Raw genomic sequence first — 144,179 nt, forward strand, 5'->3', positions numbered from 1 at the left:
GACCTCCTCCACGTCTCCTGATGTACTGGCCTGTCTCCTGGTAGCACCTCCATGCTCTGGACACTACGCTGACAGACGCAGCAAGCCTTCTTGGCACAGCTCGCATTGATGTGCCATCCTGGATGAGCTGCACTACCTGAGCCATTTGTGTGGGTTGTAGACTCCGTCTCATGCTACCACTAGAGTGAAAGCACTGCCAGCACTCAAAAGTGACCAAAACATCAGCCAGAAAGCATAGGAACTGAGAAGTGGTCTGTGGTCACAAACTGCAGAACCACTTCTTTATTGGGGATGTCTTGCTAATTGCCTATAATTTCCACCTGTTGTCTATTCCATTTGTACAACAGCATGTGAAATTGATTGTCAATCAGTGTTGCTACCTAGGTGGACAGTTTGATTTCACAGAAGTGTGTTGTATTGTTTAAGTGTTCCCTTTATTTTTTTGAGCAGTGTATATCATAGTTATAGACAAATAAACGCACTTGCAGGCTAGATTTGGGCACCCAGACTACTACTTGTACCGTTTTTTTTAGAAACAACAACCCATTCACAAAATACACACCGAAAGAAAAGAACTAGACAAGGAGGGGGTTATCACTACACGAAGCAAGCCCCCATGCAAACCAACCAAGAACCAGTTATATTCAATCTATCTTCACACTTGCTGAAGGAGAACGCTCACTTTTAAGTAAAGGCTTAACTTTTATTCCTTCACATAGACCTGGTCCGTTTGAAATGACTAAGGGTATACTTCAGTTCACACACTCCCTAAACCTCAGGAATCACTTTAAAGACACACCACCTGGTGTGAATACCCCATTTAGGGCCAAGAGCCAATTCATACCACCAAATACACCCCAATCCATTTTAAATCTAAGCTAGTAAGCATTAACTTCAAATAGCAGGGACTACCATGGGATCTAATGTTTCTCCACCCTTTGCTAACTTATATATGGCGGCCTACGAGGATAAGTATATCACACCACTGGTGGGGGTCCCATTTTGTTTTACAAGAGGTACATAGATGATCTGTTTCTAGTATGGCAGGATACAAGGGAATCATTGCATGACTTTGTTACTAAACACAGCAACAGACCCCGGACCCCAGACCCCAGGACAATAACGCAAAGGGCCAACTCCAATGACTTTTTGCAGCACTACTCTACTGCTTTTGGACACTTAAAAAACTGTGTAAATAAGAAGTGGGAAATTGTAAGAATGGACACTACACTGCCATTCACACATTTGGAAAAACCAAATGCACTAGAATTTGGGGGATCTAATAGTGACTTAATACTTGTTACCATCTAACACAACTAGAGATCATACTTTGCTTAATTACCCCCCCCCCCAAAAAAATGTTGTTACAAGTGTTTTGGTTGCCTGACATGCAGTAATATGGCACAGGGTAGAACTTTTTGTCACCCCCACTCAAGAAGCCAATAGAGAGAAATAGACTATCCTGTACTAGCAATTATGTGGTTTATATGGCACGGAGTCTATGCATCCTGATATACAGTGGCTTGCAAAAGTATTCGGCCCCCTTGAACTTTTCCACATTTTGTCACATTGCAGCCACAAACATGAATCAATTTTATTGGCATTCCACGTGAAAGACCAATACAAAGTGGTATACACGTGAGAAGTGGAATGAAAATCATACATGATTCCAAACATTTTTTACAAATAAATAACTGCAAAGTGGGGTGTGCGTAATTATTCAGCCCCCTTTGGTCTGAGTGCAGTCAGTTGCCCATAGACATTGCCTGATGAGTGCTAATGACTAAATAGAGTGCACCTGTGTGTAATCTAATGTCAGTACAAATACAGCTGCTCTGTGACGGCCTCAGAGGTTGTCTAAGAGAATATTGGGAGCAAGGACACCATGAAGTCCAAAAAACACACCAGTACAGGGATAAAGTTATTGAGAAATTTAAAGCAGGCTTAGGCTACAAAAAGATTTCCAAAGCCTTGAACATCCCACGGAGCACTGTTCAAGCGATCATTCAGAAATGGAAGGAGTATGGCACAACTGTAAACCTACCAAGACAAGGCCGTCCACCTAAACTCACAGGCCGAACAAGGAGAGCGCTGATCAGAAATGCAGCCAAGAGGCCCATGGTGACTCTGGACGAGCTGCAGAGATCTAAAGCTCAGGTGGGGGAATCTGTCCATAGGACAACTATTAGTCGTGCACTGCACAAAGTTGGCCTTTATGGAAGAGTGGCCATTGTCAACAGAAAACCATAAGAAGTCCCGTTTGCACTTTGCCACAAGCCATGTGGGGGACACAGCAAACATGTGGAAGAAGGTGCTCTGGTCAGATGAGACCAAAATGGAACTTTTTGGCCAAAATGCAAAACGCAAATATGGTGGTGGCAGCATCATGCTCTGGGGGGGCTTCTCTTCAGCAGGGACAGGGAAGCTGGTCAGAGTTGATGGGAAGATGGATGGAGCCAAATACAGGGCAATCTTGGAAGAAAACCTCTTGGAGTCTGCAAAAGACTTGAGACTGGGGCGGAGGTTCCCCTTCCAGCAGGACAACGACCCTAAACATAAAGCCAGGGCAACAATGGAATGGTTTTAAACAAAACATATCAATGTGTTAGAATGGCCCAGTCAAAGTCCAGATCTAAATCCAATCGAGAATCTGTGGCAAGATCTGAAAACTGCTGTTCACAAACGCTGTCCATCTAATCTGACTGAGCTGGAGCTGTTTTGCAAAGAAGAATGGGCAAGGATTTCAGTCTGTAGATGTGCAAAGCTGGTAGAGACATACCCTAAAAGACTGGCAGCTGTAATTGCAGCAAAAGGTGGTTCTACAAAGTATTGACTCAGGGGGCTGAATAATTACGCACACCCCACTTTGCAGTTATTTATTTGTAAAAAATGTTTGGAATCATGTATGATTTTCGTTCCACATTTTTTGAAAGGTGGACACAAAGTTGCACAGTTCAGACAGGCTAATTGACTACATGCCTTCACTGAGACGAGAGGGTGATAAAGACTCTGCCCTATTGAGATGTGAGAGCAAGTAAATCTTCACATTGGACACTTTAGCTCCAAGGGGACTAAATTAGACCATACCGCTTTATGTTTATTTAATATTCTTTGTGGGTCTCTATATAGCAAAGTCAGTTAATGAGACATTATCATCATATATTTGTATTTTTAATAGCCTGCTGAACTCACCTTCTTATCCACACACTTCTGTAATATTTTGACTTACCACTTACATAAGGTAATTTGGACTCTAGCAACCAGATAACTGCTGAAACTTTAAACTGCAGAGCTGCTGAACAAAAAGTAAAATATCTAAAAAAAAACTACCAATAATAAAAATTGAAGACCAATTGCAAATTGTATCTACTTCATACTAAAAGTTATCTCAAAGGTGAACAACCCCTTTAAGAATAGATTGGAGTTGTTAAAGCTGATGTGTTGGAATGCCAGCAAGGAGTAAGTTACAGTAGTCAAGGGGGAAATGACAAGAGTCTTCGATTGTTTGATGAGTCGATGAGTGCTTTAATTGTGTCTAAACTAATGTAAGGGTTACATAGTTACATAGGGTTGAAAAAAGACCAGAGTCCATCAAGTTCAACCCATCCAAGTAAACCCAGCACACACAACCCACACCTACCAATCTATACACTCACATACATAAACTATATATACAACCACTAATACTAACTGTAGATATTAGTATCACAATAGCCTTGGATATTCTGATTGTTCAAGAACTCATCCAGGCCCCTCTTAAAGGCATTAACAGAATCTGCCATTACCACATCTCTAGGAAGGGCATTCCCCAACCTCACTGCCCTCACCGTGAAAAACCACCTAAGGGTGTATTCGGGCAGTGTTGCAAAGGCGAATGTGACAAGCTTTGGCAAGTTATTGGATGTGTGGTGTAAAAGACAGGTGGGAGTCTAAGATAATTCCCAGGCAGAATGCCTATTTGGTTGATTGAAAGGTGTTGTTATTGACTGTGAGTGAAACCTGAGGGACAGGGGAAGATGTTGGAGGAAATATAATGAATTCTGTTCTAGAACGATCCCTGCTGTTACATCCAGGAGGATATGGTGGATAGGCAGTCTCTAACTTAGGAAAGGACAAAAGGAGAAAGGTTTCCCTGTTGTACTGATTGAGAACAGCAACGGGCCTAAGGAACCCCAACAGAGATCGGGAGTGAGATGAAGGTGGCAACTTTAAAGGAAAGGTCAGAAAGATAAGATTTAAACAAAAAAAGAGCAGTGTCAACAATGCCAACTGAGTACAGAATGTCTAGGAGGAGTGAGTGGTCAACTCTATCAAAGGCTGTGGAGAGTTCTTGAAGGCTTAGAATGGAATAGTCACCTTTACATTTTGCCAGGAGAGACCAGTTTCTGTTGAGTGTGTTGGTTGGAAGCCAGATTTCAGGGGTTTAAGAATGGAGTTCTAAGTGAGATGCTGGGTAAACTGGAACAAGGTAAACTGGATGATAGATGGTGGGGGAGCTGGGATCAAATGAAGGTTTTTCGAGGATGGGAGTGATTAGTGCCTGTGTATATGATAAAGGAAAAGTACTAGTAGAAAGTGAGAGGTTAAATAGTCCCTATCCCTAAGGTTCCTATCACATTCACAAACAGTATGGTCAGTTTAGTCAGTTTAGTCAGTTGAAGGGTTGTAGGAGTACCTGAACAAAATTCTGGAGGTGAAGTCTTTTAAAATGGTTTATAATGCAATTTTAAAGGAGAAGAAAAGGCTTAGTCACTTGGGGCTGCAAAATGTTAGGAACCCTTAAGTGACTGTAAGAGCTTACCTTGTACCCCGGGCTGGTGCCCCTGTTAGGATAGAACCGCACCAGCCCAGGGTAGCTGCAAGCATTTCCTTCTTCCTTGTTGGCGCTCTTGCGCATGCGCAATAGAGTGAAAAGTTGAACATTAACAGCAAAGTCGGCTTTTCACTCTACTGCGCATGCACCAGCCCAGGGATTTTGCCAGCAGAAGAAATACAGAAGAAGGAATCGCTCGCTGCAGGTACCCCGAGCTGGTGCGGTTTTCTCCTAACAGGGGCACCAGCCCGGGGTACAAGGTAAGCGATTAAAGTCACTTGAGAGTGCCTAACATTTTGGCACCCCCAAGTGACTTAGCCCCAAGTGACTTAGCCTTTCCTTCTCCTTTAAGCTATAGCTTCAAGCACCAGTTATTGCCTTGATTCAGACAAAAGGAGTCCAGACTTTTGTTTATCTAGACTAAATTTTAATCAAAGCCAGTCCAACACTAGAAGGTCTGTGTCAGCAAGGCTTAAGTAAAACAAATTTTCTAAAACAGTGGAACCAAGATTACACCAATGGAAAACAAATTATTCAGCTGCCTCCTCCAACTGTAGACAGTCTTTCTTGGTGGATGAATACCAGCAGCTTAGAAGCACCTCTCTTTGCACTCTCAAGTAGAAGAGAAATGACCACAGATGCCAGCAAGATAGGGAGCTTGGTCACTGAACGAAAGCAGGAGGTCTTCCATGTACTGTAGAAAGATTTACAGCCTGGAATTGGTGGGATTCCAACACTTTCTTAAAGGGGACCAGTCATTCTAAGAAATAATTCAAATTATAATGATATCACTATTGCGTTGGTTAACACTTCACTATATAAATTATATTTATCTTGCTTCCTTCAGTCTTGGAATTATACAATCACAGCAATCAAGAGGGTGCAGTATTGTGGGCACTTTTATTAAGGCAAGCTTAATGTATCACCACAAAATCTTGTGTATGTACCAGAATGGGGGACCTGATGCACATACCCATGCCCTGGCTACACAACTATATGGTGAGGAGGGAGGGGAAAGTAAGTGCTGAATGGAAAGTAATTATCTGCCCCGCCTCTATGCCTAAGGCTTAGAGGCCCTATGCTTAACCAATGTTCTACTTTCTGCAGGCATGGACACACTTGGGCACTTCCTAAGCAGAGATGGCAAACAGTTGTGTGCAACCACAGAAAGACAAAGTTTGCTTACACAAGCACTGTCATTCTCTACTTGTCTCTGCTCTGTTTTGGCACTCTGCGTCTTTATTTTAGCCATATGTGCCAATTCCCTTATTGCCTTTAAAAGTATACTTGGATATAAAGTTCTGCCTTGTGAGTAATTTCCTGCTGTTAACAGGTCTGTCCTTGTTTCTGCTTGTTTGCTGCCCACCCTGACCTGGATCAGCATTGCTTTCTCATCCTTACAGGCTGCGCTGAATCAGGATCGGTTTGATTATGCTTTTGCTTTATCCTCTGGTATTAAGCATAATTTTGCTCTCTGGCTTTGGTCTGCTGCTTGCCTTCCTGTTCTCTTCCTTATCCCAGCTAGTGAGGAGCTTGTGCAGAAAAGTACAGATTCATTTTCGTTGTGGAAAGGCAAGGAACATCTTGCAGTTTATGCAATCAACTGACAAATGCTCCCATCTGTGCAAAGTCAAAATTACTCTATTCATATGATATACATTTAGGTTATATATATATATGTATATATATATATAGAGCAAAAATGGAAGAATGCCGCACTCACAGGGCTTAGTGTAGAAAAATAGAGTAGTTTATTCAAACAAAAACCTCAAACCTCAAAAATACTCCATTTTTCTACACTAAGCCCTGTGAGTGCGGCATTCTTCCATTTTTGCTCTCTATACTACAGCTCTAAATACTGCACCTAGGCGATCTGTGACTCTATTAGACGTGAGTGCCTGTTGCTTGGACTTCTATATATATATATATATATATATATACAGTGGATATAAAAAGTCTACACACCCCTGGTAAAATGTCAGGTTCCTGTGCTGTGCAAAAATGAGACAAAGATAAATCATTTCAGAACTTTTTCCACCTTTAATGTGACCTATAAACTGTACCACTCAATTGAAAAACAAACTGAAATCTTTTAGGTGGAGGGAAGAAAACCAAAAAAAACTAAAATAATGTGGTTGCATAAGTGTGCACACCCTCTTCTAACTGGGGATGTAGCTGTGTTCAGAATTAAGCTATCACATTCAAAATAATGTTAAATAGGAGTCAGCATACACCTGCCATCATTTAAAGTGCCTCTGATTAACCCCAAATAAAGTTCAGCTGCTCTAGTTGGTGTTTCCTGACATATATATATAAGGGAAAATAGAAAAGGGAAATAGAAATGAGGAGGGGTATGTCTGTATGTTAGGCAGGATTATTTAAAAAATGGTATTGGAAAATGAGAGGGCTAAAGTCTTTTAACAGATTGTAAGGCAGATTAATTGTAGGTGTATTCTACAGACCCCCTCAAAGAGATAAAAATAAAGGCTCAGCTCCAGCTGCAAACAGAAAGTGCTACTGTTTTGGGGCAATCAGCTTTGAACTGGCTCACTGGGATTCCTGGAGAAATAAAAATATTTGCTAAAGGTTACAGAACAGCTGGTCAAATTGTGATTGGTTACATTGGTCCAGTAGGTCCTTCTAGCAGACGCATCACACAGGCAGGACTATCTGATGAAAGTTCTGCTTTGTTTGAGCTAAACACAGGAGAGAAGGTTAGGAGAAAAAAATTGAAGCAGACAGCTAGAGCTGAGTTTCTATTGGAACTAGCAACGCCATTTCTTTACTGTTTGCTAGACTGGAGGGTGTGTTTAGAGCTTAGAACAACTGAGCAAGCCCACAAGCCAAAAGTCAAAGCAAATTCCTGAGGGAGGGGGCCGAGTGGGTTACAGGAGGAGAAGGAAATCTAAGCAATTAAGGAGATGTTGCAGCCTTACTATTAACCTCTGGACAACCAGAATTGCAGGTACTGAACGATTTCAAAGAGGCTGTTCACTGATTAAATTTTTGTGCGGGGGGTTTACATGTCCTTTAAGCAAAGAGTCAGACATCTCCCCTAGGAGTAGGCCAAACACGAAGGTCTTGTCTTAGAAATTGGAAAAAAGAAAAAGCATTAGATAAGCCAAGGTCATGACTTAAAAAAGGCATCAAGGTTTAAAAAATAGGCTGGGAGTCGGGCAGGCAGCAAACTGGAGAATCTGAGCAACATACAACTTGACATGACAATATAAGGACATTTACCGCAAACTTGTTATCATGCCAAATGTCAACAACAAGCTGAGAAGCTTGCCTCCGGCAAAACTTTACCATTGATGGCAGGAAATCAGGAATTTCATCTCTCGCAGTGTTTTAATTTGAATCCAATTTTCCCTGATCACTTTTCTAAAACAATTTATAATGGCCGATAATTAAGGCACAGTAGGACATTTGTTACCTAGTTAATTGGCTGTTAACTTAAGAGTTAATAGCGACCTCTCTCTTTATTTTTTATTCTGTACAGGTATAGGACCTGTTATCCAGAATGCTTAGGACATGGGGTTTTCTGGATAAGGGATCTTTTTGTAATTAAAATCTCCATACCTTAAGTCTGCTAAAGAAAATTAAATCTTAAATAAATCCAATAGGATTGATTTGCCACCTATAAGGATTAATTATATCTTATTAAGAACAAGTACAAGATACTTTTTTCAACTCCTGAGGAAGCATGACGGCAATCACGCAAAACATTTTGGGATTATATCTAATATACCTGTATTATGCTACAATATTGTAAGTAGCCTGTATTGTGCAGGGCTTTTATTTTATTAAACAGTATTATGCTATCTTCTGCTCTTTCTTGTTATATTACATCTTGGGGACTCGCCACGTCCATCAACAACTATATATTCCGTTTGGCATAATGCTTGGTTGCATCCAGTTAGTGTCTTTAACTCACAAAACTGTGGTGAAGGACACGCAACCCCTCATGGCCCCTAAATTTGTACCGCCCTAGGTCCGGGCCTTTGTGGCCTCGCCACAAATCCAGGCCTGATCAAAACTACTCACTTTATTTGTAAGAGCACTTTTTTTTGGTTTCTATTTTTGTTTTAAAACAAACTAAAACTTGCTAGTTCTACTACTGCTAGGTAGGAATGTACTGTACAACTGATCAAACACCTTGTCTAGGACTCTAATTAAAAACATTAGTACAAACAGATGAATGTGCTTGCAGGACAAACATTAATTTCAAGCCATTGTAACCACAGTAACATCAGGCAGTTGACCCCTAAAAATTCACACAGACTATGTTGTCTCTGGCAATCACTCAAGACCCCTTTTATAGATATCCTTTTACTACAGAACATGAAGGGTCGAACTGAACCATATTGTTCTTAGATTATTTATTGCCTCAAGCATCCTTGGTTGCAAAGAAAAATCTACAGAAAGCGCCAGACCTTAATTGCACTGCAGAGTGGTGTTCTTACTAATGACATATTGGCTTTAAAGCAGTTGATTTAAAATTCACAAAGAAATTAAAGAGGGATAAATAGATATTTTTTTTATACAACTATTCGATTTATGGGCTCTTTATGTATTCAGATGCAACACATTTTTTGTGTATCTCCAATGATGCTACACACTTAGTGGGCCTCATTTATTAACACAGTGCAAATTTGCCCATGGGCAGTAACCCATAGCAACCAGTGATTGATTGTTTCCAGCCACCTGCAGATAGAACAAGGAATGCAACAATTTCATTTGTTGCCATGGATTACTGCGTATGGTCAAATTTGCCCACTGTTAATAAATGACCCCCACTGTATTTTCAAACTTACTCAAAGTAACCTTTTTTGCTGCTGCAAACAACCTAGTCATGTTGGAATATTTTTTACGAGGCAAATAAGTAATTACTTTACATCCATGACAGGTGGTGGTTCACTTGTAAGTAAACTTTTAGTATGTTATAGAATGCCCTATTACTAGCAACTTTGCAATTGGTGCTCTATATTTACTGTATGTTATCGTTTTTGAATTGTTTGCCTTCCTCTTCTGCCTCTTTCCATGTTTCAAATGATTGCTCTGTGAGGCTACAATTAAATTGTTATTGTTACTTTTTATTTCTTATATTTCTATTCAGGCCCTCTCCTATTGAAATTCCTGTCGTTCCTTTAAAACCACTGCCTGGTTGCTAGGGTAAATATGACCTAGCAAGCAGACAGCTTTTGAAATACCAAACTGGAGAGCTGCTGAACAAAAATAATAAAATAAAAATAAAGACCAACTGCAAATTGTCTGAGAATATCAATGTTTATATCATACTAAAATTTAATTTAAATGTGAACTACCTCTTTAAGCAAAGAGTCAGACCTCTCCCCTAGCAGTAAGCCAGTTCTCTGGAATTGGAAGGGAGAAAAAACATTACATAAGCCAGGGTCTCATTTATAAAAGGCAACAAGGTACAAATGATAACAATGCTATCAGTGCTTTTCATAGCCTTGAGGTGAGCTGAGATTAATGGCAAAAAGCTGCCCCTTGTATTTATATAAGCTAAATTTTAGTTTTTATACACAAATTTCAGCTTTTTTAGTGCAGTGAGCACAAATACTTCTATACTACGTTACTCTATATATGCCTCATTTACTCAAAAAAGGTACATTGACAGGTGCAAACAGGGCTGCTTTAAGGTACCAGAGGGCCCTGGGAACAATGTCACTGGTGAGCTCCCACTGACTCATGAAATTTGTGATAGAATAACCTTCAAGCATATGAAGTTATAGGGCAGGCGGTGAAGAAATGGTCTGCACTGTGCTTACTGAAGTACGTTGGATGCCTAGGTATGTCACCCTGAAGCAACAGCCCCTGGAGCAGAAAAATGATGATGCCATAAAAAGATAAATAATTTGACATAGTTGATTAAAATGAGGGGTCTGCCATCTCTGTAGGATGCTTATGCCAAAAGTTATCACAGATGAAAGGTATGCTAGTGGGCCCCCGGCAAATGCCCCTTTTGCCCATTTATTTAAATAGCCCTGGGTACAAAGAAACTGGAAAAAATTTGTGCTCACATAAATGCCCTTCAGCACATAGTGCTTGTATGCCACTGCACTTGATTTGACTAAGGTACATTTCTTTAAATGCAAAATGTACTCATGTACTCCAGTGGCTGTGGAGCAACATGTTGCTCCCCAAGCCCTTGGATGTTGTACAGTTGTACTGCCAAACAGAGCCTCTTGTAGGCTGCCAGTCCACATAGGGGCTACCAAATAGAAAATCACAGCCCTTATTTGGCACACACAGGAACTTTTTTTCATGCTTGTGTTGCTCCCCAACTCTTTTTACATTTAATTGTGGCTCATGGGACGGGTCTGGTCTAAGGGTTTTCTTTTGCATAGTTTTTCCCACCAAAAAGATTCATGTGAGAGAATTGCCACAACATGCCATCGCAATGCCTATTTTTCGAAAACAGAATTTGTGCATGATTTTCAGAGGTAAAATATTTTTGCTTACAATAATGCATCACTTGCAACAGGAGGCTTGTGTAAAAGTTTGCTGCATGCACAATCATGCAGGAATCTGCATCAAGTACAACCTTAATGCCCATATATAACCTGCCTAACTGCTAGTTGATCCAGCGGAAGGCAATAAAACCCCCCCTTTTGAAGCATCTACAATTTGCCGCAGAGGGGCAAAATACATTCTATCCCTTTTACTTTCAAAATGCTTCTTTTTTTATTCATGCAACCTAAACTGAATTTACATATCTGGAAATCCATGCGCGTCCTTGTAAAAATCCATGCTTGTCTTTTTTAGATATGATGCATATTTCAGTAAATAACATGGCATGTACTTCTAAATGTATTTAGTTCTAGCATTTTTGTTAACTGTAGCCATGTTGCAGAGAGAGTATTATGTTTCCATTATGAAAGATACAGCCTCTCTGGCTTTCTAATTACTACCTGTTCTAACGAAAACAGAAACCTTGTATTAGGTCATTAGGCCCGGTTATAGAAATGACCCAGTTAATTAGAGCAATCAATATGAGTCTGAGTGAGTATTCAAACACATTCTGTAAAAATATTTTCCATAAACTACAGTCTATAGGTAAACTCACAAATAGATATATATTTAGCCAACTTTAGGCATTTGATGAAAATTGACAGATGAGCTCAAGAAGGGCATTGAGATGATTAAAATGGATGCTGAGTATGCCTGTTTGTAGATGGCACAAATAAAATGTACCTAAAGCTCTGAATAGATACCAAGTAAACAGAAGTAACAATCATATATGGTTGCCAAATGTAAGTAGTCATAATAGAGCTGTAACGGCTTATATAACTGGAGGAAGAAAAATAGACTCTATTGGGGCATTTACCAATGTTTGTATTTTATTTTTCACGATTTGTGTTTTTTTTGAAAATGTTGATAAATGGGTGAAGGAAAAGATGTGCAATAGGAAAGAAGGTCCTTTGGGAACAAATGTATTTGCTGACGTATATTGTTAAAAGGGAAAACAAAAAGGGCCTGCAACTCAACAACTCATTAAAAAACACAAGCTTGTTCATATTACCAAAAAAATATACACACCCTACAGATCTTTAGCCTTACATGTTCCATACTAACGTGGTACATATTTATAGACAGTAAAGATCCCGATTGACCTAAATGGTTTATAAGGACAATATACCCCTACCATCAGTAAATTAAAATCAATCACTTATATTAAATATACATCTGACAGGGCTGATAAATGCACCTCTGTATCTGCTATACAATTCATAATACCATTGCAATTTCCACCATAATATGTATTATGAATCTTCAAATGCATTAATGTAACTGTTTTGGCTTTGCTATCTGTATTTTATTCTGGCATTTTATATTCCTCATATCATGCATAACAGAACTTTATTCAGTGGATCACTATGTTTGGTTCCAGAGGATGCTCTTGTTACAAACCCTCTTCTGCAACATTATACAAATATATTACAGCCTGACCTGGCTCTGTTTATTATTGAGAAGTCTTCAATGCTCTGTTGGTTACCAAAGTAACCCAAACCCAAGCTCAGCTACACAACAGCTGTTACAAGCAGACAAACAAATGTTTTTGTTTTAAGGTATTAAATAGTGTCATGTTATTCTATCTTGCTCAATTTTTGTATTTGTCTTTCTTTTTCCGCTATTTACTTGAAATTTAAAAGGTTTTCTGGTTGTTGGGATCAACAATGCATATCAGCTATATTCACACTAAGGATGAGCGCAGAAACATTTAAACCTTTATTATATTATCCAGTGAAAGTAATACTGGCATTCCCCTTGAGAAAGGCTCTTTGCCCAAAGGTTGGGGTAATTCTCATCTTTGGCAAGTGTATCCGCTAACTTGTGTGTCTCCTTTTGCTTATGCACATTTTGTGGTATGTATTATCTTATTAATCTATGTACTTTTTGTAACTTTGCAATTAAAATTGACTGCTGTTAAAAAAAAATTTTTGTATACTATATAAAAGTAATACTGGCAGCTCAGGATTACATGCTATAACTAATATGCATATTATATTATTTTGCTGATGCTCCTTTGCAGTATCAACTGCTCAGTTGTAAACTACATTATGTTTTTTTTAACACACTAATGTTACACTAACCTTACCTTAAACTGGTGTATGGTTAGTCTGCACAATCGCCCAATTCACTGCCCTCTGTTCTCTATGCAATGACAGGCACAGCATTCTCCTGTCAGCAGCAAAATGCATATTTTCTTTTTTTTTTAAAAAAAAAAGGGGGGGGGGGGACTGCAGACTTTTCCTGTGTGTGACTAGCCTAACTGACAGCAATTTCTCTTCAGCAGAACAATTAATATACTGTAATGCTGCAGTTGCCAAGTGGCAGCAGTAGCCCGCTGCCTTTTGCAGGCTTACTGGAACTAACAGGGGTAATCAATTGTTCTGTAGAAGGCTAAGCTGATTTAAAAAGCTTTTGATACAGACACTTCAAAAACTCACAAAATGCTTTTAATACCTATGCAGGAAGTCTGCCATATTGTAAAAATACCTGTTACCAAAACATCCGCATACATTAACTACACAGAGATGCTAAACCACAATTTTAATATTGAAATGTACTTAGTATAGATTACATTACATTTAATTATATATAAGATTAGTTCCCCTTAAAAACTACTACCTTACTCAGGAAAGCTACCTGTGATAATTTGATGTATATCAGAGACAAAGGGAAGACAGCAGATGTGATAATTAAAAAAGGTTCCAGCCAGTTGAATTTAAAGATGCAGAACTGGAAAGAGAAATATATACAGATATTGGATTTATTAGCTAAAAACCCAGTACCCAGAAACATTAGAAATAAAGGAAGCCAGAGTCCTGTTAGGGCAAGCCATTTTTATTTGTTGACTGATTTCCTTTTTTCTCTGTAAAACAGATCATTTTGTTAGATGAAGCTAATATGTATAAATCCATGTTGATACCAAAAAAAAAATTGCGTTGTTTGTTTGAATGTATTTTTATTTTATTAGTAGCCTATTAACCCAAATAAGATTTATCAACATTTGAGTTTTTTTCATGATTCAAGTTTTTTTGCACTTAAAAAACCTCAAATTCAAATAATGGTTCAACAACTGCCTGGTATTTAAGTGCAAAAAACCCAGAAAACTCTAATGTAGGGATGCACCAAATCCAGTTTTTCGGGTTCGCCAAACCCCCGAATCCACCATAAGGGATTCAGCCAAATACTGAACCGAATCCTAATTAGTATGTATTAACATGACAAAAAGTTGTGATTATTTTGGATCTGGTTCAGCCAGGACCATGGATTCGGCCAAATCCGAATCCTGACAAAAAAGGCAGAATCCTGGCCAAACACCAAACCGAATCCTGGATTCGGTGCATCCCTACTCTAATGTAAAAATTTGCCATCTAAAAGTTAATGGGAGTTGCCCTAGGCAAAGTCAAGCCATATTTTCAATTTGAGATAATCAAGTTTTCAAGTTTATAAACACGAAAATTCGAGGTAGGTTTTTATTTATTTAAATGAGTTTTCCTTATTAATAACTAAGCATTTGATTTGCAAGTTTATTCAATTTAGGAAAACATACTTGAATTCACAAAGTCGAAAACTGCCCTAGATCACTCCAAATGCATAATGTCTGAAATTTCTAAGGGTAATATATCCCAATTATATAATATAATGCTAAACTATAAGCTGGAGAATGTCCCCATTAAAAGAAAAACATCATGGGCCAACTTACTAACCACCACCAGTGGCCCAAAGCTCTACAAGCTTCCAAAAGGGTCTCTGTTTCCCCAGGCACAGACAATAACAGGTATATATACGTGTGTATATATACGTATATATATAGTATGTTGCAAGAAGACAGGCACTCACGTATAAGTAGGTCCAAGGGAGCCTGGGTGCAGTCCCAAAATAATAGATGGAGTAGCTGTAGAGAGAGTCCGCACTCACAGGTCTTAAGAAAATATAGAGGTTTTATTCACATTGTTTCACATTGTCTTTGAGAAAGGCTGTGGATGCAGCCGAAACGTTAGATGTTGATTTGAATAAAACCTCTATATTTTCTTAAGACCTGTGAGTGCGGACTCTCTCTACAGCTACATATATATATATATATATATATATATATATATATATATATATATAATACAAAAAGGTACCCCGCACTCACAGGACTTATAAGAAAATAAACAATTTTTATTGGTCAAAAAACTAACGTTTCGGCTGGCACAGCAGCCTTTCTCAAAGCCTTTTCTTTGAGAAAGGCTGCTGTGCCAGCCGAAACGTTAGTTTTTTGACCAATAAAAATTGTTTATTTTCTTATAAGTCCTGTGAGTGCGGGGTACCTTTTTGTATTATCTTTTTTATAATTCTGCACCCAGGCATCCTTACCTCTGATACGTGAGTGCCTGATTTCCTTGGACTTTATATATATATATATATATATATATATATATATATACACACAGTTCCAGTAAAGGTAGCACACCACCTAACAAGGGGGCAATTCCTGGGTGCTACTGCAATCAAAATAGCAAGATACAAATGTAACCATACCCCCCAACTGTCCTGCTTTTCGCGGGACAGTCCCGGTTTTTACAGCGCGTCCCGCTGTCCCGGATTGTTCAATGAATGTCCCGCATTACAGAAATGCAGAACATTCATTAAACTATCCAGGCCAGCGGGACGCGCTGGCTACAGTGGAATGCTCCGGCTCCTTCTTCTTGGGCTCCCGCTCCTTATTCGGCTCCTCGTACGGCGGCGACAGGTTCTTTTATAAGGTTGCGCCCGTGCGTACGTGTGACGTCACACGTACGCACGGGCGCAACCTTATAAAAGGACCTGTCGCCGCCTTACAAGCAGTCGAGTAAGGAGCAGGAGCCCAAGAAGTCTATGGGGGCCGCTATGTATGAGGTACTCACTATGGGGGCAATTGGGGGGGTACTGTGTATGGGGGGCTCTGTGTATGGGGGGGCTCTGTGTAAGGAGGGCTACTGTGTATGGGGGGCTCTGTGTAAGGAGGGCTACTGTGTATGGGGGGCACTGTGTATGGGGGGCTCTGTATATGGGGGGCACTGTGTAAGGAGGGCTACTGTGTATGGGGGGCACTGTGTATGGGGGGGGCACTGTGTAAGGAGGGCTACTGTGTATCCCCCATACACAGTAGCCCTCCTTACACAGAGCCCCCCCAATTGCTCCCATAGTGAGTACCTCACTATGTGTATGGGGGGCACTGTGTATGAAGGCTACTGTGTATGGGGGGGCACTGTGTAAGGAGGGCTACTGTGTATGGGGGGCACTGTGTATGGGGGCACTGTATGGGGGGACACTGTGTAAGGAGGGCTACTGTGTATTGGGGGCACTGTGTAAGGAGGGCTACTGTGTATGGGGGCACTTTCTATGGGGGCATTGTGTATGGAGGGTACTTTCTATGGGGTGCTGTCTATTGGGCCATCGTGGGCACTATACCTGTACTTTATTGTGAGTGCCTTTCCTTCTACAGCGTTCTCTCTCTCTCTCTCTCTCTCTCTCTCTCTCTCTCTCTCTCTCTCTCTCTCTCTCTCTATATATATATATATATTCAAACAGGCTGATTAGATACAATTCAGTATAGTAGGGTTGGCTAAACCCAAGGGTCAAGCCACTCAGAGTTGGGATTTCTGTTTGCTAACTTAAAGGAAATGTTAATCTCTGTTGCTGTAGTGATTGGGCGAATGCTCTTAATACTCTACTTTGAACAAAAACTCAAAGCAATTTTGAGAAAAAGGCTATTCTTTTTTCATTTCTAGATATTTTAGAGATTTACAAATGGGTTTTTGCTAATATTCGATTTTTCAGACATTGTTTCAGAAATTTTCCCCGAAAATTAGTATTTTTGGAAAATAACATAATTTGAGATTTATTAAAACTTCTATGAAAATTTTTTTTGGCAGGCTTGATTTGTTAAGTACCACCGAGTCTTATGGAAGGCTTCAAATACTAGAAAGGTTCGCGTTTAACTCGAAAATGGTTAAAAATGAGAATATTTGTCAGCTTGTCCTTTTGCTACACACTTTTAAGGGAAAGTTAAAAACATGATTTTTTTTTTTTGACATGCTACACTTTCAAGTTTCAAGGGGAAGTTAATCCCAGCATTGTTTTCTATTTCACACAGTTTCAATGGGAAATGAATCCTATCATTGTTTCTTCTTCGTCCCTTCCATGTCAGTACGCACGGGCAGTATTGCCCCCACAGCTAGGAGGTAGGACCTATATACCAAAGCCAATCAAAATTAGCCTTTACCTATAAGACCATGTGACTTCCTCCTCACCACCGTTATTTTTTGTCCTACTGAACAGGAGGTAGGATCTCCCTCCTCACCATTTTGTGATTTCACAGTTTGATTTTTCTTTTGTTTTTGTCATTTTATTTATTTATTTTATTTTTTACCTCTGTGTATACATAGAGGGATGATTCCCAGGTAATGGAGAAGATTTTACCTGATGCCCCAATAAGTAAAGTAATCAAACTTTCACCTATTGGGAAGAAATGCAGGTGTGGGCATACCCATGGTCCTAGCCTTGTGCTAAAATAGCCCCCTGCTCTATTCCCATGTTTGCACAGTATGTGAACAGCTGCTTAGTGGGAAAGTATACAGGCGTGGGTATTTCCACTTTCCTGCCTGTGATCAATTGAGTCTCCTTTTTCCTATGATGTTTTGAGCCTTTGAAGACATTTCGGACTAAAGGGCCATGGGTATGGATATGGGCTAGTGATAACTAAGCCTGAATCTGGTGAGTATGAATCTTCAGTCTCCACTGTGTGTTTGAAATGCTCAGTGCACTGAGAAGCCTGCATACTAACGAGCTAATTATGTCCCTCAGCTGAAGGCTGTCTGGGTTCTTGTGGGGGTTGCCATGCTGCTGACTACTCACTGCTATCTGGTAAGGTGTGCTCCTTCAGGGCACTTTGCTATTGATATCTTTAGTGTTTTTACTGTAAGCCTGAGTCCTCTGTGCAGACACAGCAGGTATGGGTGCAGGTATTGGTGCTCATTTGCACCAGGTGCTTCCAAGACTGTTCTAGGAGTTGCACTGCTGTAGCAGTATGGTATCTCCTTTTCTTACGGGGAGTCTGCACCTTATAACCAGCCTTTCTCCACGGTTCTGACTGGAGTTTGCATTTTGCCTACAAGCCAATTTTATCCTGTAAGGTGTTTGTGTGCTTCTAGGCCTCCTTGCTATTGCTGTTTCATATTGTTAGCCTTTCTTGGTGAGTCGAGTCTGCCATGTAAACTCTGCAGGTATTGGGGCTCATTATTACACTGGGTACATACAGACTGGCTGGGAGTTGCACTGCTGTAGCAGTATGGTATCTCCTTTTCTCGCAGGGAGTCTGAACCTTATAACCAACCTTTCTCCACAGTTCTGACTGGAGTTTGCATTTTGCCTACAAGCCAATTTTATCCTGTAAGGTGTTTGTATGCTTCTAGGCCTCCTTGCTATTGCTGTTTCATATTGTTAGCTTTTCTTTGTGAGTCTACCATGCAGACTCTGCAGGTATAGGAGCTCATTATTACACCAGGTGTGCCCAGACTGGCTGGGAGTTGCACTGCTGTAGCAGTATGGTATCTCCTTTTCTCACAGGGAGTCTGCACCTTTTAACCAGTCTTCCTCCAGGGTTCTGACTGGAGTTTGCCTTTACCTACAAGCCAGTGTTATCTTGTTAGGTGCTTGTATGCTTCTTGGGCTCCTTGTTATTGCTATTTCATATATGTAGAATTCCTTGTGAGTCAAATCTACTGTGCAGACACAGCAGGTATAGCAGCTCTTATTTCATCAGGGGCTTCCTGGTTTAACTGGGGTTTCTGCTGTGGCAGTGTTGTACCTTTTCCTGCTTATTTTATTTCTGCAGGCCCTGGCTGGGTCTTTGGCTTAAAAGGCAGTTTTTTCCTACCAGGTATGAACAGAGTTGTAGTTCAACAACTCCTTTTTCTTTCTGGTGTGTTTACAGGTATATTTCTGTCTGCTAGCATGATAGGAGCCAACATTAGTAAATGTTTGATTGCTCTGTGACTGTCATTTTGCATGACTGCCGGCTTGTGCTATGACCTTTGCTTACGTGCCTGTTGGTCGTTGTCCTGGTTATGGCCTTTGGTCAGCGTGACCGCTGTTCTTGGTCCCTGTTAGCCAGTTTTTTGCTATGTCTCTGGCTTGCATGACTGATGTTCCTTGTTTTGGGCTTTGCCTTGTGTGCCTGACCCTGGCCGTGATTATTGTTTTTGGTTTGCTTGGCCGTTGTTTATGTCTATGGCCTTTGCCTCACTTGGCTGCAGTTCCTGCTTATGGCTTCCGGCTCATCTGTCTACTGCCTCTGACCCCTGGCATCAGACTTTCTGCTATAGCCCTGACTTGCTTGGCTGCTGGTCCTTTTCATGGACTTTGCCTTGTGTGTCTGTTGGCCCTGATTATGGTCTTTGGCTTGCTTGGCTGTTGGTTCTGTCTATGGCCTTTGCCTAACTTGGCTGCAGTTTCTGCTTATGGCCTCGAGCTCATCTGTCTACTGCCTCTGACCCCTGGCATAAGACTTTCTGCTATAGCCTTGGCTTGCTTGGCTGCCGGTCCTTGTCATGGACTTTGCCTTGTGTGCCTGTTGGCCCAGATTACGGTCTTTGGCTTGCTTGGCTGTTGGGTCTGTTTATGGCTTTTGTTGCCCTTGGCTGTGGTTCCGGGTTATGGCCTTTGGCTTGCTTTGCTACTGCCTCTCACCCCTGGCAGCAGAATTTTTGCTATAGGCTTGCCTGCTGGTCCTTGTTTTGGACTCTGGCTTGCTTGCCTGCTGGTCCTTGTTGGCTTGAGTGGCCACTGGTCCTTGGTTTGGCAGTTTTCTTTGCTTGGTCGCTGGCCCTGGTTCTGGCCTTGACTCACTTGGCTGCTTCTTCCATTCTGGCTTTTAGCTCACTTGGCCGCTGGTTCTGTCTTCTGGTTTGCTTGGCCGTTTTTCCCAGTTCTGTCCTTTGGCTTGCTCGGCAGTGGGATCTGATTTTGGCCTTTGGCTTGCTTGCCCATTGGTTCCAGTTTTGACCTTTGGATCGCTTGGACATTAGTTTAGTCTTTGACTTGCTTGGTCCATTGGTTCAGACCTTTGGCTCTGGTTTCAGCCTTTTGGCTCTGTTTTGGGCCTTAGTTTACTTGGCCATTGACTCTGGTTTTGGCCATTTGGCTCCAGTTTTGACCTTTTGGCTCACTTACACATTGGTTTTGGCCTTTGGCTGGTGTGACCGTTGGCCCGGTTCTGGTCTTTGGCTTGCTTGGCCATTGGCTCTGATTCCGGCCTTTGGCTTGCTTGGCTCTGGTTCTGGCCTTTGGCTTGCTTGGCCGCTTGGCTCTGGTTCTGGCCTTTGGCTTGCTTGGCCGCTTGGCTCTGGTTCTGGCCTTTGGCTTGCTTGGCCGCTTGGCTCTGGTTCTGGCCTTTGGCTTGCTTGGCCACTTGGCTCTGGTTCTGGCCTTTGGCTTGCTTGGCCGCTTGGCTCTGGCCTTTGGCTTGCTTGGCCTTTGGCTCTGGTTCTGGCCTTTTGGCTCAGGTTTTGACCTTTGGCTTGATTGGCCTTTTGGCTCTAGTTCTGGCCTTTGGCTTGCTTGGCGTTTTACCAATTTTGGCCTTTGGTCCTGGTTTGTGGCTCATTTGACCCCGGTTTTAGCCTTGGTTTGCTTGCCAACTTGCCCTGTTTTCTGTCCTTTGGCTCCCAGGGAGACTGGCCCTGGTTAGGAGCTTAGGCTCATAGGATGCTGGCAATTGTTTAGGAGGCTGCCAGTTTTGGTGTGCTCCTTGGCGCAGGTGGCTGCTGGCCTTGGCTTAGTCCTTGGCGTATATGGTTGCCAGTCATGCTGTGGTCCTTGGTGCAGGCATGTGGTTGGCTGCCTTTGATATGGTCTTTGGTTCATGTCATGGTGTGCCTTGGCGCTTGTGGCTGTCTACCTTAGCTGCTTTCTTGGCATGTGTGGGTGCTTGTTTTTCACCTTGTATTCCACTCCTTACTAGCAGTGGCTAGTTTGGGGAGCGGTTTCTTTGCAGTTACAGTATCTGAACAGTCCATCAGTGGTTGCAGAGTCATGTATTGGAAGCACAGCGCTAGTTTTTTTTGCTATTGCTTGTGTGTTAGCTGTCTTTCACTCTGGGCTCTTGCATGCAGGGATGGCAGCTGGCGTGTTCTCCAGTGCTTTTCTTGACATGTCCACCTCTGCTTTCTGGCAGGGTGTTGGTTTGTCCGCTGGTTGTTTAGCATGCATAGTATATGGCGCTTCTGACTTTCATGCAGGGTGGCTAGATGGTACATTGAGTATGGGCTGGCTGTGCACCAGTCGTTCCATGCATGTTTTCCAGTTGATTCCAGTCATGTTTTACTGGTTAGCTGATCTTCCATCTGCAGGTCGTGTACAGTTCCTAAACCTGGCCCTAACATTGCTGGTTAGGAAGCCTCTCAAGGTTGGTAGCTACAGTGAGTGGTAGGAAGTTGGGTTTCAGCCTGTCATGCTCTGTTACAGGCTGGAGTCCCTAGCTTGTTTGTGCCATAGGGGGGCTTGATGGCTAGTGTGCCCTTTCACTGTTCGTTGCTTCAGATCTGTGCTTGGATTATCTTTGGCTGATCTCTGGGGGTGTTGAGTTTGACGGCTGTCAACACCAATTTAAGCTGATACCGGTGTGCTTTGGAGCTAGAGGCTTGTGTGTCACAATTATTTTTCTAGGGCCCCAGGTTAGTGCTAAGGATTGGGGGCATAGAGACAGCTCTAGTGGATAATGCATCAGAGTTGTGGTTAACTGGTCGGTTGCTGCGGGGCTGGTAACACCAGTGAACTGCCCAGTGTCAGAGTTATGATTGTGACCATTTTCTTCTTGTTGGCAGAGGATCCTCCCGAGCCGGGCTTGGATGTTTTTGGCAACCGTAGTGTGGAAATCCCTCTGGTCCCTGAGAGGATTCTTGTAGCCGGGAATGGTCCGTTTTTTCTTGTGATGCTTGATTTGTTTTTAGCATCTGTTGATATTATTATTCCCACCCCTTATATTTTAGGGGCATGGCTTGGTAGATCCCATGCGTACTGACATGGAAGGGACGAAGAAGAAAATGAGAATTTCACTTACCTCTTATCGTAAATTCCATTTCTTCTAGTCCCGACATGTCAGTACGGGGTTTCCCATCCCAATTATTTGCTTCTTGTATTGCTTGGCAAATGTATAACAGTGGTGAGGAGGAAGTCACATGGTCTTATAGGTAAAGGCTAATTTTGATTGGCTTTGGTATATAGGTCCTACCTCCTAGCTGTGGGGGCAATACTGCCCGTGCGTACTGACATGTCGGGACTAGAAGAAATGGAATTTACGATAAGAGGTAAGTGAAATTCTCATTTTCTCTTTCACCCACTTTCAAGGAGAAAGTAATCCCATCATTGTTTTCTATTTTGCCCAGTTTAAAGTGAAACATGCTTGTTTTCCAAGAATGAGGCTTTGATGTTACAGGTGCATGATAAGGTCTTCTATGGTTAAGAGAGGAATGTGGCCTTAGTGAGACTGAGTGATGTATACTGAATGTTAAGTGAAAGTATGTTATGTAGAAGAAATGTAAACCTGTGAAAAGAGTAGGCGTGCTGGCAGCTACAATTAAATATTTGTAATGTTCCAGGTAATAACTTATTTGTGGATATTCATAGATTTATTTACATTTTGCTTTTTTAAATAACATGTAAATACAAAGTATACAATATTTATAGCATATAATAGAAAATAAAAAAATCACGCATTAAAACATTGCCTTATAAAGATGGTGCAGATTTCCTTTGAAACTAGAGTGGAGGGGTTATATTGTTCTACATAAAAGAACACCATATGTAAATAGAATTAATTTCCTGCAATTATACTGTCAAAAATTGGATAATGGATAACTCATAAGTCATCTTCAACTACTTCAGTGTCAAATATTTCATAGCAAATCTGTTTCCTCTCTCCATTTGTGGTATTGTAGGACTTGATACAGCATTCTAACCACGGATATTCACCTGCAGATTGAAAAACATATGCAGCATTAGAGCTATTCATAAATAAAGATTGTTCAATCTTTGTACACATTTAAATATAGTGTGTATTTGCTTCAGAATCACTACTTGTGTTTATATAAATACACTGCTGTGTAGTCAAGAGGGCAGCCATTCCACAGGAAGATAAAATTGGATTGAACGTCATCCACAGCTCTCTACAGAACAACAGATGAAAACGTCTCATAATATATGATGCTTGTTAAAGGGTTGTTCACCTTAAAGGAGAACAGAAGACTAATTAAAGAAGTAGGGCAGAAATGTTGTACATTATGATTTGGCTCTGTACCAGCCCAGGGCAACCTCAGCCCTTTAGCAGGGAAGATTGGTCCAAAGATTCCGCTAGAAACTTCTTATCTGCTGATTTGTGCTTCTGTCAGTTACTGAGCTTAGGGACCAACACACAATATACAGTACTATAAATACAGAATAGAAATATCACAATACAAGGATAAGGATAAGTAAATAAAACATTATTACTCTATGGCAGCTCAGAAAACAGTAAAATTACCATCAGAATTTAATCACCAGCCCTGTAGCCTAACCCTCTGTGACATGCAAACTTCATTCTCTGCTTGATCATTTACAACAACCCCTAAACTTAGCTTCCCCACAGCTGCCCAGAGCACACTGAGCATGTGAGTGTCACAGACACACTAACAGAATTCAAGTTGGAGAGGTCATGTAACAACTGTGAAGACCTGGATCATTGCTACTATAGAGATTCTTAAAGTTTAGGGTGATACAGTAAGTTCAGTATATAAAATATGGAATGTTTAGTCATATTTTGTTTCATGGGTTTAGTTCTAAATTAACTTTTAGGCTAATGGCACACAGGGAGATTTGTTGCCCACAGTTAAATCTGATCTACTGCAGGTGACAGATCTCCTCAAAATATTTTTCCACCAGCAGTAAAGTCAGTCACTTATGGGAAGACATACACAAGGAAACTTCAAGCGATTTTGGAAAACAATGAACCGTGTATGGCAAATAATTAAAAAAACTAAAAGAAATAAAAAAAAAGATCAATTGAAAAGTTACTAAAAATCAGTCATTCGATAAGGTACTGAAAGTTAGTGAATACAACTGTTTACAAAAAAAACTGTGAACGCTGTGAAATGTAAATAAAAACAGAACAGGATGATTTGCAAATCATGTAAACCCCTATATTTAATTGCAAATAGTACAAAGACAACAATGTTATTGTTTCTGAGAAATATATGCTTACTTTAAATTTGATGAGGGCATTTTGTTTCAAAAAAGTTGGGAGAGAGGTACCGTATATACTCGAGTATAAGCCGATCCGAATATAAGCCGAGGTACCTAATTTTACCTAAGAAGACTGGAAAAACTTATTGACTCGAGTATAAGCCTAGGGTGGGAAATGCAGCCACTACTGCTAAGTTTTAATAATCAAAATAACTACCAATAAAATTACATTAATTGAGGCATCAGTGGGGTATATGTTTTTCAATATTTATTTCAAAGAAAAACAGTAAACTAGCTCTGTAAGTGAAGAAGAGGGTCAACAAAAACAATATGAGTACTACCCCACGCTTATTGCACATTGGCAAACTGGCAGCAGACCCAGTCCCGGAGGAGATGTAAGGGGAAATAAGTATTGCTAGTGGGAGCCTAGGCCAGGGCACTGGAGGGTCTGGTTGCAGGTGCACACAAAAGACAGAGGGTGCTAGTCTAGAGGGACCCATGGCACCCGACTCGAGTATAAGCCGAGGGTGACTTTTTCAGCACATTTTGGGTGCTGAAAAACTAGGCTTATACTCGAGTATATACAGTATGTTTCCCACTGTGTTGCATTACCTCTTCTTTTACAAAAAATCATTAACCGTTTGGAAACAGAGACCAATTGCTGTAGTGCTGAAAGTGAAATGTTGTCCCATTCTTGCCTGTTATAGGATTTCGGCTGCTCAACAGTCAGGGTCTCCCTTTGTTGTATTTTTCATTTCTTAATGGGCAAATGGTTTTACTGGACACAGGTCTGGACTGCAGGCAGGCAAGAAGTCAATATGTTTATTTATTTTTTTTATCAATTATTTAGCCTGCTGCTGAACGGATTTTAAAAGAAATGAATGGGTTTTCTTTTCCTCATGTGGGTTTTGGGAAATAAAATATAAAAGGCTTGACAGGTTTTAGGAACCACACTTTTTATTTTTTCAAAACCCGCTCATGAAAAAAAAACCCTTGGTTTCTTTTAAAATAAATTCAGCAGCCAGTTAAAGTAATTGATTAGAGAAAAAGTAAATCCAGTGCTTTCTATAACCGATTGCTCATGCAATAAAAAAAAAAAAATCAGGCCATAAGTGTAAATATTTAAATACTGTAATACAAATATCCCACTAAAAACAAACTACATATCTCAAGTATCCAAACAAGTAAAGAAAGATTACCAATAGTTTTTCTTGGTGGGCTTAATGTATCCATAATATTGCACAACTTTTCTTGGAGTTTGTTATCCAGTAGAATCTCGTTAGCAGAGGTGTGAAAAAACTGCTCCTAATGTTATTTACAAAAAAGGAATACACATATTAGACTTTGATTTTAAAATAGTGACAGTAAGCTGAGAGCTAAGAAAATGCCACAGTGTCAAATCAAGCCAGGTTTTTTTTCTTTTTTTAGTTATAATAGTTTGCAAACTAACAAAGGTATCACACATCAAATATAATACATTTTTAAAAGCATTTCCCTGTATGGTAAAATCACTCAAGCAAGTGTGAGATGCTGGCATGTTAGTTGATGCCCGTTCATAGTTTGAGAGGATAGTAGATGGTTCTTTCTGGGGTTAGTTCTGTGGTTATGAGTTCTTTCCACTAGTGCCCATTTATACCTGCCCAAATTATATATGATTAGAACCCACATACTGTCCTTGCTGAATTGGGTTTAGCACAATGCAGGCAGGATTCTGCCAGAGAATGCATTAGGAAAAAAAATGAAGCAAAGATGTGACTGAAACTGGAAGCATAGACAACATTATATTTATAGCTAAGAAAAACAAAGTAATAAGAAAATTACACATTTTCCTAAGGTTAGTGATCCTTAACTTACAAATGTACTGAAAAGACATTGCTGTGATAACATAACAAAAATATTAAAGTGTATTGCATATGTCATGGTACAGTTTATATAAGAATTAATTATATACTTACAGAATAGTTCCACAGGAAGGCATTGAGTTTCCCAGTTTCATCCTCAAATGTGAATTTCATAATAAAGACATACCTTAGTGGTTGAATACCCAAGACTGGATAAAAGGACAGAGGGACAAAGAGACAGAGAGAGAGAATTAAAGACAAGGTAGGCAGCTCAAGGTGCAGCGTTTATGCAGATGATACAGATGCTTTCACTGGTGGTTAATACATTTGTGTAAACTTAATTTACCTTTTTAAAGGTACAGGTACAAAATCAATTATCCAGAATGCTTGGGACCTGGGGTTCTCTGCATAAGGGACTTCCATAATTTGGATCAGAATACCTTAATTCTGCTAAAAGTGATTTATAAATTAAATAAATCCAATAGGATTGTTTTTCCAATATGGATTCATGCAGCTTAGTTACATCAAGTACAAGGTACTGTTTTATTACAAAGAAAAGGGGAATACTTTTTAAACATAAGAATAAATTTGCTTAAAATGCTATAAAATTTCACATTCACAAAAAAAACAGATCCCAACCTTTAGCAATTTCTGTAGCATTCCATGATATTTCCTGAGATAATGATTGGAGCATCTCTGTACTTTTAATTTTAGAACATCTGTTGCATCTGAAAGAACAGTTTAAGAACCACTGATGTTTATAATGCCCAAATGCACATTTAAAAAAAATAAATATATTTGAATGCATTCAGGTTTACATGTATAATCACCTACTAAACAGCAAAATAAATAACTACTAAATAATATTACATAAATAACGTACCCATAGTGCCATCTGTTTCCTTGAATAAGAAATGGAACAGAAATATCTATTTCTAGGTTTCCTTGAATGGCTTTTACAGGGATTATGCTGTCAAAACGTCTGGAAAGTTTGTATATCTCATGAAGAGTACCACCTATAAAAAAATGCATATAACAAAGAAATAGTATTGGCAATTAAACCTTTAACTGCCAAGGCAGTTAACCCATTAAGAACTGTGAGCTTTTAGGGGCAAGTGAAGAGCATGATCTGTGTGTGCTCCAGTTGCCTAGATTGCCACTGGTTACATTTCACAACGAGCCATTCAAAGGGAAACTGCACAGCATTTACTAAGAAACACAATAAAACTAATATGGGTATTTGTTAATTAAAAAACAGTTAATACCATTTTATTTCAAAGTTATTACACGGTTGCATAGTAGAAGGTTGCAAAAAGGCACATATCCATTAAGTGCAACTTTTTGTCCAAGTGAATCCAGCATAAAGGGGGACAGTGTTTATTAAGAAAAATATATACATATTTTGTAAGATACACTTAAACAAACAGTGTTGAGGGTCACTGTCTGATTTTACCTGGTCTAACTGGCTAATTCTAGTATGAGTCAATGCACCACTACCAAAAAGCATGGTTTTGGTGGAGAAGCACACAAGCAAACCTACTTGTAAAACAGAATTAAAGGAGAAGGAAAGTCTAAATCACTTGGGGGTGCCAAAATGTTAGGCACCCCCAAGTGACTTTAATTGCTTACCTTTTACCCTGGGCTGGTGCCCCTGTTAGGAGAGAACCGCACCAGCCCAGGGTATCTGCTACGAGCATCTCCCCTTCCTTGTTTGCACTCTTGTGCATGCGCAGTAGAGTGAAGAGCAGAACTTTAACAAAAAAGTAGGCTTTTCACTCAACTGCGCATATGCCAGACCAGGGATGTTGCCGGCAGAAGGAACAAGGAAGAAGGAAGCGCTCGCTGTAGGTACCCCGGGCTGGTGCGGTTTTCTCAGGGGCACCAGTCTGGGGTAAAAGGTAAGCAATTAAAGTCACTTGGGGGTGCCTAACATTTTGGCACCCCCAAGTGACGTAGCCTTTCCTTCTCCTTTAAGCATCCATTACAGTTTGCGTGCATGGTTATATCAATGATGATTCCCCTTGAACATATAGTTGATACAGAGGTAGGTCAGTGGAAAAAACCCAATTAAATGGTTTTCCCAGCACTTTGTCCAAAATAGAACTTTATATTAATTTAATAGATCTTAAGTTAAGAGATTAGTTGACCTTTTCCCAATTGCTTTCTGTTCTTTACCATTTTTCTATTTTACAAATTCATTTTCTTCATTTTTCTATGATGTTTTTTAGTGGCAGCTCAGTTAGCCAGATTGCTAAAACTCTATATTACAATTATCTACATTAATTGTAATTTTTCCTCAGCATTAGAGAAATATCTGCAATTTATATCTGAGTTTAACAGTTTAGAGCAGTAGTTCCTTAACTGTGGGGCCAGCCCCCTCTGGGAGCTTGGGGCAGTAGCAGGGGAGGTTCAGCCTGCAGGCCAGTTAGGAAGATAACTTGGGGGAATGACTGTTTGCTCGCTTAGGTACATCTGAAAGATCCAATTGAAGGTAAGTTTGGATTGAAAATATTTTTGCTATTAGATATTGTTAGAACTGAATTACTAAATCAATCATATTTACCCATTTCATGAACTAAGGAGAGCCTGGCATGAACTCAAGAAGGGGGGGCATGAACTCAAGAAGGTAACTACCACTGGTGGAAATCAGCAATACCATGTTACAGAGCTGGGAAACATGAAAGGGCTTAAAATTAATTTTTGAATTGCATCTTTAAACAGTAAAAACAAATAAACTATTTAAAATATAGCGTTGGGAGGTGACTAGAGATGAGCAAAAAATTCATGAAAATTTTGCAAAATGATTCAAAGTCAATATAAACACAACTTGATACGCACAACTTTTATTTTAACATGCACAATTTTTTTTTCCTCACTCCAAATGCGTATTGGGCAAAGACAGGAGGTCAGTTTGAAAAATATGCCTGCTTTTTCAGGCTGACCACCAATCTGCTCCACTGCATGTGCCTGCACTTAGGCGGATGCTGTAGTTTTCAATGCAGGCACAATAAACAGCGTAGTGAAGCGTATCTGCATCTCTCAGCTGATGGAAAAATGTAGGGCTGAGAGAAGTGGATCTACACTGGAAAAATTTGGAATTTCACTGCAAATCCATGCCTGGATTTGCACTAAACTGTGAGCGCAATCCATTTTTGTCATTGTTTAAGTGTTTTTAGCAACAAAATCGCAAACGTGCTGTTTAATTGCTGGTAACTGGGTGCTCTTTGCTTAATAAACACATGAATATGGCTGTGCAGGCTATGAAATCTTTTCACAGTTTTTAATAAATGGCAAAATATAATGATTTACATTTTGCATGTAGCACCAGTGACACCTAGAGTTTCTTCCCTGAAAAACATTAAAAAAATAGACAAAGCATCATCAACCCAGATTTAGCAGTTATATGTAAGAAACACAGATCTTACCCTGTAACATAATTAATGTATCCTCTGGGTTCTGCAGAATGTCGTGTCTCTTTACAAAATGAATAGCCACATGCCGATTTTGCTGGTTATGTGTGTTCCACACAGCAGACTGGTACCAGGATGTACTCTGCATGCTAGCCATTGCCTCATAATCGGAGCTGTTTTGCAAAACATTCTCTAGACTATCCTCATCTGGAACATTATGTCTAGAAAGTAAACACAGTTGGAACAGGCTTAGCTACTCCAATGAGAAGATCAAATAAATGTTAAAAAGATACTGACATCAAAAGTAAGCTTATCTATCTATCATGTCTTAGCATGTTCTATATAATTTTGCCTTAAAAGTACTTGCCTAATGCTTTTACATTACCTACAATGGATATAAAAAGTCTACACACCCCTGGTAAAATGTCAGGTTTCTGTGCTGTACAAAAATGAGACAAAGATAAATCATTTCAGAACTTTTTCCCCTTTAATGTGACCTATAAACTGTACCACTCAATTGAAAAACAAACTGAAATCTTTTAGGTTGAGGGAAGAAAACCAAAAAAACTAAAATAATGTGATTGCATAAGTGTGCACACCCTTACTTTGTTGAAGCACCTTTTGATTTTATTACAGCACTCAGTCTTTTTGGGTATGAGTCTATCATCATGGCACATTTTGACTTTGCAAGATTTGCCCACTCTTCTTTGCAGAAACACTCCAAATCAGTCATTTGCAAGGGCATCTCCTGTGCACAGCCCTCTTCAGATCAACCCACAGGTTTTCAATCGGATTCAGGTCTGGGCTCTGGCTGGGCCATTCCAAAACTTTTATCTTCTTCCGGTGAAGCCATTCCTTTTGCTGATTTGGATGTATGTTTAACTTTCTAGCAGAAGCCTGAAGGTTTTGTGCCAATATTGACTGGTATTTGGAACTGTTCATAATTCCCTCTATCTTAACTAAGGCCCCAGTTCCAGCTGAAGAAAAACAGCCCCAAAGCATGATGGTGCCACCACCATGCTTCACTGTGGGTATGGTGTTCTCTTGGTGATGTGCAGTATTGTTTTTGCGCCAGTTTTTTTTTTTTTTTTTTGGAATTATGGCCAAAAAGTTCAACCTTGGTTTCATCAGACCATAACACCTGTTTTTGCAAAATGTAGCCTGGCTTGGATGTTTTTCTTTGTAAGAAAAGGCTTTCGTCTTGCCACTCTACCCCATAGCCCAGACATATGAAGAATACGGGAGATCGTTGTCACATGTACCACACAGCCAGTACTTGCCAGATATTCCTGCAGCTCCTTTAATGTTGCTGTAGGCCTCTTGGTAGCCTCCCTGACCAGTTTTCTTCTCGTCTTTTCATCAATTTTGGAGGTACGTCCAGTTCTTGTTAATGTTATGCACATTCATATTTTCTTCGCTGTGTTCCATGGTATATCTAATGCCTTGGAAATTCTTTTGTACCCTTCTACTGACTGATATCTTTTAACAATGAGTTCCCTCTGATGCTTTGGAAGCTCTCTGTAGACCATGGCTTTTGCTGTGGGATGCGACTAAAAAAATGTCAGGAAAGACCAACTAGAGCAGCTGAACTTTTTTGGGGGGTTAATCAGAGGCACTTTAAATGATGGCAGGTGTATGCTGCTATTTACCATGATTTTGATTGTGATTGCTTAATTCTGAACACAGCTACATCCCCAGTTAGAAGAGGGTGTGCACACTTATGCAACCACATTATTTTAGTTTTTTTGGTTTTCTTCCCTCCCCATAAAAGATTTCAGTTTGTTTTTCAATTGAGTGGTACAGTTTATAGGTCACATTAAAGGTGGAAAAAGTTCTGAAATGATTTATCTTTGTCTCATTTTTGTACAGCACAGGAACCTGACATTTTACCAGGGGTGTGTAGACTTTTAATATCCCCTGTATCTAATTCCCCCATGTTCCTCTATGTGGGGGCTGCCATATTTGTACAGCAGGAGTCCGTTAGAATTAGAAGCTATAACTGACATGTTGGAAGGCACAGTCTTGAAACTCCAAGTAACAATTACTTACAGAAGTAGGCCTATCTGCGAAAAAACGATGTGACCTATAGGTAACTTTTTATGCACATTCATATTTTTTAGAGTACCACTTTAAAGGACATGGCAACCCAAAAAACATTTTTTTGCCTAAAAAATAAATATGGGCCTTGTTATAGAGGCATAGAAAAGAACTGTAAAAAGTGACATGCATATATTTGTGGCCATTTAAAAAATTAAGAATATACTATGTGTTTGATTAAAGGGGATACATACCATACATTTTTACAATGCACTAAACCATGTAAAATAACAAAATAGAAGTGCCTTTATTTTAATATCTTTGGGTGCTTGAAAACTGCTCTACCCAGAACTTTTGCAAGCTAACCTTTCCCCCCTGGCAGCAGCACAAGCAGAGAAGGAGGAACCTGGGAGGGGTTTTCCCCTGCTACTGTTGAGTAGACTGTCAGTCAGTGCTGTGACCACTTCCTGTGGGAGACTGAAGCCACATTTTCATCTTTCATTTTACTCTGAATTCTGATTAGAGAGGTTGTGTATTCAGAAGGTAAAATGCTTTCAAAACATATTTCTTTCTGCATCATTTCACATTTTGAGGGAGGGTGAATATTATAACTGAATATGGACTTTATATAAAATGTCTCCTTTAAGAGCCATGGCACATGTTGCACTTCTCATTTCAGCTTGCTGAAAAGTAACATGAATTGCCTGATGAAAATTAAGGTGGTCACACACGTAGCGATTTTTGATCTTTCGTGCGACCATCGGTCGCAGACATTCAAAATCAAAATCTTTTAACCGTGCCGTTTGGCAAGTCGACCGATATCTGCAGCCTTTTGCGATATCGGTTGCCTCGCCGAGTCACCATAGACGCACCGAATATTGTACAATATCATTGGTGTGTGTATGCCCAGCTATACTTTTAACTGAATGGGAAACACCTAAAGCAGCCTGAAAACCATATCGACCAGATTGAGTAGCCAATGGTGGTGTGTGGAGCTTTTTGGCCAATCAAACAGGTGCATACAAGAGAGCCCACTGTCCAAAGTATTAAATCATATTTGCTACAGAATACAGTTCTACTGTCTAATTATAGTTAAAAAAAAAACCCAAATAAGTAATACATGGAAAATTCACACTTTTTTGCAAGCTTCTAACACTTACAGTGAGTTGCATTTAACACAATAAAGTTTAACAGACTGATAAAGATTTTGCGGTTCGTAAGTTCTAAGTCTTGCTTTGATACGATATTTCCGAGGAGCTTTGCTTTTTATGACTGCTGCTAGTGGAGTTATTGGCCAATCCTGTTGAGCTTTGAGAGCTACAAAAACAACAAAAGAGAGAAAAATGTACAGTGAAAAAGAATATATTGTAAAGTTAAATTAGATTTGGACAGTCATTTATATTAACTGCAACTTTTGCTTTACTGTATCCTATATTTTGCAACAATGGTTTTATATTGTGAAGTTACATTGATTGTGCCAGTAGGTGCAGTAATTTCCAAATTGATAACATTTGATTACCACTTGTTAAATCAGTAGCTTGAGGAAAGACTGTCAGGTCTAAAATAGCAACTGTTAAGATCAAAGCCATTTTGGTCCAATAAAGGCTTTTTAATTTAACACTCCCTGTGGGCGAGTGGTGGATATGTGACATGCATCTATTGATGAGACATGACATAAGTGTGTGCTAACCTCTGATCTGCTGCACTATATCTTTCACCATGGTTTTATTTAAAAAAAAAAAAAAAAAGAAAAAAAAAAAAGCTTTTTGTTAAAGGAGAAGGAAAGGTAAAAATTAAGTAAGCTTTATCAGAAAGGTTTATGTAAATACAGCCATAAGCACTCACAGAAAACTCTGAAAAAAAATCATAAATTTCCTTAGGCCAGAGTCTGCATAGCTCTCTCCTGCCCCCCCCCCCCCTTAGGAATGTACGACCTGAGCTATAACTGCTATAGCTGCAACAGGAAGGGGGATATATACCATACATTTTTACAATGCACTAAACCATGTAAAATAGAAGTGCTTTTATTTTAATACTCTCCAATTTTAGACTCTCCAGTATATTGCTCTGAGCCTCCGGCCCTGACAGACTTCAGTAAAGCAGCCTTTGCTATTTAAAGCGCAGTGAATATGCATAAGGTGGCCGTGGCTTTGCGATGTCCTTCCTGAGTAAAGCCTGTCAGTAAGTGCTGTGACCACTTCCTGTGGGAGACTGAAGCGAAACTCCCACCTTTCATTTCACTCTTGCTTCTGATTAGAGAGGTTGTGTTTGCAACTCTCATATAATGACAGTTTTCGGAGGTAAAATGCTTTCAAAACATCTTTCTTTCTGCATCATTTCACATTTTTAGGGAGGATCAATATTATAACTGAATATGAACGTTATATAAAATGTCTCCTTTAAAATGGCAGCTTCTGTCTTAAGCAAACATAAAAAGCTTCTAGAGCTGTTAACTCAGGTATGTTAATGGTTTCTGCAGAATAAATATAGTGTTCTAGGTGGCACTAAGGTGGCAAATCTATTGGCAGTAAAATGCCTAAATGACTTTCCTTCTCCTTTAAGTTATGTTAGTTGCACTGATACTGATGTTAACCTGCCAATCTCTGCACTACATGGAACTAAACCACTAGCACTTTATACTGTGGGTAAAGGAAAACTATACCCCCAGAATGAATACTTTACTAACAGATAGTTTAATAATGTGTGCGCGCCTTAGCTTGTTTCTGTGCACTGTGAATCCTTTAATTCCAGGAGGTGGCCCTTACGAGAATTCAGGAGTACCGAATAAAGTATATTTTTATGAAAATGGTTTATTTGGATGAAGCAGGGTTTTACGTATGAGCTAGTTTATGCAATATATTTTTATAGAGACCTACATTGTTTGGGGGTATAGTTTACCTTTAAAGGGAACAAATTGTGTGAAAAACAATTTTGTGACAATGAACAGTACTCATGCAAATATAGAAGGAACATGCTTTAAAAAGTAGTTTTGGGCTGATTTATTGAAAATTTCTACAAAAAAACGCCCACTAGTCCTGCCCATCTGTCCCATTTCCTGCTGCCTCCTTTCCCAGGCTGTGCCAGTGGCACTCAGCACACTGCACTGTAGAATAGGAACCGAAAAGCAGCTAGACTGACTTCATAGGGAGCTAAATCCTGTCTTTGCTTGTGTGACTGCAGGACTGTGGTTGGCTATCCCTCTCCTTCTGGCAGGGACTGTTAGAACACGCCCACCCCTTATTTGAAGGGACCATAGCAGATCTATAGGGAGCTCCAATAAATGGGCCATTTTTACAGATAGTAATATTTAGACCAAAATTAAACCAGCACCATATATTATCCATAATTGCCTACAAGATTAGAGTTTTTCTTCGTTTATCCTATATGTCTCCTTTAAGGGTTTAGGATGATACAGATTATGCACATTATGTATTAATGTGAATTTTGTAAATTACTACTCTATTTTCATTCTTCCTTTTCTTTTCTTCCAGGGTAAACAGGTGCACACCAGGATCCTTTAAAAAATATAGATAAGGAAAGCAGAATCTATATACTAAAGAAAGAACAATGAAATATATACAAAGGAGAGAAAGACACAATAGGAAGCACACACAAAGGGAAGGAAGATGTGGGGAGTACTGAAAAGGTGGCAACGGTGAAGGACACATACCTTTTAGGAGAGTAGGGTGGGCATATGCTAAAGGAAAGAGGTGGGAAAATATGGTAGAGTTACAGTAAAAAGTCAAAGTACACTAACGGTACCTGTTGCCTAGTATGCTCGGGACCTGGTGTTTTCCAAATAAGCTTTTCTTCTGTAATATGAATTTTTTTAAGTTAAGTATTTTATTTTAACCTAACTGGATTTTTCTGCATCCAATAAGGATTAAAGGGGTTGTAAACCCAACCAAGATTCTCTTTCTCTTTGGAGGATTTTTGTCATTTGAAGCAGCCGCTGGCTATGGAGATTTGTAGAAAAGTTTTATTGTGCTATATTGTTTTAAAGGAGAAGGATTTTTTTTCTGCCAATAGATTAGCCACATTAATGCATGCTAGGACACTATATTTATTCTGCAGAAAGATTTACCATATCCGAGTAAACAGCCCTAGAAGCTCCCTCCATTTGTTTAAGATAGCAGCTGCCATTATAGCTTGGTCTCTGTAGCTTCCTGCTGCAGCTCTAGCTGTTGAAAGCATAGATCACACATTCTGATGGGAGGGGGTGCAGGAGAAGGGAGAGAGCTGATCAGACTCCATACATGTATACACAATAGAACATACGAAATCCTGTGTTTCTTTTGATATAGGACCCAGTGCAGTGTTTCTGTAAGTGTTTATGGCTGTATTTACAGACCTTTCTGATAAAGCTTTCTTAGTTTTTACATTTCCTTCTCCTTTAAGAATACAATTCTGATGTTGCTGGACTACAGCTCCCAGCGTGCTTCAACCTTCATTATGGGTTACATTATTCTGGGATTTGTAGACCAGCAACAGCTGAATAAAGTTTGGTTGAGCCGTGCTTTGAAGCAGGGTTTACAACCCCTTTAATTATATCTTAGTTAGGATCAATTACAAGCTACTGTTTTATTACAGAAAAAAAGGAAATCATTTTTTAAAATTTAAATTTGATTGAAATGGAGTCTATGGGAGATGGCCTTCCCATAATTATAAACTTTCTGGATGATAGATTCCATACCGGTTCCATATAATTTATGCAAGTATTTTTTGACAGACTTGGAACACTTTGTACATTAGTTGCATACAGTTATAATGTAAAACAGCTGAAGGAATCAAAATGATAACATTATCAAGCTGAAGCTTGAATGATTTTGTTCTATGCAATAACCTTTAATAAATACATACCTAAAATGCCAACATCTTGCCAAAAGTCTGCATTTAGTCTGGCTATTAATAAATCTGACAAAGGGAAAACTTTTGTTTCTTGAAATAACAATAACTTTATGACTGCAGCATAACATTAATGCTATCTTATCTTATGAAACATATTTTGTTGTTTTCATTTCCTTGTCTCATCAAATAACAATATAGACAAATCTGAATTTTTCTAGTCTTTTATACTAAAAGGTCTGTTTATCAGCAAAAATATGGAATATGAAAATGCATTTAAGCTTTTCCATACATAAAATAGATTAAAGGCCACTACAGTAAGTGGAATGATAATTTGATACATTCCTAAACAAACTTAGCCTTACATAGGTGTCCTTTATAATGCTCTGCAGCACAGCGGCAAGCAGGGAGCCGGAGAGCACGAGGACTCAGCGGGTAGCAGGGAGCGGGAGAGCACAGCGGGGAGTGGAGGAACAGGGACTGGGAGTATGCAGCAGGGACGGGTCTGTAGTTTGAGGACGCTTGGGGGGGGGGGGGGAGGCATAGTTTAAGGACTACAGTCCGGCCCCTCAATTGTCTGAGGGACCATGAACTGGCCCCATGTTTAAAAAGTTTGAGGACCCCTGCTCTAATTGTTACTCTAAATGTTAAATGTTGTCTCCTCCAGCTAGATATACTATAGAGCATGGGGTATACTGGAATCGCAGGATGGACATTTGCTATGTGAAAGGATAAAAGGGGGTAGTGAAACTACAACTCACTTGTAGTTTAGCTATGTGCTAAATTAGAAAATAAAGAGGAGAATACTCCCTGCTATCTGTTCTGGTTGGAGCAAAGAAGCTGCTCTTGCTAACTATCTCTGATTAGACTTATTTTCCTAGAAAGTGCTATAACATATATTTATCCTGCACTATCTAATCCTCCTTCCCGGGGTTCTTGCTCCCTGACTTCTCCAGAGATGATGGCTTTCTCTAGGGCCTAAGACTTCTAGGCTGTGTGGATCCCAGGCTTCCTGGAGAACACCCACACAACAAAACTATCAAAAACTAACAATAACGTATAAAATTAGTGCAAAAATAAACTGTTTTCGGACAACCACTTCTGGTAACTAGTGATAAACAAATCTGTCCCTTTTTACTTCACTGATATACTTGTGAAACTGCTGAAAAATTTGTGAATTTTTGTGCCAATTTCCCGAAACGATTCGCCAATGGTGAAATGCAGAATTATGCAGTGAATCCATGCCTGGTGAAAAACATTCGCTCATCACTACTGGTAACCTCCCTTGAGGATTACTGCACAGACGCTAATGGTTACCTTACTGTTAGTTACCTTACTGACGGTCGCTGTTACCAAATTATTTACACCATCTTGAGCATCCATCAGGCACTTGACTAAACTGATTGGGAAGAATGTTTTTTCCATCCTAGGTCCAAACAGTGTAGGGGTCACTCCCCAGATGAACTATTTTTTGAAAGGTTGAACTGAAATATGTTTTTCTGTTTTAACCTTAACCACTATATATTTACTGCTCTATTTTTTAAGTGCATGATTGTAAGTTTGGAGGAGCTGCTGGGTGGAATAATAATGCCTTTCACCCTGGGCTGTGCTGTTACCATATCATTTTATTGACAAGATAGCATTGGGAGTCTCAGGGCAGGTCTTATAACCTGCGGGGCCCAATTGGCACCATTTTGAAGGGGCCCCCTACACAAGGTGTTGCCAGCCTTGGGAAAGTAGATAATAAAGATCAGCATTTCATAACTTTGAACACCTATATGTTGCTGGAATAATATTCCCAGCATCCTTCAAATGCAATCAAGGTCATAGAGAGACTGCTGCATACTTCAGGGAAAAAACACTCTTTGCAGTCTACACTAAGGGCAATTCTGCAGCTTTTTAACTTAGAAAATATTTTTACAGGGTTAAAACATAAGGCCTTCAAAATGCTACTAAGAAAACACCAATTTTTGACTTAGACTGAGATTGATAAAAAAAAGAAAAAGATTTAAGGCATGCAAGTAAGCTATATAATCTTAAACTTTCAAGTGTGCAGGCTAATCAAGCATGCAAATATTTCCTAAAAATAATAGGGAACTGTTGAGAATTACAAAAAAATATATATATATATATATACAGGTCCTTTTCAAAAAATTAGCATATTGTGATAAAGTTCATTATTTTCTGTAATGTACTGATAAACATTAGACTTTCATATATTTTAGATTCATTACACACAACTGAAGTAGTTCAAGCCTTTTCTTGTTTTAATATTGATGATTGTGGCATACAGCTCATGAAAACCCAAAATTCCTATCTCAAAAAATTAGCATATCATGAAAAGGTTCTCTAAACGAGCTATTAACCTAATCATCTGAATCAACAAATTAACTCTAAAAACCTGCAAAAGATTCCTGAGGCTTTTAAAAACTCCCAGCCTGGTTCATTACTCAAAACCGCAATCATGGGTAAGACTGCCGACCTGACTGCTGCCCAGAAGGCCATCATTGACACCCTCAAGCAAGAGGGTAAGACACAGAAAGAAATTTCTGAACAAATAGGCTGTTCCCAGAGTGCTGTATCAAGGCACCTCAGTGGGAAGTCTGTGGGAAGGAAAAAGTGTGGCAGAAAACGCTGCACAACGAGAAGAGGTGACTGGGCCCTGAGGAAGATTGTGGAGAAGGACCGATTCCTGACCTTGGGGGACCTGCGGAAGCAGTGGACTGAGTCTGGAGTAGAAACATCCAGAGCCACCGTGTACAGGCACGTGCAGGAAATGGGCTACAGGTGCTGCATTCCCCAGGTCAAGCCACTTTTGAACCAGAAACAGCGGCAGAAGCGCCTGACCTGGGCTACAGAGAAGCAGCACTGGACTGTTGCTCAGTGGTCCAAAGTATGTCATTCGGAAATCAAGGTGCCAGAGTCTGGAGGAAGACTGGGGAGAGGGAAATGCCAAAATGCCTGAAGTCCAGTGTCAAGTACCCACAGTCAGTGATGGTCTGGGGTGCCATGTCAGCTGCTGGTGTTGGTCCACTGTGTTTTATCAAGGGCAGGGTCAATGCAGCTAGCTATCAGGAGATTTTGGAGCACTTCATGCTTCCATCTGCTGAAAAGCTTTATGGAGATGAAGATTTCATTTTTCAGCATGACCTGGCACCTGCTCACAGTGCCAAAACCACTGGTAAATGGTTTACTGACCATGGTATTACTGTGCTCAATTGGCCTGCCAACTCTCCTGACCTGAACCCCATAGAGAATCTGTGGGATATTGTGAAGAGAAAGTTGAGAGACACAAGACCCAACACTCTGGATGAGCTTAAGGCCGCTATTGAAGCATCCTGGGCCTCCATAACACCTGAGCAGTGCCACAGGCTGATTGCCTCCATGCCACGCCACATTGAAGCAGTCATTTTTGCAAAAGGATTCCCGACCAAGTATTGAGTGCATAACTGAACATAATTATTTGAAGGTTGACTTTTTTTGTATTAAAAACACTTTTCTTTTATTGGGCGAATGAAATATGCTAATTTTTTGAGATAGGAATTTTGGGTTTTCATGAGCTGTATGCCACAATCATCAATATTAAAACAAGAAAAGGCTTGAACTACTTCAGTTGTGTGTAATGAATCTAAAATATATGAAAGTCTAATGTTTATCAGTACATTACAGAAAATAATGAACTTTATCACAATATGCTAATTTTTTGAAAAGGACCTGTATATCATTTATTCAGTATATAAACTGTGATGATGTGAGACCTTTGGTATTAGTTGATGGAAACTGAGAAATTTGAAGTTTTGAACCACTTCTTTATTTCTGTTTACACCAAAGAAACGGTTTCATTCTGCAGATCTGTAAAGAGTCATAAATGAAACCTGACCCATTTATTTTCCTGTGTAATAATTAAACTTGTTGCATTCCACACATATGTTATTAACTATGTAAAAACATGCCTTTTTTTGCCCTATTAAACTTGAATGGCTGCCCCTAATGATGTGTGACAGTTCAGTTATATAAACTATAGTAGTGTCTGAAATAAACATATTTTACCAGTGCAGGGTAACATGCCATTAAAAGAGTTCTGTCAAATCCTAAACTGAAGGTATATAGATACAGTGGAGGAAATAATTATTTGACCCCTCCCTGATTTTGTAAGTTTGTCCAATGACAAAGAAATGAAAAGTCTCAGAACAGTATCATTTCAATGGTAGGTTTATTTTAACAGTGGCAGATAGCACATCAAAAGGAAAATCGAAAAAATAACTTTAAATAAAAGATAGCAACTGATTTGCATTTCATTGAGTGAAATACGTTTTTGAACCCCTACCAACCATTAAGAGTTCTGGCTCCCACAGAGTGGTTAGACACTTCTACTCAATTAGTCAACCTCATTAAAGGAACAGTAACACCAAATAATGAAAGAGCTTTAAAGTAATAAAAATATAATGTACTGTTGCCCTGCTCTGGTAAAACTGGTGTGTTTGCTACAGTAACACTACTATAATTTATATAATAAGCTGCTGTGTAGCCACGGGGGCAGCCATTTAAGATGTAAAAAAGGAGAAAAGGCACAGGTTACATAGCAGATAACAGATAAGTTCTGTAGAATACAATAGTGCTTTATCTGTTATCTGCTATGTGCCTGTGCCTTTTCTCCTTTGAATGGCTGCCTCCATGGCTACATAGCAGCTTATTTATATAAATTAAAGTAGACTTTCTGAAGTAAACGCACAACTTTTACCAGTGCAGGGCAGCAGCACATTATATTTTAGTTACTTTTATACACTTTCATTTTTTGGTGTTACTGTTCCTTTAAGGACACGTGTCTTAACTAGTCACCTGTATAAAAGACACCTGTCCACAGAATCAATCAATCAAGCAGACTCCAAACTCTCCAACATGGGAAAGACCAAAGAGCTGTCCAAGGATGTCAGAGACAAAATTGTAGATCTGCACAAGGCTGGAATGGGCTACAAAACCATTAGCAAGAAGCTGGGAGAGAAGGTGACAACTGTTGGTGCGATTGTTCGAAAATGGAAGGAGCACAAAATGACCATCAATCGACCTCGCTCTGGGGCTCCACGCAAGATCTCACCTCGTGGGGTGTCAATGATTCTGAGAAAGGTGAAAAAGCATCCTAGAACTACACGGGAGGAGTTAGTTAATGACCTCAAATTAGCAGGGACCACAGTCACCAAGAAAACCATTGGAAACACATTACACCGCAATGGATTAAAATCCTGCAGGGCTCGCAAGGTCCCCCTGCTCAAGAAGGCACATGTGCAGGCCCGTCTGAAGTTTGCCAATGAACACCTGAATGATTCTGTGAGTGACTGGGAGAAGGTGCTGTGGTTTGATGAGACCAAAATAGAGCTCTTTGGCATTAACTCAACTCGCTGTGTTTGGAGGAAGAAAAATGCTGCCTATGACCCCCAAAACACCGTCCCCAACGTCAAGCATGGGGGTGGAAACATTTTGCTTTGGGGGTGTTTTTCTGCTAAGGGCACAGGACAACTTATTCGCATTAACGGGAAAATGGACGGAGCCATGTATCGTGAAATCCTGAACGACAACCTCCTTCCCTCTGCCAGGAAACTGAAAATGGGTCGTGGATGGGTGTTCCAGCACGACAATGACCCAAAACATACAGCAAAGGCAACAAAGGAGTGGCTCAAGAAGAAGCACATTAAGGTCATGGAGTGGCCTAGTCAGTCTCCGGACCTTAATCCAATAGAAAACCTATGGAGGGAGCTCAAGCTCAGAGTTGCACAGAGACAGCCTCGAAACCTTAGGGATTTAGAGATGATCTGCAAAGAGGAGTGGACCAACATTCCTCCTAAAATGTGCGCAAACTTGGTCATCAATTACAAGAAACGTTTGACCTCTGTGCTTGCAAACAAGGGTTTTTCCACTAAGTATTAAGTCTTTTTTTGTTAGAGGGTTCAAAAACTTATTTCACTCAATGAAATGCAAATCAGTTGCTATCTTTTATTTAAAGTTATTTTTTCAATTTTCCTTTTGATGTGCTATCTGCCACTGTTAAAATAAACCTACCATTGAAATGATACTGTTCTGAGACTTTTCATTTCTTTGTCATTGGACAAACTTACAAAATCAGTGAGGGGTCAAATAATTATTTCATCCACTGTATATAAACACTAAACACAGCATTCACATGTAAATAATGGTACATTGGCTCCTAAATACATTATATAGTGAAAGAAAGAAGGTAATGGCACCTAAAATATATTACAGTGAGTTTAAAGACATTTATTATACCCCAAACCCTTACCCTTTCAAAAAGCAGGTTTCCTAAAGGCTGGAGTGAATTTCAGCAATGTAGAGTTAAGAATGATTTCAGAAATGCCTAATTGTAGGTATAATCCAAACAGGAGAAACCTTGTTTGCCATTATGCAACTTGAGTCCTGTTGACAGTTCTTTGAGTAGGAGAAACACTAGGTTATCTGAAAGCAGTTCTAATGTGTAGTGCTGGCTCCTTCCGAAAGCTCAGACTCAGGCACAATGCACAACAATATTACAGCTAAAAAAAATACATATTAAACTCATGTTGGACAAGGTTGACAAAGGAGAAAATTCAAAAGAAAATAAATCATTTTAAGGTAAACAAAGTCCATGACTGTGTGGTATTCACACCACTGCACTATAAGAAATTCATTGGTTTCCAGACCACCTAATAAATTACACCTATAACTAATAATTTAATAAGATAAAAATAATGTAACAGTAACATCCAAACAGCATTAGAAGTATCTCCCTAAGGCAACACTTTCTTATTTGCACCTGTTCCTGTCAAGACATTCTGGCGTATGTCACTTCTGTTTCATCCCCTTGTGGAAACCCCCCTCCCAGCACTGATTAGAGAAGAGAGCCAGGAGATCCAAAGAACTGAACTTGTCAGATTAGCTGGAAAAGCTGCCAAAATGGTTTCTATTCACAGCAGGCAAAAACAAAAGTGACTTTTGCACCCTGTCCTGCTGTATATATTTCAAATTAACCATTTGTTTAACATTATACTCTTCTTTTCACATAATTTCAGTCCAATATTGTTACTGTAAAACCCATGCATTTCTTTGTTGTCAGTGGACATTCTATTATCATGCAATCTATTATCATCAGTGCAGGTGGCATATTATTAATGCAGGAGGGATACCCAACTACATACTGCTGAGTGCAAAAATCAGCTTTAGGATTGCAGATTTAACAAAGATTTTAGAGTTTCAGTAATACAAATACAGTAATAGTAATACAGTATAAATGGTATGGGCTTTTGAGTATTTTTACAACAGTTAACTAGCTAATATAGTTTTTAAAAGTGAACAAATCCAAATAGAGCATCAAGTCCTGGTGTGACATGATTGACACAAAGCCTATCTCTATCAGAGCTCAGGGCAAGCTGCAAAGGGGAAAAGGGCAGGTTTGCCCTTGATAGCCTGCTAAGCATATTGAAGGTACAGGTCTGGAATGGAGTACAATGTTCTGCAGCAATGGAATCATGACGGTGGGTGCAGGGAAGCTTGCAGACATGCCTTTTCCTGCAGTCGAACAGGCACGTAAGTCAGATTTGCAAGGACAGAATCAACTGCATTAGGTCCAGAGTGCAGGTATGCCCTCCTGAATTTCAATAAATGGTGCAATTGTAAGTGGTATTAACAAATGACCTGGTGTGGCTAATGTCACACTACATGTTTTCCCACACGTTGGTGACTTACTACTTGTCAGTGGACACTGACCATGGGGTAAATAGGAGAGGATTGGTGTGCCAACCTGTGACTTACTGCACATACATTCAGGCACAACAAATAGACATAAAAGGGGACATTTTTACAAAGCACTTTTTTTGTTTTTGCTTACAGCGAGTCAATGATGGTAAGATATACTTTTAGGGCCATGGCAGACAGGGAGATTAGTCGCTGCGTGACAAATCTCTCTTGTCCCTGAAAAGCTATCCCACCAGTTAGAATGTAAATCGTCGGTGGGATGGCACCCGCAGCGCCTAAATTTCCTCTCAAGGCAACTTCGTGATTTCGGCAGATTGCCGCCCCGCGTATGCCATTCCACTGGTGATTTACATTCTAGCCGGTGGGATGGCATTTCGGGGAGATTAGTCGACCGCGACAAGAGAGATTTGTCGCGGGCGACTAATCTCCCAGTCTGTCACGGCCCTTAAGTGTTGAATTTTATATACAGCTGTTGAAGGACCGGCAACACCAGGTGCGAAATGAAGGTGTCTTTTTATACATTGAGACATGTTCTGCTGTTCAGTTTATATAAAAAAAAAAAGCTTCTGTGCAGCAATGGGAGAAGGCATTCATGTTGAAGAATATGGCAAAAAAAGAATTGTTTACATAAAAGATAGATAAGCTGTGCTAAATACTACTGGTTTAGTTCTTTTATATGACAAGAAACAGGGATCAAAAGTCAATTATCATTAGTTGGGAGTACATTTTCTGGGTACCCAATGTTAATATATTTTATTATTGTCAATATTTTTAGCTAGTTCTAAATTAATTTTACTTACAAGCACAACAGGCACCACCATCTCAGCAGTTTGTAATAAACTTATAGCAGTTTTTATTAGCTGAAGTTTTGTACTTTGTACTTATGTACTTGCATACACTCAGAAATATTTGTGAAACATGAAACAAATCGCATGGTTGCTATACGTTACTGATAGAGATTTGAAAGCTATAATATATCAGGAAAGGTAAGAAAGAAAACAAGGGGGTAACGTGTACTATAACAAGTAATGTATGTACAGGCAATGGAGTTACAATAAATGGTCAAAAGCATAGTTTAAGGATTAAGACTGCACCAGATCCAAGGAATTCATGGGAAAAGATCTTTGTTAGCAAATCTGGAATACGGTATGGAAATAGAGACTGAATACAACATTCTTTGGAGATTAAACAGGGTTAATGAATAGGTTGTATGTGCCATTTATAACAGTGTGTATTGGGAATATATACAGTTATTTACAGAAAGATTTACTTTCCTTTCTGGCCTTAATGTCTAATCCTAGTTCTATTGCACACACAGATTTTAGGCAATAGTATACCCCTTTTAGAGCACATCATTGTCTGACCCATCTTACCTACTAGTTAGGAACACCAAGGGACATATTCTATAGTTTGTAATTTGAAAGTATTTAAACAAGATATATTTAATACACATTAAAAATAGTTTAACAATTATTTCAAGAATGCTTACCTAATGGAGGGTGTAATGAGCTACAGATTTCTTGTGATGCAATATTATCCAAGCTTTGATGAACAGAAACTAAAAGCCTTAACATAAGACAAAAAAAGGTCACTTACAAATTTGTTCAACATTTAATAAAGAGAAAAATAATTACATGCATTATAAATAATTTCTAACAGGACATTACAATTCTTAGCAGAAAATCAGTTAATTACATTTTTCCTTACAGTACCCAATATTGTAGGATTTCAAATTACGTAATATGAGCTTCATGATGGGACTCCTTCAAGCCCCATTATCCTCCACCAAATAACAAGGGTTAGAGCCTGTTAGGAGTGATAGTCCAGTAGCATATGGAGATATTCCTTTTAAGAAACACTACTCTAACAATAAACTAGCAGATGTAAAATAAAGAAAGCCATATATACAGTAACTGTAAAGGGACTGCCAGTGTAACTGAACAAAAGTATTGCTATTAAAACCTCACTAGGAACCACTGAGTGTGTTGTTCAGCTCCATGGAATAAAAAAGTGCCTTTGATTAAAAAGATCAGTGGGTTCTCTGTTGTATCCCAGCAAGGGACATATTTGTATCACTGTGTTTCAGCACAGATGGATCACAGTTCGTGCAGCAGTTACTTTAGGCAAGTGTGGTGGGATAGAAGTAGAATTTAAAATGCAGTTTTAAAATTTAAAAATGTATTGAAAATAAACTGCCTCACCTTAAGTAAAATAATTAAAAAAAAAATAACATTTCAACAAGTTAGATTTTATTTGATTGCTTAGGGTTAACTTACCCTTGTGACCAATAATCAAAGGCTAACAGTCAGTTTTTTATTCTTTTTCTGGGGTCAGCGACTTCCGACAACACAACAGCAATTTCAGCTGCATGCCAGAAAAGTCAGATTCGAAATTAAAAATAATGAACAATTGCATAGTTAAAAGGTTTGTAAACATGAACTTGCCCTTTAATCTTTTATCAGATATGTGAGGGGCAGCATTTCCTAACAAAATGCCTGATGAACAGGTGCAGGGTACTTGGCTGGGGAACTCTGCCAATTTTTGGCTTGGAATTGGGGTGGACAAAGTTGTAGTAAAGCAATTAGGGCATCCACCTCCAGGGCATGATAAGAACTACCTGAAAAATAGACGGCAGCATGCTGGTTTTTCAGTCAAGTATGCCAGGCTACTGTGCTATTTCTACAAAAAAAATGCACTAATCCAGGATACACAAGTTAGTGTTTTGTTTGTCTGGTAGTTCCTAAAAAAACTGCCGCTTGCACTGAGGTAACATTTGCCTCACTCAAGAAAATAAGAAAAGGGACAAAGGCAAACAATTCCACTCCACATCAAGTGCTCCTTGTAGCAGCTACAACACAGACAATACTAATAATTGTCTCTACATTTGTTTTAGCAGACATTCTCAATATTATCTATGGCACGGTATTTTCTGGCATTTTGTAGCCGTGACCAGTAGCTGCCTACAAGAAGCTCCATGTGTCATAGCCCCAAAACAATGCTAACTCGCTGATACAGGCATATCAGATTTACCGATATTGTATTAAACTAATTAAGAAGCTCAGTGTACACTGCTTAATTGGAACTGTAAGAATGCAGCTAACCTTTCCTCGAGTTTCCAGTGAGTAAATCACAAATACATAGGCAGTTACTCATATTAGTCATATTGATTTGATCACAAATTAGCAATATGCATCAGTTATTTAAAAAAAATTGCCACTCTGTAGGTGTCTCAGTCACAAAAAAATTAAAGGGGTGGTTCACCCTTACATTAACTTTTAGTGTGTTATAGAATTCCCTATTCCTAGCAATTAGGCACTAGGATTTCATTATTTTTTTTTTTTTTTAATTATTTGCCTTTCTCTTCTGTCACTTTCCAGCTTTCAAATGGGGTCACTGACCCCGGCATTAAAAAACTATTGCTCTGTAGGGCTGCATTTTTATTATTATTGTTACTTTTTATTACTTATCTTTCTGTGCAGGCCCTCTACTATTCATATTCCCATCTCTTGTTTAAACCACTGACTGGTTACTAGGATAAAAAAAGACCCTAGCAACCAGATAGCTGCTAAACTACCAATTGGAGAGCTGCTGAACAAAAAGCTAAATAACTGAACCATAAAAAAACAGGAACAATCTTAATGTATAGCACACTTTGCTTTGGCAATAAGGAATAGTGGTTTCAAGATATAGTTCACAGATAGGGATGAACTGGCAGGAAAGCTGCTAAAAATTTGGCATCCTAAAAAATTAAAAACGGTGTCTTCAGCTAAAACTGCTTTACATTCACCTCTCATTGTTAGGACCGATCAATGTACAAAATTCTAACCTTTGAAGATCTTGGACATCACTGTTGTTTTCTGGCAAAACAGTAATGCCTCGTCCAAAGCATGTACCTCCATGAAGATGAAACTCCAAGTATGGATTCTTTGCTTCATTTTCTTTGCCTGGCGTATGTAGCTTGGCATGCACATTATGAATTAAAAGATAGCTGCCGATCTACAAGAAAATATATTTTCAAATAAAATATTTTGTAGCTTTTCAGAAATTAGAACTCATGTGATCCCATTATTGAACTACCTATGGACCACAAAATGCTCAGTAATAATTATAAAGATCACTCAGTCATATAACAATATTAACAAAGCATACACCAAATCCAGTATAGTTTTAAATTCAGCCTACTTATAGCTTTTTTTTTTTTTTTTTTTTTTTTAAATTACAGGTATGGGACCTGTTATCCAGAATGCTTGGGACCTGGGATTTTCCGGATAAGGGATCTTTCGTAATTTGGATCTCCATAACTTAAGTGTGCTAAAATCATTTAAATATTGAATCAACCCAATAGGATTGTTTTTCCTCCAATAAGGATCAATTATATCTTGGTTAATATCAAGAACAAGGTACTGTTTTATTATTACAGAGAAAACGGAAATCATTTTTAAAAATTAGAATTATTTGCTTATAATGGAGTCTATGAGAGACAGCCTTTCTGGATAACGGATCCCATACCTGTATTTCACTTTTTGCTCAGCAAGTTTCCAGTTTGGAATTTCAGGACCTTACCTAGGAACACTGACTTCTACATGAACTGACAAGCTTTTAGATGAACTTTTACATTTGAGTTTTTTTTGCACTTTGAGGTTTGGAAACCCTAATTCAGATTCAGGAGATTTAGCACAAAAACATTGGAATCTTGGAAAAAAATGTGAGCTTTGATAAAATGGCCCCTTTTTGTGAGTTTGTGTGACACTAATCTGGGGCAGGAGGAAGTGAATACAACAGACATAGTTTATATATCTGCTGTTGTCTGTGGCGATTGGATCCCAGGGGGCATGTGTTTGCCACAGACAAGCTTTTTTTTTTTTTATAACGTAGAGGTGGGCCTCTACGTTATAAAAAAAAATCTTGTCTGTGGCAATTGTGGCCTCTGGGGTGATGGCGACCCAGCAGCTCACAATCCCTGTCTGCTTGCCGTCCAGGGGCTTTAAAAGCGGTTCCTTCTCTTGAAAGCGCTAATCTACATCCTGTGGCAATTAAAGGGTTAAACTGAATATGCAGACAAGCAACAGCTTCCTTGCATCAATGCAACATCCATTAACAGTGCTATGTCATGAAAATGAAATATAGAATATATGTTTGTTATCTGGCGGACCGGTAAAACAGATAAACACTCAGCAGCTGATGGATGAAGTAACTAGCAGTAACACTTTATGATAAGGATTTATAGAGTTATAGTCATTTATATTTCTAGGCAGTTTTCAACTTTAGCAAAAGGTTTGTTGATTTGTTGCTTCATGTTTTCCATTTATTTTTGTAAACCTACAAAAAATAGTGTTTTCTAAATAAAAATGTAATACAGGTATTGGATCCCTTATCCAGAAAGCTCCAAATTAAGGGAAGGCTATTTCCCATAGAGTCTATTATAAGCAAATTATTCAAATTTTTTTAAAATTATTTCCTTTTTCTCTGTAATAATAAAACAGTGCTTTCTAATTGATCCTAACTAAGGTAGAATAATCCTTATTGGAGGCAAAACAATCCTATTGGGTTTAATTAATTTTTAAATGATTTTAAGTAGACTTAAAGGAGAAAGAAAGGTAAAAACTAAGTAAGCTTTATCAGAAAGGACTAAGTAAATACAGCCATAAGCACTCACAGAAACGCAGCACTGACTTCTCTGAAAAAAGTTTTCTTGTGTCTGTAATTTCTGTGCCGCGGACACGCAGCTTTCTGCTCTCTCCTGCTCCCCTCTCCCTCAAGAATGCTAAGAACTCACTCCCCAACCTTAGGAATGTAGATCTGAGCCATTCAGCAGGAAGCTGACTCTCACAGTCTTAACTAACTGAGCATGTTCACTTGGTCTGGGTGTCTGCGGAGGAGTGAGACATTATGGGAACTTTCTTTACAAAGCTCAGCGTTTTTTTTTCCTGTTTGGCTTCAGATCTTCTGAACAGGTGAAATATGGGGAGACTTAAGGGCACTATTGAGACAACTGAAGGTATGCCTGCAGCTTGAGATTAACTCTTTACTAGCCTTTCCTTCTCCTTTAAGGAAAATAATGGAAAGACCCCATTTCCAGATAACCCCAGGTCCCAAGCATTCTGGATAACATATTAAAGGTATGGGACCCATTATGCAGAATGCTTGGGACCTGGGGTTTTCTGGATAAGGGATCTTTCTGTAATTTGGATCTACATACCTGAAGTCTACTAAAAGATTTTTTTAAACATTAAATAAATCAAATAGGCTTGTTTTGCCTCCAATAAGGATTCATTGTATCTTAGTTGGAATCAAGTACAAGGTACTGTTTTATTCTTACAGATAAAAAGGAAATCATTTTTAAAAATCAGAATTATTTGCTTATAATGGAGTCAATGGGAGATGGCCTTCCCGTAATTTGGAACCTTGTGGATAATGGGTTCCCGGATAACGGATCCCATACCTTTTCAGCTTGAAAAAGGAACTCAAATGTTATGAAAGCTTGCTATGGTTATCTTAGTTAGCCAATAAAGGTATCACCTTTATACCACTTTTGTTATTTTTTATTTCAAAAGGGTTACCCTGTAAACATATATTTATTTTGTAACCCTGTATATTTTGCACTGAAGAAATCTTTCACAACGGATTCGGCCAAATACAAAAATAGTGAATTCAGTGCATCCCTATCATTAAGTGCCTTTGTGACCTTTGCTATTCAGGAAACTCACTTACAAATATGAGGACTGTGAAAACTCCATTAGAAAAAAAAGGCATTACTTTTTTGCATTTTTCTTAAACATTAACAAATGTGTACACTAACGTTTTTATAGGTTGATGATAAACCATCCCCTTTGTGTTTAAATCCCCTTTCCATCTAGAAATTTAAAATTTGCTGGCTTGCCTGTGCCAATCTACTCTTGTGATTATTTGGTCATTCTACACATTTGTGAATACATATGGCATCTTTGCAGTTCTAACTTTCCCAACTGGCCTTTGGGTCTAAGCTTTAGGAATAAGGCTCTCTGAACATGAATGTATAAGTAGCATTTCTTTTTAATGATGACCATAGCAACAAAGGTTTTTATGATACATTAATTAAAACTATATTTTTGGGGGTAAAAACTTCCCTTGTAAGTACAGAAGGCTAATATTCTTTTTGGTATGCCAATGGCCAGTGGCCAATTCACTGTACCTATTGTCTCTATTTATATATTTATGTACTGCCAAAGCTCTAAAACATATTAGTAAAGAATGATAATCATGAAAATACTATTATATTGCATTAGTCCATAAGGTCTAACCATGCCACAAGGGGGCAGTATTGCCTAAGTTGTTCTCAGCAAGCAACCAAATACTGGCAATATTTCTTTTGCAATAAATGTTGAACAGTTTTTCTTAAAGTTCCTACAATGTATATGATTACATTTTATAAAGAACTTATATTCAGATATTACACGATGTAAACATTTTTTTCCTTCTTTAATACAGATCTTTCTAAAATTCAAATAATTTCTATAATTTAGATTTAAAATGTAAACAGAGAATTATGCATGAGATACATTTATTATGTCAGGTCTTAAACAGAGGAAAAACAACTATTTGCTGTATTATTATTGTCTTGGTTTCATTACAATAAAGTAAAAGTGCAGAGGCAAAAAACCTATTCATATTTGAACCATGTTCAATTCACGTAAATAAAAGGGCAACCATTTTGGAGTTATTACCTTGAATGTTGCAAGTAAAACTCAACCCCTGTGTAAAATGTACAATAAAGGAGTAGAATTGTTAATGAATCAGATAAGAGTGAGTGTAAGACTGACCAAGCTGGGGATGACTGACGTAGTTGGCCAGCTTGAATATTCTGCAATATAAGGACAAAATATGTTTTGCTTAATGGGCAGAGTGATTTTTAGTAGCTCAATTCACAGAATGTCCTAAATATATTATACTGTATATATTGTTAATGAGTAAGTGCAGAGGACCTCATGTCTTTGTCTGTACATACAGTCACCTTATATAATTTATAAGTTGCACATGCTGTGCAGTTTACTGGGTATCTTTCTAATATATAGTGGATAATGCACCCCTAAGGATATTATAAATCACCAGTTATTGCCATGACCCTATAAGGCATAAGGCTAAATGCTTTAATACAGGTCTTGAAACTCAGATCATTGGAACAAGTTTCAAAGAGTCACATGAATCCCAGAACTGCACTATCCCACCAATGATAAGCCAGCATAGCATTGGCCCATTGTGACCTGCACCCAACCAAGCCTTACATAGATGCCTAGGATTTAGCGGCTAGCCTAACCCAATGCCTGATCATGAGTAGTTAAGCAGATGTTTTTTTACCTTAAGGGATTTTGCAGATTCAACATGATTATCATAAACAAGAACATCTATAGTCAGGCTCTGCAGCTGATGGATACGTTTTTGGTCTCCTTCAAGGGCATCTTCTTCAACAAAGACATTCCAGGAAGAGGCACTATTTTTGGTACCATCCCATACCTACAGAAATAAATTAAACCTGTTTTATTTGAATTTATGATAGATGCATTTAAATACAGTATCACCAATACAGTAAACCCAAAATATAGTAAATCCCTCTCATCTTCTTCAAAGAGTTTTCAGGGATTACCACAGAGCAATCTTCTTCCTGCTTTGTGCCAGGTTCAAATGCACAGCAGAGGGAAAAGCCAAACTTTAAGCAAAAAGATGGCCCTTTCACTCTATTGTGTGTGTGACAGTCAGGGACCATTGAAGAAGGAAAAAGTGAAAAAAGAGGATTACTCCATGATGCTCCCTAGCTTGTACCCAGGGCCAGTTCAGTTTTTTGCTAACAACGGAACTGGCCTGCATATTAGGTTAGTGATTATAATCTCTGTGGAGATGCCTAACATTTGGCACCTCCAAATAATTTATTCTTTTTCTTCTCCATTAAAGGTGACATGTTACAAACATGTATTTGCCACTGAATTAAAAATCATTTAAAAAGAATGAATGTGCCTTTAAAGGAAAACTAAACCCTAATAATTAAAAAGGCTAAAAATGCCATATTTTATATACTGAACTTACTGCACCAGCATAAAGTTTCAGCATCTCAGTAGTAGTAATGATCTAAGTCTTTAGCAATATCAAGAGTAGTAAAAACCTACTGAAAAAGGATTGGTGGCCTTGCTAGGTGAAATATTCCTACATTATCTAAGTCACACTGGGACAAATTCCTATAAAATGTATATTCTTATAGGTCAAACCTCTGTCTGATTGATTAGATTTTGGATTATATCAGATTGATGTAGCAGGGAAGAGTTCTCCTTGGCATAGGTTTTTTATTTCAAGGTGCCATATTTTGGACACCAATAGATGTTATTCCCTCATAAAGGTAAGATGGGAATGCAGTTGGAGTTTATTTAAACCATCCATTTTATTTTCATACTACATGTGGTACTGTTCTTATCACCTCTGAATGAAATGCTTGTAGAACACATGCTTGGCTGCCCATTGATACTTTTACAAAGGCTTGGATCGTATAGGCAAATGAGGCAGATGTACTAACTGTATGGCTAATTTTTAAATTAACTACCTTATGATACCATTACATTATAATTGAAACTATACTCTTACCTTAATAAGATAGGACGAATTGTCAACTTCTGCTTTCCCAACAAGCTGGCACAGAAGGTCAAAATACTGGATAGACTGAACATCTGAAATTTTAATCTGCTGTGCAAAAACTTTCAGATGATTTGCTGCCCATTGCCGTAGTACCTCTACAACTTTATCGTTGTGTGGATGAAAGCTGTAACATTTACTGGTTGATCTTGGAGATACTGATGAACCAACAATGCCATCAAATACCAAGGAGGAAAAGCCACTACTATTAATTCCTTGAAGTTCACCATTGAACTGCTGCACCTAAAAGTAATAAAATATAATTATATATATATATATATATATATATATCCATAGACGCCCCCCACACACAAACAGAATAAAATACAATTAAACTTATAGGTATAGATATCCAAATATCCTTACATCTGTAAATATTTAGTCACATTGAGCAAGTATGTATCATGACTGCTAATCACACTGCAAACTAACTTACTTTCATTTTATTTGGTGAATTTATTGCATTTTCTTTTCCACATTGCTGCCGTGTAGTTCAGGGTGCCTGTAAAACATTCACTGCACAGTGCTACTAATGGCGCTGGAATACTGATCACTAATCTTAACATGGAATGATCTCTTTTCATGGTGTTATTGGCTTTGTTGGAATTTGTGTTATTGCATTGTGCATTTTACTTGATTACAAGTTTTTTCCCATAAAAAACTGTATGCACATTATTTTCATTTTATGTTAATTAAATTAAACTGGCACCATATTGTTCATAAATGAACAATACAACAGGTATTGTCATTTGTGATTGGGGAAAAAAAACACCTTATAGATAACAACCACTAAATTAATTATATAAACCAGGGGTGCCTAATATTTTAAATCCACAAATGTATCTATTATCTGCTTATTGCTGGTCCAGTGCTCCAGTTCAAAAAGAATTGCATCTGCCCAGAAATCTTACCTAGCACCACACTGCTATCTTTTTAATATTTTCCCAAGGCTACCTTGTAGCTGTCTACTATTCTAGAAATACTGTATGCAGGTCTGGGGGAATACCTAACATATTGACATCTTCAACTCTTTCCTTGTCCTCTAAACTGAACTGGACCATTTTGCCTCTACCCTTATTGGTAACTGCTGTATAAATCCTCCCCAAACAATTATTTCAATAGCACTACTGGAAATGCAGTGTGACTGCACCAAGCTTTTTTTATGTTGCCAATTCGTCTAGGGCCAAACTTCAAAAGGCTAAGTACTAACTAAGCTTTAAACAAAATTTACTGCATTAAATATCTGACACTTAGCAAAACCATTCTCTCAGACATACTGTAGTAGTTCATGTAAAGCTTACTGCGTACCTTTACTCTATGAAATCGTACTATATCGCCAACTTTGTAAATTTTTGGCAGAGTTTCTTGATTTCCACTAAAAAGCATACACTTCAGCTTGGCCTCAGATTGATCCACAATTGTGACAACTAAGCAATAATCTGTAATAGGTAAAACAACAGGTAACCAGAATTCTATACATCATTAACAAAGCTGATCAGATGATGCACATTGTATGTCTTTGTACTTACTGCCTGCTGAGGATCTATATCCTGAGGTGGAACCCTGGTAATACTGAATATATCCAACACATACAAACCTCTTCTACAGACACACATTTTTCTTTACTCTGCTTATATAAAGAGCCATACAGACTGTACTGCAATACTGTTGAATTATGAAGTGATAAAAGAAGTTTATTAGCATGTAATAAAAATGTATATTTTTATTCCCTAAACAGAAATGGGGGCTTAAGGACAGGCAACATTGTTTAATAATTAAGTGACCAGCTCCAATAAAAAGCTAGCTGCACAGTATAGACTATCTGCAGTGTTTGAATGCAGGAAATTTGCATTTTGCTCCCGCAGGTGAAATTGCCTGCAATCAAAGTGGACATCCCAAGAAGGTCATAGACCAGTTGTGCAGATACGAAGCTCACCATTTACACAGATACAAGCTTTTGTTTTCATTTACAACTGCCTCTCATGCAGAGAGTCATCATAGATGAATAACAGGAGCTTATTAAAACAACAGATCCTAGCCAATTGGAGCCATTATTGGTCTACATTTTTTCTTTGTATTTGCCATTTCAGCAAGCACCTGAAAATTCTGTTTGGTTGTCAGGAGGTCACTAATCCCATATAGTTGCTAGCTCCTAGCAATCAGACATGCAGAAAAAATTCCAGTGAAGCAGTCTCCACAAAGCAAATGTGCTAAAGGTACATTTACTTTTCTTGCATTATTGCAGAGAATCCAAAGTGAGTACCTTCCTACAAAAACCTTTTTTTACACTGGTACAAGTATAGGACCTATTATTCAGAATCCTCAGGACCTGGGGCTTTCTGCATAACGGAACCTTTCATAATTTGGATCTCCATACCTTAAGTCTATTAAAAAATTCTAATTTTTGGAGTTAATAAGTAATTGTTAAAATTCTGATTAATATTCTAGCAGAGCTCTCATTATTTCTTAGCTTCAAGGGAGAGCATGATAATTTGGAAAATTCTTTAATGCTACTTAATTACTCTTCATTTTATGTAAAATGGTTGAATGAAAGAACTAACTAAGCAAAACTTCAGATCAAAATCTTTGGTGACCATAGTATAAACCATATGCATTAGCATTTGTTATATTAACATACAGTATACAGTGGCTATTTTACTAGATGAACACACTTTTTTTATGTTCACCTATCTTTAATCCTTATTACTGATCAGAAACCACAGGTTATGTTAGGGTGGCTCACATGCTAACTAGTTACGCGACCCCGGCAATTTGAAGTGGTGGAGACTCGATACATTACTGAGAAGTGGCTATAAATGTTGCCACTGTGATAAGGGACTTTCCCTATCACTTCTTAGTTGTAATTTGAAGTGGTGGTAACTAGATACAATTTATTTTGCTTTACTGACTCGCAACATTGTTTTGTGCAGCCTCAGCAGATCCACAGTGTGTAATTGATGTTCCCTGGGAAATATTTGGATCGTTTTTATACCCCCTGCTATTTTTAAGTGGGTTTTCTTTTGATTTGATCACTAATGTGAGTTTTTATTTTGTACTATTAAAGGTTATATTTTAACTTGTAATCGCCTAATACTCTTGATAACCATTTAACCTATTAATGTAATTAGATAATGGTGCATGTATTGAAGTCTATTGGGGAACACCCGCTTGGGAGTTTCTTATGTGTCTTTTTCTGTATATGTAAATACTTCATTTGCAGGTTATCTGGAGACTCTTTCTCCCCTTCTATCTTATTTATACATTATCATTAACATTTGGTGGAGCTTTAGACCTAATTGTGGAAGGTGCAGCTATTTCCTTTTTTGTTCTGTGGCTCACATGGCAGAATTTGCTTTCAGGTATTACCCTACAACTTTCTCAGGTTGTAACCAGTAAGATTATGTAGAAACTTTCCTTCAAACCTAAAGATGAGAAAGGGGGAGTTAATATCCAGGGGTAATATGAAAATTTAGTTTTGCACTAAAAGTCACTTTACCACAGGTTTTTGCACTAAAGTTATAACAATATTAAATTAATATTAATTAATAAGAATGTTTGCATCCTTAAATCCTCTGTAGAGGCATATCTCTCTCCAGTTAAAGGCGATTTTGCAAGTTGTCCCACTTAGAAATCATGGAGGGGTCTGAAATTCACATTGTAGGTGCATTCTTTTGTTTAACTTGTTCATAAATGACTTAGGGGAGGGTATTATGAGTAATGTATCAGTGTTTGCAGATGACACAAAACTCTGCAGACCAGTCAATTCTATCCCTGCAGCAGGAGCTTGACCAACTGGCAATCTGGGCAGCTAAGTGGCAGATGAGATTTAATGTGGATAAATGTAAGGTCATGCACCTGGGATGTAAAAATATGCTAGCCCCGTATACCCTTAATCGGACTGCCCTAGGCAAATCCATAATGGAGAAGGACCTTGGAGTCCTTGTAGATAATAAACTTGGCTGTAGCAAGCAATGCCAGGCAGCAGCTGCAAGGGCAAACAAGGTTTTGAGCTGTATTAAAAGGGGTATAGATTCACGGGAGGAGGGGGTTATTCTTCCCCTTTACAGAGCGCTGGTAAGGCCCCATCTAGAATATGCTGTTCAGTTTTGGTCTCCAGTGCTCAAACGGGACATTATTGAGTTAGAGAGGGTCCAGAGAAGGGCAACAAAGCTGGTAAAGGGTATGGAAAGTCTCAGTTATGAAGAAAGACTGGCCAAGTTGGGTCTGTTTACACTGGAGAAGAGGCGCTTAAGAGGTGACATGATAACTATGTATAAATATGTAAGGGGATCATATAATAACCTTTCTAATGTTTTATTTACCAGTAGGTCCTTCCAACGGACACGAGGGCACCCACTCCGTTTAGAAGAAGGGAGGTTCCATTTAAATATTCGGAAAGGATTTTTTACTGTGAGAGCTGTGAAGTTGTGGAATTCCCTCCCCGAATCAGTCGTACTGGCTGATACATTATATAGCTTTAAGAAGGGGCTGGATGGATTCTTAGCAAGTGAGGGAATACAGGGTTATGGGAGATAGCTCTTAGTACAAGTTGATCCAGGGACTGGTCCGATTGCCATCTTGGAGTCAGGAAGGAATTTTTTCCCCTCTGCGGCAAATTAGAGAGGCTTCAGATGGGGTTTTTTGCCTTCCTCTGGATCAACTTGTAGTTAGGCAGGTTATATATAGGCATTATGGTTGAACGTGATGGACGTATGTCTTTTTTCAACCCAACTTACTATGTTACTATGTAAGACACCTGCCCACCCCACAGTCAGTCAGATGCCAACTACTACCATGGGCAAGACCAAAAAGATGTCAAAAAACACCAGAGACAAAATTGTGGACCTCCACAAGGCTGGAAAGGGCTACGGGGCAATTGCCAAGCAGCTTGGTGAAAATAGATCAACTGTTGGAGCAATTGTTAGAAAATGGAAGAGGCTAAAGACGACTGTTAAGGTCCCCATACATTGGCTGATTCTAGCTGCCGATATCGGTCCCTTAGACTGTTTTGGCAGGTAATCGGCCCGTGTATGGGCACTACCGACGGGCCCGCCCGACTGATATCTGGCTGGAAATCGGCTAGATATCGATTGGGCAGGTTAAAAAAATCTAGTCGGATCGGGGACCGCATCGGCTCGTTGATGCAGTCCCCAAACTGACTTTGCCTATACCTGTCGTTATAATTAGCCTGGATTCTCCCGATATCGCCCACCTGTAGGTGGGGGATATCGGGAGAAGATCCACTCGCTTGCCGGACCTTTAGTCTTCCTAGGACTGGGACTCCATGCAAGATACTCACCTTGTGGGGTATGACTGATGATAAGGTGAGGAATCAGCCCAGAACTACAAGGGAGGAGCTGATCAATGACATGAAGAGAGCTGGGACCACAGTTTCAAAGGTCACTGTTGGTAGAACACTACGCCATCATGGTTTCAAATTATGCATTGCACGGAAGGTTCCCATGCTCAAGTCATCACATCTCCAGGCCCATCTGAAGTTTGCCAATGACCATCTGGATGATCCAGAGGAGGCATGGGAGAAATTCATGTGGTCAGATGAGACCAAAGTAGAACTTTTTGGTCTAAACTTCACTCGCCATGTTTGGAGGAAAAATAAGGATGAGTTGCATCCCAATAACACCATCCCTACTGTGAAGCATAGGGGTTGTAACATCATGCTTTGGGGGTGCTTTTCTGCAAAGGGGACAGGACGACTGCACTGTATTAGGGAGAGGATGAATGGGGCCATGTATTGTGAAATTTTGAGCAACAACCTCCTTCCCTCAGTCAGAGCATTGAAGATGGGTCGTGGCTGGGTCTTCCAACATGACAATGACCCAAAGCACACAGCCAGGATAACCAAGGAGTGGCTCTGTAACAGGCATACCAAGGTTCTGGAGGGGCCTAGCCAGTCTCCAGACCTAAACCCTATAGAAAATTTTTGGAGGGAGCCAAAACTCAGTTTTGCTCAGCGACAGCCCCGAAACCTGACAGATCTAGAGGAGATCTGTGTGGAGGAGTGGGCCAAAATCCCTGTTGCAGTGAGTGCAAACCTGGTCAAAAACTACAGGAAACGTTTGACCTCTGTAATTGCAAACAAAGGCTTCTGTACCAAATATTAACACTGATTTTCTCAGGTGTTCAAATACTTATGTGCAGCAGTGCAATACAAATAAATTCTTTTAAAATCATACAATGTGCTTTCCTGATTTTTTTTTTAAATGCTCACAGTGGGAATGCACCTACAATGTGAATTTCAAACCCTCCATGATTTCTAAGTGGGAGAACTTGCAAAATCGCAGGGTGTTCAAATACTTATGTTTCTTACTGTATAAGATAAATGAAAAAAAAAAACTAAATATTAATACTGTCTGTAAAAATGGCTCCTTTATTGGAGCTCCCTATAGATCTTTTATGTTCCCTTTTGGAGATTCAAATGAGGGGTGGGCGTGTTCTAACGGTCCCTGCCAGAGGCTCAGTAGGAGGGGGTAGCCAATTACAGCCCTGCAGTCAAGTAAGCAAAGAAAGGCTTCAGTTCCCTATCAGGTCGGTCTTGCTGCTGATTGGTTCCTATCCTACAGTGCAGTGTGCCGAGTGCAGCTGGCCCCCCTGTACAGCCTGGAAAAGAAAGCAGCAGAAAGATGGGCAGGACTAGTGGGGTTCTTGGGTAAATTTTTCAATAAATCAGCTTGAAATATTACTTTTTAGAGCACATTCCTTTTTTTATTTATATGAGTACAATTAATTGGCACAATATTGGTTTAATATTTGGAGTTTAAATTATCTAATGTCTCACATTGTTCTTTCTCATCTGGAGAAGGAGACGCCAGTGCCGACCATGTGGGATCTGCCTGTTATTGCAGATACAGGACAGATTCCAACCAAAAACACAAGCTTATGCACACAGGGGAGATAGGCATATCTTCTGTTGATAAAGAAAATATAACATGTGACATTAGCCATAATAGTTCTAGCAACAGCTAATATGTGTTATTTTTACCATATCAGATGATGATGAAATGCATAGGCCAAAGTGAAGATATAAATGGAGTCAGGCGGATCATGGGAAAAGTTAAATAGACAAAGGACTGCCCCCTTAGTTTGAACAGACCAATTATACATGCCCCTGGGAACCCACCCCAGAAAGCATCATACTCAGTGCCACACCCCGCACCTCCTTTCCACTCTGCATGTGTATACTGAGTAGCATCTCCAGGGAGACATTAAAACAGCACGAGCGCTAAGCTCCTCTCAAGCAGGCGCGCCGCTACAGGAGAGCTAGCTTTGCATCTCAATGGCAGCGTTCTCCCCATGCAAGAGTTCTGCTCCCAATGTATAGTCATAACTACGGGCATTAATTAATTTGATGATGAAATGCAGCTGGCAATAACTGACAAAAAAACTAAAAATTAGTTTAAATAAAAAGTAACTTAGACAGAATTTTAAAGAAAAATAAAACATCTCAAATAAGTATGCATAGGCATTTACCCCAGTTTAAAATGCAGAGCTGCCTTTACCAGCAAAAACAGTGTTACCCTTTTTTGGGCTAAATAGGTACCAGCTTTAATCACTTTTCAGGAGTCATTTTGCAGCATGCTTCCAAACAGACTTTCACTGGGTTGTTTTGGTTATTTAAAAAAAAACAAAAAAACATTGTGTACTTCAGGGCCAAATATTTTCAGCTGGACTGAGGTGCTACAACACTTAAACCTAATTGTTGCAGTGGATGCGACCTACTTAGATATTTGACTTGTTAGAGGGACTGTCCTTATTCCTTTGTTGTTGTTTATAAATGACCTTGAGGTTCGCATTGAAAAGCACTGTATTTGTGTTGATAAAAATGCACAAACCTGTAGGTTTCATGCAGGATCTTTCTACTTGGTAAAAAGATTTAAATCAATATGTGAACCGGAAAGCAAATTAGAAAATTAGATTTAACATTGGTTGGATAAAAATCACATAACTTCTAGTTATATCCTAAATTATATTGCGTTGGGGGCCTCCTAAATTCAGAAGGATTTGGGAATTATTGCAGATAGTACTTTATTAGATTAAATTGTGTTATGTTGTATAAAAAGGGACACGGACACAAGGGATGAAATCATATTATTGCCTCTTTATAGCTCCCAACAAAGACCTTTGGGCCCAATCATGAAAGCACTTTTTTTTTCAGAAAAAATTGTGTTTTCTAATTTATAGAACTTTTAGTAATGACCACGATAAGATTGTTAAAGGAGAAAGAAAGGTAAAAACTAAGTAAGCTTTATCAGAAAGGTCTATGTAAAAACAGCCATAAGCACTCACAGAAAGTCTATCAGTCTATCAAAAAAAACCCACAAGATTTCTTGTCTCCTTTTTTGTAAACTTCTGTATCAGATTTCCTCTCAGAAAAATCCTTCATTCCCGGTGCCAGAGCCTGTTCAGCACTCTCCTCTCTCCCTTCTCCTGTTCCCCCCTTCCACAAGAATTAAAAAAGCTCACTCCCCCTCCTATTAGAATGTGTGATCTGACCAAAGGCTAATGCTGCAGCCTTTGGTCAGATGCAGCCTTTGCTGCAGCCTTTGGTTAAAGATAGCAGCTGCAGGACGTTTGGCATTTGCCAAAGAACACCAAGATTGGCAAATTCGCCACTGGCGCCCTGTGCTCTTCACAGATGAAAGCAGGTTCACACTGAGCACATGACAGACATGACAGAGTCTGGAGACACCGTGGAGAACATTCTGCTGCCTGCAACATCCTCCAGCATGACCAGTTTGGCAGTGGGTCAGTAATGGTGTGGGGGTGGCATTTCTCTGGGGGGGCCGCACAGCTCTCCATGTGCTCGCCAGAGGTAGCCTGACTGCCATTAGGTACCGAGATGAGATTCTCAGACCCCTTGTAAGACCATATGCTAGTGCAGTTGGCCCTGGGTTCCTCATAATGCAAGACAATGCTAGACCTCATGTGGCTGGAGTGTGTCAGCAGTTCCTGCAAGACTAAGGCATTGATGCTATGGACTGGCCCGCCCGTTCCCCAGACCTGAATCCAATTGAGCACATCTGGGACATCATGTCTCGCTCTATCCACCAAGGCCACGTTGCACCACAGACTGTCCAGGAGTTGGTGGATGCTTTAGTCCAGGTCTGGGAGGAGATCCCTCAGGAGACCATGTGCCACCACATCAGGAGCATGCCCAGGTGTTGTAGGGAGGTCATACAGGCATGTGGAGGCCACACACTACTGAGCCTTATTTTGACTTGTTTTAAGGACATTACATCAAAGTTGGATCAGCCTGTAGTGTTTTTTTCCACTTTAATTTTGAGTGTGACTCCAAATCCAGACTTCCATGGGTTGATAAATTTGATTTACATTGATAATTTGTGTGTGATTTTGTTGTCAGCACATTCAACTATGTAAAGAACTAAGTATTTAATAAGAATATCTAGTATAAATAAATTTAAAGCAACTGGACTTGTTTGGTAATCATTGAAGACGTTTCACTACTCATCCGAGCATCATTGAAACGTCTTCAATGATTACCAAACAAGTCCAGTTGCTTTAAATTTATTTATACTAGATATACCATGACCTGGATTAATGAAAATATTCATAGACATATTTAATAAGAATATTTCATTCATTCAGATCTAGGATGTCTTATTTTTGTGTTCCCTTTATTTCTTTGAGCAGTGTATTAAGGTCATTATAAATGTCAACATGCATGTGTATTTTTATTACAGAATATTTTGCTCCTGTTTCTAAAGCACAAATTCACTACTTTTATATTTAAATACTGTGCCCACTTAATTTTTTTAATCTTTTTACTCTTTTATATTATATGCACTGACAGAGCTTGTAGGGTATGTTTCTGGTTCATTGTTCAGCTCAGTTATGAAACTGGTGCTGAATGCAAATTCCCCATTTTTAAATGTTAGTCCTTGGGGCTTCTGTGTTTGATATTTTCCCATTTTTTTCTTTCTTTATAACTGAATAAATGTTAAGTTTCAATTTACTGCAGTCCTTAACACTTCTTGACCTTTCTTTGCCAACATGAGTGTGTCATTGTTGAGATTCCTCTCTCTGTGCTAAATGCTGCATTGCTGTTGAAATACTACTAACCTAACGGTGTAAATTATTACATTTTTCTGTAATACAGGTATGGGATCTGTTATTCAGCATGCTCAGGAGCTGAAGTTTTCTGGATAAGGGGTAATTTTGATATGTATACCAACTATAAAAACATTTAAACATAAATTAAACCCAATAGGATTCTTGTGCCTCCAATAAGGATTCATTATATTTTAGTTGGGATCAAGTACAAGGTACTGTGTTATTATTACAGAGAAAAAAATGGATTATTTCATTAAATGGAGTCTATGGAAGATGGCCTTTCTGAAATTCTAAGCTTTCTGGATAACAGGTTTATGGATAAGGATCACATACGTTTAGTAGTTTTTTGTTTTTTTTTAAAGAACAATGCACAATACTTTTGAGAGTCCTACACTGTCAAGGCACTGCCCAGTCTAATTCTAATAAACATAAATTTGAAATGTATTTCGAAAAACAAACCAATGTTAACCATAACATATTGCAGTTTAGTAAAACTTCTGTTACACTAGTTGCTGCAGTAATATCAGATTTAATTTGTATTAGCAATACATACCAGTTCCTTTGCTTCTATAAGGAGGTTTGAAAAAAATCACAACACCGTACACATTATACACTTTGCCATGTTGTAGCTGATCAATGGGAGTATAAGTATAATTTTGAAAAGATACCTAAAAAAAAAAAATTAAAAATGATTGCAGCTAGCGTAATATACCTGTTTGCCCTTGTGTACTGCATCCTGACTAGCTTGAGGGCTGACTCTGAGTTTATCTACTATTCAATGCAAGGGTATTAAAATTTTAATACAGAAAAGAAAACAGACGGATTCCAAGTAGTAATGCAATAACCAAATCAAACAAAATTCAGTATTTATTTAGAAATATTAGCCAGAAAAGCATGTTTAAAGGAGAAAGAAAGGTAAAAACTAAGTAAGCTTTATCAGAAAGGGCTATGTAAATACAGCCATAAGCACTTACAGAAATGCTGCCCCTTCAACTAATGTGAATGATCAGGCTGATGTGATCATTCGGCCCAGGCCAATGATCACAGCTCAAAGTGGCTCTCTCCATACCAAGCTGGAGAGGATTGCAAGCACAGTTTGATACAGTCCTTGCCCAAAGGGATGTTCCACCCTTCCACAATCTTGTGTTTTCTCCATTTCATTTCTGGACCTTCTTTATCCGTACCACAATTATGTAGTGACTGAAGTAAAGGGAAGGACATTTTGAAATATTCCCCCACACCCAATAAAATGCAGATTCAAAGATCATTAAGTATTTAACTATATTATATCTTAATTGCTTTGGAATTGCAGTAAGTTATTTACAAATAACATTAAATAATTAAACGTTAACTACAGTATACTTGAGCGTTGCTTAGAATTACTTTTTCTTTTATTATGCAAAAAAGTCAGAGGATTGCTTAAAGGAGACATATCCTATAAAATGATGAATGTACCAATGAATTATACTCCTCTAGATATAGAAGGATTGTGCTTTAAAAAGTTGTGTTTCTGACTGATTTATTGAGAAATTCCACAAAAAACCCACTAGTCCCACCCATCTGTTCCACTTCCTGCTGGCTGAATTCTCTGGATGAGCTGGGGAGCCGGCGGCCCTCCGTACACTGCACTGTAGGATAAGAACCAATCAGCAGCTAGGCTGACCTGATAGGGAACTGAAGCCGGTCTTGGCTTGTGTGAGTGCAGGGCTGTGATTGGCTATCCCCCTCCTACTGTGCTTCTGGCAGGGACCGTTAGGACACGCCCACTCTTCATTTCACACTGGACGGAGAATTGATACGATCTATAGGGAGCTCCAATAAAGGGGCCATTTTTACAGAGAGGATTAATTTTTAGCACAAAGTGAAACCAGCACCGTATATTATTCACAATTGCCTACAAAATAAGCGTTTTTCCCCATTTATCCAATATGTCTCCTTTAAGAAAAGTTTTATGTTGCTGAATATTTACAGTTTCCTTGTTTTAGATCTTCCTTATTATTGTTGTTGTTGTATGCTTCTTTATGCACTTTGTTCTATAAAACAAATGCACTTTATACAAATAACCACTGATATAACTCTGCATTAGTCTTTAGTTTAGTTGCTGAGCTTTAAGCTTTACTTCAGATTCCTTACATTTTACAAATAACGCATTTCCCAATAAAAAAAAAAGGATATCTGGTCATATAGCTAAAATTATCTTCAGCCAGCGCACATTAAATAAAAATACACTTACTTTAGCTGCTGCATGTGCATCTGCCATGATATGAGATTTATTAAATACCTAAAAGCAAAATATGAAAGTTACATTTAAAAAGTAGTATGAATAGAATTCCAAATATGTGTTGGCATTTATCAATTATCCTAAAGGGTCTACAACACTCTTTAGCAGTACAAACCTAGTTTTAAGGTGATACAAAAACATAAAAAGTTATATAAGTTAACTGTTCATTGCATTAAATCTATACTATGTTCGACTGGTTATTAATTTTAACGTCCATATTTGGCCCCCAAAACTGTCAGCAGAATAACTATAAACTAGCATACTGACCACTTATAATGTAATATTAATAAGACTTAATCATTACCACAAGTAATTAGGGCCACCATCAGGGATAGACAAGTGGGACAGTCGTGCCGGCCCCGGCGGTTTTGGGGTCTCAAGAGAAGCCCAGCTGTGCTACACTTATTGGAATACCCCCCCTGCTGTCAGTGAGCTGCAACCTTCGGGAGCAATTTCAGTTGCTACGGTGCCTGCATGGCTCTCCCCTACATTGCCTTTATACTGCCCAATAGTGCTGATTTCCCAAACACAGCCCGCACTTCCAGATCGCTACTTAAATCTCCCGCAGAAAGCCCCTCAGCCTCCTGTCTCGCACAAAGTCTCAAGGCCACAAGTCTCATCACGCGAGACTGGCGTCACAATTCCAAGGTAGCCCAGTGACGCCGCAGAGGCCGCCTTGTGGGCGTGGCCAGTCTGCGTAACTTTTACGTAGGTTTCTCGCCAAGCCCACTGCCACCTTAGCACCCAATTTGTTTAGAAGCCATTTGTAGTTGTTGCTCGTTTTCAAAATGTGCCAGGGAACCAAAAAATAAAAAAATACCTTTTTCAATTACTCTTTGCCAGCAGTGTCATCAGAACTTTTCTCCCGTATTGACCAAAATGGAGAGGGGTTTTGTAGAAACATCATGGATTCATGGTATGTTTATTGAACGTTATGTAAGTTACAAGAATTTCAAACAGATCTGTGTTGAAGACATAAACATCTTAAAACTCTTCCTTATGTAATACCTTACTCCCAGGTAATAATAGTTTATCTAGAAGAGTCAGCAATACATAGGTTAATGCTTAGACCGAAAAGAACAAATGAACTACTTCAAAGTTTACAGAAGGAAACATGCAGTTGTTTTGTTGGCATGATATTGCCAAAGTTAGGGTTTGAGGCACTAATATATTTGGCTAATGGGAAAAAGTCTCAATGGGAATAAAATGTGCAACACATTTTGCGTTTGCGCAACAAAAAAATACCATTGGCAAACCCTTTGAATTTCTTTGCAATTTTTTTTTAGTTTGTCCAAGTGCGCTGTGAATGTAATAAAACTTTTTAATGAAAAAGTTTATTCAAAATTAGTGCCATCTTCAAGCAGGTCTCAAAAATTTGCAATACACAAATAAAAGTCCCAATCCAATGAAAATATAATGAAAAATATTACATTGAGAAATGTGATTTTTTTCTTCTTATTCAAACCACTAGTGCTGTACTGCCATAAGTGCTGTATCCCAGTGGCCGTAGTACCAGTACAGAATGTGGGACCCTAGAGGCTCAAGGTGTTTATTATAACATTATTCCCACAACAGTGACAGAAATTATGTTAAACAGCCCCAGGAAGTATCTGTTGGTGTCAGCAACTCTGAGATTAAGTTTTTTTTCTGTGAAATCCTGCACAAGTGACTGGGTAGCTGAGTTTTCAAGGGACTTTCAGCCAATTTTAAAATGAATACAGACATTTTCTTGGGCACATCTTACAGCACAAGCTGAAAAGATCATAGCGTAGGATTCATATGTACTGTATATGTTTTTATGTAAACATCACAATAGTTGGCAAAACATCTGATGTAACCTGCTCTGCATACAATGCCAATAGTCATATTGAGCACTGGACTATTACAGGTATAGGACCTGTTATCCAGAATGATCAGGGTTTCTGGATACAGGTCTTTCTGTAATTTGGATCTCCATACTTTAAGTCTACTAAAAAATCATATGAACATTAATCCAGAAGGATTATTTTGCCTCCAATAAGGATTAATTATATCTTAGTTAGGATCAAGTACAAGGTACTGTTTCATTATAACAGAAAAAAGGAAATCATTTATAGAAATGTGAATTATTTGCTTATAATGCAATCTGTGGGAGCAGTCCAATATAGTTGCAACATATAGTTGGGACATTCAATATGAACCTCTCTGATATATTTGAAATAACCTAAGAGATGTCTTAAAAATAGGGCACTTATTACATCAGAAGCATTTATTAATATGATATGTTGAAATACCTGTTCCATAATAACTCTTTTATACTATTATGGATTATTAGTAATAGTTTAAACTAATTTAGGGAGCAGTAAACTCCTCTCAAATGCAGCATTCCCAAATCTATGCATTTTTAAGGTGATAGTGTGTTCATTTATATGGGAGAAGCTGTTTACTCTCAATTCTAACCCCATGCATTGCTTATCCATTCCTTTTAGAACAACCTCAGCATATCTCTCCCTGCTACTATAGCCATTAAAAGTACAGCCAATATGGTCTAGCTATGTGGGTTTCACGAGCTAACTTTATCAGGGCATGAAACTATGCCTTGGGGCATCATAACCAGTTAGAATTTGGCATTTGAAAACTGGACCATCTTGTTGAAAGCTTGGTAAAATCAAATTTTTTTGGTTAAATTGAGAAACATTGTTGTCTATTATTTCCCAACAAAGTCATTGTGCTGTTTGCTGGTCCTCAGATGCATCTTGTACTATGTAAGTATGAAACCTGTCTACTTGTAGTGAATGTCCAGACCTAATTAAAATACATCATAATATAAATACAATTAGCAATGCATATGACATACAGGCATGGCCCAAATTGTTGGCACCCCAGAAATTTTTCCAGAAAATCAATTATTTCTTACAGAAAGTATTGCAGTAACACATGTTTTGCTATATACATGTTCATTCCCTTTGTGTGTATTGGAACAAAACAAAAAAAAGAGAGAAAAAACAGCAAATTGGACATAATGTCACGCAAAACTCCAAAAATGGGCTGGATAAAATTATTGGTACCCTTTCAAAATTGTGGATAAATAAGATTGTTTCAAACATGTTGTGATGCTCCTTTAAACTCACCTGGGGCAAGTAACAGGTGTGGGCAATATAAAAATCACACCTGAAAGCAGATAAAAAGGGGAGAAGTTCACTTAGGGCTTCATTCATAAAATCACAAGTTCGAATCCCGAATGGGAAAAATTCAGATTGGATACGATAATTTCGCAGATCGCAAATATCATGAAAATGCTTCCGAAAAAATCATATTAGTCACGATAGTCACGATAATATCGTATTGGCGATCCGAAATGTTCATACCGAACGATTGTAAACAGCGGGAAAACCTTTCCAACTTTGATCCTTCTGTGCACGATTTTGGAAGCCTACCATAGGAATCAATGGCACTCTGCAGCTCCAACCCGGCCAAAGGAAAGTCACAATAACGAAGCTTGAATGAATCCGAAACTTTCGTACTCGGCGCGACAATATGATTTTGTCGCAAAGTACGAAAAGGTCGCGCAAGGTATGAAAAAGTCACCGAAAATACGCACCGAGCGTTCGTGGATTAGTAAATGTCCCCCTTAGTGTCTGCTATCAAGAATAGGTAGACTTATTATATAGGACAGCAGTAAAGAGTAAGAATGCAGTGGGAAGTTAATAAAATGGCCTGAACAATGTTGTAACTCAAGATTTAAAAATAAAAAAATCTGTTTTCTCTTTTGAAAAACTGGAGTACAACATGAAATTTATCTTGAGGAGTATTACTAACTGGTGCATTTAAAGACCTGAATATATACATTTATGAAAGTATCCCTTTATATTCCTATATGCATATATACAATTTACATTTGACAAGTCATGAATATTAACTGTAGCTATATCAGTAGAAACACTTTGCAAAGTGTTCTGACTGTTATTTAACTAAGTCATACTTCACATAAAAATTCTTGATCAAAAGAAAATGCCAAACGTAAAGTGAAATATTTGTTATATTGTACAGGTATAGTTTATCAAAATCATTTACCTAGAGGTGAGATTTTACTGTATTACTATGCAACAAATGTGTTAATATATATTGTGCCTATATTATTTAGATACTGAAAGACTGCAGTCAGCTTCCCCCCCCAGCTCTAGTCAATATTCCCTTGATAGATGAAAACCTAAAATGTATTAGCAAAGCAAGCAGCCTGTCTTACATTAGCAAAGACAAATGAAGATCACTTTGACCTCCTCATCTTAAGAATGGAAATCAAGTAGCAATTTAGTTGTATGAACATCACATTTTTTGTCTTACACTTTGTAAATTCTATCTTTCATTATTGGTTTGAGTATGTATTTGTTTCTCTTAATGGGAAATAAAGCATATTTGTCTGCATGAACTCAGCATTTGCTATTCTGAATGCATAATATTGCTTTTCCTAATCTATAAAATTGGAAATAAACAAGCATTTTAACTTAAAGAAAAAGTGATGTACTTTTAAAATGTGCTGTTATCCAACCAGGCATGTTATAAAGATTACTCTATAAAAAAAGGTTATTTCATTTGTAAAAACTCCCAGACTTGTATAGGGCCTTGCAAAATATTAACCCTCACAGACACAACATTTTGTTATCTCACAACTCAACTCTGTAATAGATTGAACTGGGATTATACTATTTATTTTATTATTTAGTTATTTACACAACATACTTAATACTTTGAATGTACAAAATATATTTTATCAATAATCGGTTCAGATCTTGGAAGATTAATCCCCAAATACCAAAATGTGTAAGTAAATTCTGACCATGTGAAAGGCAACCAGAAATCCTCACATTTGATGTGACCCTTGCATTACTAGCTCAAAATAAAATGAAGAGGCAATATTACTAATTAATTATGTAATTTCTAACTCTCAGGGGCAATTTAGGGCTTAATACATAAAAACTCACCCATGTTCTATTCATTCCTAAGGGGATTTTTAGAAATGTATTTAAAAAATTTATTAAAGGAACAATAATACCAAAAAATTAAAATTTATCAAAGTAATTAAACTATAATATACTGCTGCCCTGCACTGGTAAAGTGGGGTGTTTGTTTCAGAAAGACAACTTTAGTTTATATAAATACCCTGCTGTGTAGCTATGGGGGCAGCCATTCAAAAGGCACATATACAGTGGCTTGCAAAAGTATCCGGCCCCCTTGAACTTTTCCACATTTTGTCACATTACAGCCACAAACATGAATCAAGTTTATTGGAATTCCACATGAAAGACCAATACAAAGTGGTGTACATGTGACAAGTGGAACGAAAATACTTTGTAGAACCACCTTTTGCTGCAATTACAGCTGCCAGTCTTTTAGGGTATGTCTCTACCAGCTTTGCACATCTAGAGACTGAAATCCTTGCCCATTCTTCTTTGCAAAACAGCTCCAGCTCAGTCAGATTAGATGGACAGCGTTTCTGAACAGCAGTTTTCAGATCTTGCCACAGATTCTCGATTGGATTTAGATCTGGTGTTTGACTGGGCCATCCTAACACATGGATATGTTTTCTTTTAAACCATTCCATTGTTGCCCTGGCTTTATGTTTAGGGTCGTTGTCCTGCTGGAAGGTGAACCTCCGCCCCAGTCTCAAGTCTTTTGCAGACTCCAAGAGGTTTTCTTCCAAGATTGCCCTGTATTTGGCTCCATCCATCTTCCCATCAACTCTGACCAGCTTCCCTGTCCCTGCTGAAGAGAAGCACCCCCAGAGCATGATGCTGCCACCACCATATTTGACAGTGGGGATGGTGTGTTCAGAGTGATGTGCAGTGTTAGTTTTCCGCCACACATAGCGTTTTGCATTTTGGCCAAAAAGTTCCATTTTGGTCTCATCTGACCAGAGCACCTTCTTCCACATGTTTGCTGTGTCCCCCACATGGCTTGTGGCAAACTGCAAACGGGACTTCTTATGGTTTTCTGTTAACAATGGCTTTCTTCTTGCCACTCTTCCATAAAGGCCAACTTTGTGCAGTGCACGACTAATAGTTGTCCTATGGACAGATTCCCCCACCTGAGCTGTAGATCTCTGCAGCTCATCCAGAGTCACCATGGGCCTCTTGGCTGCATTTCTGATCAGCGCTCTCCTTGTTCAGCCTGTGAGTTTAGGTGGACGGCCTTGTCTTGGTAGGTTTACAGTTGTGCCATACTCCTTCCATTTCTGAATGATCGCTTGAACAGTGCTCCGTGGGATGTTCAAGGCTTTGGAAATCTTTTTGTAGCCTAAGCCTGCTTTAAATTTCTCAATAACTTTATCCCTGACCTGTCTGGTGTGTTCTTTGGACTTCATGGTGTTGTTGCTCCCAATATTCTCTTAGACAACCTCTGAGGCCGTCACAGAGCAGCTGTATTTGTACTGACATTAGATTACACACAGGTGCACTCTATTTAGTCATTAGCACTCATCAGGCAATGTCTATGGGCAACTGACTGCACTCAGACCAAAGGGGGCTGCTTAATTACGCACACCCCACTTTGCAGTTATTTATTTGTAAAAATATGTCTGGAATCATGTATGATTTTCGTTCCACTTTTCACGTGTACACCACTTTGTATTGGTCTTTCACGTGGAACTCCAATACAATTGATTCATGTTTCATTCTATAAATTAGAATATTCAGGTGGCTTTTCCCTGAATGCAAACAGAACCCATATTTCCTATAAATATAAATATGTCCAAATCTGGCCCCAGAATGGGCCCCAGTGACATCATAGGTGAAGTATAAAGTAATTTAGCAATGTACAGCTTTATATTTGTTCTAAGAATCCTGTCTGAAATGCAAATGACCTTGACTGTAAATTGTGCAAATAAAACATGGGATTAAAAATTAGTATCACAAATCAAAGAATGGCTAATGACAAAGTAATTTATGTTTATAGTTGAATTGTTTAGGAGGCATTAGGCTGCCCTGAGGCAGTTCATACATTTTACCCATGTTCATTAATTTAACATAAGCACTAAATTGTGCGTTTTACTTCGAAGTGCAGCATCAAATATTTCAGTTAATATTGTATTACACAGCTCTAGCTTTTAAGTATCAGGTTGCAAATTAAACCCTAAGGATAAAAAATAAAGCCACTAACAGCTATATTAAATGCTACCTACCAGGAAAAAACATAATATTCCATCTAATCACCTTCTGTAAATAAGCTCTAAAATGTTTATATGAGGTTTTGCAAAAAAATCTGTACAAAAACTAGTTAGGTATTTTCACAGTAAGCCATAAAACTTATTTAGGAGCACATTCATCAAAGTACGTTTGAGTCCGAATAAGTCTTAGAACTGTGCGTATTCTTAGTGATTTTTTCGTTAATTTGCGCAACTTTTTCTTACTTTTCGACAATTTGAACGACAATTTGTGCAACAAAATCGTATTTGTTGCAACAAGTACATAAGTTTCGGATTCATTTGAGCTTCGCTATCGTGACTTTCCTTGGGTCAGGTTGCAGCTGCAGAGTGCCATTGAAAGTCAGAAAGGTTTTTGCGCCGTTTACAATCATTCGGATAAGAAAATTTTGTGACTATCACAAACGATCGTTTCAATATGAAAATTTCGAATTGTAACTACTACGAAGAATTTTCATGACATTTATGATCATCAGAAATGATCAGATTCGTACCTTAGTGAATCTGGCCCTAAGACACAAGAAGTAAGCTTGCTTGTGTTATTACAATCATTGCAGTACAGTCTCAATTTTTAGTACAGCTGTACATAATATTAAATTTAGGGGGCCATTTACTAACTGTTAGTTACAGTTCAGATTTTTTGCACTTAAAGTCGCAGAAGAAAAAGTTTAAAAATCCAAATCAGACAAATTGCCAGCTAAAACTTGCCGAGACCATGTAGAAGTCAATGGCAGATGTCCCTTCTCTTCCCTGAAGGATCCTTCTTTTGCTTCAGAATTTTAGAGGTTTTGGATTTTTGATACTGTTTTTTTTTTGTGTGACAGTTTTCACAGTTTTCGTGGGATATGACTTCCCATGTGGACTTTTTCAGTTCAGACTTGTAAATGTAAGACATTCGGGGAAACAAGTTTATTCGAATTTTCAAATAAAAAAAATGAGAAATGTTAGAGTTTCAGTAAAGGTGCCCCTAATAATTTTGCTGTATACTGTGGGGTATATTTATGTGAGTGAAACTAGAGTTCACAACAGTCTGTCAGAGGGAAAATCTCCTTTTCTCTGTTGTATATGATTTTTAGGTTAGTGAAAGGGAAATTTCTCCATTTAATAAATAAAATCTCCTAAAAATCCAATTCAAGCGAATAGAGAGCAGTGAAATTTCCTTCTGATAGACTGTAGTGATCTCTCTTACTTTTTGAAAAGTAGTAGTACCTTTTGATAGTTTGCCTCTATGCAACCCCTTACAGCAAATGCACAGAGTACTTACACCTGTAGTGTTGGAAGGTGCTTACTGCACTAGATTTAAAATATAGCACAATAAGCAGGGGCACATTTAGCGAAGTAGAAAACAAAAAGGAACACCAAGAGCCCCAATAGTGTAATATATTTTTACAAGTAGTAATAATAGAGTAAACAAATTAATACTCACAAGCAAGGGTTACCAATAGGCAACCACTGTATAAGCAGGTGGGGAGATTATCCTGACCCCACTCAGGAATAAGAAGTCGCTCTCTGTAGAAGGAAGAAAGATGGGGATGACACCCCTCCACTCGGGGTGGACTCAGTATAATAATAAGACAAAACAGAGGCGCCAAAAAAGATAAAATTAGCCAGAGGCTCCTGGTGTGTTTATACAAAGACACTGTTTTTTTGCGCCTATTCTACATTGCCTGATGAAGCAGGAAATGCCTGCGAAACGCGTAGCAATATTGTTGTGAATAAATTATTACTGAAAATTACCACTTTTGTTGGTGTCTGTCTGGAGGAGGTAAGTTTACTACTACCTCCTCTGAATTACCCATTGGGTTTTTAAGTGTTTTTAGCTAATTTTATCTTTTTTGGCGCCTCTGTTTTGTCTTATTATTTAGCGAAGTAGGATTGCTTCCGAATAAAAAAAAATCGTATTTTTTCTAATCTATAGAACTGTGCGTATTTTCTGCGTTTTTTTCGTCAATTTGCACAACTTTTTGGTACTTTGCGACAAATTTTATGCGACAAAAACGTATTTGAAACAAAAGTTTCAGATTCATTAAAGCTTTTTTATCGTGACTTTCCTTTGGCCAGGTTGGAGCTGCAGAGTGCCATTGAGTCCTACAGGAGGCTTCCAAAAACATGCACAGAACGATCAAAGTCAGAAAGGTTTTCCCGCCATTTATGATCGTTTGGATACGAATATTTCAGGACTTTCGGATCGCCAATACAATATTATCGTGACTATTACGATTTTTTCGTAAGCATTTTTGTGAAATTATTGTATCTAATCCGAATTTTACCCATTTTCGGGATTCAAACTCGTGCTTTGACGAATCTGCCCCGCAGAGTGCATCTTACAAAGTAAACAGGCCCAAAGGAATCCTATACTTAATGCAGTCATTAATTACAAGACTTCCCATTTACTTGTGTCCCCTGGATCTTTGCAGCTTCCATCTTCTGAGTAATGTGCAAGGTAGGGGCATTCCAGGGGATGTCCATGCACTACTCATCTCCTGCTCCTTTCATATGCAGCACAGCTGAACACAGGCAGAGCAGCATGCAGTGTATAACAACTATTTGCCAGTCGATCATTAAGCAATGTTCTTGTTTCAAAGTAAGAGATATGTTAACATCATAAAAATCTCAAAACATTCCTATTGGGTTTAATTAGATGATTCATTAATTAATAATTTTAATTAATAATAATTAATAATATTTTTTTTTAGTAGACAAGGTATGGAGATCCAAATTACAGAAAAAATCCCAGGCCCCATAATTATTTGCTTAAAATAGACTCTATGGGAAATGGCCTTCTAGTAATTCAAAACTTTTTGTATAATGAGTTTTTCATATAAGGCATTTAATACTTGTAGTAGACCTTTGAAAAATAACAAACCGAATTCACAGTCTATTTTGATGTCTTCTTTGGGTGTCACTTGATGTAATACTTATTATAAAAAACAAACAATCCTATTTATCTTCTAGTTTTCTAGAGATGTAAGCATCCTCCAGCAATCCCTTGCAAGTGATTTATCACTTAAAAGTCCTTTAGCCAAGCCTGTCAAAATCAAATCCTTAAAAAACATTTAATGATTTTGGAAATAAAATGGATTCTTGGTTTCATTAATTTAGTTTCTTGCAAATTAATACATAGTATTTTCTACAGTTTATTTTGTTAAATGTAATTTGTATACATGTACTGTTATTTTATAGGGGTTTTCAAACTCTACTATGAATATGCATCATTTAAAGGTCTACTGAATAAAACACAACTGGTATGATTATGTTTAGTTATTAGGAAAAAGATACACTCTTCTTTTCACATTTTATATTATTATTTAACTGTAGTGCATGAGAAAATGAATCATGCAGATGTTCTGAAATTAATTTGTTCCTAGACTGTGAAAACCTTGGTGATTCCACATAAAATTCTTAAGAACCAATTGATTTATGAGGGTATACTATTTAACACAAATTATGTGTTCCCTTGGGATGTAAATCATATAAAGTGAATGAGATGACATATGTATTACTATTTTTGTAAAAATTGTTCCGTTTTATTACAAGTTAAAATACATTTGGGACTGACAGATAGATAATAGATTGGTCCTCGAAACAGATGCAAATAAATTAAAAGGCACAGTTTATACGTTCTTGCTTGAATAGTTTTAATCTTATTGTTCACAGCTGATAATGTTTTATTTGAAACACGGTTTTACATATATAGTAAAATTTATATGCTCTATAGGTTTTCCCTGGTATTCTGCCCAGTTTATGTATTTTACAAATATAGCGATTTCATAGGTATAATAAACAGGGCCATTATTTTGCAAAAATACAATCTCAGTGTAGTGGGAATTTGTGTTGCTGCAAGAAGTGTTTCTTGCTAGATTATAAAAAAAGGGAATCCTTCTATTATTGCTTCATTCCCCAGTTTCATATTATCCTCTTGCCATGTGTAGTATGCTTTCTATGGAGGTATGTATATTTGTCTACCTATTATATGTCAATGATTTCATCAATACATATGAAGAACACACACATATCTGTACATCGATTTTTACATTAAGAACTTTAAGGGGCAGATTTATCAAAATGTGAGTTTAGAGCTTAATACATACAAACTCACCCACGTCCTATTCATTCCTATGGGATTTTTAGAAGTGTATTTATCAAATGGTGAGTTCTAACTTTCACCAATTGATAAATAAGCTTCTAAAAATCCCATAGGAATAAATAGAATGTGGGTGAGTTTTTATGTATTAAGCTCTAAACTCACATTTTCATAACTTTGCCCCTAAATGCAGTGATTGCTTAAATGGATCTTATACAGTTGAGTCAATTGCTGACCAAACTGTGCATATAATTCTTTAACACAATTAGTTTGCAGATAAATCTCTGGAGGAAATGGGAAACTGAACAAATTGATTTGCTGCAAGTGTGATACAATATTTTGCTGCTGAATTGCAGCCAGCACCACAATTTGTCATCTGATTGTTTGACCTGCATGTTGGATTAGTACAAATTGTTCCATGCATATTTGTATTGATTCAAACGGTAGGCTAAATGGTGAAATTACTACACAGAAGCGTACTGAAAGCAGGTCATAATATCCGCACAAGATGATAAGCTGGATATCTTACACCTTGGCCCATGTGTGACCAGATTTTCCATATGCCTTAACTAATAAGGATTTTTAATAAAATGTTTATAATATTGTATACATGAAACATTGTTTTATATATGTAGTAAAACTCACATGCTCTGTAGGTCATCTCCCACTGAGTTAAGCAAATAATTCTAATTTTGTAAATTATTTTCTTTTTCTCTGGAATAATAAAATAGAAATATAATGCTTTAACTAAGCTAGTATAAACCAGTATTGTTGGTAAAACAGTCCAATTGTGTTTATTTAATAGTTAAAAGATTTTTATTAGAAGTACAGTATGGTGATCCAAAATACAGTTTTAATGCCAGGTCTCAAGCATTATAGGTCGCATACCTGCGGCAGTTTATTTAACCAACACCAAATATACTTTGTTAAAATATATGGCTTTTTTATGTTGTATGACATTTATAATTACTTGCATTGGCATCCAAGCATTATCTTGCTAGGACAGTATGATTACCTATGCTCTGGATTAGTAGATCACCAAGGCTCCTATCCCTCTGAAATGTGACCATAGGTGGATGCCAGACTTTAATATATGGCAATTTTCTTTAGCAATGTCTCCAAGTTATTTTGTTCATTAAATGTTGTAATAAAAGTTTATTTCTTAGGTTTATTTGTGTCAGGAACCGTCGCCGCTCCCGCTCCCTACCTGCTCCTGGTGTGCGGCGGCGTCTTCCTTCTCAGCGCGGCGAATCCAAGATGGCGGCGCCCAGGACTCCACGTGGGCGCAAGGACGCCGGCGCGATGACGTCACGCGCTATGGCGCCAAATTCAAACTCAAAAAGACGCCAGTGACCCAGGTTCAATGCCCGAGTATAGCTCAACATACCTATTGTGTTCCTGGGTCTCTAATATTCTTATCTGCTTCCTGTTGCTGGTTATTTGCCTGTTTCTGACCTTGAACCTTGCTGCCTGCCTTTAGTGACCTTTGCCTGAACCTGACCTCTCTATTGGATTATCCTGCATCTGTACTTCGCTCGGACTCGCTGGAAGCGGCCTTCCTCCTTGATCCTGACTTCACCTCTCCCGTGGGTGCCGGAGGCCCCCGCTGACATTATACTCGGGCCATGGATCCCGAGGAAGCGGTACCGGACGTCGGAAGAGCCCTTCGCGGGCTGGCGTCCCGTATGGAGGCGTATGAATCCCAGCAAGTCAGAATTGGGCAAGTACTTGATTCCATTTTGTCCCGTTTGCCCGTTACTCCCGCTGTCGCGGAAACTCCTCCTGCTGTGGTGGTTTCTCTGCCAGCGATGCCGCCAGCTCGTGAGCCACGAATACCTCCTCCTCCGCGCTACAGTGGCAATCCGCAGTCCTGCAGGGGATTCGTGACTCAATGCCAGATTCAGTTTGAGTTCCAACCTTCCCAATTCTCCTGTGAACGAGCGAAGGTGGGCTACGTTATGTCTCGTCTGGAGGGCAAACCACTGGAATGGGCAACTTCTCTCTGGGAGAGTCAGTCACCCCTGACATTTGATGTGAAGGAATTTCTACAGATGTTCAGAACCATCTTCGATGCCCCTGGTCGGGTCGCTACTGCCTCTTCACGCCTGCTGCAAATCCGCCAGGGCAGTCTCGGTGCCAGTGAGTATGCCATAGACTTTAGAACCCTCATGGCGGAAACTTCCTGGAATGAGGAGGCTTATAAGGCAGTCTTCTATCAAGGCCTATCGTCCCGTCTGAAGGATGACCTGGTATCCAGAGATCTACCTGACTCCCTTGAAGATTTGATTGCTCTCGCTATTAAGGTAGACACTCGCCTTAAGGAACATCAGGCTGACAAAGAGCGGAGTAAAAAGTCTCATCCAGTCCTGGCTCCGCGCTTCCAGAACCCTATGATACCACCGTCTTCCCCGCAGTTTACCTCTTCCCCTTCGGAGGAACCCATGCAACTTGGGAAGGCTCGACTATCTGCACAAGAGAAGCTTCGGAGACGCCTTTCCGGCCTATGTCTATACTGCGGCGGACAATCCCACTTAGCGGTTTCCTGCCCTGTCAAGCTGGGGAATTCTCCTGCTTCAAGTAAGACTATTGTTTCTTTTGCTGGTAGTATTGTTCCTAAGTCAGCGGAACAATCTCACCAATTTCATGTTCCTGTGCAGATCCGGTTGCCCTCCCAGGCAATTCCAGTCTCAGCCTTCCTTGATTCCGGAGCTGCAGGAAACTTTATGGACTTGGCATTCGCAAGAAAGGTTGGCATTTCCCTCTTTCCAGTGACTCCTCCTATTCGGGTCCTCGCCATCGATGACAGACCTCTCTCCACGGACACCATCACTTTAACCACCGGTGAACTATCTGTGCAGATTGGAGCACTACATCTTGAAAAGATTACATTCCTGATCATCCCATGTCCTTCGTCTCCTGTTGTGCTGGGGTTGCCATGGCTACGACTCCATAACCCCTCCATTGACTGGTCATCGGGTCAAATCTCCCGTTGGAGTCAGTACTGCCAAAGACATTGTTTAATTCCTCAGCCACTCCAGCGGGTTACAGTCTCCTCTACGAGTCTTTCAGCTCTGCCCTCCGTCTACAGGGACTTCTCTGATGTTTTTTGTAAAAAGTCAGCAGAGTTTCTTCCCCCGCATCGACGGTATGACTGCCCTATTGATCTCCTTCCTGGAATCATGCCACCCCGTGGGCGGACCTATCCCTTATCCCCTGCGGAGACGGCTGCCATGAAGGAGTATGTCTCTGAGAATCTCCAGCGTGGATTTATCCGTCCTTCTACCTCTCCAGCAGGAGCTGGCTTCTTTTTTGTCGAAAAGAAGGACGGTGGACTCCGCCCCTGTATTGACTACCGGGGTCTCAATAAAATAACTGTTAAGAACAGATACCCTTTACCCCTTATTTCAGAACTTTTTGACCAACTAAAAGGGGCCAAGATTTTCTCTAAGTTAGATCTCCGTGGGGCCTATAATCTCATCAGGATCCGAGAGGGCGATGAGTGGAAGACGGCTTTCAATACCCGTGATGGGCATTACGAGTACCTCGTGATGCCCTTCGGCCTCTGCAACGCTCCAGCCGTCTTCCAAGAGTTCGTAAACGATATTTTTCGGGACCTCCTGGGGAGGTCTGTTGTCGTGTACCTGGATGACATCCTTATCTTCTCTCAAGATTTGGAGACCCATCGCTCCCAAGTCAAAGAGGCCCTTTCTCGCCTTAGAGAAAATTCTCTTTTCGCCAAGTTGGAGAAATGCACTTTTGAAGTACCAAAGATCTCCTTCCTGGGCTACATTATCTCGTCTAGGGGCTTCGAAATGGATCCTGCCAAGGTATCTGCTATCCAGAAGTGGCCACTCCCCCAGAGTACTAAAGCAATCCAGAGGTTTATAGGATTTGCGAACTATTACCGCCAGTTCATTGAAGGCTTTTCTTCACGCATTGCTCCTATCCTTTCCCTCATCCGCAAAGGAGGGAGACCCAATTGTTGGCCCCCTGTGGCCCTTGAAGCCTTCCAGTCCCTGAAGGATGCCTTCATTTCAGCCTCTGTTCTTCGACACCCGGAGCCCCATCTACCCTTCTTTATTGAAGTCGACGCCTCTGATGTAGGAGCAGGTGCTATTCTTTCCCAGAGACATTCTGCAGATGGTAAGCTCCATCCATGTGCATACTTCTCCAAGAAGTTTTCCTCCGCCGAGCAGAATTACGACATTGGGAATCGTGAACTCCTGGCTGTCAAACTCGCCCTCGAGGAATGGCGACACCTCTTAGAGGGAGCATCTCATCCGGTCACGATCTATACCGATCATAAGAACCTAGAATTTCTACAGTCTCTAAAGAGACAGAATCCCCGTCAGGCGAGGTGGTCGCTTTTCTTCTCCCGTTTCAATTTTGTCCTGACGTATCGTCCTGGGACCAAGAATCGGGAGGCAGACGCCCTGTCCCGGAGTTTCTCTCCAGAGGATCGTCTACCTATAGAGCAAGAGCCTATCATTCCTCCATCCAGGATCGTTGCCTCTGTATTGCCCCAATTCGCTGAACAAATACTGCTAAGCCAGTCTGCCGCTCCTCCAGATACTCCCATAGGGATGGCATTTGTACCTCCTGAGTTACGCCTTCCCATTCTCCAGCAGACTCATAGCTCCAAACAAGCCGGCCACCCTGGTTCTGAAAAAACTCTTGAACTTCTTCGACGCCTAGTTTGGTGGCCGACCATCCGCAAGGATGTCCGAGACTTTGTCGCAGCTTGTACTGTATGTGCCACCACTAAAGCCAGCCACTCTCGACCCTGCGGTCTTCTGCATCCTTTACCAGTACCCTCTCGCCCATGGACGCATTTGGGTATGGACTTTATTGTGGAGTTACCGCCCTCCTGTGGTAACACTGTCATTTGGGTAGTGATTGACCGCTTCAGCAAGATGGCACACTTCGTACCCTTGGGGAAACTCCCCTCGGCTGTAGAACTGGCTCAACTCTTCATACAGCATATCTTTCGTTTGCATGGTTTCCCTGTGGAAATTGTCTCCGATAGGGGGTCTCAGTTTGTGTCCAGATTTTGGCGCTCCTTGTGCAAGTCTCTGGGAGTATCTCTTCAGTTCTCCTCGGCCTATCACCCTCAGACCAATGGGGCAGCAGAGCGTGTCAACCAAGCTCTTGAACAATTTCTGCGAAACCATGTTTCCCTTTGCCAAGACGACTGGTCAGATTTACTCCCGTGGGCAGAATTCGCTCACAACAATGCCAGTCATTCCTCCACTGGAAGATCTCCTTTCTTGTCAGTGCATGGTCAACATCCTTTGGCCTTCCCTCAAGATTTTCTCCTCTCCGAAGTTCCCGCTGCAGATGACCTGGCGGCTCACATGTCTGTTATCTGGGCTGCCACCAAGTCTAATTTGGAGAAAAGTTCCCTGGTACACAAAACCTTCGCTGATCGTCGGAGAAAGCCTTCCCCTCCATACAAGGTTGGTGAAAAAGTCTGGCTTTCTTCCAAGAACATCCGCTTGAAGGTACCATCTCCGAAACTGGGTCCCAAGTTCCTGGGTCCCTTCTCCATCTCTGAGGTGATCAATCCAGTGGCTGTCCGTCTACAACTTCCCCCAGAGATGCGGATTCCTAACGTGTTCCACGTTTCCTTATTGAAGCCAGTAGTGTTCAATCACTTCTCCTCTGCTCAGTCCCCTCCTTCTGCCATCCTCGTGGATGATCAGCAAGAGTACGAGGTTGAGAAAATTCTAGATTCTAGGCTCTCCAGGGGATCACTCCAATACCTCGTCCAATGGAAGGGATTCGGCCCTGAGGAATGCTCCTGGGAGAAAGATTCTGATGTACATGCTCCTCGTCTTGTGAAGGCGTTCCATGGTCAATTTCCTCAGAAGCCTCGGCCTGGTGGTCCAGTGGCCCCCCGTGGGGGGGGGGGTACTGTCAGGAACCGTCGCCGCTCCCGCTCCCTACCTGCTCCTGGTGTGCGGCGGCGTCTTCCTTCTCAGCGCGGCGAATCCAAGATGGCGGCGCCCAGGACTCCACGTGGGCGCAAGGACGCCGGCGCGATGACGTCACGCGCTATGGCGCCAAATTCAAACTCAAAAAGACGCCAGTGACCCAGGTTCAATGCCCGAGTATAGCTCAACATACCTATTGTGTTCCTGGGTCTCTAATATTCTTATCTGCTTCCTGTTGCTGGTTATTTGCCTGTTTCTGACCTTGAACCTTGCTGCCTGCCTTTAGTGACCTTTGCCTGAACCTGACCTCTCTATTGGATTATCCTGCATCTGTACTTCGCTCGGACTCGCTGGAAGCGGCCTTCCTCCTTGATCCTGACTTCACCTCTCCCGTGGGTGCCGGAGGCCCCCGCTGACAATTTGTTACAGTGTCTTTTTTTTTCTTGCTGGAAAATAGATCTCTTTGTGTGAATTGAAGGGCTCTCTCAGATTGTTTATTTAGTAGTTGTTGTGCTTAGCCCCTGGATCTTAAGCCCCTTTTTTTTTTTTTTTTTAATTTTAACTTTTTTATTAGAGATAGTAAAATACATGACATATACAATGACAATTCCAGTTGTAGACAATTATGATAATAAAAAGTATTATTGTTCTTAAGCCCCTTTTGATTTATGCTCTGTTTTTAAACTATGACTATCAGACTTTATGCAACATTTTTCTAAAGTAAATATCTATATTTTTACATTATTATGCCCACAGTTTCCAGTTATGCTAATAATAGCAAACTGATCAATCGCTTACATATGGTTTCTTAATAACTAATGAAACACTTTTTGGCACCATTTTCTGGAGGAGGGGGTATAAGGTTTGGTGGTTTTCACTCTGTTGTTACCTTGACAAAGGTCTAAAGGAAGACCAAAACGTTGGAATAACAAATAAACTTGATTTCTTTTTCACCATACCTTAAAGTCCTGTGAGTGCCCTGCTTTATATGATAGTCTATATTCACTCTTTTGTGGTGTGCACCCATGCACTCTCTCTAATAAGCGAGTGCAGCTATTTTTTGCAATATATATATATATATATATATATATATATATACAGTCCAAAAGAATTTCAGCACACCAAACCTATAAATGCAAATTACCTAGGTGCTACCTCCGTGTATCCAATTATCCACAAATCCAGAAGTATAAGGTGCACACCAGGATTTTAAATATAAAACATGACTTTTATTACATCATACTGATAAAACAGGCCTGTTTTATCAGTATGATGTAATAAAAGTCATGTTTTAAATATTAAAATCCTGGTGTGCACCTTATACTTCTGGATTTGTATATATATATATATATATATATATATATGTGTGTGTTTTTTTTTTTTTTGTTTTTTCAAAAGCCCAGGTGTGCATCATTATTTGCTATATATATATATATGTAGAGAGAGAGAGAGAGAGAGATAATATGTATAGTTGGACTGACATTAACACACAATTTCTATAAACAAAAACAATATTAACTATTTGCATAAATTGAGTTATTACTTATTCCTATTAAAACTGTTCATGTGACTTGTACACACATATACAGGTATAGGAACCCTTATCCGAAAAACCCATTATCCAGAAAGTTCAGAATTACGGAAAGGCCATCTCCCATAGACTCCATTCAATGCAAATAATTTAAATTTTAAAAAATTATTTCATTTTTCTTTTTAATTATAAAACAGTACCTTGTACTTGATCCCAACTAAGATATAATTCATCCTTATTGCAGGTAAAACAAGCCAATTGGGTTTATTCAATATTTAAATTATTATTGGCAGACTTAAGTTATGGAGATCCAAATTACGGAAAGATCCCTTATCTGGAAAATCCCAGGTCCCAAGCATTCTGGATAACAGGTCCCATACCTGTACCTTATTGGGAGATGAGGGCAGAGAAGTAAAGCCCAAAACAATATTATTGCCTGTTCCCTTGATATTCAATAAAAATAATGTTGAATTTTAAATGCACATTTTTAAAAACCTACCTAAGATGACATAATGGTTTTGCTCAAAATGACTACTTTTTTTAGTAAGACATTTTATGACATATTGCGCACTGGTGCAAGAAAAAAATGTTATCTCTTTCCATCAGTGGCCGAATTGCTGTATATTCTCAAAACATAATAACTATCCTTAAGGGAAAAAATATTCACACACAGGAAAAAATTGTTCCCATTATGCATTGTGCATTTTTTTTCAGTAAGGCAGTTTATTACATCCTCCAAATGTATCTTATATCTTATTTCCCACAGAACCAAGGATGATTAATATGGGGATTTAAGGGAAGCAAAAAAGTAATGAAAATCCCCTTGCTAATAACTGGGTATATATATCAGACTGTATTTAATATAATATATAGTATAATGTAGAAAATTAAAAGGATTGCAGACTACAGACAAGGGTATCATGGTTTGTAAGGAAGGAGCCCTGGGGACTTCTAGAGAAATCCTACTCTTTGGTTCCACCGGAACCAACAGAGAGAACCTGAACACTGCAGAGTCTAAACTAAAAGCGGTACAAACAAGGGGAAACCAAAACCGAAGTCACAAACAAGGCAGGGGTCAGGGCAGGCTGAGTACAATCAGAGTCAAGGACAGGTGCAGAGTCAGTAACCAGAGATCAAAAAGGAACTAGAAGGGGCTCTACCAGGAGCTGTATAAACAGAGCCAGCTTTGCAAGAAGGGACAGCTATAGAAAGGTTTCGATTTTCAGTTTTGGGGCCAATAGCGACGTTATTCGTCAAAAGTCAAACTGCTCATGCACACACATGTACATGCGGCCGAGGTAGGGGTCTCCTGGAGAACTTTACAAAAGGGAATGACCAGGCTTTCAGTTTTCACCTCAGTTGCTTGTTGCCCTCATACTACTTGAAGTCTATTTTACTGTTAATATCTTGAAGCAATTCTTGGGCTCATAATATACATTCCATATTAAAAGTTCTGTTCTTTCAAAATGCCACCTAAACATGTATTTAAAAAATGTTTTTGTTTACCTTTGCAGGATCTAAAATGTCTGCTGCAATAAAATTAACACAAGTGTGGCCATACACTGCAGATTTTAGCTGTCGATTCGGGCCCTAGGGCCAAACAATCTAATTACAATCTACAACAATCTAACTGGACACAATTATAACTTCAATCAAAACTTTTAGGTGCATATGTGTGGTATTTAGATAACTACTACTGCACATCAGCTCTGGCCCAGAATAAAAGGTCAACCAGAAAGCAGCAATGCCTCTGTGATTCCTTTCCCACTAAATCTTTAAATTTTTATATGAGAATGATAGTTCACTCATTACAAAAGATTTCAAATCAACATTTTGTGGTATGCTTGAATCAACCATCTAATAATTTATAGTACATAATGACACATTGCATTACTATATTGCCATTTTAGTTTAGCTGTGTTTCTTAGCAAAATATATGCTGCCTCAAAAATTGAGTTGTAAATATTGGTATTCAAAATCCAGGCTTTGTTATATTACCTATCTAAATTTAATATTGCTTGTTGTGCCTGAAAGTTGACAGCTTGCACATCAAATATTAAACCCTGAATACTTCAAATCTTTTTACCATGCACTAGGCTCTGTTTGTATTTCTAGGCTATTTAACATTTCTACAGTGTTATCTGTCTTAAGCAAAAAAAAATGCTATATTGCATGGTTAGCAACTAATAAAGCCCCATTTTCTTTTGTGATGAAAAGATGAACTTTGTATAAAACTAATCTGTTACACAGTATACTTTGGTACATTATTAGAATTTTTTTTGTTCTTGGTAAGTGTGATTGCAGTTTAGAAAATAATATTGCTGAGTTTATAAAAATGTATTATTTTTATCCTGTACAGTGTACAGTGTGCCTCCTTGCATGCATGTAAAACATGGTCTTTTTGTAGCAACACAGCTACTGTATAGTATGTACTGATAACAAACCTATTAATATAAATGCAGGTTTCTCTAAACCAATTTCCAGGGCAGCATGGCAAAGAATGAAACTACTGGTAGATAATAAATTGTACAAACCTTTATCAGTGGTTGCAACATTGTTACACAGCTGGTAAAAGGGGAAACTGTGATCAGTTGCATATCCTGTTTATTCTATTTAGGGGTAATGTAATAAATGGTCTTAAAATAGATCTAAACTTATAAAATAAATTACTATAGACTTACTTGTCTATACTGTAGACTTAAGTGTTCTTCTCTGAGCACTTTTTCATTTTACATTAATTTGATATTTTTAGCGTTTCTTAGATATTACCAGTATTAGACAGTTTTATACCGCTAGACAGGCTTCAGCTCAGCAACTCAAAAATCAATCACAAATTCATATAAATTTCAAAAGTGTACCCTGAGTAAATTTTACATTAATTCATTTTGGCTTTGACCCCCTTTGAATTTCTACTTATATAGTAACTGTAGCAAAATGGGAAAGTTGTGCTCACCTCTGCATTATCAATATATGATGAGCATTAAGACATTGGGGGGAATTCACAAAAGTGGAGGTAGCCCTTTTTTGGAGTAAAAGTGGTGGAAAAACTGGTGGAAAACACTTTCTCCAGATTCACAAACAGAAATGCGCCTAAATTCCGACTCAACCGACACTTTTCTGTTTTTGGTGAAAGAAAGACAGTTTACAGACACTTTTGTGAATTTGTCGTTTAAACGACATTTATACGACGTTTTAACGACATTTTTTCCCAACATTTTTCCCCGACATTTTCAAAATGGAGTAAAGCTCAGTGTAACTCTGTCAGATCAATTCTAAGCTCTTCTGTTTTGTTTCCCCCAGTCTCCATTTCACACCTAAGGTAGGGGCCCCATTGGGGGATCATTAACATATTAATGGGGATTAGCAGACTATTGTTAGGGGACAAGTTTCTGTCTAACCCTAGAACAAAAAGGTGCAAAAGCCTCATTAACATTTTATAAACACTGATTAAAAAAAGTTTAATTTATATCTTATATATAAAAAGTTTTTACCTCACATTTGCATTGCTATGCTAGTTTTAGCTTAATCAATGAGGCAATGATAAAAAATTTGTGTGAATATATTGTAAACATTTTTATTAAAAGGAAAAGTAAAGCCTCCCAGGCAAATTTTTAGTTTATGCAGCAGTGCCCCCTCTTTAATAACTTCACTGACATTTGCCCCAACTTATCTGTGCCCCCATAGCATGTCCAGAACTACAGAGCTGCCTGACAGCATTGGCCCCTTCCTGTTCCCAGCAGCCATCTTGGTGGCACATACACACTGACCCCCAAACTGGGATAGTGGGGTACAGCTTTGGACTGACCCCAACAGGGCACTGAATAAAAACCCCGCTGGCCCTAGTCCCGTTGGACCTCTATTTACCGGGCATGTTGGTGTGGGCGCCGGATTGCTGCTGCCCAGTAATGAGTAGGGGCTAGAGAAGAAGGTATAGAGATAATCCCTGGCATTTTATGTCAGTGTTTTTTTTCATGAGAAAGACAAAAACACTGAAAATCATCTTATGTGCCATAAGGTTTAGAAAGGGAGCAGGCCTTTATAAAAAAACACAAACAAAAATAATGAAATGGTAAAAGACAGTAGGGACAGAAATACGTGTATAATAAATTCCTGTGAAGGGCTACAGGTAAATAAAGGCTTGAGAGCATTTGATGTCTCTAGAAGCAAGCTGGCCACCCAGAAATCTTTTTACTATAATTGGAAAGCTAAAGGCTTCTTTAAAATACTAGATTTGGTAACCCCCAATACAATACAATGCCTGCAATATGAAAGCATATCAGATAAGAATCCTGAAATAAAGGTTAAACTTTATGAGTATCTACAAATAAGGCACTTCATAAATTGGTTTGTAAGAGTGCGAGAGGGCACATACTTATCCCCATTTGAAACCCTGGTTAAAAAGGGCTGGCCTCAAAAGGCCCTACTATCAAATATCTACAAGATCTTACTTTCTCCTCCAGATATGGGAACCCCAAGCCATAAATATATGCAGCAGTGGGAACGGGACCTAAATTTAACTATAGAGCCAGGTATGGGACTCTATCTGGAATAATGCAAAGCAAATGGTCACCTGTGTGAAGCAAAAAGAGAGCATTTACAAGATTATAATGCGATGGTATCAAACCCCAGTAAGAGTAAATAAATTTTCCCCCTCAGTCCCCAATACATGCTGGAGAGGCTGCCAAGACTTAGGCACATTACACCACCTATTCTGGACCTGTCCCCATATTACCCAATTTTGGGAAGAGGTACGTGAAATAATGGAACAGGTCACCAGAAGAGTGATACCCAGGGACCCTTTAACATTCCTCTTGGGAAAACCGCTAAAGGATAACACTACCTAAATGGGTGTGTGTTTTAATCAATTTACAATTTTAACTATTGGGCATAGTGGTAGGTATTTTTTCTCAGTATAACATGTGATGGTAATGACATGCTCCTTCTCCATGGCAGGCCAGTAGATGGCAGTACCATACGGTTAAGAATTGATATGGACACTTTTTATCTCATTTGGGATTTTAAAAAGGACTTGATTTGACACCTGGACACTGGACTCTACTGGCTATATTAAAGGGAAACTATCATGAAATTTAAATGAACAGTATATATAGTTCATGTAAAAATAACATTGTCTTAATGTACTAACAAATCGGCTCTCTTTTTTTCATCCACTGCTTGCAAAGTTAGAATGTGAAGTCATCAGTGAGCGCAGTATGTGTTATAAATATCATTCTGGGCACAGTGAGAAAAGTTGCACAGGAGCAGGATCATGCATAGTTAGTGTCCTATGTTTTGTGCGCATCCTTGCAAGCATTGCAACTGCGATAGAGGAACGCGTTTAAGAAAACACACACCATGCCCAGACCGATATTCATAACGCATACTGCGGTCACTGATGACTTCACATGGTAACTTTGCAAGTAAAGAATGAAAAAAGAGAGTGGATTTGTTAGTACAAGAGCTTTCACTATTGGGGGATTCACTTGTCTATCAAATCTTCAAGTCGGCAATGGAATAGTAACATCAAAAATTAAAGTGTTTTAAAGTAATTAAAATATAATGTGCCGTTGCTCTGCAAAAAAACTGGTGTTTTTGCTACAGAAAAGCTACTATATACAGTAAATAAGCTGCTGTGTAGCCATGGGGGCAGCTATTCAAGCTGGAAAAAGGAGAAAAGGCACAGGTTACATAGCAAATAACTAGTAGATAAGCCCCATATATTATCTGTTATCTGCTAAGTAACCTGTGCCTTTTCTCCTTTGAATGGCTGCCCCCATGGCTACACAGCAGCTTACTTATATAAACTATAGTAGTCTTTCTGAGGCAAACACACCAGTTGTAGCAATGCAGGGCAGCAGTACATTATATTGTAATTACTTTTATACACTTTCATTTTTTGGTGTTACTGTTCCTTTAAGGACATGTAAAGCCCACATTTGTCTACAATGTATAGCAGTTGGGCACCATCACATTTTCCTAAAGCAAATAGCAGCTTTCACCCGGTGGCCATTTTTCCTTTGATACATAATTGGATACATTTAAATCTGCAAACAGCCTACACACACACAGACCCTTATTCAGCATACATTTTATTAAGAGTACAGGCTCACACAGGCACAACTGTCTCTGATAAAAGTTCTGCTTTGTTTGAGCTGAGCTCAGGAGAGTTGGTTGGGAGAAAAAAAATGAAGCAGACAGCTAGAGCTTAGTTTCTATGGGAACCAGCAATGCCATCTCTTCACTGGCTGCTAGACTGGGGGGCGTGTTTAGTAATCTAAGTTTAAAATAACTGAGCATGCCCACAAGCCAACAGCCAAAGCAAATTCCTGAGGGTGGGGGCCGAGTGGGTTACAGGAGGAGAAGCAAATCTAAGTGACTAAGGGAATGTTGCAGCCTTACTATTAACCTCTGCACAACCAGAGTGGCAGGTATTGAAAGATTTAAAAGAGGCTGTTCACTGATTAAATTTTTGTGTGTGGGGTTTACATGTCCTTTAATGGTGTTATCCCTTACATCATTTATTGTTTGTTGTTACAATAAATAAAAGGCTTTGAGCCCATAACTAGTGTAAACAAACATTTTTGCAGCACTTAGTACTGCCTAATTAGCTTTCTCTCAGCAGCTTGATTAGCAAATATTGTTGCCTACATCTGTGGTGTACACTGAGATTGGAAGCTGTGTGCTTCCCTCACACCGTGGGGTGACCTTCACAAATTTAAATAAAATTTTTTTTTTATGGCCTTATCATAATCTATATAGTCTTTACAGTTGCTAGAATGTTTAAAATATAGTTAATTTCTGTTATCAGTGGTTGATATTACACACAATTTTAATATGCATGTTTTGCATATGACCAGATTATGTAGTACTGTATGTACGTTCTTAAACTGGTCCATCAAAATACTTCCGCATATTTTGGGGTACTTAAGAAATTTAATTTGTTTACATGTGATATTTAAATCTATGAATTGATTGCTTGTATTGTCAAATAAAAGAAAAATACTAAATATCAAAATGGAAATCACTACAGCATCAAAATAGCATTTGAAAAGGGTATCTGTCAATAGCATGTCATTTGTTTGCTAAAGATAAATACCTGACCTTTAAGACCAAAATGTTTTTACATTGCTGTAAGCGGTAAGATTAGTTCCCATAAGGTGCAATCTGTCTAAAAAACGGTTGAAGCTCTGATAATTGCTCTGTATAAACTGTAAGCAGTTATTTAGAATACAGTTAGAAAACAAACAAGTGTTGAATTAAAATCCTATTTTTTGCTGTTTGACAATTGACATATAAATAATGCTTGTTTATTTACAGATATAACAGCCAAGAAACCCACAGACTTGCATGTATTTTATACAGTGTTAGTCAAGTGTAACCAACATTCAGTCAGTGCTAGCCAACTGCAACCCAAAGTTTGACATTAAGAAAATGTTTATAAGAGAAAACAAGCCAAAACAAACAAGTAAAAAAATGCAGGGGACGGGACAGGTTACCTGTGAGCAATGTATGCTATTGTATGTCTTATTTAATAGTGATACTGGAGTTTTTACTTTAACGACCCCCAAAGATTGCTAAGTAAAAAAAGTATTGAGCTCATAAAACTTTAATGTATATAGAGAAAAGGTTAAAAAATCTTTTAGGATTTTTCTTTCTGCTGATCCATTCACAGTCATTCAGCTGTATATAAAAGTACCCAATCTGTTTATATAGCACTGACACATTTCCACAGCATGGAGATTGTTCATCAGTTTGTTATGTTAAGTAAATACATGAGATGTAGAAGCTCATGTTGTAAACTCCTGCAGGAATTTTGTTGTCAGTGCAGAATAATGCTTTTGGTCGCAAATAATAAAACATATATTTGGACTAATATAGTTTTGCATTCATAGCTTTCCTTCTTTAATAAGTTCTTTTAAAGTTTGTTTGAGAGAATAACAAATCATCCACAGTTATTCAACTTCATTGTCCAAATCATTTTAAGCCACCAACAATACTCAGTGTGTTAAAAAATCAATTTTCAATAAATGAAAATAAAAAGGCCAATGTAAAACTTACTTTTTATATTTGTTAAATCAGTTCTTCTGTCTCTCTGATCAGTTTTCTGAAGGGATGGGAGTGGCCTATTTTGAACCTGACACACTGAGAACTTTCTCTATGGTTACATTATCACGTCCAGGCTTTGCCCTTACTTTTTTCCTTTTGGAACATTTCATTGGTTGCTTGTGCACTCTAACATTGAAATTTCATTGGTTAATTTCTCTCTTGCAAAGGCTTAGGCAAACAGACAAATCACTTTGTCACAGGCATAGGAAGCAATCGGACTGAGTCTGCTGCCAGCACTATGCATGACATCATGTAAGGAAGTAAAAAGTAACTGTAGTGTTTATAGGGGTCACTGCCCCCCCCCAGCACAGGGTCTGTGCAGAAGTGAAGGAGGTGAAAATCTCTTTAGCTGCACATTTTTGTTAACTATGGGGTATATTTATCATGCTGTGTAAAAAGTGGAGTAAAACATTACCGGTGATGTTGCTCATAGCAGCCAATCAGATGATTTGCTTTGGTTTTCTAATTGTTGTAATTTAATTGCTGATTGGTTGCCCATGGCAACATTACCACTAATGCTTCGCTCCACTTTTTACACAGCATGATAAATATACCCCTATGTATATGGCAAAGATTGTTTTATTAATGTGAACTGTAAGATTTGTGAAAAGTGAACAAGCCCTTTAATAAACTGTTGTTTGCAAATGATTGACATGCATGTCACATGACAATATATTCTAGCATACATCATCTATAATAAATGTTATAATAAAACCATTCACACACCTATATAGGTCCACTTTTTACACCAAGTTACCTATTTTTTGTTATAATGTATTGCATAACAATACAGCCTCACTTTTCACCAAAATACATAATTATACAGTAATCAATTAAAAAGATTTATTTATTGTATTATGTGTAAATCAACAAGTAACAGAAACACGAATGCTGTTATGCATAGAACATTTTACAGTTATACATTTTGGATGGCATTATTTATTCTTGAGACATGCTATAGCTTTTAGAATAAGGCCATTTCTAAATAAATTTGTTGCATTTAAAGGATCTCGACAAAGAAAATATGTTGATTTATTCAGATATTCCAACTATTTTGGCAAAAAGGCCTATACGAGTTTATAATGCATATCAACAAATAATAAAGGGCAAAGTGCAACCTAAAGTATACCATTGGGAGTATTTGTTAACATTTCAGACAAACATCATCAGTGATGTTGCCCATGGCAACCAATCAGCAATTAGATTTGAACAGTCACCTGCAAGTTAGAAAACAAAAACAAAATTCAAGTACATTACAAGTGTACACAAGACTAAGATTTATTAAGCTTCCTATAGAAGCCACACAAAGTTTTTAATAGAACCCACTTTATTCATAAATGGTTTTATTTTACATTAATGTACTCTTAACACTGCATCACAAAATACAGTAATTTAGAGTGTTTAGTTCAAGCTGAGGGAAATATCTCTCTTAATTCATAGCTAAATTCTCAAACACATTTGATTATAACCTTTGAGACATTTTTACATAATCATAAAATAAAATGGTGTAGGAAAAAACCTGAATTAATACTTTATACAATGTAGGCATTTTTACAATATATGTTGCATATTATATTATTATAGTTGAAAAAGAAAATAACAGCATAAGTCTAGAGGATGGAGGATAAGGTATTAGTCTAGGTCCCATTGTGGCTAACAAAAGATTCATAATTCAAACATAATATCATTTTACTGCAATGGAATATGAAGTATTACCCTAGCATTACAAAGCTTTTTTACCATTAGCTTTTTACATTACAACTACCATTGGTAATATTGCTTATACAATTTCTTTTCCTGATAACTTTTTCAGCCACGGGTCCACAGCAGAAAATTATTTAATGTTGTGACTTGGAATTTACAGTGTTGCACTGCACAATGTACAAACATAATAAATAATGATATTCTGGCTGAAAAATCAAAAAAGGTCAAGGAGTGAGCAGATTCTCTAATTGGTTATTAAGCCAGGAAACTTGAAAAAAAGAAAAAACTTTTACCAGTTCCTGAACTTAACCATTGCTACATCTTCCTTATTAGTGAAAAACAGTGAAAAACACATAAATACAGCTAAATCCATTTTCAATTTTACCCATAAAATGCAAAATAATTTTATATATAATTCATTATGACATCAAATATTGTACATAAAATTCACTTGGGGTAGCTTATCTTCATTCTAAGTTTCCCTTTATAGGTGTCAAAACAAACGATTACATTTTAAACATATAATTCCTATTTTTAGAAATTATTTCCTTTTTCTCTGTAGTAATAAAACAGTACCTTGTACTTGATCCCAACTAATATATAAATAATCCTTATTGGAGGCAAAACAATCCAGTTGGGTTTATTTCATGTTTAAATGATTTTTTAGTAGACTTAAGGCATGGAGATCCAAATTACGGAAAGATCCCTTATCTGAAAGACCCCAGGTCCCAAGCATTCTGGATAATAGATTCCATATCTGTATATAGTTATAGTTATTTGAGTATATATTTTAAACACATAATAGATTCCTATTCATTTAGGTCCTGTGTAGCTTTTTAAATGTTGGCTTTTTTTTAGAAAACTTTTTTTTAATTTATATATATATATACTGTATATATATATATAAAAATATATATATATATGTCAGTCTCATTCTTTTTATATTGGACATAAGCCCTAAGTAGTGCGCATTCCTCTTGCGCATCTTATTATGAACATATTGGGGCAGATTTATCAAATTGTGAAATTAGAGCTTACCACAGAAAATTCATCCACTCTATTCATTCCTATAGTATTTTTAAATTATTAGTATTTAACAATGTGTGAATGTTCACCATTTGATAAATAAGCTATAAATCCCATAGGAATGAATAGAAAGTGGGGGAGTTTTTCTGTGGTGTGCTCTCCAGTGTTAATCTACCTCTTCCAGTTTTGTCAGTTACATTTTTCCCGCAAATTGTGAAACTCAATTGCCTTTTTACTTGTGGTAGCCATAAAAAGATGGTTGCTGGCAGCTGTAAATATTAAGTTTTTCCCTGAAGAAGTAATTATGATGATGAAACGGGTTGGACAATACTTATTTACTGGCTGATGAACAAATTAATCACCTCCATTTTGTAAGCGCAATTTTATTAATGAAATAACATTTTCTAAGCCTATTACACTAGAGAAGTTCATCCTTCTTTCTGTTTTGTTTTATAGAAATTATCCCAGTTTTGTCATCACTCCACAGTATCCAGCACTAAACTCTTAAGGCCTATGTATACACCAGTCACTTCTTCCCACATTACTTGGCAAGCTCTGCGCTTACATCCTAGATAGTGGTCAGTCAAATCTCCAGTGTATATTCAACAGTTTTTTGAGACAAAAACGCTCCCCTGAGTGCTCACGCAAAATGCCAAAGGATTTTCATACACTCTTATCTCAAAATTATTAATGTTCGTACGAAAATATTGTGGTACTATCCGAAAGTTTCCGAAATTTTCGTATCCGAACGATCGCTCCAACCTGGCCAATGGAAAGTCACGATACCCAAGCTTGAATAAATAACAAAACTTTCGTACGATTTTGTCACACAAATTGTCGCAAAGCCTTTGTAAATGTGCCCCTAAGTGTTTGTGAATCATGCGTTAGTATTATTTCTGTGCGAGAATTAACGAAATGCGGTAAAATTAACGCATTCGGTTGCGCGCTATTTAACGCACGCGAAGTGCGACTTAACGCATGCTATAATACTTTAGTGAATCGCGCATTTTTTTGCATCAATTTTAACACAAAAAAGCATGCGATAAGCGTTATCGCACTTCAGTGAATCAACCCTAGGGTCTTTTACTATATATGCCCTAATATTTTAATAGAATACTACAATACTTGTTACACTGGTACCTAAGGTTACAAGTTTATTCCATCACAGGGCATGCACTTTTAGGTAAAAAAATTACTATAAGACAATTATAATAGCTTTAAATAGCAGAAAAATGTCTCATGAAAAACTAAAACAAATGTAACCCTTTGTCAGTGCATCTCAGTAGTGTAAAATGATAAATGCATTTCAAATTATAAAATTATATTACTGTGTGAATGTAGAGGGTATGTAAACTACTAATTCCTTTTCTAATTCTTGAAATTGTATTTAAGGGAATTTGGTTTACAGTACATTACATACAGTAGATAAAATATGTAAATGCTATTATTTCTACTAACTATTAGACTATATCATTGAACTTTTATAGTATATTAGGGTCATCTTTTTGAAGAGTTTTGTCTCTTACTTACATTTCTACCTCCAATGGTAATTTAGAAAGACAATATGGACAATATAATATGAATTGATTTTGGCTATTCATTTGTCACTGCAAAAAGAGACAAGAGCACACACTGTCTTCTGTTCTGTTCTGCATAACTGACAGCTTGTAAGTATAAAGACATATTACAAACATCCCCTTCATATACAAGCTTTCATTCATAAAAATGATGGGAACTTTGATCTAGTGCACTGAATATTTATTTCCCCATTGGTTTGCTGTTGATTTAGACAGATGTTTTAAAGAAAAAAACAGTGTAGCATACTCCACAAAGTAAACCTTGTTAGATTCTCTTTTTTAACATTATTTTTACAGTTTTAAAAGAAATGCATCCTTATACAAGCATGTAGATGCGGCTTTTTAGCATTTTAGCCATTGTTCAGAAAAAGGAGGTTCCAAAAAAAAAGGTTTCATGTTCTAATGTTCTACTATTTATTGGCTGATCGTATCAATGCAAGCTTTGAAGGTTTCAGTATAAAAAAAATGACATCTCCCCAGTCTATCAATCAAATAAAGTGAAAAGACATAAAATATTATTCACTTAAATCAGTAAAGTTTTTTTAATACCTTTTTATTTTACATTACCTAAAATCTTAAATTTGCCCCTTGGACTTTAATCTGCATGTGAAAACTAATACATCACCCATGTCCAAAGAACTGAAGCAAGGCAGTTGTGTTTGAAGTGATACAACAGCATCCTTAATTGTTGTAGGTTACTAAGGCAGCTTTCAGTCCCAACTGAGAGGGTACTTTGGGATAAAGTAGGATTAAGGAGGTTTAATGCCATATAAGTGTTTAAGGGGTATTCATAGTGGGATACATCAGAGAATTTCCCAAAGTTGGTACTGAAAAAGAATGAACAAAGTATACATAGTTTTAATCTGTGTATGTGCTACACAGTTGCATTTGTTGTCTTCTTGCATTTATTTGCTGCTTGTCATTTACTTCTGAGAGGAAAAAAAAAAGAATATTACTATCACTGAGCTCTAAAAACTAAAAAACAATTTGTAAGTGTAAGGAATTGGAGGGGGACGATCAACAATACACAAACAGGAGGGTGAGTCCTTCAGGCAAGGAGCAGTCCAAGACCTATAAGGGACTAGACAAGGGGTGAGGATGAAAAACAGGACAGGATGAAGCTGGCAAAGAATAAGAATAGACTGGAGTGGGATAGATTGGACATAGAGACAGAACAGACTGGAGCAGGAGTAAAACTAGAACACATCAGGACAACTATGCCTGAAGGATGTAGAGACAGAATTAGATGGAGTGGGAAGGTAAAACTAAAGCAAGACAGAGTGGGCATAGAGCAGACCTGATTGGCTGCACTCCTGGTCCAGTGGTAACCAGCAGAAGCTTCTGAAAGTTCAAAACCCAGCAGTTACCTTAACATAGTGGTTCCAAGCTGTGGAACTACATGCCCCTCATTGGGGCACTTAAAGCAGTGGCAGCAGGGCTCAGCCTTAAGGCCATTTATGGTGAGAATGGTATTTGCTCAACTAGATACATTTAAAAGCCTAGCTTGAAGGTAAGTTAAGGTATAGAATGGGAATAATATATGTTTGATACTTAAGATATTCTTGGGCTGAATTACATCATTACCTTCTTATAACTGTGCTCATTTTATTCCCTTGACCAAAGGTTTCCCTTGACCACAGGATGGCTCCGGCCAAATGTTTGACCATGAAGCAGGGTGCACTCACACACTTCAAGTGACACCACCCTCACTCTGAAAATGCTTGTTACAATTTGTGACTAGTTTATAAACCACATGTGCTAATTAGCTCTACAGTCAGACTTTTTAATGTTCTTTTAGCCCTTTACAAACTTCAAAAGTCAGAGGTAACATTGTAGAGATCGATAAATTTACCATCCAATTACAGTATATCATTTTCTTGTGGGTGATAGTTTTTCTTAAGTGCATTTTTGTAGAGACATTACAACAAATTACAACAAAATTAAACGGCCATCTCCCATAGACTCCATTTTAAACAAATGATTCTAATTTTTAGAAATATTTTCCTTTTTCTCTGTAGTATTAAAACAGTGCCTTGTACTTGATCCCCACTAAGATATAATTAATCCTTATTGGATGGAAAACAATCCTATTGGGTTTATTTAATGTTTAAATGATTTTTTGTAAACTAAAAGCATGGAGACCCAAACTACGGAAAGATCCCTTATCCGGAAAACCCTAGGTCCCGAGCATTCTGGATAACAGATACCATACCTGTAACAAGTATTTTGTCTGTTTCTCTCTGCTCAAATCCAGCCTTCACCTCTATAACCAGCATTTTTCCCAAAGGCCTATTCCAGATCTCTGCTATTTATAGTTGTCTGTATATTCCTAATGAGCATATGACATTTGGAGAAGCAGTCTATCTTTCTTCATTAACAGTCTGAGAAGCCAAGGACGTAAGGAAGAGGGAAGCAGCAGCTTTAAGTGGAGTCTGGTATTCTGTTTACATTTGGTAAATTTTTAATGAGCTCAAAATGTTAAGAGCCCAATTGCTTTGACTTAAATTGTGGGGATCTCAAGTAGCATTAGGTAACAACCCCTTATAGAGCTAAATGGGAGCAGTTTGTGTGTGCTGTATTCAATTAACTACTTGAAATTACATTATCTGTGTTAGGCTGTGGATTGGTATTTTAGTATATTCATATCTGACTGGATAATGCAACTTCTTTGAAATATACATAAACAATGTGTTGTTTATGTCAGAATAATTGTATGGGAATGACTACTTGACATTTTTTTAAAGCTAAACTATTCTAATTGGTATTCACTAAAGGAAAATTGAGATGACCATGTAATACCTCTTCCAGTGGCTAATTATACCATCTCTCCATCATTTCTTTTCTGTAAAATGTTGTCAATTATGCACAAAGAATGTGCAAAGTTGTTTTAAAGATCAATGAAGACTGTAGGCAAGCCCCAGAGACTGAGTCTAATTCCCGCTTTTTCGTCCCTGTATATCATTATTTTGTAGACTTAAAAATGATGACTGAAATACACACCAAGTCATTATCCTGGCACCGATCTCTAACATCCAGACACTATTGATTGATCTAGGTTTAATCAATTTGCACAAACCTCAGTGGTAAACTGTCAAATCCACATATATACCAGCTGGATGAACTTTCAAACAGATCTATTGTTTTCTGAGAAAAGTTAAATGACTTGATTTGTTGCCAAGATTAAAAGAATAATAGCAAAGCTTACAAAAAAGATGCACTTTTTATTTTATAAAACATAATCCATTATATCTGGAACTTCTTAAAGCTGCTAATTTATTTCTTAAGGGCATATTTATAAAGGTGTGTTAAGTGTGTGACATCCTATGCAGACCAATTTGCAAGATAAATATTTTAGATATATTAATATAAATGTTATAATGCATGATGCAGAATATACCACATAGAAATTGCTGGGATTATGGATTGTTTTGATATAAGCGTAATGGTCAAATGTCCTTTTTCTAATCCACTTGACCCATAAATTCCTGTCTTTTTGGACAGTATTCCTTCTAAGATGAGTACTTACAACACCATCATGCCAAAAACTCTATGGATTACACAGAGATTTTTGTATGCACACATTATTTATTACCTGCATTGATATAAAATGATTGTGTGATTACATATAGGGTTGCTACCTTAGTGAGTGGTGAGTGGATACTCATATGGCAAGCAACAAGTGCAACATAAGGGCATGTAATATAGTCATTCATGTAGAAGCCATCTGTTGACATGTAGTAAGTCAATGTAATTTCCAGCACAATACACCAAAAGAGAAATGAAAAGTAGTGGGTTCTGCACTTTAAGAACATTACAGTGAAAAGCAGTTTGGCAATTGGAACCCAAGCAGATAATACACTGTAATCTCAAGTACATTATAGTGAGAAGGCCATACACTATGGGGCTTATGAAATAAAAGGCACTAAGTGTGCCCAGGAGCAGTAACCCATAGCAACCAATCAGCAGGAAGCATTAACTGGTGTTTAAACATCATCTGATTGGATGCTATGAGTTACTGCACCTGGGCAAACTTAGTGCCTTTTATTACATAAGGGGGTATATATACTATATACAGTAAATAGCATTGGGTACTACAACACCTAGCACATTGCATACAATTAGAGGCAGTGGGCAATGGCTTCAATAGCACATTATATGGGCAGTAGAGACTGGCACACCAACCTCCATTTCTGAAGTGGTAACATTGTCTAACCTGTAAAATGTAGTATAAAAAGTGGTATACAGTGACTACTTCTCTATCTTTTTCATGCTCCTTAGCACCCACCCCAGTGTTTTGCTTTCTTTTTCAGTAAATAAACATACAATAATATGAAGGGAGCCCATTAAAGAAGGATCTGTACTCCCAACTTCCTACCTAATGTGACTTTGAATTCACATCCAACATTGGACTTATTTGTAATTAATACAGTAATAGCAACTGTGCTTAAAAAAATGGCAAGATGAGGCAGTATAAATCTGCCTGTAATGGGATCCCTCCCTCCATATCAGTATTTATTTATTATTTTATGAATCCTATGCACAGCACCCTCTAAAACATTGCAGTAAGTTTTCTTATACCTTCCCCATATGGTTCTCTTCATATACCTATAATATACTAGGGATGCACCAAATCCAGGATTCAGCCAAATCCATGGTCCTGGCCGAACTGAATCGGAATCCTTAAAATCATGTGACTTTTCATCACTTAAGCACGGAAGTTGAGAATTTTTCTCTGGGCACTTCACGCGCAGTTATTTTAAGCCCCTCTATGACTTCATTTGCATATGCAAATTAGGATTTGGATTCAGTTCAGCATTCAGAAGAATATTTCAAAATGGATTTGGGGCTTGGCATCCCTATAATATATCCTACTGCTTTTTTTACTTTTTGTGTCTTTGCCCAAAACATTTTATTCCTCCACTTCACATGAAAATTGAAATTGTTGTAAAAAATGTGAATTATTTGTTTAGAATGGAGTCTATGGGAAATGGCCTTCCTGTACTGGATATCAGGTTTTCACATAAGATACACAATTCCTGTATGTGTTGAAAAATTCTGTTATCATGGTCCTGTTCCATAATCAAATAGTGAATTGTATAAGTGTGGTTATCATGGCATGACCTAAAAAATTAGTGTTTTAGAGCAATGGTTTGATAAAGAGGTATTTTCATTTTAGCAAAAGGTAGATTCTTACATTTGTATGAATAAATAATTGATTTAAATTGGTTATTGGTTACTGTAATTTGTTTTAAAGGCTCTTACAGGCACTTATGGGCATTTCCTTCTTTTGTGACAAGCAAAAAAGTGACAAGGTGAAAGCTATATGGCTAAATAAAAATGAAAAACTGAATAAGAAAGAAAAAATGCAGGCATGTAATTACTTAAACCAGTGGGGACCAAGCCAGCACTCAGCAGTCACAAACAATGCAATAAAGTGGCAAAAAAGAAAATGAAGCAAGCTAATAGAGAAACTAAAAAACACATTGTAACAGAAATAAAGCCAGCTTCCAAATGTTCTGCAGTTACGTTGTTACAATCAAAACAGAAAGAAAAAATAGAGTTATAACTTAAACTTATTTTTACAAACAGTATGGCCAGACACAGTCGCCAGTTTGTGAGGGACAGGGACGGGAAGCATGTAAGTGTACCCCAACTTGCCCCTAACCTACCCCTTAACTTGAGTGTCATTCAGATGCACAAGTCAAGTTAGGGGGTGGCAGAGAGAGTAGGTAGCAATGGGACCCTGTCTATACTGCCTTTTCCATGGCAGACGTTAAGACCAAAGTTGGCCTGTGCCATCTGACAAATTTTTAGTCTGGTGCTTGGAGCATTCACTGTGGCACAGGTGCTTGTAATGTGAGCACTAAGGGGCATGTTGTTAAAGGAGAAGGAAAGTCATTTTGGCATTTTACTGCCACATTCGTGCCACCTAGGATGCTATATTTATACTGCAGAAAGCATTACCATACCTGAGTAAATAGCCCTAGAAGCTTTCTCTGTTTTTAAGATTGCAGCTGCCATTTTAGCTTGGTCTTCATAGCTTCCTGCTGTATAGTTTTAGTCTACAGTTCAGATCACACATTTCTAAGGGAGAGACTTCTTAGCATTCTTGAGGGAGGGGGGAGCAGGAGAGGAGAGAACTGCACAGACTATGGCCCCAGGAATGAAGGATTTTACTGTAAGTGCTTATGGCTGTATTTACATAGACCTTTTTGATAAAGTTTACTTAGTTTTTACCTTTCGTTCTCCTTTAAGTAAATGACCACTAATGCCTAAGGAATATGGAACATACCAGGTTTATAAAGTGCTTCACACAGGGAATTCCTGTATACCCAGCATCTTAGCAGACATAGTACGAGTGCTTGAGCCCTGTTATGTTTGGAACAATAGTTATTACAATAATCAGTGAGTTAATGAAAAATGTTGTAGGTATATCAGAGCCAAGTCCAGGGTTGAAACAATCTGTTTAGACATCAGAATTTTGACTTAGTTCTCTTTATTAAATAAGTTAACTAAAATGGAGAAATATTGCAGAAAACAACCAAATCTGTGCAGAGAAACAGCTTCTTAATGTGCACATTTTAACTGCACTTCTGAATGTCCATCATCTCCCCTCTATATTACTTTCTAAGTCTGATGCAATACAAAGAGCATAGTGTTTTGTAACACAAATAAACTGTAATATCACTTTATCCAAGTAAAAATGAACATATAAAGAGCTACCCCTTTTGTATATGTTTTCATTCCGATACTGTTAAAGGATGTGAAACTAATGGTCTTTGTTAGCTCAGAAGATGCAAAGTATGAGTTGCAACAATTCATGTGCAAGATAAATGTGTAAAAACACACCCTCCTTGTAAGAATGTGAGAATTACACATCATCATTTATAGAATCAGTCACAGAAAGTCGCAGTTTGTATTACTCTGTTTTGATTTTATAACATCCTTATATTTCTTAGTAGCTCTATTACTTTCAGTTGCACCTGCCTATCAGTGATTGTGGCCACATGTGGAGCTCAAGGATCTGAATTCTCCTGATGAACACAGCACTGCCTGTGTTTGACCTACCTGTCATTTAGTAAAGTGGAGTAAAACATCACCGGTGATGTTGTATATAGCAGCCAATCAGATGCTTTGATTTGATTTTCTAACTGTTAAAATATAATTGCTAATTGGTTGCTCTGGGTAAGATCACCAGTAATGCTTTACTCCACTTTTTACACAGCATGATAAATATACCCCATAGACCCTACAGTAGTCAGTAAGGACAGGTCTGTTTTGTGCCACATTTTTAATCTGCTGTGAGGTGTAGAGTGCAGCAAGACCCTAGATGCAAGTTTTTTTGAATAGGCACTAAGGGGCATGAGTTTGCATCCCTAAAAGCTGCAGCTGTCCTCATCAAAACTTCCTTTGTGACACAAATATTTACGTTAAAATATCGGGAACTATTGATGTGAAAAGTGTTTCTTTTAATTGGTAGGACTTTGCAGAAGTAGGGGCAGGGTGGGTGTGGGTCTATAAATAGAGGTGGATTGTTGGGTTGGAAATGGGCGGATTCAGGTGTGGGTCAACTTTTTGTTGACACACTCATCACTACAGTAAAGTTGTAGAATTCTCTCCCCAAAGACACTATGCCCTATCTAGAATATGCAGTGCAGTTTTGTTAAAAAAAAATATAACAACATATTAATAAAACAGAGAAAGTACAAAATTCAAATGTTTTAAAATGTCCTTTTTTCTCTGTTATACTTGATCCAAACTTAGCTGCATGATTCCATATTGGAGGTAAAACAATACTATTGTGTTTAATATTTAAATGATCCAAATTACAAAAGGATCCATTATCTGGAAAACACCATGTCCCAAGAATTCTGGATAATAGCAAACTTTCTTTACTGCTTGAAATGAGTTGAACCTTTTTTATGAATTTCTTCTAGCTAGAATAAGTCCTTGCTGAAATGCTTATTAGACTTTAAAAATTAAATAATTAACACGCTCAGTTAGTCAGTAAAGTAATCAGAAAATCCTTTAATATATCATACCTGTTCTTTTTAAAGATAAATTAATGACATTCTTTTCATCATTATTACTGTATGAATCTGCCATATTTGTTATTGTTCTGAAGAGTAGCTGTTACAGTAAATGCATGTTTTGTATTAACATCTCTGTAAATACATACCTGAAATATTCAAGATTGCCCCTCTTAATTTTAAAGATGATTTATAATGAGAAATTTTTGACAGAATGTTTGCAATATATTTCCCTTTAAATGACGTAGTTCTACTAGGCTTCAAGATATTTTAAATGAGATTTGTTCCCCTGTAACCAAGCTTTTAGTAAGTATGAATGATATCAGGAGCAAAGAGAAGCCACCATAAAATTTATAAGCTACCTGAAACAGCACTGCTGAAAGCTAGAAAAAAATTGAATTAACTTTGTAAGCTAGAAAGCTACAATGAAAAATGACTGGAAGACAAGATAAGAAATGGGAACTGCAGGCAGCAGGCATTTAATCCTCACAAAACAAGCTATACTGAATTATACAGTACAGTTAAATAAGAATTAAAAAAAGAAAATAATTAGAAATAAGTAGTAAATATCTATGTATCTATACTTTATATAGACGTATATCAGTGATGTCCACAATAACAAAGTATTTAAAAGGATTCTGTCATGATGTTTATGGTGTACATTTTATTTCTAAATTACACTGTCTACATAGCAAATAATTCACTTTACTATTTAACATTTCTTTCTTAAACCAACAAATGTATATTTTTTTTTAGTTGTACTATTGGTGTGTAGGCCGACATCTCAGTGCATTGTGCCTGAGTTTGAGCTTTCAGAAGGAGCCACACTACACATTAGAACTGCTTTCAGATAAGCTATTGTTTCTCCTACTCCCATGTAACTGGAGGAGTCCCAAGCCAGACTTGGATTTTTTACTGTTGAGTACAGGATGAATAGACATGAGGGAGTATTCAAATTAATACTTGTTTATTCCAGGGTTTCCTTAGCACACATATGACTCGCACCAAAGGATGCCAGGTCTATGTACATACAGCCACACAGTACTGCAACACATTCCTCTGTGAAAAACACTGTATTCCCTTTCTTCTATTCTGTACACATGAGTTTCTGTGTCAGACTTCCTTCTCTCAACTCAAACCTCCAGGGCACAGGCATGAGCCTGCACATGAATTTTGTATTGTAATAATACTGTAGTTCACCTTTAGATGTGTTGCATATCTATTCCTGAGAAATTGTGTCTCTAAAATGTCACAGAATAGAGCATGTATTGGATATTAAAAAGATGGTGAATGAAGAATGTCCATAGACCTTTTAAGATATATTTTTTAAAAAGATTATTTTGATTTTCATTCACAGGCATGTCTTGTGCCTACTTTGTAATTGACATGACATAAGTACCATCAAATTGTACACCCATTCTGAGTGGCAAAGAATGTGTCATTCACAGCCAGACACACATTCATCTGTGGAAGTGCAATATAGTTTATCGGCACCAAATTTGCTCTTTCCTCTATAGTTGTCAGGAACCACTGGGAATCACACCCTGCATGTTACACTATGCCTGCATTGAACTTCCCAGCCACAGGGGGTTCAAAATATATCCGGGTTAGTTATTCTGAAGGACATATGTCACCTGTTCTTGATGCTCTCTTCCTCCACCCATCTCATTAATGTCACATTTTTTCAATTGATTCAATTTAGGGGCTTTAAAAGCCTTCAACAAGCAACTCCTGGTTGCTTGATTGTGCTGCCCCAGCAGTTAATAATGTATATCATGTTTTAAAGTTAATGGGTTATATGTGTTTTCATTGTTATGCTGCCACCTAGTGACCGAGGTAGCATTACAACTTGTTTACTTCTAAGCCTGTATACCCTCCCATTCCCTTCCTTATGTGTGATGTCAGTTCCTCCCATCATGCCATTCATGTTCCTGCTTCCTATGTGTGAGGAGCTACTCCAGGGGTTGGGAAAGCATATTTCTTTTGACCTCCAGCATTTGTCCATCCACCCCCAACGTTTGTTAACCCACAACAAATAAACAACCCTTTGTGGATCCCAAGTGTCTGGTGAGTTCTGCTATCTGGCAAAGATTGCCCACAGTGACTGTGCCCAGCTCCATACAGGCCCAGGGAGAGGGGGCTCAGGGGAAACAGCCATTATCACAGCAATTGGAGTCAGAATAGTCAAAAGAAATAGAATTCCATAACCTGCTGTCAGAGTGCCTGTTCCATCAAGTCTTCACTCACAGGCAGCTATTTATATTCAGTCTGCATCCAAGCTTAATGCCAGCTCACAACTCCCTGCAAGCACCTGATTGTACAAGTGCAGTCTGTACCCTGTGAATATTAAGGTGCCGTATATCCTTTATAACTGGCTAAACACATTATCTGGGTCCTGCTATAACACTACTGCAGTTTGTCCTGCACACCTACCACTGCTATAAGCTTCTTAAAGAGACAGTAACCTTTTTCACCAAAAGTGCAAAATGTCCCAGCAAGGCTCTGTGCATTCATTTGCAGGTGAATCTGAGCAAGTACACCATGAACCAGAGCTCACAGACATCCAGGGAGAAAATCCCATACATACTGCAGAGCAAAGTGTTAGATCCAAGCGTATAATAAAACCATCTCAAAAGTCTAGAGAAAACTATGAGGCTACAAGGGATGAGTTGTCAAGCAGTTTATCAGACTTATGGAATAGAACTGTACGCTGCATGTCAGTTCTTTCATATTCTAATAATGACGCAGCTGATTTAAGAGACTGTATAAATCGCTTATCTTCCACCTATGAGCGTTATCAGCGTCTGTCCGCTAAGTATACTTCCTTCTTAAAGGACACTAATATAGTGGAATCCTTAGCAGAGCTGAGCAAAACTGAGGCCTTAGATCAAGAGAGAGACCTTCTGGTGCTAAGTGCTAAAGAGAAGGCAGAGCTCAGGATTGCACACCTGCAAGAGACCAGGTCTCACAGATCCACGTCATCAAAGCTTACATCAAGATCTTCTAAAACCTCTCACTCTAGGAAATCAGCACTGAGTGACAAGCTTATAGAGGCCCGCGCCAATGCAGAAGCAGCTAAGGTGCAAGTTTCCTTTGCTAAAAGAGAGGCAAGTCTTAGAGCAGAGATGCAAGCTGAGGCTGCACGCCAGCAATCAGAGGCAGCAGCTGAGGCCGCACACAAGCAAGCTGAAGCTGCACGCAAGCAGGCTGAAGCTGCAACTGAGGCCGCACGCCAGCAAGCAGAAGCTGCCCGTAAAAAGGCAGAAATGGAAGCCGAATTAGAAATTCTTCAAATGGAGAAAGAAAAGGCTTCAGCTATTGCAAGGTTAAAGGTTCTTGAACAAGCACTGGGAGGAGTACATGATCAGGACTGCCTTATTCCAGCAGAGTCTGAAGATCCTGTGGAACGCACAAGTAAATATGTACTAAACCAGGATGCATCTAATGACAAAGAACCAAGTTTGCAACGCCCAGGGACAACCCCTGCAACCCATAGTACAGGTCAGTCTCTTATACCTGTCACTTCTAATACTGCTGTTCCTTACAGTGCCCAACCTGCAGAGCTGCAAATGCCGGCACAGCAACAGGTCAGCCACACAGACATTGTCACACAGCACAAAATACTGCCTCCTACCATCACTCAGGTGGACTGCAGCAGTAAGCTACAGCCAGCAAAGGCCTTAGAGACTAAACCACTGCTGAATGCTCATGCCACTTCATTCTATCCTGGTTCATCTCACCTTTATACGCCAGAAAGCTTATACAACCCCAGGGTTCCACAAGTTACTCAGGCACCAAAGAGTGAGAGATCAGACTTATCTGACTTCGCCAGGTATATGATACGTCGTGAGCTCATAAACATCAGTCTCTCAAGGTTTGACAATTGTCCAGAGAGTTACAGAGCCTGGAAATCAACCGTTAAAGCTGCTATTGCTGACCTCAACCTCACTGCCAAGGAGGAACTTGACTTACTTATTAAGTGGCTTGGTCCAGAGTCTGCTGATCGTGTAAAGAGACTTAGAGCTGTACATGTTGACTACCCAGATGCAGGCCTTGCTGCGGCCTGGGGAAGGCTTGAGCAAACCTACGGGAGCTCTGAAGCCATAGAAAATGCCTTGTTTAAGAGACTGCAAAACTTCCCAAAAATAACTAACAAAGACAATCGCAAGCTGCAAGAACTTAGTGACCTTCTGATGGAGCTAGAGTTAGCTAAGGCAGATCCTCGCCTGTCAGGACTCAGCTACTTGGACACTGCACATGGTGTAAACCCAGTAGTATTGAAGCTGCCTTATGGATTGCAAGAGAAATGGGCCACAACGGGCTCAAGGTACAAGAAACAATATAATGTATCTTTTCCTCCATTCTCATATTTCTGCAAGTTCATCAGTGACTATGCCTGGACCAAGAATGATCCCAGTTTTAGCTTCAGTGAGCCTAACCCTCCTGCTTCATCATTTTCAAAGCACGACAATGCAGCTGCTAAACACAAAGAGTTGCGGAGAACAGTGTCAGTCAGAAAGACAGAAGTTCCTCCAACCACAGTCTCTTACACTGACAAATCTTCCTCTTTTGGGAAAACTGAGGATCCCAATCGTCAGTGCCCAATTCACAAGAAACCACACCCGCTTAAAAAATGTCGTGGGTTCAGGGCAAAGTCTTTACAGGAGCGCAAGGAGATTCGCCAGAAGTGTGGGGTCTGCTATAAGTGCTGCGCTTCCTCAGACCATTTTGCAAAAGACTGTAAGACGGTTCTTAAGTGTGCAGAGTGCAATAGTGACAAGCATGTTGCGGCAATGCATCCAACTCCTCCTCCTGATAATCTGCAGCCTCCAACCCCTGCCTCAACTCATGGCGGGGAGGAACAGGGGCATGTTCCAGCTTCACCAAAGATTTCAACTTCATGCACTGAAGTCTGCGGGGAAGGTTGCAGTGCCAAATGCTGTGCCGAGGTATGCCTAGTACAAGTATATCCTGAAGGACAACCAGAGAAGGCGATCAGGATTTATGCCATCCTTGATGACCAAAGCAACAGATCTCTTGCAAGACCACAGTTCTTTGAGATTTTCAACATCAAGGGAGATGCATCACCATATACCCTCAATACCTGTGCCGGTCGCATAGAGACTCTGGGCAGAAGGGCTAACGGGTATGTCGTCTCTTCAATCAAAGGTAACATTCATCTACCTTTACCTACTTTAATTGAATGTGATGAAATCCCTAACAACAGGGAGGAGATTCCTACACCAGAAGCTGCATACTACCAACCCCACTTAAGGCACCTGGCCAACCAAATTCCTGCCATGGACAAAGATGCTGATATCCTGCTCTTGTTGGGTAGAGACATTCTTAGGGTCCATAAGGTACGCCAGCAGTGCAATGGTCCTCATGATGCTCCCTATGCACAAAGACTTGACTTAGGCTGGGTAATAGTGGGTGATGTGTGCCTTGACAAAATGCACAGGCCATCTGAAGTAGACTCCTACAAAACTCATGTATTGAGAAGCGGACGCACTACTCACTTCAGACCATTCCCTCATCATTTTGAGGTGAAAGAGAACACTAAGGATATGATCCCAGCAACCAGTGTCACTCTTACTTCTTGTGATGACAGCTTTGGGATTACAGTTTTTCATACTACAAATGATGACAACAAAATTGCACCTTCCATTGAGGATAAAGAGTTCATCAGAATAATGGACAATGAATTCTTCAAAGACAATTCCAACAGTTGGGTTGCACCCTTACCATTCCGTACTACCAGAACCAAACTTCCAAACAATCGTGAGCAAGCCATTTCCAGATTTGCTTCACTACAGAGAACTCTTAAGAGCAAGCCTGAAACGAAAGACCACTTTGTTGCATTTATGGAGAAAATATTTGAAAATGATCACGCAGAACCAGCTCCACCACTACAAGAGCATGATGAGTGTTGGTACCTACCTTCCTTTGGCGTGTATCACCCCCGCAAACCAAAACAAATCAGGGTGGTATTCGACTCAAGTGCCAAGTATCAAGGTATGTCTCTCAATGATGTTCTTCTCACTGGTCCCAACCTAACTAACAACCTTGTGGGAGTGCTCATGAGGTTCAGAAGGGAGCCAGTTGCAATCACGGCTGATATCCAGCAGATGTTCCATTGTTTTATCGTACGAGAGGATCACAGAAATTTCCTCAGATTCCTCTGGCACCACGACAATAACATCAACAGTGAAGTGATCGAATATCGCATGAAAGTGCATGTCTTTGGTAACAGTCCATCACCTGCTGTTGCAACATATGGCCTAAGAAGGACTGCTTGCGAAGGTGAAAATGAGTATGGTGCAGATGCACAGCATTTTGTAGAAAGAGACTTCTACGTGGATGACAGCCTAAAATCTTTACCAACAGATGAAGAGGCTATCGACCTGCTTAAGAGGACACAAAGCATGCTCTCTGAGGCTAACCTGAGACTCCATAAGATTGCTTCAAACAGCACTACCGTAATGAAAGCCTTTCAAACTGATGATCATGCCACAGAATTTAAAGACTTAAATTTGGGAATAGACAATCCACCCATTCAAAGAAGCCTTGTGTCACGGTCGGCACCCAATACCAGAGCTAGTGCCAAGCACCCTGGTCTCGGCTCGTGCTTCACCAGTAGCGTGACCGCCTTTGGCTTCGGGAGGAGCCCTCAGCTACTCGGATGCCACCTGGACTTATACGAGAGGTGCAAAGCAGGAGTTCTGGCTAGCAATGGGGCACGACTGTAGAAAGTCAGTTAGGCCAAAGATCACGGTACAAATAGGGTTAAACAAGGTCGTCTTCAGGCAGGCTAGGTCGGGGCGGGCAGCAATCAAGGAGAGTCGGACAGGCAAGGGTCAAACCGGGTAATCAATACAACAGGATGAGACGAAATCGTAGTCAAGGTATAAGCCGAGGTCAGATATGGATGATCAGAATAGTCAGGAACAAGCCGGGTCAAAACAGGAGAAATACTATCAGAATTACAGGAACAAGAATGCACAAGGCTCAGGAAGGCACCAGGAATTGAATCCTATCACGGGCAATGAATGTAAACAAAAGTCCCTTTAAATAGTTTAAATTTCGCGCCATTGCGCGATGACGTCATGACGCCAGCGTGCGTGCGCCTTTAAATTGCGAAAAATGCGCGCGCGCGCACACTAGGAAGGAGCCGGCACAGGGGAAGAACGGTGCGGCGGGCGTCCCCGCCGATGGCAGCGCGGTGGGCGTCCCCGCCGCGCTGGTAAGTGTTTTGTTACACCTTGGCTTAAGATGGGACTTATTGAACGACACATTTGGTTTCCAGGTTACCACCGCAGACAAACCGTTTACAAGGCGTGGTGTCCTGTCAGTAGTGAACAGCCTGTATGACCCACTGGGGTTTGTAGCACCCATCACCATACAAGGTAAATCTTTACTAAGACAGTTATCAGAGACTGTTAAAGACTGGGACACTCCTTTACCAACTGATAAACAAACAAAATGGGAGTCTTGGAAGCAATCTCTAAAGGACCTAGAGGAACTCCACATACCTAGGTGCTACACTTCAACTTCCCTTGCTGAAGGTCAGAGGAGAGAGATCCACATTTTCTCAGATGCATCTACTGAAGCCATAGCAGTTGTGGCCTACCTGAAGGTAAGAGACACCTGTGGTCAACCTCATATAGGTTTTCTCTTTGGCAAGGCTAAGTTAGCACCAAAACCTGAGTACACCATCCCAAGACTTGAACTTTGTGGAGCTGTATTAGCAGTTGAGATTGCAGACTTTATTTTGTGTGAGCTGGATATTCACATTGATGCTGTTAAATTCTACACAGACAGTAAGGTTGTTCTAGGCTACATATACAATCAGACAAGACGCTTTTATGTGTATGTGAGCAATCGAGTAGAAAGAATCAGGAAATCTACCAAACCTGAACAGTGGCATTATGTACCATCTGAAATTAACCCTGCAGACCATGCAACCAGGCCAGTGTCCACAGCTGTCTTTGCAGGTACTTCCTGGCTAATGGGTCCTGAATTCTTACTGGATCACTCAGAGGCTACAACTACTGCAGATGTCTTCAGTCTCCTAGATCCTGACAGAGACCCCGAAATTCGACCTAAAGTTTCAGCACTTGCTACAAGAGCTGAGCAAGGATTCAACTTAGGTTGTCAGCGCTTTGAACGCTTCTCCACGTGGACAAGACTTGTACGCACAATTGCAAGGTTAGTTCATATTGCACACTGTTACCATACACAATCCAAGGATGCTAAGGCCTGTTATGGCTGGCACTTATGCCACAAATCTCCCACTGCAGCAGATATTGCTCAAGGTGAGCGAATCATCATACGCTGTGTGCAACAGCATGTATTTTCTGCAGAAACCAGATGCATTCTTAATAAGGAAAACATTTCCAAAAATAGTCCTATTGCCAACCTGAACCCAGTAATTGACAGTGATGGCATGTTAAGGGTTGGTGGCCGCTTGAACAAGGCCACAATACAAGGAAATGAACAAAATCCTTTGATAATACCTGGTCACCATCACATTGCCACATTGCTTATTCGCCATCACCACGAGCAAGTCAAGCACCAAGGCAGACATTTTACTGAGGGTGCTATAAGAGCTGCAGGACTTTGGATTATTGGTGCAAAAAGACAGATAAGTAATGTGATTCTCAAGTGTATCCAGTGCCGTAAACTAAGGGGGAAAATTCAACAACAACAGATGTCAGAACTGCCAGCTGACAGGTTGAGCACTGATCCTCCCTTCACTCATGTTGGCCTGGATGTCTTTGGGCCATGGACAGTTATGGCACGGAGGACTTGAGGTGGTGAAGCATATAACAAACGGTGGGCAGTGTTGTTCACCTGCATGAGTGTGCGTGCAGTACACATTGAGGTCATAGAGTCTATGGATACCTCAAGCTTTATCAATGCTCTTAGGTGATTCCTTGCAATCAGAGGGCCAGTGAGACTGTTGAGATCAGACTGTGGGACTAACTTCACTGGAGCCTGCAGAGAGCTACAGTTTGACACTCAGCCTGTCAAAGACTATTTAGCCAGCAATGGTTGCACATGGATCTTCAATCCTCCTCATTCTTCCCACATGGGTGGATCTTGGGAAAGAATGATAGGCATCACGCGTAGAATATTGGACTCCATGTTGATGGATTTGAATTCCACAAGGCTCACTCATGAGATCCTTACTACATTCCTCGCAGAATTGTCTGCCATAATCAATTCAAGACCTCTAGTTCCAGTGTCTACAGATCCAGAATTTCCAGTCATCCTTACCCCAGCCACTCTTCTCACCCAGAAAATGGGGAATGCTCCTGTTCCACCTGGTGACTTTGCAGCTGGGAACCTCTACCAGAGTCAGTGGAAGCGTGTGCAACACCTGGCCAACTACTTCTGGAACAGATGGAAGAAGGAATACCTCACCCTTTTGCAAGGACGCAGAAAGTGGCAAAGACTGACTCCTAATCTACAAGTAGGAGACCTTATCCTACTAAAAGACCAACAAGCTCAGAGGATCGATTGGCCATTGGGACTTATTACAAAGATCATTCCCAGTGATGATGGTAAGGTACGTAAGGTGGAAGTGAGGGTTGCCAAGGATGGTACCACAAAGACTTTCAGTCGTCCCATCACTGAACTTATACTGCTCTTACCTTTTGAGCATTGAACTCTTAATGTGCTTGAAGTAAGAGACTTACATAGGAACCTGCTATGACATACAGTTTAAAATGCCATGTTTGTTGCATTGCATGCTTGTTTCTCTCTTTGTCTTCCAGGTCACAGGAAGGATCTTCAAGCAAAATTGCACTTATGTTTATTTTGCAATTTCATAACTACTGTAATGTTTATGATATAGTGGTACCTAAAGATACCAGACGGGGAGTGTGCTGCCCCAGCAGTTAATAATGTATATCATGTTTTAAAGTTAATGGGTTATATGTGTTTTCATTGTTATGCTGCCACCTAGTGACCGAGGTAGCATTACAACTTGTTTACTTCTAAGCCTGTATACCCTCCCATTCCCTTCCTTATGTGTGATGTCAGTTCCTCCCATCATGCCATTCATGTTCCTGCTTCCTATGTGTGAGGAGCTACTCCAGGGGTTGGGAAAGCATATTTCTTTTGACCTCCAGCATTTGTCCATCCACCCCCAACGTTTGTTAACCCACAACAAATAAACAACCCTTTGTGGATCCCAAGTGTCTGGTGAGTTCTGCTATCTGGCAAAGATTGCCCACAGTGACTGTGCCCAGCTCCATACAGGCCCAGGGAGAGGGGGCTCAGGGGAAACAGCCATTATCACAGCAATTGGAGTCAGAATATTGATCATTGAAGCCTTATAGGCTGCATTATACTTAGTACTGTAATTCCTTTGCTTGGGTACTGCTGAGTTCCTGTCTGTGCTCCTGCCTGGTCCTTGCCTGTGTTCCTGCTTGGTTCTGTGTTCCATACCTTGTTCCTCTGCTCTAGTTCCTCTTGCCTGAACTATGTTGGAACTCCTGTTAGTTGACCTTGGCCTGTTTACTGGACTACCATCTCTTCAGCCTGCCCCTAACATCCTTGCTTTCTGCTAGTCCAGACCCTCTGCCTGCTATACAGACTTGTGATTGTTTTCTGCCTGACTCAGGCTGGCTCAAGCAAATTAGACAGGTGCATTGTGCATATTGAATGTCTCCAGCCAAAGATTTTGACAGAGCTACTATCTGTCTCCGTGACCATTTTGCCATCTTAATTTTGACACCATGCTTATAGTCTTGTGCTGATATAGTGCAGGCAGTAGGTTTTCTTTCCAGAGATTGTTCTGTATTTGCTACCTCCATAAAAGGACTCTGATGTATGCAGTACTACTTTTTATGTAAAAAAACAAAGTGAAAAATATATTTTTAAGTGGCTTAAGATTTTTCCCAATTAGCAAAATTACTTTCCTAAAACTGGCTTTGTCTAGAATCCTACAGAAAGTTTCCAGAACTGGGAGAATTGTGTAGTTCTGCAAATATGCACATAAATGGATGTAGACTAGTCTATCAAACTGAAATGGTGTAACAAAATAATTGGTTCAAAAGTCCTCCCTGGCAAAAAAACAAACAAAAAAAAATTTGTAAAGATAGATTAGGTCAGTAGAAGAATTTGCTTTGCACAGACACACCCTACACCTGCTGAAAAAAAAAATATTATAGAATTACTCAATCATTTTCATTAAAGTTAGGACTTTAGCCTTATTCTTGTGCACATTCTTATTCCACTTCTGGGTGAGATTCTAAAAGCTTATCTAGCAAGTTCATATAGGTCCAGGCAGCATGAGAAACCATGGTGATAGTGCCCAGAGAAGTCAGGTTTTATAACATTTTGAGTTTCTTTTTATATTTATGCGCTTTTAAGCCCAAGACAACAGCTTCTATATTTCTATACTCCATTTTTATTTATCATTTGTAAAAGTAGATTTATTAATTAAACTCTAAATTGAACAATATTTGATCATTTATCAAATGTTACATTTTGAATGTTTATTGTTATTTCTATACATACTGTACAGTTCATGTAGGGGGGATGAAAGATAGATTATTTATAGCAGAATGCAGGTCAGGGTCAAACTGCAAATCCTGATGAAAAACACGTAAAGAAAATAAGGTCACTTGCTAGGTGATTATTTGATTATCGGAATCCAGTTTTTGTATTTATTTTGTTAGCAATAGTGAAATATCCTAACCTTAGTTCAAAACCACTGCTAAATGTAATTAAAAAGTATTTGAATTTTCACTCTTTTTAGAAGCAGGAACTGGTAAACAGGTATAAGGAACATATATTACAAAACAAAAGCAGTGCATTTTACAAAAGCAGAAAAAGCAACAGTCAAGTAGATGACCATAGAAATGAAAAGCAAGGGAACCAAAAGGAAGTACTAAAGTTAAATCACTCTGAACAGGACATGTATGAATATTGTTCTGTACAGAGATGGGTTTTGCATTTTTCTGCATATGGTAGACACCTTGGTTGCACTTTGGTGGACACTCACCTTGCCATGCTGGCCAAGCCTCAAGACAGACAAATTGACTTTAGATTTTTTTAGAGGGGAGTTTGAGGTTTTTGGATGTGGAACACAAAGCAGATGCAGACAAGGTGTGCAAGAAGCTATGCATAAAGCCTACAGACAGAAATAACCTTTTACATGCAAATAGATTCCACAATCCCAACACCATTAAAGCTATCCGGAAGGGCCAGTTTTAAAAGCTTCTCACATTCCTTCTAATGAGGAAAATCTTGTATTATATTTTGTACAGAGAAACTATTACCCAAGATCTCTAAATAAAATAATAAGTGAAGTAAGTATAATTCCAAAGGAAATAGTACTAAAAGGCAGTATGAGATAAAGGACAAAGGGGTTATGTAATAAAGGGCACTAAGTTTGCCCCGTTGTTTTGTCGCTCTATTATCCTTTAACCTTTACTGTATTATATAGAACATGAAAAAAAACTGATGATCAAGCTCACTAACCTGAAAAACATCATAAAATTAAACTGCAGAAATATCAAGAAGAAATAATATATGAATCGGGTGCCAGGTGATTGGACTGGTGCAAACAAAACCACATTTGGAAAGTTTATTTCACAACAATACAGCAATTGTGGCACAATATATTTTTTTTTATAAAATATGGATAAATTTTTTATTATAATTATATTTCAGTCGAACTGTTGTAATTGGATGGGGCTGGTATTTTTTACTTGTATCTGCTTTGTATGCTTTTTTATGATCGACTTTGAGTATGAAATTGAGAAAAGTATCTTTTGTACAATTTGCAGTGTAACAAACAAAGAGTAAGGCCTTTCTATGTTACAAAAGCATTTAGTACAAAAAGATGAAAAAATGAACAAATAAAGAATGAATAAGTTGTGAAACACTTATGCATTTATACATGCAAGTAATAGTTACATGTTGATAAATTAGGTTGATCCAAAACACAAAAAAGGATATTGCCAAATTAATCTGTTCATTTATGGTTTACTAAGTATGATATTAGTATATATAAGTATGACTTTATCTCAAAACCTGATAGCTTCAATATACTGTATATATATATATATATATATATACTGTATATATATATTACTACATACACCCTACTCAAAATACCCTGTATAAAGACACTTTACTTTGGAACACCTGCTTCTACAGTATGTAAGGCTTCTCAGATAAGGTAGAAAAAAGAAGATAAAATAGGGAGAAGAAAGATAAATGAAAATAAATAAAAAGGATGTGTAGGGACCCATAGGGTTAAGCTCCCTATGGTGTTATCCCTTGTCTTTATATTATCTGTGCTGTTATAGGGCAGAGCCCTCTACACTCAGATTACAGTTATTAGGCTACCCCTATAGGTTTAGCCCAGGTTGACCACTCCCCTTGGCAGACTATATAGTGTCTTGCACAAGGAAGTGTCTTCCTCTTTGGCTGCTGTTGTCCTAAGGCTGCACGTCACTGAGCCTGAGGCATTCGGCCCCAGTAAGGATAATCTGCCAATTTGTAAGTCGGAGACAGGGCCCCGTGAATGAGAACAAGCCAGCACAGTCAGTTATATGTAATAGCACCCTCTAGGAGTGGTGAGCATAGATAGCTTATTTAGTAAGGGCAGCACTAGCCCCATCAAAGGAGACTGTAAGGGTTTAGTATAACCCAGGCTTTGTATGCCTTGCTGTAGGGACCACAGTTAAGACGTAGGTTTCAGGCAGTTCCTCACCCTGAACCATAGTTGGCTGGAGGGGATCCGTTCCAGTAAAGGGCATCCATTCCTGGCATACAGCTAATACTCTGCATATCCTCCAAGTGGGCTATACTGTTCCTTAAGTGTCACATCTGCTGCTGTTCTCTGTGACCAAGTTCTATACTGCTGTGACTGTGAGTATATACCCTGCTGCACTATTCCATATGTGCCTTTGTCCAATAAAGTATTATCCAGTTAACTGCAAGAGCTCCTGGCATCCTATCACTTATTATATTGCACAACACCAGTGTGGGTTGTAGTTCAGCAACACCATATAGCCCCTGACATAGCTCCCATATAGCGGAGGCCCATCCTGGGAAAGGGGGTTGCTGTAACACGTGCTCTAATGTCCAACTAGCCTGGGAATAATACCCCTATTAAGCCAAACAAGTGTTACAGATGAATAAGAAAAAAAGAGAATAAGAAAAAGAAAAGATTATATAGTACCAAAATAAAACCTAAATGCCAAACTACAAAGAGGAAGAAAAAAATTGTGTACTACCAAAGTCCCGCACTTCACCTTCTAGTGCTTCAAACCACTCATTAATATCAACCATACTGTGTGGTAAATTCAAATACTTGTATGATATTTAGTAACAATAAGGCATGGTGCTCCATATTACGGAAAACTACATGATCCAGAAAAACACAGGTCCCAAGCATGCTGGAAAGTAATTCCCATATCTATATATTGTAACTTGAAAAAATAAATAAGCAACTAAAATAAAAAGTGTTTTTTTTTGGTAATTAAGAATGTTTCTGAGCTAAGTTCTGTTTTGCTGGAAAATAATCAGATCTGAGATAGGATCCGGGGTTATAGTAATCTCAAGGACTATATTTAGTAGGTGAATATATAGTATAGTTTGTTAATCTATTGATTTGTGCAATTTGCAGTAAAACATTTTTTAATCCCTTAACAAATTAGGAATTCTTGTAATTAAATTACAGTCTATAACATTGTAGGTTAGAAAATGGTGGTTGGATGTGTAAAGCAATCCAATCATGAATCTTTTACTGTATCAGCAAAAAACAATAGGATAATCTGTTAAATAACAATGAACCCATAAAACCTGTTTCAATACTCAGCTATCGTGTCAGTTTTTTCACTGTCACTGTTTTACTGCTCTCTTCACTATCTTATTGTGGTTTTCCTCTCCTCTTCATCAAACAATAGTGAATTTGTAGTAATATGGTATAGTAGCAACTTTTTTTCCGTAGTATGACTTTTTTTTTAAATAAAAAATTGCATATGCAACATTTGTAACCTTTTTTTTTTACCTGTTTGCTATGTCTGTTACAAGTATGTGTTGATTTTAACTGTTTTATCTGTGTGTTGCTTTTCCTGCAGGATATTCCAGGGTTGATTCACTAAAGGGCGATAACACTTATCGCATGGTTTTTTGCATTAAAATTAACGCGATAAATAACAACCAATTCTTCAAAGTAATTTTGCATGCGTTAAATCATGCGCTACTGCAATGCGTTAATTCGTGCGTAGAAATAAAACTAACAAATGATTTACAGACACATGAAGTGTTAAACGCGCTAAATATCGCATTAGTCTGTGCGAAGATTAAACACCTACTTGGGGCAGGCGGTACTTAAAGAAAATTGTGGTTGGTGAGCTTTTGGCTACACAATATGGACTTTGCAGTGGGATTTTTTCAAGTATGTGTTGGCCCTAGAGTGATGCATTCTCCAGTTTTCAGGGAAATGGTCATTTTCAGAAAAGTAGTTTTATGAACGTAATGGTTACATGCGTTAAATTGTGCGCTAATATAGCAAGCGGCGAAATATATTGCGTGCTGCAGAAATTGATGTACGCGTGGAAAATAACGCAAGAGAAACGCTCATCGCGACTTAAATAACCCAAAAAACATTGCATCTAAATGTTGATATCTGTCCTTTTAGTGAATCGTGCGTTAAGTCGAAAAAAATAAGAAGCAATAAAATTTTTAACGCATGCTATAAATAGCGCTCGTTTTAACGCCCTTTAGTGAATCAATCCCTCTGATTGACATACTTTGTCATATAGACATATTTTGCCATATTTTTTCTGTGTTCTGCACTGCAATCAACTGAGATAAACATTCTATGGCAAGTTAAAGATGAATCCATTGTCCATTATCCATGCATGCTTTCTCCTCACATAATGGCTGACCTTACATTTCAATAACTTTAAAACTACTCATTAAATGATAATTTCAACGCACTGTAATATTTATTTAGAAATACAGAAAAACATTAGTAATGCTGCAGGATACGAATTAGTAAAAATCTAAAACGTTTAAGTTTTTTAAATTCCAGGGCAAGCTGAAGAATGCTTGGACAGCTAGATTAAATTGTAAACAGCTATTTTCAGTCTAACAACTGAAAAAGATTAGATTAATATTCTGTATTGACACTGAAAGAAGCTGCTGTTGTAAGGCAAGGAAAAGCAGATACAATACTTGGACCGAATCCCAATTGTTTTCTTTTGACACATCCAAAACAAGAGAGAAAATTGTATTTTAGAAATCCCAATGTGTGCACTGTCAGCATTTAAAACAGGGTTATATACATTTGCAATGATTTTTTTTCACCACTCAGATTAAAAGTGATGTTACTGTCTGAAACCTAGATGAAATAGTGCTGGAATGCAGCCAGATATTGGATATTCTCCCATTAAGCAAATATTTAAATAGGGAAGGTGTTTTTATGTTTCTGTGCATTATCATAATATGTTCTCACAGCTAATAGAGCATTGAATTTATTAACTGAGGGTTGTCCTTGCCACCAAATTGAAATATAAATGTCTTGCGTTTGAGTTTATTTTAATTAGCCCTTTGGCAGTCTGAGAAAAGATGATATTAAATTCCTTTTATATGAAAAATTGTGCTTTGAATTCACCCATTATAAATAAACCCTAATCTATCAATTTCAGCAGTTATTAAAAAGTAAGGTGGAACCAGTCAGAAATGTATGAAATGTGTCCTCTTACCACTTTTCTCGTTTATATCTGTGCTGGTTATTAGTGCAAACATGGAATGAGTGTCCACAAAAGGAGCTAGGGAGATCATCTAAAGTCCATTTCTCTAAAATAGCTTAACAATAGTTAGATGTGTGCTGAATCCTTGCAGGTCAATAACAAATTAAAAAGACACTTACCCTAGCATGAATCATACAATTTATTTTTTACAAAATGTAACCACTCAGCACAACATTTTGATGGTGTTACCCTTTTCTTCTAAGCAGGTTTAACAAAGTGTGAAATTAGAGCGCACAACAAAAAAATCACCACTCTCTATTTATGCGATTTTAAGAAGTCTATTTATTTATAGGTGAAAGTTATAGTTTAGTATTTGATAAATATGCTTCTTAAATTTCCATAGGAATGAATATAGAATGGGTGAATTTGGTGGTGAGTTATAATTTCACAGTTTGATAAATCTGCCCCTTAATATTAAACAGTCTGATATGCTGAATATTACTTATTTTTAATTTGATTTATATTTTTATGCATCTAGTTTGAAGATTAAAGATATGTGCCAGATAGTTGGTTTTAAGTTTTTTCTGGGTTAAAACTTGCAAAACTCTAATTATGGCTCAAAAACTCAGATGTGATATTGATTAAGAGCAAAAAACCCAAAAACTCAAATGTAAAACTATGGCATCTAAATGCTTGTGAGCTTATGTAGAAGTAAATAGAAGTTGTCCTAGGCAAAGGCAAGCCATACTTTTTATTCAAGATTTTGGGGGGGTTTGAGTTTGTAAAATCACAAATTAGTATAATCATAAATTTAGGTCAGGTATATGTTTGTTTGGTGCTCTAGATATGACTATATAATTATGTTCTTTTGAGAACAACAACATGAGTATAGATAAAAACTAGAAAAACGTCTACACCAGTGATCCCCAACCAGTGACTCGGGGGTAACATGTTGCTCCCCAACCCCTTGGATGTTGCTCTCAGTGCCCCAAAACCAGGTAGTTATTTTTGAATTCCTGACTTGGTGGCAAGTTTTGGTTGAAAACAAACCAAGACTTACTACCAAATAAAGCCTCCTGTAAACTGAAGTGTGCATAGAGGCTACCTAATAGCCAGTCGCGGCCCTTATTTGGCACCTCCATGAACTTATATGATGCTGGTGTTGCTCTCCAAGCCTTTTTACATTTGACTGTGGCTCATGAGTAAGAAAGGTTGGGGACCCCTGGTCTACACTATCTATATATATATATATATATATATATATATATATATATATATATATATATATATATATATATATATATATATATATATATATATATATATATATATGCATGGTTAAAAATATTGACACCGTTGCAGTTTTTTTCAAATAATGGAGCAGTTCTGCAAGAAAATGTTTGAAAAAACAAAATCAATTCTCTGGAATTTACAGGTATTTCTTTTTTGTGCAGTGAAACAACACAAGAAAATGAGAATTTACTAAATTAATTGCAGCTTTTATAAAGTGCTATTCAAGCAGATGATTCTCCTTTAGTTTGAGTTATAAGTGCCTGCACTATAGGAAGCACACAATTATCCAGTGTGAATTGTGTGTGCACCACATTACACATGGAGGAAAAAAGGAAAAGTAGACAGCTGTTTGAGGAGGCAAGACATGTTGAAAAACATGGACAATATCAAGACTACAAGATCATCTTCTGAGACCTTAAAGGAGACATATCCTATAAAAATTATGAATGTACCAGTGAATTATACTCCTCTAGATATAGGACGATTGTGCTTAAAAATGTTGTGTTTCAGACTGATTTATTGAGAAATTCCACAAAAACCCCACTAGCCCCGCCCATCTGTTCCACTTCCTGCTGGCTGAATTCTCTGGATGAGCTGGGGAGCCGGCGGCCCTCCGTACACTGCTCTGTAGGATAGGAACCAAACAGCAGCTAGGCTGACCTGATAGGGAACTGAAGCCTGTCTTTGCTTGTGTGAGTGCAGGGCTGTGATTGGCTATCCCCCTCCTACTGTGCTTCTGGCAGGGACTGTTAGGACACGCCCACTCTTCATTTCACACTGGACGGAGAAGTGATACAATCTATAGGGAGCTCCAATAAAGGGGCCATTTTTACAGAGAGGATTAATTTTTAGCACAAAGTGAAACCAGCACCATATATTATTCATAATTGCCTACAAAATAAGCGTTTTTCCCATTTATCCAATGTGTCTTCTTTAATGTTCCTGGGTCCACCATACCAGAAGTTTGTAAGTGGCACTGTACCTAGTCTTTCAGGATGAGAACACATTAGGAAAATGTATCAGATCATGGGCCTTCCAGCCAGAGAATGACCTGAGGCATAGACAGCATTAAGAGGTCCTCTGCACCCATTATCAATATATAAAGGACAGTAAGACATTCTGGGGCCGATCAAGGGCGATAACGCTTATTGCATTTTTTTTGTGTTAAAAAGCATGCGATAAATAACTACCGATTCATCAAAGTAATTTCGCATGCGATAATCCTCATATCGCATGCGTTAAATAGTGCATTACCGCGATGCGTTATTTTTAACGCATTGTGGTAATTATAGAATGAAAAGAACTACTAACGCATGATTCACAAAAGCACATGAAGCATTAAACGCGCTAAATATCGCGAGAAGCTGTGCGAATATTAACACCTACTTGGGGGAGGCGGTAATTAAACAACATTGCGCCTCATGAGCATTTGGTAACACAACATGGACTTTGCAGTCGGATTCTTGCCTTGTGAAGAAGAGGATCAAGTATGTGATCGTCCTAGAGTGATGCATCCTATAGTTTTAAGGGAAAGATCAACTCTAGAGGGATTATCAGAGGAGGAAATAGTGAGGTGCTATAGGTTAAATAGAGCAGCAATCTATGGCCTATATGAGGTACTGGAGCCTTATCTGCAGCAACTAGCACACAGAAGCCATGCTGTTCCTGGCACTTTCAAACTTCTGTGCTGGGGTTGTGAAAATCCCCTTCTGATGCCTGGACAAGTCAGGTGGAAGCCTGATGTACAGCCCCAGTAAAGTGCCACAAATTGTAGTAGCCAATCGTCATGGATTGCCTGGGTTTGTGGCTGATGACCTAGATGACCCAAATCATCCCATATATCCCGTACAAAGTGCAGATGACAGAGGCAATGGAGTATGGGGAGAAACCCTAAACAATTACTTTACATGTTACAAGTACCTACAATCTTTACTACAATAAAAAACAAACACAAAACAACATCTCAAACAATACTCGTTTTATTTCCTGTAAAAATAGTTGCACGCTTTTAAAAAAAATGCTCATTTATTTTATTGAGCAGTAATGAGTGGCAATATGCAACATTTCTGGATTCACAGTAATTAGGATTCAGTAAGCACTTAAGGCTCATGTCCCTTGGAGCCCCCACAACAAATAGTAAAAACAAATGTTTAATTACATAGCACTAGAATCACATAGGACTAATGTTTGTATGGGTCTTGCATTATCATCAGCAAAAAAACTCTTTTCCATTTCAGGAGAGTGTTGTGGTTCTCCATGGAGCTGTCTTGCTGACTTTAAAACCCACTGACCTTTTTGATGTTGTTGGAAAAAATGATGATACATCTTCATAGACAATAATGTAATTCTGGTATTTTTGGACATTACAAAGTTCATGTGAAGAAAACCTTTTTACAAGGACCACCTCCAGTTACAGACTTATATAAAAAAATATATATGAATGCTCTTATTGTGTTGGCTACAATAAGCAATCCCATCACAACATAGTGACTTCTTGCTACTCATTGTTTCCCAAATGAATCCCTTTCTTCCCAGTGTTATCAATAGAATAGTAATGCATGCTCTGACGCTAACCCTACTAAACTACTGCAACTTGCTACTAACTGGCCTCACTAACTCCCATCCCTCTCCCTTATATTCTGTATAACTGTACTGTGAAGTTCCTCACTTTCCAGCTTCATTTGCTTCCTCTGGATGATAATCTTTATATGTACCTTTAATGTCACACAATTATGGGCTGCTAATGTAGCCAGGCCTGTCGTCCTCACTGTTGCCCAAATGTGCACATATGTTTTTTTTGTTTTTTTGTTGTGTCATATTTACTAACATCTGAACTGTCACTGGTGTCATTAACATGAATAGGTATTTCAATTTTCAATTAACATTTACTAACACTTGCATGTTTGGTGGTTTGGGCTAAATCTCTGATCTAGAAGTTGTTTTGTTCCTTTCTGTTTTCAATTGTGTGTTTTGTGTATGTTTTTTTACTGTGTTGTTTGGTTTTTGGCATCTGTGAGTACTCATGCCTCCTTCATGTTATTCACTTGTTTATTACCGCCACTACTATGTCCAATATTGCTGTGTATTCGGTCGCTCCACAGACGCTAATTGCGCATCTGCACCTTCTAAGCTCTCTATCTCAACGTTTACGCTTACGTAGCGCTTACTTGCGGAATATTGTGCGGTAATATCGCATGCAAAATATATTGCATGCGGGGGAAAATACTACTTGAAACGTCAATAAAATCACTTCCTAATTATGACGTGTGTCCTTTTAGTGAATCGAGCGTTAAGTCGCAAAAAATTTTAAAAATTTTTAACGCATGCTATAAATAGCACTCGTTTTAGTGCCCTTCAGTGAATCGGCCCCTCTGTGCATTAAGCTACCAAGATATCCCCCCCTTTAAGCAAAACAGGGATTGTTTGTATATTGCAATATACTTCAAGCTGGCCAACTCAAGTCAAAGCTGGCCAGTCTTACTCTCACTTTTATCTGATTCATTAAGAATTCTATTGCTTCAATATGCATTTAACAAATGGACCAAATTTTACCTGCAACTTCAAGGTTAAAACCCCCAAATGGCTGCCCTTTTATTGAAGCACACAAATATATACCAAATATATAACAAATACATAAATATACGTACAGATATATAGATAATGTACACTAAGGACTTGCCTTTGTAAATAAATTGAACCAGCCAACAAACAAAATATATAAAAGATTTGTAACAGAATGAGCTGAAACTTTAATGGATCACATAATGTGATTCACATCTCATAAGGGAAAGTTTTAGTTTCTGAATCCTAACAGATAAACAGCGTCTGTATTATGACTCTATATTGCAATAAGGACCAGCCAAGTCTCGTCTCATGTGAATTATGTATATTTCCATCCAAATTGGTTACTAAAACACTCCTAGTAGATAAAGGACATTACATAATTTGTCAGTAAGGCTATTGCTGCGCTTTCCATTTACTGGGTTGCTTAATGCTTATTCAATATTGACATCTTCTATCATACAACACGATAGAAGATGTCAAGAAACAAATTTTATCTGTATTGTTAATTGCATATGAATAGTTAACAACCCCTCAATAACTTTATTAACACACAGCACTTCATAGCAACACATCATAGCAACAGTAATCCCTGACAGCCACCTTACAAGTATTTACACAAAATAGAGATAATTTCTTTATACCACGGGTTGAATGATGTACAAAAAGTGGGGTTATAGATAGACATGAAGATATAGATCAGAATTGAGTATATCCCAGTATGTAAAAATCCAAAAGAGATATGGCAGGCCCATGCTTGACATGTGGAGTAGCTGATGTCTTAAATAAAGTTTTCCTTTTTAACAAAATATTTGAACAGTACAACACTTGTGATTCTCCTTTCCTAATTTGTCCCTTACTCCCCTTCTTCTTTTCCTGTCTCTACACCCCTCAATAACTGTATTAAAGGAGAAGGAAAGGTAAAAACTAAGTAAGCTTTATCAGAAAGGTCTATGTATATACAGCCATAAGCACTCACAGAAACGCTGTCCTCTGTCAAAAGAGCAGCTCTCTCCTCTCCTGTCCCCCCCCTCCGTCAAGAATGCTAAGAACTCACTCCCCCCCTTAAGAATGTGGATCTGAGCCAATCAGCAGGAAGCTTCCTTATAGTCGTACAAACTGAGCATGTACATGGGTCTTGCTCTGATTGCAGGCATTATGGGAACTTTCTATACAAAGGTCAGCGTTTTTTCTCCCTGTTTGGCTTCTGATCCTCTGAACGGGAGAAAAATGGGGAGATTTAAGGGCACTATTGAGACAACTGAAGGTATGCCTGCAGCTTGAGATTAACTCTTTATTAGCCTTTCCTTCTCCTTTAACACATAGCACTTATCCATCATAGCAAGAGTAATCCCTGACAGCCCGCTTACAAGTATTTACACAAAAAAAGCTAATTTCTTTATACCATGGGTTCAACGATTTACAGAAAGTGGGATTATAGCTCCCCCATTCAGAACCATAATATTCTTAATTTAAGTACTGTAGGTTCCTACCAAAAGTAGTATTTGATTCCTTTCCAGTATCCAAATGTAAACCTATCAATGAGTTGCTATTTTTATACTCTACTCTAAACTACCAAGCTAATCTTTGTGAAAACTTCATAAAAATAGTGCTTTTGAACAGCTTCATATAAAACTATGTAGCATAGTTTTTCCCTAGCCTTGCTGAATACCATAGGGGGAGGGTGACTTTTTTGTTTGGGGAGGCTAAAGATGGGCCATACATAGACTGACCTACAGCTAATGTCAGACTTAGTGGATTCTCTGCTGGTTTAAAAAATGAACCTCCCAACTACCTCTTGCTGTTCCCACTGACTCCCAGGGATACTGTGCAAAAGTGCATGTGGGAGTGCTTTTTTTTACCCTAAAATGCCTAGGATGTAAAAGTATTCATACGTGCACTTCTATGAGGGGTTCTCCATCCATTTGTGTTTGTGATCAGTTAGCTTAAAGGGGTAGTTCACCTTTAAATTAACTTTTAATATAATGTATCCATTAAAATGCATGTTTTCTCACTCCAAATACATAGTCAATGGCCATTTTTTGTCTTGGCGACTTCATTGTCTACCCCATATTCACTATTTATACTTGAGTTTTTAGTTATTCACATTGTGTTGAAGAAAACATCCTCCTCTAAAAAGTAAAAAGAAATGTATGCCAACACACCATCTTGTAAGATCAGAGCCACATCTGGGGGCACATTTACTAATCCACGAACGTCCGAAAAGCGTCCGAATGCGTTTTTTTCGTAATGATCGGTATTTTGCGATTTTTTTCGGAAATTGTCGCGACTTTTTCGTAGCCGTTACGACTTTTTCGGAAATTGTCGCGACTTTTTCGTAGCGTTACGACTTTTTTGTAGCCATCGCGCCGAGTACAAAAGTTTCGGATTCATTCAAGCTTCAGTATCGTGATTTCCTTGGGCCAGGTTGGAGCTGCAGAGTGCCATTGAGTCCTATGGGAGGCTTCCAAAATCAGAAAGTTTTGCCCACCGTTTTTGAGCGCTCAATACGAAAAAGTCGAGACAATATACGAGCAAATCGTAACAGCTACGAAAAAGTCGTAACGGCGACAAAACAATTGCAAAAAATACGAAAAAGTCGCAAAATGTTTGTTTCCAATCCGAATTTTTACCATTCGGATTCTGATTTGTGGATTAGTAAATCAGCCCCCTGGTGTAACACCCTTCCATGCCCCAAAAGGAGAGTCACATGCTGACTGGAAAAGCTGACTGCCGCCACATATCCAGTTACTTGGGGTGCAACTATCCATTGAGTTGATACTTGCCATTGTCTGTACTGCCTGTTCATATTATCATTGTCAAAATGGGGAATGGGCCATGCCCCTTAATTTGGGAACCATTGCTCTAGAGGCTTCTAATAATAAATAGAGAAGAGCAAAGCTGTCCTGTTTCGCTTCACAGAAAAATTAGTGGAACGTCAGGAAAATTTGCAAAACAGTAAAAAATCTGTGAAAGACATTTGTCGCACGTCTTTTTTTGCTGTGACCACGCCTATTTTGATGCGACTATGAATTTTCACTGAAGTTTCCCAAAACAATTCACCAATGGCAAAATGCGAACATTCCCTGTGAATCCATGTCTGGCAAAAAAATTTGCTCATCACTATTAATAAAAAAAAAGAATAGGTCTGGTTTACATTACACGATAAAGTTACATTAGTTGCATAGACTTTGTTGTTTAAATTTAGACATTCTCAACCTTAGAAGGGAATATATGAGATATTATTTTTAACATATCTAAGGTAACAGCACAGTCTTCAAATGTAGTTGTGGCTGAATCACCAATCAATATTTTTAATAGAAAATCTCCTAAAGGCAGTATTAAAATGTGATTTTTATATTAGTGGAATACTAGAATTTCCTTTTTTGATTTATAGAAATGTGACCACATCAAGAATAACCCCTTTTCCTCTAACAATAAAGGTCAAAAAGTTCTGTTTGTAATTATACAGTACAAATGTATGGAGTTAGTGTTTTTAATGAGTAATTATCTGAACTTCTTTTGATTTCATAGAGTTGTTCTGCAGATCTTTATAAACATGTTACCTGTACTTTGTAATTGCATTCATACATAATTCTCATTTGTAAAAATTCACCCTTGGGGGAATTGTAATTACACTTTAAAAAAACTGCCTTTTCATATTACACAAATGAACTGCTGACCCTGTGTATTTTAAATATATTACAAGAAACACAAAACGCTAAACCAGATGGGAAATAGTGACCTACAGTACATGAATTGTAAGAATGTTTACAGAGGTGTGTTTTTGTAACTTTATTATGACAATCATTAACTGGTAAGGGACCTAAGGGAGCTCCATATAGAAATGATTATATAATAAGATTTTCTGTCAACTGGTACTAGATTCTAATTTAGACTGAAATCAGGGCATTGTAGGACATTTACCTTCTTGATATTGAGTCACTCTAGTATTACAGGTATAGGACCCATTATCCAGAATGCTCGGGACCAAGGGTATTCCGGATAAGGGGTCTTTCCGTAATTTGGATTACCATACCATAAGTCTACTAAAAAATCAATAAAACATTAATTAAACCCAATAGGATTGTTTTGCATCCAAAAAGGATTAATTATATCTTAGTTGGGATCAATTACAAGGTACTGTTTTATTTCTACAGCAAAAAAGGAAATGAGTTTTAAAATTCTGAATTATTTGATTAAAATGGAGTCTATGGGAGATAGCCTTTCCATAATTCGGAGCTTTCTGGATAACGGGTTTCCGGATAAGGGATCCCATACCTGTACTTTGGCCTGGGATCACCCTGCTACAGTTTTTAGCAAACTGAAACTTGCACTCTTTCATTATGTACATATATTTTGCACCATTCGTTTTCTTTCTATTTTAACAAGATGCCCATGCCTGATGAAAATCCACTTCACAACTCCCACTTCCATTCTTTAGTATAGTTATGGGACAATCATTTAAAGAGCTCTGCATAACACTTTTCTGGAATGGTGTGGCACTATAGAAGCCATCACTTTTACAGAACCTTGTGAAAGCATGCATGGAGTTTGCTTATCTGATCTTTAGGAGAACATTGTGTATACTGATCAGACCAAGATATTGATTTTTGGACTCATTTCAAAGAAATATGTGTAGTACACATTTAGCACTGCCCACCTGTCCTAGTATCCATTTTTGCTTCAGTTTAACAGGGTTTATAAAAATACCTAAACATACCTAAAATACCTAAACTCTTAAAAATATGAATGTACATTAAAAGTTAACTATAGGTCATGTTAATAATTTTTCACTGATTGGGCTGCTTTAGTTAATAATTGTTACCTGAAGTTCTTAAACCTGACTGTTTTGCCAACCTGTCAGTTATAGATTCTAATGCTAACGGACTCACAAATATGGCAGCCCCCTCATAGAGTAACATAGGGGATCAGATAGGTAATATAAAAGCATCAGGCAATATGATAAATAACACACAAAGACAATGTTATGATAAATATAAAAACAGGCATAATTTCTTGTGTCAGTATCTATGTAAACTAAAACCAGCAGTTATTCATATGGAAGAGCTTATACTAGGAATATATAACATCAAGGTCTAAGGTACATGCTGTGTATTGATTAAGCTGTACTGGGGAAACTGAAAAACTTAAAATGCCCCATCACTGATTTTCATAGTGTAAGGAGTGCCAATGGAGCCTCTTTCTTCTCCAGTACCACATCCAAAATGGCGCCACATAGAGACATGACGCCAGCACAATGATTTGGCGCACAGGTGTGTTTCATTATCACGTCATGTTTGCCACGAAAATCAAAATAAATAGATGCTAAAGACCCAGGTTCAATGTCCCAGAGTGATGGTACATGTAAAGAATTTTTATTCAGTATTGTGTGCAGCATACTTCTGGCACAGGCACTCAATGAGAACTAAGGACTTATTTACCACCACAGCAAAACTGCCATTACACAAAAGTTGGATGCAACGGTTATGCACAATGGCACATAAAAAGACACAACCTGCACTTCTTTATAGTTGCTCTCAGCACTAGTGCCTCTGTCCCCCAATTTCCTCTGAATTATTGATGCAGGGAAACCCTGTTTCACAACCTTCAAGCTGGCAGTAGTTCCAGGGTTCAGTTTGCGGGCTGCATAAATAGGTGCAGCAGATTGGCGCTCAGTGAATCATGCAACAATCATTATAATGTAATGACACAATATCCATTGTGACAAACTTTGGTTGCATCCAATTCATGAAGATGTTCAATTACAATTATGTTCATTTTGATACATTGGAAACAATTGAATACTGCACTGGGCTGCAATGATGCTAGAATTGTAGGAAAAATATGGCAGTGTGGGTAAAAAACAGAGGAGTTACATTCGTAAATGTGCCACATGGATCTCATCCTTAATTCCAGTCAAGCAGTTGCATCAAACTATATAAACATTGCAGACTTTGCTCTGTTTTATCAATAATAATAATAATATGAAGGTATAGGAATATGCCCAGAAGACTGAATAATCTACCAGAAAAATAAAACAAACTAATCCTAAATATCACTAATCCTCTTGTTTCTCTTATGGAAGACTGTTAAATCTTTATCTGTATTCAAGCCCTTTTGGGAACCAATTATTTTTATTCTAACAACTATAGTGTCTCTCTCAGTCTCAGATATTTGATTCTGTCTCCCCATCTGTAACCTACAGTATGCAGAAATTCAAATATAAAGTGAGCAATTCTTTGGTGCACAAAATAAACTATGGCATCGTGTTTGGCTGATTTAAATTGGTAGTTCACTTTTTAAAATTTTTTTTGCTTTCATTGATTTGTATTTCTTCCTTTTGACAGTTTTCTAATGTTAAAGTTAATTTTTCACCTTTTAATTAGTGATGCATCCAAACCTAACTAGCGCAAAACTCACCCGATCTGGCAAAGCAACCAACTGAACTAAAATGAACTGAAGAAAAGTGTTTGGATAGTGAATACCCCTTCAAGGAGAATTACTAAAAAAAGTAATTTATATGTGCAGAATCAGTTGTTAAAGTATAAATACAGTCTATGCCTTCCACTGTCACAGTCACTTTCTGTTTCTTCCTGTTCCAATTTTGTACAGATTATTGCTTGGGAGTTTACAAAATCCACATAGCATGTATTTAAAAATATAATGTCCTTATTTAAATTCAGAGTATGTTTTTGGAATCATATAGAGCATTCCTCATTATAATGAATGCACTCCGAAGGATAGTTCCGAGAATAACAACCGAAGTCTTTTTAATTTGATGTGAATACATATAAAAACAAAATAATTGCTGTTTTAAATGTGTAGTTTTGTTAGAAGAAAAAGTATATGTGAGTTATAAAGACTGTAAATTGCATATCATTGAAATTCATTGTAAAACAACAACTTATAATACATTCATTACTCTACTTCTTTAAGAGCAATCTCATTTTAGCTAACTTTTATTTTGCTTAAAACAGCTCAGCTAGGATAAAAAAATATACAATTCCTGACAAGCAAAGTCATTTATGCACTGTATTTCTGTTTTTTGGCATTCATGTTGCTTCTGAAGCATTGTGATAAATACTTATATTTCCAAGGCTCAGTGTTTAATATCAGCAATATACAGTAGAAGCAATGATGGGCTTTTATTTATTAAAAATTATACTCTAGTTTAAAACTAGCCACATTATATTTATAGATAAAGTAGCTTGAAGTGAATATCTTACAGATACACTAAGTTATTAAGGTTTCTGTATTTATATGCAGTACTGCAGGTCACCAATCCTGTGCGACCCAACATTCAGATATCAAGAGGCCTTGCCAAGACCTGCGTCTGGTCTAGACCAAACATTTCTGGACAGACCTTACCAGTTTAAATCATTTTAAAGAGAAAATAAGTAGATGACATAAGGTTTGTCCATGAATGTTTGATCTAGACCAGAGCCAGTTCTTGGCAAGGCCTGTTGCTATCTGACTGTTGAATGGCACTACTCACAAGTGCCTAAAAATTAATTAACTACATTATGCAAGCTTATCTAGAAGTTAGGATTTAGGTCTAGTGTACTATCTTTATTCAGGCACATTAATAATTGTGCCCAATGGTATTGGGTTTAGGAGATGCACACCCTGCAGGTGTTGGTTTAGTCGCAGGAAAAAGAGAATTGCAAAATTGCATTCATTTTCAAAAGTCAATCTTGACTTTTTAATTAATTCAAATGAAATGATTTTTTTAATGAATTCAAAAAAAGTTCAGATAAACTAACTTCTGTAAAATCTTGGATGGTTTTAGCTTTTCAGGTTTTTAATTATGATAGATTTTAAGTAATTACAGTAAAAAATAGTTGACAATAATTCCAATTACAGGTTTTATTGCAATTTACTTAAATAGCAAAAAATCATGACTCTTGATAACTAACCCTGTCAAAGTTATCTAACTTCATATTTACCCTGCATATGGAAGAACAGCCTGCTATAGCAAGTAATGTCACATGACACATTTTCTTCTAACCAAACCTTTTTGGTTTGTATTCACTAAATGAGAACAAAACTACAGAATGCTGAAACTTGTTGAATCAGGTCTAAAATCCTTTGTCTGTTATATCGAATTTCTTGCTAACCACAATTTTTACTTGGTTTTTCCTTGCAGCCTTGGTTTATTATATGGCGGATTGGGTGCTGTCAACTAGGAAGGCTTCTGTGACAAAAGCTAGTCTTGTCTAACCTGCCTATCGTAACGGGGCTGGACATCTCTACTTGTTGAAATGAATTCTATTTATCCAACAGCATAATTCTAAACAGTTATTTATCTATAATTGATTCTGACTAACTATGCTTTGTCAAAGGTTAGTTTTTAAAATATATGTGTTACATAAACATTCTAATTGTTTTTTTTGTTATCACTTTTTATCTTCTTTGCTTGTTTATTTTGCTTGTAATGTGTAACTATTTCTTGGCACACTCACTTCTGTTGGGCTGTATACTTGATTAAACAGGAAATTTGGTCCCCTTTTTTTAGATAAAAGGTACAGGTATGGGATCTCTTATCCGGAAACCCGTTATTCAGAAAGCTCAGAATTACGGAAAGGCTGTCTCCCATAGACTCCATTATAAGCAAATAATTCTAATTTTTAAAAATGATTCCCCTTTTCTGTAATAATAAAACAGTACCTTGTACTTGATCCCAATTAAGATATAAATAATCCTTATTGGATACAAAACAATCCTATTGGGTTTAATTAATGTTTTATTGATTTTTTAGTAGACTTAAAGTATGGAGATCCAAATTAGGGAAAGACCCCTTATCCGGAATACCCTTGGTCCCGGGCATTCTGGATAACGGGTCCTACACCTGTACTGGGAATGGGATTTTAGCGCAGTAACTCCACCTAGTGGACACTGAGGAGCACATCTCAATAGGATTTCCACTAGGAAATAATCACACACAGTTTGCAGCAAATATCAACTTTATATAACTGGGTGTAAAGGTAAAATAATTATAACATGCAAACAGTAATAAATCTGGAAACCTGTGGGGTTTAGCCACTACTGGCTCAGCCTCTCTGAGGACACATTTCCACACTCAACTCCTGGAGGAAATACCCTTTCCCAGTTCAGTCCTGGCAAAGTCTCTTCCCCAGAGTAGGGATGTAGCGAACATCGCCAAAAATGTTCGCGGACCCGTTCGCGGACTTTCGGCAAAACTCGCGGACTTTGCGAACCCCATAAACTTCAATGGGAAGGCGAACTTTAAAACCTAGAAAAGCCATTTCTGGCCAGAAAACTGATTTTAAAGTTGTTTAAAGGGTGCCACGACCTGGACAGTGGCATGCAGGAGGGGGATCAAGCAAAAATTTCTCTGAAAAATACTTTGTAAAAAAAACGCCAAAAAAAAAAACGCCAAAAAATAACGCCAAAAAAAAACCCGCAAGCTATTCCTATGTATACGCAAAGGCGAAAAACCGAAGCGAAAAAACGTGGCGCAAAAAAAAACGCGGCAAACCCAAAATGGCGAACATCGCCAAAAGTTCGCAAATTTCCGCGTTCGCGAACACCCGATGTTCACGCGAATTAGTTCGCCGGCGAACAGTTCGCTACATCTCTACCCCAGAGCTCTTTTGGTTTCCCCAGGTAGCGCTACCTGCCCCAAAGTACCTCTTCCTTTGGAATAGGCAGTTGCTCCCACATAGCAGGCCACTAGAACCACCTGTCCTCACACAGAAGACTCTCAATACCTTTCCCTCAGATGGATCACTCACTGGGGATCTGCAGGTGGTAAGGCATTCAACTGCAGTGTAGCAGATCTCTTTGCAAGCACTCAAATGCTAAGCAGAGCTCCTTCAAACTGTCACTGCTTTCTGGATGGTCTCAACTCTGGCAAAACAACAGGGGCTCCCTTTATAAACGATTGGGCCCTGATTTTTGGTTCCAAACCTAGGCACACCTTTCTCTCCCAACAGTGCACTGGGGCATCCAGCCAATCGGGTTCCTCCTCAGTCTGTAGCCGGGTGGGATGATGTCACAGACTGAGAAACAGGGGAAAGAGTTCTCTGATCCCCTAAATTAGCAATAGCCAGACCCATGTGGGGAGACAGGATTCAAGCGTTTTCCACGTAACAAATCATGAATGTAAAGTAGATTTAAATCTTATTATTATTTATTATTATTGTTTACTCTTTAACAACCAGTGCACATTTTACCACTCATTATAAGTTAACAATAGTTAAGAAATTGGCCTTTATGTCCTCATTAAACTGTAGTACTATAGAGGTCAAATGCAGCTGTGTTTCTGAGATAGTAAGTGTAACAGCTTTACTTAAAGTGCTTTAAATGGAATTTACAAGTCTAAACAATATCCAGGAATCTTGTGGAGATGAGAAATAAAACATCAGTAACTGGTAGATGTTCTTTTTTTATAAAGCAACATGGAATACTTGTCATACATTAAAAATTCAGCTTTCTGCCTCTGAACTAAAACTGCAAGAGAGAACACATTAATGCAGCATTCAATCATCTCTACAACATGACTAGTGATTTTATAGCGGTTTCTCTTCAAATTAGATACTTTCCAGAAAAGGCTTTTACATTTAGTAGTGGCTAAGTTTGTTCTTGCTTTAATTTAATTTTAAAAAACTGTATTTCATTTATTCGAGCAAAACAGTTTAGTACAGATTTGATGTACCTCTCCTTTACTAATACAGGTATACGACCCGTTATCCAGAATGCTCGGGACCAAGGGTATTCCGAATAAGGGGTCTTTCCGTAATTTGGATCTCCATATCATAAGTCCACTGAAAAATCATTTAAACATTTATTAAAACCAGTAGGATTGTATTGCATCCAATAAGGATTAATGATATCTTAGTTGGGATCAAGTACAAGGTACTGTTTTATTATTACAGAGAAAAAGGAAATAATTTTTAAAAATCTGAATTATTTGATTAAAATGGAGTCTATGGGAGACGTTCTTCCATAATTCGGAGCTTTCTGGATAACGGGTTTCCGGATAAGGGATCCCATACCTGTATTATCAATATTAAGTTTTGTTAGAAAGGGTCACTTCACCATATACTATATTTGTGCAATCAGTACTTATAAAGGTATTATAATACTTAAAGGTATCAGGATGATCTAGGTTTCTCAACAATACAGGCTATAGAAACCAGGTAAGGTTCTGTACCACAAAAGAAATGAACTAAAATAGTGCCATTATTACCGTGTTCATAGCTCCTAAAAGTTTCAAACAATCACGGACACTGCTCCCAAAGTAGTAACCATTTTGAAAATAACTATTTTATAGTACTTTTGCCTAAACAGGGTAGAAACTGCAACAATTTTGTAGCCAGCACATCATTGTGTGCAAATCATAATACTGTATGTGCTGTTCCTATTTTTGATATACAATACTTTCACATGTATACAGGAAACCGGTGCATTACTACATTTTTTTTTTAAGGTAAAGTGCAAGACGGACCCAGACTTATTATTTGATTAATATTAATGCCTGAATTATTTTAGTGCTAGATATTTATTTTGTTTATGCAACATATATATCTAAATATGCCACTACAGCTGTATCAGATAGAGTATTCTAGATAGAGTATTCTAAATCTTTGCAGTTCCTTTCATAGTTACATAGTTACATAGGGTTGAAAAAAGACCAGTGTCCATCAAGTTCAACCCATCCAAGTAAACCCAGCACACCTAACGCACACCTACCAATCTATACACTCACATACATAAACTATAAATACAACCACTAGTACTAACTGTAGATATTAGTATCACAATAGCCTTGGATATTCTGATTGTTCAAGAACTCATCCAGGCCCCTCTTAAAGGCATTAACAGAATCTGCCATTACCACATCACTAGGAAGGGCATTCCACAACCTCACTGCCCTCACCGTGAAAAACCCCTACGCTGCTTCAAATGGAAGCTCCGTTCCTCTAATCTAAAGGGGTGACCTCTGGTGCGTTGATTGTTTTTATGGGAAAAAAGAACATCCCCCAACTGCCTATAATCCCCTCTAATGTACTTGTACAGAGTAATCATGTCCCCTCGCAAGCGCCTCTTTTCCAGAGAAAACAACCTCAACCTCGACAGTCTAACCTCATAGTTTAAATCTTCCATCCCCTTTACCAGTTTAGTTGCACGTCTCTGCACTTTCTCCAGCTCATTAATATCCCTCTTAAGGACTGGAGCCCAAAACTGCACTGCATACTCAAGGTGAGGCCTTACCAGGGACCTATAAAGGGGCAAAATTATGTTCTCATCCCTTGAGTCAATGCCCTTTTTTATACAAGACAGCACTTTATTTGCTTTAGTAGCCACAGAATGACACTGCCTGGAATTAGACAACTTGTTATCAACAAAAACCCCTAGATCCTTCTCCATTAAGGATACCCCCAACACACTACCATTCAGTAGATAGTTTGCGTTTATATTATTTCTACCAAAGTGCATAACTTTGCACTTATCAACATTGAACCTCATTTTCCAGTTTGCTGCCCAGTTATCTAATTTTGTCAAATCGCTCTGCAAAGTGGCAGCATCCTGCATGGAACTTATAGTTTTGCACAATTTAGTGTCATCAGCAAAAATAGAAACAGTACTGTCTATGCCCACCTCCAGGTCATTAATAAACAAGTTAAAAAGCAAAGGACCAAGGACTGACCCCTGCGGTACTCCACTAACCACACTGGTCCAATTAGAAAATGTTCCATTTACAACCACTCTTTGTACTCTATCCTTCAGCCAGTTCTCTATCCAATTACAAATATTATGTTCTAGGCCAATATTCCTTAATTTGATCATTAACCTTCTGTGAGGTACTGTATCAAACGCTTTAGCAAAGTCCAAGTAGATGACATCAACTGCCATTCCAGCATCAAGGTTCTTACTCACCTACTCATAAAAGGCGACTAAATTAGTCTGGCAAGATCTGTTACGCATAAAACCATGCTGGCACAAACTAATAGTATTGTGAACTGCAATGTATTCAAGTACCCTATCCCTTATTACCCCTTCCAAAAGTTTTCCTACTACTGATGTCAGACTAACAGGCCTATAGTTTTCAGGCTGAGAACGGGATCCCTTTTTAAATAATGGCACCACATTAGCAATCCGCCAGTCTCTCGGCACCATGCCAGACCTCAATGAATCCTGAAAAATTAAGTGAAGAGGCTTGGCAATCACAGCGCTCAGCTCATTTAATACCCTGGGATGAATCCCATCCGGCCCTGGACCTTTGTTTACCTTTACATGTTAAAGTCTCTTTTGAATTTCCTCCCGAGTGACCCATGCGCCAGTAGCTAAATTACTAGAACTGGGCATATTACAAGGGAAGCCTTCATTATCTGGCTCCTCAGATGTATAGACAGATGAAAAATAAGAGTTCAAAATTTCAGCTTTTTCCCCGTTCTCATCAACCAGCTTACCTCCCCGTGATAATAAGGTTCCCACCCCTTCTTGCTTCATTTTTTTACTATTCACATAATTAAAAAATAATTTTGGATTCTTTTTACTCCTAGCTGCAATATCCCTTTCCATTTCTATTTTAGCTTGCCTGATAGCTTTTTTGCATGCTTTATTTGCTTCCTTGTACCTGATGAAAGTTTCTGCTGTCCCAGCTAACTTGAGTGCCCTAAAAGCACGTTTTTTCTTACCAACCTCGACAATAACACTTTTATTCAGCCATAAAGGTTTTGCTTTGCGATGCCTCTCCTTGCTTACAAGGGGAATATGCAGAACTTGACTTTTTTTTTTTTAATATGAAGGGAAGAAACCTAATTTTTTAGGGATTAGAAAGTTCCCAAAATATGTGTCTGTGTTGACCTTTAACACATCTAGAAAGGATTACTGTATCACAATCATCTCTCCTCAAGTGGAAAAAAATATATTGTATTATCCATTGTAGATAATAATTCAACCAAACCTTTTCCATCTCTGCAATATTCTTTATATGAACTGGTGCCCAACACTGTTAAGTATATTGAAAGTACAGTTTTATCAGCCATTCTTAAAGAGTAGAAATTATCATCCCTTTTATCCCTTCAGGCAATGCATGTTTTAAACAGGAAAATATGTTTTTAATTTTTGCAGACACGAACTGCTGAAAAATGTGTTATCTCCAATAACCCAAAATCCTTTTCAACCAATTATTTGTACACATCAATTTGATTTAGTTTATAAATATTTATGATTTAAAGGAACAGTAACACCCTTTTATAATAGATACACCTTTTTCACATTTTTCAATAGCTTCACCCATAAATACAGTCACAATTTTGTTTTTTAAATCAGCTGTATGCAAGATAATTTGTGTTTGTAAACTGACACAATTCTCTGACTGATTTAAAATTTTTACTTAGTATTCTATTCTATACTCTTAAAATTCTGGTGTTAATAGCCCTTTAATATGCCCCACTAACAGCTTTTGTCCAAGTAAGGAATGCTATATTGTATTAATTGGTATTATAGTATATATACATTTCTTACTTTAGTGGTGTTGTATAGTTCAGTATCAAAGGATTAGCAAAAGCTAAGTAATAATCTTTACCACAATGACAAGGTGATAGAAAGCAATAAGATTTGTTCTGCATGTGTTGGCACCTATAATGTACTTTTTTTCTATCCAAAAGGATGACATTTGAACCTACTATGCAAAAGATCTTAGGGTGTTATGGTTCATTCTGCCACTTAGTTTATGTGGTAATGTGTGCCCAAGGATTTGAAGCAAAGAAAGATCTCCAGGGAAGGGAAGGGACATCTGCCATTTAATTCTATATAATCTCTTAAAGGTTTAGATGGAATTGTCACAGTTTTGTCTAATGGTAAATCTTAAAAAAGTCTCAGCTTTTTTTTCAGCCATTTTAAGCACTAAGTAATCCATTAGTAAATGGCCCCCATAGTGTGTACTGATATTCACCAGAGCTGCAAAAGGAGTTGAATTATAGGTGTATGTATTTAGTAAAAGAAAATAGACTATGCTAAACAATGTTTGATAAATCACTCCTGCCTATGGTTAAGTGCGCACGCGCATGAAACGCGTTAGGTACCTGCATTTTAATGGATCAATAAAGATGTGCATCAATTTGATTTAGTTTATAAATATTTTACATTTTGAGCACTGTTATTTGCACCAATACATAACATTGCACCTAATTAAACTTCATTTGCCCACTGATTATTTAACACAAACCTGTATTACTTGAATACAGAATAATACTTTATACTACATCTTTTAAGTAAAGTATGAATAAGCTATAAAAGTGGCCCATGGTCAGATGATTTAAAGGAACAGTAACACCCTTTTATAATAGATACACCTTTTTCACATTTTTCAATAGCTTCACCCATAAATACAGTCACAATACAGTCACAATTTTTTTTCTAAATCAGCTGTATGCAAGATAATTTGTGTTTGTAAACTGACACAATTCTCTGACTAGAGCATCAAACATAAAAAATCTTCTATACTTTAGCCTTAATCATTTAAAAATTTTACTTAGAACCTGTATTCTATTCTATACTCTTAAAATTCTAGTGTTAATAGCCCTTTAATATGCCCCACTAACAGCTTTTGTCCAAGTAAGGAATGCTATATTGTATTAATTGGTATTATAGTATATATACACATTTCTTACTTTAGTCTGTGGTGTTGTATAGTTCAGTATCAAAGGATTAGCAAAAGCTAAGTAATAATCTTTACCACAATGACAAGGTGATAGAAAGCAATAAGATTTGTTCTGCATGTGTTGGCACCTATAATGTACTTTTTTTCTATCCAAAAGGATGACATTTGAACCTACTATGCAAAAGATCTTAGGGTGTTATGGTTCATTCTGCCACTTAGTTTATGTGGTAATGTGTGCACTTGATTGGTTGATTGGTGGCCAAATGAAGCCAATTGGACCCCTTATCCAGAAACCCATTATCCAAAAATCTCAGAATTACGGAAAGGCCATCTCCCATAGACTCCATTTTAATCAAATAATTCACATTTTTAAAAATTATTTCCTTTTTCTCTGTAATAACAAAAACAGTACCTTGTACTTGATCCCAACTAAGATAAGATTAATCCTTATGTGGAGGTAAAACAATGCTATTGGGTTAAATTACTGTTTAAATAATGTTTTTAGCAGACTTTAGGTAGGAAATCCGAATTACGGAAAGACCCCTTATCCGGAAAACCCCAGGTCCCGAGCATTCTGGATAATGGGTCCCATAACTGTAGTAAGATAGCTAAGAATGTATCTTCACTGGGGTATCATCTGGTTGGTAAAGAGTGGAAAAACATGCGATGTAGCTGGGAGCAGAAGGTGTGTCGTACTAAGGAAACATGCATTGGTGCCAGGGTATTAGTGTCAAAGGCCAAAGGCACACATGGTTTGATGATAGGCGCTCACTGTGCTACATATTGAAATTCTAATTTTTCTGATTTTTTTTTTAATTGAATAAACTCATTTCCACTAATATCGGACATTTATCAAATAGTCTGAACTGAAAAAGCATGTGCAGGAAAAAGTTGCGGAAAAGTTGTGTAAACTGCAATTTTTTTATATTAATCCTTGATAAATGGGATTTATTTCTAATTGTCACACAAAAGTCAGCATCAAAAATCTGAAAACCTCTAAGGATTTGAAGCAAAGAAAGATCTCCAGGAAAGGGAAGGGACATCTGCCATTTAATTCTATATAATCTCTTCAAGGTTTAGATGGAATTGTCACAGTTTTGTCTAATGGTAAATCTTGAAAAAGTCTCAGCTTTTTTTTCAGCCATTTTAAGCACTAAGTAATCCATTAGTAAATGGCCCCCATAGTGTGTACTGATATTCACCAGAGCTGCAAAAGGAGTTGAATTATAGGTGTATGTATTTAGTAAAAGAAAATAGACTATGCTAAACAATGTTTGATAAATCACTCCTGCCTATGATTAAGTGCG

The 144,179-nt window shown here is 38.3% G+C and overlaps 1 protein-coding gene across 2 annotated transcripts; it reads right to left on the bottom strand.

Moving 5' to 3' along the window:
* Nucleotides 1-22,937: 22,937 nt before the first annotated feature.
* pot1 (protection of telomeres 1) lies at nucleotides 22,938-67,088 on the bottom strand. 2 transcript variants are annotated; one of them, NM_213711.2, is given in 15 exon segments: nucleotides 22,987-23,344; nucleotides 25,789-25,894; nucleotides 26,545-26,639; nucleotides 27,070-27,158; nucleotides 27,314-27,446; nucleotides 29,856-30,061; nucleotides 33,038-33,194; nucleotides 45,952-46,028; nucleotides 48,289-48,458; nucleotides 52,797-52,952; nucleotides 54,069-54,359; nucleotides 55,425-55,555; nucleotides 64,759-64,873; nucleotides 66,439-66,486; nucleotides 66,791-67,003. In NM_213711.2, coding segments are annotated over 14 exon segments (1,866 nt in total). In that variant the 5' UTR covers nucleotides 66,466-66,486; nucleotides 66,791-67,003; the 3' UTR covers nucleotides 22,987-23,231.
* Between the last annotated feature and the right edge of the window lie 77,091 nt (nucleotides 67,089-144,179).

This window comes from Xenopus tropicalis, chromosome 3 (assembly GCF_000004195.4).
Source record: "Xenopus tropicalis strain Nigerian chromosome 3, UCB_Xtro_10.0, whole genome shotgun sequence".
Lineage (NCBI taxonomy): Eukaryota > Metazoa > Chordata > Amphibia > Anura > Pipidae > Xenopus > Xenopus tropicalis.

Bases quoted from the DNA above. Each gene is read 5' to 3' on its own strand.
- pot1 (XM_012958777.3), bottom strand. From the start codon at position 55,502: ATGCTTTTTAGTGGAAATCAAGAAACTCTGCCAAAAATTTACAAAGTT. The intron at 46,029-48,288 runs GTTAGAATTTTG...TCTTATGTTAAG, and splicing joins GATGTCCAAGATCTTCAAAG to GCTTTTAGTTTCTGTTCATC. The intron at 26,640-27,069 runs GTTGGGATCTGT...CCTTTTATCCAG, and splicing joins TGCTACAGAAATTGCTAAAG to TCTTGGGTATTCAACCACTA.